Below are 141251 nucleotides of genomic sequence, written 5' to 3'. Positions count from 1 at the left end.
AACAAACTAATCTACTATTGGATATACATGATAACAAAGTTTCACCCTTGCTGATTCAGGCAGTAGCCAAATTCACGAGCCTCCATAAAAGAACCATTCTGTGATACATTTTAATATAGGAAAATAATGATAATAGTATTTTAACTTTGAGAATGTCATATTATTTCTACATGAATAATATTCTCTTTGTTGTTTCATTCAAAACCCCGGAATGATTTGCCTTCTAATCTGTTGATGAGTTATTTAGCCTATATGGCATTTTCTGTGAGAGAATTACAACAGCTAACGAGTGATGATTAAGATTGAATGGCACGGAAATTTGCTAAACATTGCATAACATCCAGCAATTTGATCGCAGGCTAAAATCAAATATTAACCACCCCAAGAGCGTCTAAATTTGATCTAGTAACCTCAAAAAAAAAAAAAAAGTTGATCTAGTAATAGATGTGGTTATTTCGACAATAAGAATCAAACAAAAACCAAATTCTGTAAGTATACACTATGTTATAGGGTCGAAATCATGCTACCTTTTTTCACGTTGTAGCCAGACAATTTCAGAAATGGTATAATCTTGGATTCAATCTCATCATACCTGAAATAACATGTATAAAACAATGTTTAAATAGGCGTAAACGAGCCTTGAGGGGATTTCTGTTTTCAAGGCGAGACGTAAACCTCAAGGCGTATCAAGGCGTAAGCCTATCATAAATCTCAAATAATCTTAAATAGTAATTTAACAACAAAAACATGTCTTAGACTCTCAAACAGTAATTCAACAACAAAACCATATCTTAGACTCTCAAATAGTAATCTTGAATAGCATGAAGGTTCGCAAGTTCGCACGCTGGTTAGGATTAATTAAAACCTAATTTTTTCTGAGTTTGCACGCTTGTTTTATTACTCGACTTAAAAAACCCAAAGGCCCAGTAAAAAAAGCCCACACATTAAATTCGGCCCATTTTTTTTTAAACTGGCCATTTTCCAGGCGCAAGTCGCTGTTTTCCTTGCCGGGCTTAAGCCCGGATGAGATTTCTGAGCGCCTCACCTCAAGGCGCACCTTTAGGAGCGCCTTTTTAAACATTAGTATAAAGTGAAATATAGAACTGACGCTGCAGATTGAGTAGAGAATGAGATGACCAAGGATAAAGCACCTTTCTTTGGACCAGTTCACTGTAGGATCGTCCATCTTATTCACAACGACAAGAAGCTTAGAGACACCCAAGGTTTTTGCAAGCTGGACATGTTCACGAGTCTGTCCACCTCGCTCAAATCCAGTTTCGAATTCTCCTTTCCTAGCAGAAATGACCTATTTCAAAGGGAAAACGTGATCAAACTAAAGAAAAGCCACATGCAACTGAACAGTACATTCTTAAGATGGCAAAAAAAAATACAACAAAAGAAGTTTCAACTGATCTGCATTGGATCCACATAACTGTCAGAGTTAACCGATATTAAAAAAAAAAATTAATCAGGGAAGAAAAACTTACAAGAACTCCTATATCAGCTTGAGATGCACCACTTATCATATTAGGCACATAACTCTTGTGACCCTATATAAATATTCAAAAGGAAGAATAAACACGAATGATATAACATACTCCAATGAGGCAATAAGACCAAACTTTGAAATGACTGTGTGTGCGTATTCTCATAAAACGCTGCACATAAGTAGTTTGGTTTACAACTAAAGCATCTATAGGAGGGAAGACACATTTTTACGTCTAGGAAAACTATATCCACCAATTAAAAATAGGATCCCTAAAGTTACATGTTACTAAATCGCAGAAAAAATGGTCATAGTAGATAGTTCGACCGAGAGACCTCTCAGTAGCCCAATTTTTTTAGTTTATACGGGATTGAACTTGAGACCGTGCACCTAATCACACATCTCAGCATTCATCCTTACTACCAGACCAACTCATTGGGGATGCAGAAAAATCTCTTTAGTTACCACTTGGCACAATTTATTTTTTATTTAGAAAAAGAAGGCTTTGGTAGTCTCAAGAGTCGAAAGCTGCTTTGAGCAATGTTTGTTCATTTAAGAGAAGCCTAACCGTTTGGAAGTTCTTCTGGTCAGAACCATACTAGTACACTTAAAAAAAAAAAGTTCTTCAACATATACATCGAGGAATCTACAATCATGTTTCTTCATTTTTAAAACCAAAACAATAATTTCAATTTTCAAGTTCTAGATGCTTATCGAAAACTATATCGGTTTTTTTTTTTTTGGGGTAAGCAGGAAAAAGATGAATTGCATACCGGTGCATCCAAAATTGTGAATCTTGTTGTCTCAGTTTCAAAATGTGCTCTACCAACTTCAACTGTTTTCCCCTGAAGCGACAGTTTCGGAAATGTCAATAAGTTGTCATTTATCAACACTATAAATAATCTATGGTAGAGTGCAGTGGAAGCTATAATTGATGCCATTTAATCCGACCTTAGCCCTCTCTTCTTCATTGGTGTCCATAATATATGCCATGTACCTGTTACATAGAAAGTTTGATCAACATAACTATTTTCATGCTAGAATATACACAAAACTCCATAATTGACTTGTATATGATAAATGAATACTTTGTTTTGTTATAATAATTATGATCAGGTACACTGTCTGACTTCAAATAGGCATCTGTTGACTGCAATTCTGGTTTGAATAAAATCCAAATCAAGGATAGTAAAATGTGAAGGCTTGCAATGAAAGTTGCAAGGCAAATCTTCTGCTTAAGATTTTGTTGTTTTTTTTTTAAAAGAAACAACGGGGCTTTATAATTACTTTAAAACGGCATAGCCGAGAACCAATACAAGGAGTTCAAAAACTGAAAATAGAAGCCCGAAAAGAACGAAAAGTTACAGAGCACTGGGCCAATCCGTTGCCAAATCGGCCAAAGAAAAAGACTTAAACTCAGAGCAGGAAGAAAAAAGCCACAAAGCTATACAATGATTCAGAGAGTCAATCAAGCTATGGAAATGCCAGCTCTCACTTAAGATTTTGTTGTTATGATGCACAAAAGAATATACATACACCCATCAACAGTATCATCAAATGCATTGAAATTTCAAATTTAAACTGAAAAGAATTCCAAGAAATCCATTTAGATAAAATCAAAACCAAGTCTCAACTTGCTTCATCATAAATCAAAGGAAAAAGAAATCCCAATGCTACTTGCTGGGACATATTTGGGTTCACTACTATAAGTCAGCTAGATATCCAACCAATCAATTCTTTAGTAAAATATTGTAATCCAAGATGATAAAGTCGAGACAAGCTATTCTAAGTTGGATCGTTATAGTTGAAGAGAAAGCAACACAATAACTTCAAAGAAGTATTTGGTCCGACTATTTTAAACTTTCTAGCAGTTAACAGCCTAGAAAATCTATTTGGAAAAGATGCGAAATTTGTTTGAAATTGTTTCAGTTGAGAAAACTAATATTGCCTCATACTATTATCTTGAAAGGACAACATAACGTAATAAGGAATCAGCCTTCACTCTCCTAACAACAATCAAAATAATAACAATACGAAAACAGAATTCAGTCTACCCACCAGCTTTCCCTACTCTTGTCTTTTGCTTCTTTTTCATATTTCTGGATTGTACGATCATCAACCTGACCGCTGAGGAAGAGTATTTGACCTCCAGTGGTGGACTTACCAGCATCTGTAAACATACATATTACCAAGATGAACATCAGTGATTGGAAATCAATCAATGAAAAACTAACACGGTCTTCTATTAAACAGAGTATATGACTCGAGAAACTTTTTCTAACAAAAAGTAGAATTGAGTTTTAATACATGATTTAGTAATATAAAGCTAGACACTTTACAAACAAATTCATGAAGAGTTGGAAGCTTTCTTATGCTCCTTGTTTCGTTCAATTTGATGTGTCGAGTTATGAATTATTTAACAAAAGGAAGAAGAATTGGAATAGTCTTCCCCATCAAGGCTCACTGAATTTGAGGTGCCAAATACGAATTCTAAACGCACTATGGTTTAAAAACACTAAAATTAAAAATACAATCAAGAATATCTTGATATCGTGAATTTTAGGCTATGACATTCCTAATTATTACTTCAAGATGCCAAATAAGCAAGGCAACTTTTATATTGTTGGGCCATGAATACGATAACCTAAGTAACCAAACTGTGCAATTAGTACGCATTCACACCAAGGAAATCGCTTGATTGACTATGACTGTTTGAAGTTAAGTCACGCCTCAAGACACTTTCAAAATCTGAAGCCTTGCAAATTTTATGTCTTCCTGCACTAAAAAGACCAATTGCTTTCATCTAATTTTCAGAATAAGGCCCAGATATAACGCCATCAATTTGCTCAAGGAACTAAGGGCTTCAACCCATTCATACCTCATTAAACAGATGCTATTGTACTAACACTGCTAGTTTATATTTAATGCTTGATTTTTCCTTTTATCTTAATTGTGTTTTCTTGCAAACACGTCGATTCCCAAGTTAGCAATCTTTAACATGAATTAAATTTTCTCAAAATACAAATTTATCTGACATTGAATATTTTTAAAAAAAAAATATTGTTTTTTGCTTGATATTTTTGCAAGTGGCTGACATACCAACGTGACCAATGAAAACAACATTCAAATGCCTTTTCTGCTCTGATTCAACCTCCTCGTCTTCCTCATCTGGAGGCGGAATATCTTTCTCTTTCACTACAATTTACATACAAAATGTCAAATTTTGAAAGATGATAATTAACGTAACTTGTAAAACAAACATATATTATATTAATCAAACAGACTCGGCATACCTTTATGCTCTTCTGGGACTGACGCAGATGCATGAGCTTGGACTTCTTCCTTTTTATCTGAACCAAATCAAACAATTTTATTTTAAAATATATTACTAGGTTAATGAAGAATACAAATACAAAGATAAGAAAGGGGTAAAAAGAATCGCTCAGAATAAGGAAGACGGATTAGAGGATGATAGTACGAAAGAAACTTTACATAGTGATTTCAACTGTAACTTGCTCCTACAGTAGTAAATTAGTCACATAACTTGATTCATTGTTTAGTAAAGGAACAAAGAGGTTTAAGACTCAAGAATTTCAAGAAACACCGATGTCTTAAATAATTCTCATGAGCAAATGCTATGGAATCATCAATCAAGACTTGCATACAAATTTATTGTTCCACAGTACACCAGTCTGTCCTTCAAACAAATACACACTCTCAGCCAACAATAGTAATCATTAACAGCAAACTAAGTCATGATCACCCAAAACAATGAAATAGCCAGTCTTCAATTATCAAATTTACGAGCACCTAAAATACTTCAATACTTAATGATCAACAGCCAAAATTACGATCACCCCAAGACAAAAAAAAAACTTCTAGAAAACACATAACAAAAAGACAATAAGAATTCAACATAAACTGAATGGAAATTCGGAAATGACCTTCATCCATCTTCTCAGTTGTCTCAACTTCAACGGCCTTTGGTTCTTCTGGATTAACTGCCCCAATGTCTTCTAGTTGAGTCAACAAACATAACACAAGAGAAAAGACTCCAATCAAAACCCATGAGTTACGAAGAAAGAAAATACTAAATATTACACAAAATGGTATAAAAACAATAAACAGAAAAAGAGAATATAGAACCATTCAGAGTACCTTCTGTATCAAGCTGCAATGATCGAATCTCCTCCTCGATATCTGCATTCACACACATTAAACCCAGTCACCCCAATAAGCCCTCAACAATTCATCAATAATTGCAAATCAGATCTTCTCTTTCCAATCCAATCAAGAATCGAAAAACATCCAGTTGCGTATTCAATCAATAAAACTCTTAACTGAACCACAATTTAACACACGCATGAAAATTTATTATTTTCCTAGTGAACTAGTACACTTCATTTCTCCACAAGCCTACTTAGCTCTATTGGCATGCAATTCCCTCAAAATAGCTCTTATTCATGTCGAACGGAATTACAGAAGCTTGAACCCTAGTTCACCGAAATCGATCGTTAAAGAACATAATCTCCTTTCCGACCATCGAAAAACCAAAATTCACACAACAAACAATCTCGATCGAATAATCGTACTACAAACGGCTATAGCTATCGAATTATCGCAGAAGAGTGACAGCGCGAAAAATATATATAAAAATGATTATTAATAGATAAAAAAAAATTTAGGTATGAACGATAACTCAAGGATTGATCGAAATTCAATAAGCGAAAGACGAGAGGCAGCGAAAAGCTTGGTGAAACGTACCCATGGATTCGATGCTTAGGTAGAACTAGGGTTATTCGTCGTAGGTTCTGGTCTCGAGCCGATAGCAAATACAGACTGAGAAATACAATAGCAAAGAAGAAGCAGAGAATAGCCTTTTTTACGGGGTTATTCTCCGAGAAGTTTCATAATGTGGTTAATATGGGCATTGGGCTTAATAACTACATGGGCTTAAACCAAAGGCCCAATTTGGGAAATAGTTTTTTTTATATTAAATGGAAAATTACGAAAAATAACGGTCTTATGGTAAAATAGTGGCTATTTTAAATTCTTTAAAATATTTTTTTTTAAATGGTAAACAATTATATTTCTTATAGAAAAAAATAATAAACAATTTTTACAAAATAATTGTTAATTTAAAAAAAAAAGTGTTTACAACTTAAAAAAACTGTTTTGTAGTAAAAAAAATTGATTAAATTACCACTTTATTAAATTTATCATAGTCAGAGTTATATATACCTACAATAATAAAGCAAAAGGGTAATGGTACCGAATCGAAGTTACTCTATTGTATATAGTACAACTGGCGTATTTATTAAGAGCTAACCGAAAAAAAAAATTAATAAATAGAGCTCGAAGAACTCGTTAAATTATTGCGGGCAACGAAGGCGCGCAAATTGTTCACGTATAAGAAAACTTTTTGAGGCTTACTACAACGTTGGAGCAACACTTTGTCACCATCAAGCAACGATTCTCCCAAATCGTGATCCGACGAGTCTTTGATCGGCATCGGCAAGAGGGAACGCGATAATACAACCGTAGTTTTGCTTCCTCAACAAATTTGACGATGGAAGAGAAGTTGCAATGCAAATCACGCGATTCATTGTCCATCGCAGATGCGGCGATGGAATTGGACATTGAGGGATATGACTAAAAAAAGATACGAACTCGGCCGTACTTTCATCAAGGTTAGTTGTTGATGTGATCCCACGTGCAAAGAAACTAAGGCGCTTTAAGGAGTCAATTCCGAATTCAAGAGTTCAAGACTTCAAATAAGAGTTTCATGGCTTATACGATGATGAATGGAATAAATACAGAGACGAGAGCAAGGAAAATGAGACTCGAAGAAGAGGAGAGCAGCGAGCGAGAGCTAATTTTGATTATTCAGACTAGTGATGAAGAAAACTCATTTTGAGTTTGATTTCATAGTTACTTATTTGTTATTTTCGTTGTTTAAATTAATGGGTTAAATTAGAGTCTTTTTAATGAGTTTTTGTGATTTTAATCATGTTTAATGAAGTTCATATATGTTAGGTATTAAGTTAGCCTTTTTAATTTTAATGTTATTATGCCTAAATAATGTCTTCTAGGCCCATTTAAGTTAAGGCAACCAGGAACTCCGAATTTGCTTTGCATTTTCCTTATTTAAGGAGGTTCCATGAATGAGAAATGAGATTACGTTTTTTTTATAAAAATAGTGAGATAATTCTCTTTGTTTCTTGAATAAACTTCTGAACTTATCAAGGTATTCCTTGTGGCGTTCATCTCCGACTTATCAAGCGAACTTACACATTCGTTTGTAGCGTCCTCATTATTCCAAGGTTCGCGTCTCTCTAAGCGTTGGGTCGCAGAGCCATCGAACTTGATATCCTGATTTGCGAAGGCACCAACATTGGTTCCGGGTCACCGTCACATTGTTGGCGTGGTTCGTATCAGTTGTATCCAAATCTAACAAAAGTGTTCTCGGAGATTCCGCTCTACCAACTCTTATAGGTTGTTTGCAACTCCAATGCGACCGAGAAAAGTGGCGTCACAGAAGAGAGCGGATTCAGTCGCCTCAATGCAAATAAGGTGCAAACTAAACCTTATGACTATGGTTTGACCGAAATTAGAGGTCTGCAACTCTGCGGTTTTGATATTTCAGAGGAGATTGGTGATATGCAGCACATATCGACGACTCATCCCCGATCATATATCCGGCCATGGAACTCAGCGAGACGGAGATAGAAGAATCTTTGCAGCAGTAGATCTAAACGAGGTCTCTGAAAGTGAAGCTCATGAAGAAAGGGAGGTATGTGACCGATGCCGAGGTGACGAGCTGTCTGTTAGCCCTAGTGTCTTCCTTATAAATACCCCATGCGCCAATATTATTTGTAGATTGCAAGAGAATTGTAAACATATTTTCTCCCGATTTGGGTTTTAGTGAGAATCTGAAGCGGCAAAGTGGACGTAATTTTTAAATTGAAAGTGAACCACTATAAATCTATAGAAGAAAATTTAAAAGAGGTTTCTCTATATAGACTAAGACATGTCTTTTTCAGTCAATCAATCAAAATTGTTCGAGAAAATTAGATATTTGTTCCAGTTTAGCGTACTTTTTATTCTTATACATGTTAAAACTTAAAAGTATGCACAAAATATACAATCACTTGATCTCATTCGACCTAGTTTTCGTTGTGAGTTATATTTAAACTTTTAATTAGTATGCTTCGTACTAATTAGAAAAAAAAAAAAAAGGGACTAGGCGGGTCCACAGGAAGGAACACAAACTTGAGACGTGTTATAACTTATATTACAACTATTGTCACACCTTCATTATTATAATTCATCATCGTTACAGCAATTTAATATTAAATATTATTTAAAATAGAAAACATAAAAAAGTGGTTTGGGTGATCAAAGAAGACCTCTTTTATTTTTCTTCCGAAACCAGTCTGTTTCCGAAGCTTCTACAGAGAGAGCTCTGAATGTACACAAATCACTCTCAATTTCACTTTCGATCTCACGATTCCCATGAATTTCGTGGCCGATTATGAGCCTTCAGTGTGGTCTCACTGATCAACACTTTTGAAGCCATGTGGCTCTCGTTCTGGAAATCCCGGGATCGATTCTCCATCGATAACCTCAGGTTCGTCTTTTTTTTTCTTTTTTTTTTTCCTATTCGATTGCCTTTCCAATTCGTCATTTTTCTTCATCTTTCGTATTGTTTTGCGATTTTCCTCCAATTTTTATTATTGGTGAATCAGAATTTCGATTATTCGAATTTCGCTTGCGTGTGGTTATACGGGAATGATTAATTGGTATACTAGTATTTTCTTTTCATAAAATCTTTCAATTTTAGCTATCAGATGAATAATTTTACCCAACCAAACGTGAATGAGTGTCCTAGTTCAGAGACTATGTTTCGTTGATCCATAAGCAGCGAAATTGCTCGCCATGGAATGTAATGAACACAATCGTTAGTTTCAACATATACAAAAATGGTCTCAAATTCGAAAAATTCTCATTGAGAAAGATAACGATAGTAATTGCTTATCATTTAGGTCCAAAGAGAGAGCAATTGATTTGGTCAATAGAAGAAAAAAGTATATGATTAGCTGAGAGCGACTGAAGTAACGGCTGAATATTACGAGTTTGGGGGGTTTCACTTGATAGGCTTGAATTGTTTGCTTTGCGCCAAAAACTTACGAATTCTATATAAAAAAAAATTGAATATACAAAGAAGAAGAGTAAGTACGAAACTTTGGGAATATGCCTTTCTTTCAGCTTGTGTACTTCGTTCCTGTACATGATGTTTCATGACTCGACCGGCGTTTAAACAGAGATATAATCTTCTAAAGCACATTCTATACATTTAAACGAATCTTCAACAATTGGGTTAAAGGAGGATTGAGTTGGTGTATTATTGACCTATTACTAGTTTTGATACTTGTGGTGAGGAAGTTGTTTAAGATGTTCCGTCTGGAAAAGAACGTGTTTTAGCATGTCCGAAAGTTGTGGCTCATTGGTTGACAAATCAAATGCAAGCCCACGTATTGGAGTATTTGGAACTTTGTTATTGAGATGAAGAGGTTTGGACATAAACGGAGGAACGATGATTTAGTTATTTGACTTGGAATGTGTATGATGTGAGGTGATATTAATGGTTATATAGACCATGTTCTTTGGATTTTAGGTATTTAGCGGATCAGCTAGCAAAAGTTCAGGTCGTAAACGAAGTCAACAAGGTAAATAACATTCTCTCTTTTACTTTTTTCGGGTAGCTTTATTGCTCCGGTCCTTCTCAAATTAGTTAAATCCTTTTGATTTAGGATTTCGTAATTGAAGCTATCAGATCGATAGCGGAGTTGATAATATACGGCGACCAACATGACGATTCAACCATTTTCGAGTGAGACTTCTGACACACGGAGCTCTTTGTATGCATATTTTGAAGCTAAGTGTCTTATGTAGCGCTTTATGTTTGTAGACTTTTCATGGAAAAGCAAATCATGGGGGAATTTGAACGCATATTAAAGTGTAGCAGGACATTGGCTGTCTCACTTCAGTTGCTTCAAACTCTGAGCATTTTGATGCAGAATCTTAAGAAAGAACACGCCATATGTAAGTTTTATTGGTTTTTTTGTTTTTGTTTTTGGAAGAGAGAACCTAAGTTTTCTGTGTATTTTTATTTATTAGCTGATTTGATTACAGTAGTGCAGTAGAAGGAAGTTGATGACCTTTGAAGTCCTATTTTTGTTTTGCAGATTATATGTTCAGCAACGAGCATATGAACCACTTTATAACTTACCCGTTCGACTTTCGACATCATGATCTTTTATCTTATTACATATCATTCTTAAGGTTTGTTGTAGCGACCTCAATATTCCATCTGATCATTTGTTGACCACGCTTTAATTTTTTAATATATTTTTTTTTGGGTGAAGAGCAATAAGTGGAAAACTAAACGAGAATACGATTTCTCTTCTTGTAAAGACCGAGAATGTAAGTTTTCTGATATTTTTGTGGTGTATGTCTGGTTGTCATTTTTTCTCAAAACATGATTTCACGTTCTTTTGTACCTTTTTTTAATCCTTTTGTAGGAGCACATAGTTTCATTTCCGCTTTATGTTGAGGCAATAAAATTTGCTTTCCACGGAGAAAGCATGATCCGGACTGCAGTACGTAATTTGACACTTAATATATATATCGGTGAGTTCCGTTATTTTCTGGTCTTGCTAAAAAGTGCAACCATTTTTAGAACATGGTCTGACCTTGTATGCACTTGTAATGGTTTCAGTTGGCGATGAATCTGTAAATAAATACATCACCAGCGCTCCACATGCAGAGTTTTTTTTAAACCTGGTTACATTTTTTAGAAGGCAGTGCATTGACCTAGATTCTTTGGTCTCTGATGCTAACAAGTAAGTAATTAGTTAGAGTCACCAGTCACGTTACTTTATCTTTATTGGCTGGTGTTCTTCAGCTTAGGCTTTTTAGAGCAAATAGTCATTTCTCGAGAGGCATTTTGGTCTCTAAACTCTGTTATTTAGAGCAAAATGGTCCTTAAATATTACTTATGTAGCATTTTAGTTATTAAAAAAAATTAATTTGTCGGTTTTATGAAATTCAACACCTAAACAATATAAAACATGACAACAACTAAAGTAACTTGTAATTTTAAAATGTATCATTAGAGCAATTACTACTATAAAAATCTAAAATTGTTTATAACTTCTTCTTTTTTATTTTTTTTACTGTTTTAAAATCAGAATACAGTCTCTTAGTTTCTTTTGAAAATATGTTTTAAGTTGCTTAGGTGTTCTGTTGAATTTCATATAAAAAAAACATTTTTTTTTCTTCTGGAAAGGACTGAAACTGCTACAAAAATCCAAAAAACAGGTCGAGGTTCAAAATGCCACTTGCTTAATAGTTTAGGGACTATTTGTGCTAAAAATCCTTCCTTTTATTGGACTACATGCGTTTCACGTCCTCATCGGTCTCGAATAATATTATTTTACTAAGGCGTTCTAATTACTTCTGTGACAGAAAACCTAGTCAGGAGATAGCCTCGTCAATTCTTGCTGCTGTAAATGAAATTGAAGACACTCTCTACTATTTTAGTGATGTGATATCTGCTGGGATTCTTGATGTTGGGAGATTAATGACAGACAACCTTTTGGTGCTGTTGATATTCCCAATTTTATTCCCCTCTCTCTCAGCTCAAGTGGTTAATGTATGTATAACGCCTCTGGATTTCTTCCTGTGTTTCCTGATGATAATGTTCATACATTAAGTCCCATGAAACTGAATGTTATTTAACCTCTGGTAGTGTGTGAATGCAGGAAATACAATTTGGCGCAGTAACTTCGCTGTTTTTACTTTGCTGTGTCCTGCGCATTGTTAAAATTAAAGATTTGGCAAATGTTATCGCCGCTTCTCTCTTTCTTCCGCTGAGTGCTTTCATACCAATGGGTGTTGAAAAACCTAATGGCTATAAGGCCTCTCTTGAATCTTCGCTCGAAAGCAAGATGGACGATTGCAGCTTAACGTTCGATGACTCTCAGCTGCCAAGCTCTTCACAAACACTCGCAGTAGATTCGGGAAACGATTGTCACGATTCACACTTGTCTCTGAGGTAACGTTTGAATACACTAGCTTAGTTTCTTTGTAATTCTCATCGTTAAGCTTGACTGTTGAGCTGCTTATGTAATTGTGGGTAAGCTGTCTCTTTTGATTCTGTTGTGTTGTAACGTTGACAAGTTGAGAAATTCGGTCACGCCTTGTAGAATATGACTTTTTATGGAAATAAAAACTCTCTACATTTGCAATTTTCTATTGCTTCCGTTACTCTTGGTCGTTAGAGTATTTTCATTTCTTATCACCAAACACAGACAGAAGGAAGTGGGTGTTTTAAGTTTATAAGATCAACATATTTGATATTTTTCTGAATGTCAGATATTCTAAATTGTTGTATATTGTTGCGTTTAGGGAAGCCTTGTTTTAAGTTTATAAGATCAACATATTTAATATTTTTCTGAATGTCAGATATTCTAAATTGTTGTATATTGTTGCGTTTAGGGAAGCCTTGCTTTACTATGTTACTGACGGAGACGATGTACAAGTTTCTGGTTCGTTGTGCGTCCTTGCTACACTGTTGCAGACAAAAGGTGTGCTACTTCTTACCTTTCTATCTCCTCGGTTATTAATTGTTAGCACTGTTTTGTCTTACTGCGTTGTTATTGTTTCTAATCACCCTTTATGCAGAACTTGATGAGTCAATGCTAGATGCTCTTGGAATTCTTCCCCAACGTAAACAACATAAGAAACTACTGTTGGTAGGTCAAGAATTATAAATATCCTCCGATTACATTTATGTATGGGCACCAACGTTTATTGATATCATTCACATTCTTGTCTGTTTGTGATAAGAGTCCTCCAATTCCATTGATAAACAAAAAGAATATGCAAAACAGTTGGGTATTCGTAACTCTCCCAAATGGCTAAGCCTCAAAGAAACTAATTCCTTTTTCCCCTAAATGATTACTTGCAGCCTAGCTGCTATGTATAGACCACTCAACTCTTATTGATACTAATTCTTATCACAGACAAATAACTAATTATTTCATCGCTTAAAGTGAAAAACCACCTTGTCCCCAAGGTAGTGGTTAATTCACTGTTGTGGCCTTGCCATGTAAGGTTGTTTAGGGTCAGAATTAATATTATTAAGAGTTGGTAGTTTATACGTGGAGGCTAAAAGTTATTATTTAGGGGAGAAATAAAGTACTTTGGCTAAGGCTTAGCCTTTTCGGAGAGTTATGGGTCTCTTGAATACCCAGTTACCTTGTATTTTCTTATCGTGATGGAATTTAAAGGCTCTCATTAGTGTGTCAGTAGTCCTTCAGTTTTAGCTCTTTCTCACTGTTCTCTATCAATTTAAGTTTCCCTGAAAGTTTGGCTGTAGCTCCGAGATTATATCAACATTCGCTGTTTAATATTTGGTGTGCTTAATCATTCCTTGTTCCTCTTGTTAGTGGTATTTACGCTCACAGAGATGTTTATGATTAATTTTTGTATCTCAGGAGGCTTTGGTTGGTGAAGGTCTCGGCGAAGAACAGCTTTTCTCTACAGAGAGTAATTCAATGAGAGAGGGTTCGGGTACTGAACTGGATTGCTATCTGCAAAAGTTGAAGGTTCTATCATCACTTCTGCTCTCCTTTTCCTGCGCCATTTCTTGGAAGATTCAAACACGTTTCACTGCTAAATTACCAAAGATTATAATATGTTAATTATATATTCCCTCACTTGATTCTCCACATTTCATCTTTCTCACTGTGCTGCAAATAAGGCTTGCTTAAAGCTTAATAGTCTCTATAACTATAGTTTTAGGTTCCCCCAAAACTTTCTATTATAAGAATAATTATGTATCCTCTAAAAAAATATTATGATATTTATTGCTTTCGTAGTATGTTTTAAAAAACTTAAACAATGAAAATAGTTCGACCCAAGGCATTGGTTCAGCGAAAGAAGACAACTTGTGAAATCTGACTTTGGCAGAGGTCACATGTTCGAATGTTGAGAGCTGAAATTCCATGCTATCTCCTGGAACTTGGTGTTGTGAAGCATGGTGTTCCAAAATTCCAAATATAAAACAAGGAAAAGTAGTTCTGTAATCTTGTTGAATCTCAATATTATTCTTATCCCAAACAATCCAAACACGCTACTAATCTTATACCTACAGTTGGTATAGTTGCCATGAAGCAAGAAAAACAAGTTCTCTTGCTTCATAGCGTTTTGGAATCATTGATAAATATTTATATGTGAAATTGAAGGATGATCCTCATGGTAGTGTAAATAGAATTTGTTAGTTTACTCTATATAAACCTGTCAATTACAGTTCTAAACCCACCTTGAGTTGAATTTATATATATATATTAATATGTATCTGACAGGTCAAGTACAGAGTGAAGTGCTTTTTGGAGCATGTGGGAGCTAGTCCTCGTTTAAACAGATTTGAGGTATGTTGTACCTGAGCATAAACCCCGTAGATTTAAAGAAGGCAAAACAACAGAAATTAAGAACCATTATTCACTGAAGGAAGTCCTTGAAACTATTTATCTGTGTGATTTAGGTCCTCGATGCATTGGTCAATTTATTTTGCCGGTCTAACATATCGGCGGAGACAATGTGGGAGGGTGGCTGGCTTTTGCGGCAATTACTTCCTTACAGCGAGGCAGAGTTCAACACTGATCACCTCAAGTTGTTGAATGTAAGTTTATGTATTTGTACGAGCGTTTTGTGTTTTCTTCTGCAACTCCTCGAACCTTTGAGCTGGGCTTTGGTCGAGGGTTTTTTTTTTTTTTTTTTTTTCCAGCCGCCTATGATACAAAGAGAGTCATGTAGGCGTTTTGTGTTATCTGTTAAGCTTGGATTTATTTTCTTGTTGGAAACAAAAACAGACAGCTGGTATTAAAAAAAATGCAATCAGTGTTAATCTCTTATTTAAAAAAAATAAAATTTACAGTACGGGATATCTTTTTCCGCTGCTTTTTTTTTTCCCGTGCATTGTCGAAAAGTGTTTGGCACCTTCTTAGGATCGCAATTTCTGTTGTTTATTTAAGATTACATCCGGAACAAGTTCCGAAATTAACGAGAGAAGCCCTTAAAAATCTTTTAACATTTGCATATTTTCTTCGAGAGAATTTTATTTATTTTATTTTTAAATAGAAGCTAAAGATTTGATTAAGAAGAATGAAAACAGGAAATCCAAGGCAGAGTACAAATTAGAGGGTACTTTGCCTCTTTATACAACCAAAGAGCTATACTAGTCTTTATCTTCTCCTGAACCATCTCCTGGGAGAAACACAGGATTTTCTTTGAGTTCATATGTCTCAGCATATAGCCAGGAACATAAGTTTTGGAAGCTTGTTTCGTTTGGGGGTTTGAACTGGGCTTTGAGATCCGAAGGCAGCGATCAGAATATGATCAAGGCCGGATTGGAGACCATTAGCCTTCCAGATAAGGTCTAAATAGGGAATACCTATGACATATCTAATCTTTTTAAAGAAAGTGAAGACACGGTAGTCTAGGACATAGCGGGAAATGGGGTTTTATCAACCTCTGCTTTTGCAATGCTTGGAAACTAGTTAACAATTAATGGATATTTTTCTGATTCGAAAATGACAGCTTGATTTCTGAATGAACCAGAACATGTTGTTTATCGTGCAGGATTCGTACAGAAAATGTGCGCGTTCTCTTCTGATGGAGGTCAAAGGAATTTGGCCTGACCTAGTGATACCGGTCCTCAATGACGAGTGGAAAAAGTGCAAAAGAGGTAATTTAGCTGTAATTTTACTGCCTAATAAATGGGTTGTTAACTTGTCCTGATGCTTTTATAATGTAATTTCTTGTAGCAATTGAGGCTTCATCCCCGCGTAAAGAGCTCAAGTCTGTTCTGTTGTCATCACAGAAATCCTCTGCTGATGGTATGTTTCAATTATGCAGTTTCTATTAATCGTACTGTACTTTATTTGATAGAAGACCTGCTCTGTGACTGTGAACATGGTTAGAAAATATATGGCTGGTAATTTCAGTGGACACGATACATCAATTAAGGGATTTATACTTGATACAATTTTGTGGAAATGTTTTAAAATATGGGATTTTTATGACCCAAGAGTTTATGACCTAAGAGCTTATGTCCGAGAAGAGGTACTAGGTTCAAGCCCTTCTTCTAAAGGCCCCTCTAAAAGTACTCACCTAGCAATTGCTAGTGTTTCTAGTTCCCTAAATGTGACCTAGGAACTAGACCCTATTTTTTTTAAATGGCTGTTTATTTATGCATAATAAATTACCCACAGATAAATGGGCATTGAAGGTCGCCTAATCAGCTGAAACAATGTCAAGTGGCTCCAAGAAAGAGATTGTTAAAATTAAAGTGTACCAGAATATGGGATACAAGTTCTATTCACTGAATTGCGATTATCTTGATGCTGACTGTGTGATTGATTTCCCAGGTGAATCATCATTTGCAGCTGGTGAAAGAATGTGCGAAACAGTGAAGGTTTGTTTCATGTTTGATTGTTTATCTATTGCATCTCGGATATAGATCTTCTCATAAACGTTCATCTCCATAATGTCTCTGTTCATTCTCGCCATTTATGGAGTACCATAACGTGTTGCATTAATATTTTTTTTTTCTTTCGCCTTTTACACTTTCTCATTCCTCCCTGTTCAGGTTTTTGTGCTTCTACACCAACTTCAAACGTTTTCTATGGGTAGAATTTTGCCAGATCAACCTCCCATCAATTCTCCAGATCACTCGTATGGAAACGTTCATGCAAAAACAGCTGGAATAGATGCTTTGGGCCCGAAACCCGGGACAGAGTTGAGTCTTGGTCAGTTCTCTCTATGGCTTTCAAGTGACAATAGTGCAAAAAAGACGGGTCTTAGATCTCTATTTTTTTTTCGCAGTTGTATACTTTTACAGCGACCATGAATTGTGACGCGTCAAACCGTGATCTAACTAATGTTGTTTTTGGGTATTTGCAGTCAATGCCGTGCCTTGCCGAATCGCATTTGAGAGGGGTAAAGAACGCCATTTTCACTTCTTACCAATCTCTTTGGGGACGTCTGGGTGGGTCATATTGGCTGAAGAATTGCCCTTAAAACAGCATTACGGAATCGTCCGTGTCGCTGCACCTCTTGCTGGATCAAATGTAAGCATATCTGTAAAAAAAAAAATTAAAAAAAATCCTACAATAGATCTTTCGATTGGTGTTTTCATTAAAATATGATCCATTTGTCTCTGTGTATCTTTCAATGTTGGATGTTTCTTTTTCACTCAGTGATTTCTTAGGGTTTTTTTTTTTTCTTTCTTCCAAAAGAAAGTTTAGTTTTTATTCCTAGTGTTGTGATTTGGGGTCTTTGTTTATTCTATTAAATAATTATATTTTTTCCGGTTACAGCCAAGAGTTGAAGATAAGCATCCAAGATGGTTACATTTGCGTATCCGTCCATCCACTTTACCGTTTGTGGGTCCCGCTAAATTCGGTTCCTATCCTAAGCCGAAGATGAAGACTTTGGTTGACGGAAGATGGACACTAGCATTTAGAGACGAGGAATCATGCAAGTCTGCGATGACGATGATTCTCAAAGAGATCGATCTGCTAAGCAATGAGGTTGAGAGAACAATAAAACCTTTACTTGCCGTTGAAGGTACAGTACATATATCAAATCCTTCATCGGATAATCTCAATTCTTCTTCTTCGTACACAACACCGTCAAATTCATTGTAAGTTCTTTAACTTTGCTTTGCTTCTTTCAATTATAGTTTGCTATATATATATATATACTAGATGGGTGAGAATATATTATTTCCACTCACCCTTTTGTATATCATCCGCGAAACCTAGGCATTATACCCGGAAAAGTAGATTAGCATCATCGGCTATTTATTTCCATTCTTTGTTCACTATTTTTCATTCGTGTCCCTGATTTGTAAGCGTATCGCTTTCTTTTCTTTTTGCCATTCTTTATTAGGGACAACCCTATCCCGAGTTCTAGGATTTTTTTCTTTTCTTTTTCGATATTGTAAATTTGAGACGATTTTATAGTGAGAGCATTGAAGCATCATTTTGCTAATCTGTATGTTTGGCCTCGGCTCAACTCTTCCGAAAAATAAAGGAGAAAAGAAAAGAGAGCATGTGTTGGAACTTTTACGCCCCATTGTTTCAATTAGTTTCAGAGTTTCCACTTTCAAATTTTCATGCAAAAGAAACCATTTTGCAGTTAGGTCGTAGTCATATAATAGCCTTTTGTATTTCTGTAATCGGAATGTAAAGTGAAAAAGAAGAAAACACATGCAATTATACGACAGTTTTTAGGTATAAATTTATAAAATACACTTGGGAAAAAGAAGTTGAATATCCCTACTTGTAAAATACGACCGTTTTCACTTTTCAGACATGCGAGTAGTTTTAATTTTTTAAATATATTTAGACCGTTTTTTTTCAATAGCAGTAGAGTAACCTATGCTGTGCTTTTTCCTGGATTATTGTACCCAGTTTTACTCAATAACTGTCTCCAATTATTAAAAATATATTTGACCACATGTTCTTGCATGGATGAATTCACCTTGACCAACGCATAAAAGAAAATACTTGAACATCTAAAAGCACTAAAATGATAGATTTCACAGCTGTAAAGTTCATTGCCCCAAGGGTTGCTTTAATATATGTATTCATGTAAAGTTCTTTGAAACAATTTCAGAAATAGGGAAAATGAAACAAGAGAAAGAAACTAATTGAAATGACCCACGAGACTGAATTGAGATTAACAGAGAACGAATTGGGCTTTGATTGTGGGAAGCGGTCATTCAATAGAGAAAATTAAGGTCCCAAAATTAAGTGTGTTAAAAAAAAGGATTTTTGGCTCAAGCAGTCCCTAACATAATACCTATTATGAGTGGTATTTTAGTCCTTAAAACTCTTTTTTTAAAGCATTTTAGTCCCTAATCTATTGATTTTGTAGCATTTTGATCATTCTAAAAAAATATTTTATTTTATGAAATTATATACTTTATAAACTTAAAATATGTTTATATGCTAAATTACATTGTTAATTTTACAAGATAAATTTATTACAAATCCTAAAAGCACTAAAAGAGTTATACAATATTAATTTTTTATAGCATTATATACATATATGTGTTCCTTTTTTAAACTTTTTAAAATTATAAACAAGTTATTTTAGTTTATAAATATGTTTTAAGTAGATTTGGTGTTGAATTTTATATAAAGAAAAAGGTTATCACTTTTTAAAAAAGGATAAAAATGCTACAAAATCAATAGCTTAAGGACCAAAATGCTTCAAAAAAAAGTTTAGGGATCAAAACGCCATTATCATAAAAGGTTGGGGACTATTTGCGCCAAAATTTCTAAAAATAATGGATGTATTAAAAAATAAAAAAAATAGTAATTTTTTTTCTTTAAATTGTAAACAATTATTTTTCAAAATTATAAATAAAGTCTTAACTAATAATTGATTTTTTAAAAAAAATATGTAAACATAAAAAAAAATTATTAGAAAAAATAATTGTGTACAACTTGATAAATTCGCATAAAAAAAACCTTTATACATGTTATTTTTAAGATAACTTAAAAAAGGACATGCAATTTCCACTGTTCAATATCTTTATAATCACTAGAAACATGCTGGTCTAATCTAATCTAGACCCATTTATAAATTCCATATTAGTTTGGGATGTAAGAAAATGATTAAATGTCTAAACTTCAAAATTAGGTAAAAAAAAATAAAAGACAATCAAATTTTAGATGTAACTAACAACCACAAAATTCAAGAAACCGAGAGAGAGAGAGAGAGAGAGAGAGAGAGAGAGAGAGAGAGAGAGAGAGAGAGAGAGAGAGAGAGAGAGAGAGAGAGCGGCAGTAGGCGGGTACAAGCCACGATCGGCGGATGATAGTGTTTTTAGAGAGAAGGTGTAATAATAGAGAGCAAAATTAAAATTAAGAATGAGACCCGTGCGGGCCTACTTCTTTAACCTAGCATTTACCGGCGATCGCTAAACTTTATCATTTAAACACAATCACCTAAAATTTAAATACGACAGCCGTTAATAGTAACATTTATTAATTATTTTTGTTGATTGCTAAAAAATTTACCGATGGTTAATCGCCGCTAAAAGTTATCTAAAATATTTAGTTTGTTACATACAATCACTAAAAGATATAAAACTAAATATCTAAATGATTTCTCACGAGTAATACCATGATTAACTGCCACAAAACGGCAGTACTCACCGCCGATTAGCATCGGTTAATACTTGTCATTAATTCACAGTTCTTTTATAGTCAGTATAATTGTAAGATATAATTTATGTCACCTTACTTAACTAATTAATTTTTCAAGAAACAATTTTTCTTTTTTATTTTGGTAAAAAAAAATCAGGATTATTAATATTCATGTCCAATTTAAATTCTATATAATGTAACAATTAATATTAAAATAAATAAATAACTTGTCTAATGGTGGATCATGAAAACGGCAAAGGTGACATTATGACAAACTTCGCGCAATTAATAAAGCTTTGAAGCTGGAGCACATAAACATCAATTTGATAGAGTGGAGAGCAAATTAATTAATTATGATCTATTCAAGGAAAGTCAAGGCCATACCATATTAGTTGTTTGGTATACAAAGAAGAGACATTTCTTTGAGCAAAAAGAAAAAGAAGAAGAAGAGACCTTTCACTCTTTGTAGTAACTTCCAATTCAGCTATAGTAGTGGCGTTTTGACTCACACTACAATTATTTATCATACATTTATTTTAAAACTTTTTTCTTGTTATCATTGAAATTTCATCTGAACTATTTGATGCTTGCTCCATAGTTTTAAAATAATAGCTAGAACGTAATTAAAATGGGTTTTTATGATGAATATAAGACATCTCATTAAATATGCTGGGTCTGGACTCTGGAGGGAGAAAAGAAAAAAGAAAACACTTATCACGGCCAATCATTTGATTTTGATTCATGATAAATAAAACAAAATTATTCAACCTATCTAACGCAAAAAAAAAAAAAAAGTATTCATCAACTGTTTTCTTAATACCGCACGCGTGTGTGAAATAAAAAAACAAAGATATGTAATGATTTTATTTCGAGAAACGACCTTATCTATAAATATTTTTTTTCTATAGAAAAAAATACATAAATGATCATTTTTATAACAATATTGTCACTAAACTGAGTGTTTTATGAGAATAATCAATCACAAAACACTTCTTCTTTTTTTTTTTCTTTTTTTTTTTTTTAATTATTACAATTTTGTCACAAAATGATAATTGATAAAATTTTGTCCAAATTTACTAGTCTCCCTTTTATTCAGACGATATACATCATGAATTGCGACAAAATTATGATAATATTTTTCTAAGACCCAAACCACCAACGTTTTTTTTATTTTCTTGGGGTGAGGCCGAGGTCTTTTAATTACTTATTTAAATAATAATAAAAATTAAGTGCTTCCTTGTGATAATTGACGCTTTTTTGGAGCAATAATTATCCAAACAAAGGACCCACGACACTAAAAAGATGACCTAACATGAAAGAAAAAATGGGGTTTTGTAATCATGAAGCCTAACGTCAGATATCCTCTCCAAAGATTCTAAAATATCACTTTATGAAAAGAATGAAAAAAAAATGACACCAACAAAGAAGCATGCAAATGTACATATCCACTACTTATTTCTCGTGCCTTATGAGAGATTTCGACCTCAAATTTTGTAACAAAAAAAAAATTAATAATGTTAAGTTAAAAAATTTACAAAGAAATATATAATATGGAGGAGTACTTTTATTCGTTTATTTTTACTTAAAATGGGTCTAGTACTTGTTTTTCTGTAATGATTATCCATTAATTCAGATGGGCCACGTGAACGTTTTTAAGAAATTAAAATACAAGTGAAGGATCATCATTCCTCTTATCATATTCATAGAAAAATCTCTTACTGTGTGCATACAAATAATGGTAGACACTTGAGAGGTTTTATTTTATTTTATTAAACCATATATAGTGCCAATAATACAATTACAATATCTTATGCATAAAAGAATGAAATTGGTATAGTGTTCAATCGTAAGAAGACAGGTCCCACATACGCCGTTCAATGTAATCATATGGTTTGGTTTATAATGAAACCTTTTAGGTCAAAGTAATTATATGTTTTTTTTTTTGTCATGGAGAGAAAATGATGAATGAATCATGTACCGCCATTGGCTTCAACTTATTTTTAAATTTAATTTCTCTTGTTGTATTTTTATTTATATTCATTTATTTATCTTCACAATCTCAACAACATATTGCATCTCTACCGTCAATACTTGTGATGTTAAATATATAAATAAATCGACCGTCGCAAAAAAAATGCGCGCTAAAAATTAGCAGTACAAATCAATAACGATTAATCACTGTTAATTAACACGTCATCAACTCTTTTGCATAAGATATATTAGTCGTCGCAAAACAACCTATCGTGATCATTTGGCGGGAGATTTATGCTAAATAAATCTTCCGCCATAAGACGGGTGGCTCTTAAAAAGCGACTAATCATCTTTAAAAGTGAAATGATTTTTTTATTTATTTTATCTATATCATGATATATGTTATATACATGTAATATTTAGATAAAGTATGATCTAAAAATTATAATAGATACTTGATTCAACATTATAATAATAAGAGGATAATAAAGGGGTTCGTTAGCCTTATAAACATAATAAAATTGCTATATAATCAACATTTCGATAATTATAAGTAAATAGTCATGATTTTTTGGTCAAATTTACGTAAATATACTCAAATTTATGTAATGCACAAAGAATATGTATAGAATGCTCAAATTGTCTACATAATGACATATCATCCGAATGACTATTTATCTATAATTAACGAAAACTTTGCTATTTAGTAATTCACAAACTTTTGGTAGTGTTTGGTAGTTAACTCAAACTGTTTTTTGTTTTCTAATTTTTGTAGTTGTATTGAAAAACTGTTTTGTAGTTGTTTTCAAAAAGCTGTTTGGTACAATTTTCATTTTTGTTTTTGAGAAATTGAAAAAACTGGAAAAACTGTTTGGTACACTTTTCACTTTTTTTTTTTTTGAAAAAATGAAAAGTGAAAACTGTTTGGTACATGGAAACAATTTCTTAACTCAATTTTTTTTTTTAAAACATAAGTTTAACTACACAAAATATAAATATGACATTATTGTTTAGATTGAATACAAATTTTTTTTTGTCATCATAAATATGAATATGACATTATTGTTTAGATTTAATAATCGTAGGACCCAAAGACATATCCACTGTAAAGAATCCAAGTTCTCATACAAAACTTCAAACGATACGAGAAAGTATAAACTCGAACGAGAAACTATGATAATTCTCAAAACCGAGAAATAACTCTAATAAGCGAGCTTGTGCTTCCTTGAATAAAACTAATTTCATTTATCCAAAATGAGATTAGAAAATAACTCCAACAAAATAAAGATCGTTTCTTTTCTTCTCCGAATCTCAAGGAAAACATAGTCAAATTTCCTATCGCGACGCTCGAGTAACCGAGATACCAAACGTTAACTCAAAACGATTCGTATACAAAATTATTTAAAACCCGTGATAACACATCACAACAAAAAAAATTCATAAAATCCTAACGGACACTCGCGAGCCTCCGAGCCAAAGCCGAAACGCCGTATCCACTCGACGTTCTTCTGGTCTTGTTCGCCTCGTCGATACTCGCGCTATAGCTCCGTCGTCTCCCGGTCACGCCCTCGCCGTCCCGAACTCGCTGTTTTGGGCTCTACGTAGCCCACCTATACCGTACCTAGACCCTTGACAATAAACTCGCAAACGAAACAAAGCTCACCAACCATATTACAATCCAAAATATTAACGTGTTTCCGACTTATCACCACCGCGACGAAACATCAATTCAACCTATCCATCTTAGATCATCATCAATAACAAGTCCAGACTAACAACAACAACAACAACATCACAGACACAAACACACGGCCAAATACCAATACACACGGCCAAGACAAAAACCCATGGCCAAACTTGTCAAAATCCAAAGCAAATTCGTCCAAAATCAATAACAATAATTTCTCCGAAATCCATCACCAAAGCAAAACCCCAAAATCCAACTCTTCATGAACCCTAGATTCAAAAATCCATTTCGGGTTTGAGAAATTCTCACCCAATTCCTGTGAGATTCGGCCTCCTCGGTGGTTTCTCTTTCTTTCCCGGCGTTCCTTTCCCGGCGTTCCTTTCCCGGTCGGCGGCCACGGCGGCTCGCGGCGGTCCAAGTCTCCTCAACCAAAACGCGCGGTGGAGCTCGGTGTTGGAGCGCGCGTGCGAGAAAGAAGAGAAATGAAGGAGATGGTGATGATCGGTGATCAAGGAGATTGAGCTAAATTTTTTTTTCTCTTGTGCAGATGGACGCACGCTGGAGAACCAGGAACAAGAAAAAGGAAACGTGAAGGAGATAAGAAGAATAAGTGAGGAAGAGAGATAATGACAGAGGACAGAGAGAAAAAAAGTGAAAACAATTTCGGAAAACACCCACCCCCTGTTTTCAATTTCCTTTACACTGTTTTCAAAACAATTCCAAAATTTTTTAAAAACTTTATCCGAAAATTTTAACCAAACACTACTTTCCCATTTTTTTTCCTATTTTTTTCACTCAAAAAGTGAAAAACAATTTTTGAGTGACGTACCAAACATCACCTTAGTAGCTCAATTACTTAGAAATTTGATAATAAGGTCATTCAAATTAATAATAAAGTCACTAAAACTACGAGTCATTGATACAAACTCTAAACAAACAAAGTAACTTCTCGTGTCATCGTACATTAATGTTCCCGTTCTTGCTCGACCTCTACTACCTCTTGGATGCATTTGACATGAAATATCGATGGTAGAGTTGTCTTGGAAGCCCCTGACTTATTTTAAAAAATAATTCTTCCTCATAACTCATTGTAAAAAATAATTACATGTTATAACTTTAAATTTCCTAACTTATTTTAAAAAATAATTACTCCAACTAACTTAATTTAAAAATAATTACAGCACTCAAAGTCTTTTAGGAGTCGCTAAGTTAACGGAGTTCTTTGTGGGATTTCAACAAATACCGGCTTGGCTTTTTCTGACTAAGTAACGAGAGGGGTTAGCGTTTGGCTTTTTCTGAAAAGGGTGTTCAAAGGGATGTTACGGGACGGCTTTTTGGCTTGGAGTGGCTAACAAAATGAAGGCCTAAATCACTTCTCCTCAGTTCGTATCAAGTCATTTCGCCTCGAAGAGGAATAGAGCGGTTCTTAGTGTTCGTGAGCTAAAGTTATTTAAAAATAATTGATTTATTTCATTGGATAATTAAAATAGTTGTCAATGACGTTACAAATTTATATTTAGTCTCCCCTGAAGAAAATGTATGGCTTTGTCCTTGCTTATGTGTTATGTGTTGTGAACCTTGGCTCGGTGAGAAGAAATTTATATTAAATTAGTTTTTTTTTTTTTTTTTTTTTTTCTGTCGTGGAAACAAGTATTTTTAGTAGTGCCCACATGAAACATGATTAAGAGCTAATGAGCCTATCCCAGAAAGATGATTAGGTCTTTCCCATAGAACCATTCTTATTGGAGTGTTGGAAAATTGCATCAAGATGTATAATTATGATAAAATTGATGGAATTTATTACTATACATCAATATATTAGAGTGATACGTTATTTAATTGAAAACCAACTATGGGTAGTAGCGTTTGATATAGAAAAAGAAAAAAAAAACCAACTATGGGACAAAAGGCGTGTTGTACTTGATATTAGTTATCCAATACATATATTTGAATATACGTGATTTTCTTAATGTTTTTATTTTCTTCTCTTATAATTATAGACAATAAATTATATGTAATGCTATAGTAATATACTAATATGTAACAATGTCTGGCTATCGTTTTTAATGCTTGTTTATTAAAGCGTTGATACAAAGTTCTAAATCTTTTCAGGAAATTTGTTTTCCAACATCTTAATGATCATTCAAACACTACCAAGCGTGGGAAATCAAGAATAAAAAATTGTCTTTTTTGCATTTGAATTTTACTAGTTTCGACAAATTGGGCCAGATTTTTTTTTTGGCAGTAGTTATCTTTGGATTTCGAAATCTTAACACCTAGACATATAGCCTTTCTGTCAAATTTTGTTGATCAAGAATTTTCAACGAATTCTCAAGTGTGTTACCTTACATAATCTTTCAAGCCTTTAATTTCTTTTTATTTTGTATAGTAAATTGAATGGTATTTTTATGTAAAAAAAACCATCAACAATTCAACTATATATAGATTTCAACAAGTATTAAATTGGTTGTGTTAGTTTTTTAAAGTTATTAGGTCCCACATTTGAGACTCTGATAAAATAATAAAACGGAAATTTGACAAAAAGATCACACGTGTGTTAAATTTCAAGAATCCAAAGACTACTATACTAATGCAAAAAAAAAAAAAAAAAAAAAGAAAGAAAAGAAAAGAAAAAGACTAATATGCTAAAACGCGTTAAGTTGGAGAGCTACAAATAAAGTATCTAAAGAATAAGCAACAAAATTTGCTTCCAACACAGTAACATAATTCTCAACCCCATCAATATTTAATTCATTATAACATGTATAGGGTTTTGATGTACCAAAAACAGTCGTTAATTGTTTATTATTGTATGGTCGTAGACCTAACCCTAGCAAATATAGTAACAAATATAAGTCGACGTCTAAGTTAAAGCTTCATGGTTCATTTGATCGTCGCTTGCCTTAAATATAATATTATTAAAACTAAAACTAGCTAGTAAATGGGAAATGAAAAGAGAGATTTGATATGATATACCAATACAATGCATAAACAAATGAACGTGGTTTTTCTTAGCCTTTATCTTCATTTCATGAGTTCAGTTAATTCGTTCACTTTCTTGTGGATTGTCCACACAAAAGAGTATAAGAAGTAATGATAAAAGTCTGCACTGCAGTTTTAAACTCATCTTATTTTACACCAAATAAATGATTTTAAAATGGCAACTTTGCTAATGGCCATTAAAGGTGATTTTTGGGCATAACTTAAAGTGGCCAAAGAAAATATTACTACTTTAATTGATATTCTCTGAGAAAACAAATCTCTTTTAGGGAAGTGCAGATCAGAGGGGCCAAATGCAAAAGAATGCTTTGAAATGTGATTACTTAATTAAATTATTTATTTATTTTTTTTAGTCCCTAAAAGCATAAAAAGTGGCACTTGAGATATTAATTTTTTTTTTTTTTTTTTTAAATGTGTAAGCACTTCACTAGATAAAGTTGAAAACAGTCGTTAATCTTATTTGTTATCCTTAAACCCTAAAAAGGTACACGTACAATGCTCTTTCATGTAGCACGTGCATATTTGACACACTTCAATTTACTAATTTAGCGTGTTCTCATAAAGTATTTGTCGTGAGAGATTTTTCCTGTCCAAAAAACGTGAAAATTCAAACCAAAAATAAAAAAAGTACGGTGAGCGCAGTCCAAAAAATAAAGCAAAAAGCCCGAAAAGTGAAGCAACCCGTTTCTATCTCAACAAGTGAGGCATGCTTGAAGCGACCAGTTCTTATCTCAACAAGTGGAACTCGTTTGAAGCGACCCGCTTCCATCCCAACAAGTGGTTCGCTCGAAGCAAACCCGTTTCTATCTCAACAAATGAGGCTCGCTTGAAGCAACCCGCTTCAATCTCAACAAGGAAGACCCGCTTGAAGCAACCCGTTTCTATCTCAACAAGGGAGGTCCGCTTGAAGCAACTCGCTTCTATCTCAGCAAGCGGCTCGTTTGAAGCAACCCATTTCCATTCCAACAAGCGGCTCGCTTGAAGCAACCCGCTTCTATCTCAACAAGCGGCTCGCTTGGAGCAACCCACTTCCATCTCAACAAGTGAAAGCTTGCTTGAAGCTACTCACTTTCGTCTCGACAAGTGAGACTCGCTTGAAGCAACCCCACTTCTAACAGGGCAAGACTGACCTTAACCCCTGACCCGGAAAAAGAACCCAAGTAAATGACAAATCTACCTCAACTTATATCACTTCACTATAAATACATGAGACAAACACATGACAATGACTGATTTTTTTTTCTCTCTAACTAGACTATGCTAAATTCTCTACTCAGCCATTTCTCTCACTAAAAACACCTTTGAGACCGAAATCAAGAACAAAGAGAAATCAAAGCCACTTTAATTTACTTACACAATTTCATATAAAAATATGAACAATCTACTTCCATTCTCTCTAGAATGGGAGAAGAAAAGTTCAATCTCTCTCACAGCCAAAGGCTCCCCAGTCAAATTATATTCCCTCTACAAGAGTGTCCAATAACTTGAGAAATCGATTCTCATATTCTTCACTTGATAAGAGGAATATTTCACCACTAATCCCACGGATTCGAAGACACGTGGCCAAGTCCACTCACATCACGTGTCCGTAAGTGTTAATCCAAAAAACGGCGTAACAGTATCTAAATTGTAAATTTTTGTCATTATTTTTCTCAATATATTATAGTGGTAGCCAAACCAATTAAAATGAATAACTATTAGCTGAATAATAATTTCAAAATAAAACCCGACTTCAAATTATCCAACATAATTATTTTTTCATGGATCTAAAAATATAACATTGAATCAGTGTATTTACCTTAAATATAAAAAAAATACTCAACTTTGTTAAAATATTAATAGGAGAGTTAGGCATACACTTTATTAAAATTTTAACCAACCATATCTACTAATTAAAAAATAGCCATAGTTAAGATCAGGTACATATACGTCGCCATTCTATGAAAGACTCAAACATGAGTTGCACTACATTTTTAATATTTGAATAATTAAATTACAACTCTAATTATTCAAGGTAGTCGTTTATATATTTAATACCGTATATATATTTACATATTAAATTAAGATGATTGTTTAATTAGTGAGTGGAATAATTTGTTGAACATCTGATTATTTTAGGCAGTTTTAATCAAGGTGATAAACAAGCAAACAATCAAACTAAAAGCACTAAAGAACACAAGAGAATTCATAACCTTGTTAAGCGATAAATCACATACTCAGAGAGACTGATACGTCTGGGTGAAAACAATCCACTATATCAATCAGTTAAAGGAATAAGAATATTAAATTTGATGACTCCCTCACAAACACCTCCGTCTTTGACTCTTCCAATGGATGTAAATCCGAGCTCCCTTCAAATTAGAGACCCACTCTTTATGTTTCACCCAATCTTCTCTCGAAGATTATCAAGCACGTCAATGTAAACACATGCACTTACAAATTTAGATCAAAACAGCGATCACCAAATTGCAAGTACCAAGAGCTATTTGTCAATGTAGATCTCCAAGTTAGAGAACCTAGCTCAAGGTTTAAGGCGGCATGAATTTAACTAACAAGTGTGTATCACCTAATTCGACCCCAATGAGCTTTATTAGGTCAACTCACAAATCTCTAGTGAATCTCATAGAATCAAAAACCAAATATCCGATAATACATAACTAATATATTCTTAACTGGAAACTGGAAAGTTTTTAATTATATTCGCACGGGAGGACAATAGCACAAATAACCCGGGTCTTGAACATATTCTTGCAGTTTCGCTCGAACAATTTTAACAAAACTGTTTCGCCTAACCAAACCATTCAACATAGGATCCAACATAATATATTAAGAATTCTATCGATGTAAGAAATTTGGAAAAGTTTTATCCTTTGGGTAAGGAGCCTCGACGAGGGCGAGCGAACGAGCTGGCAAATTGCCCGGACGAGCGAATACTGAGCGAGTTAGCGAATCGGCCAAGCGAGCCAAATATGGAAAACGAGTTGGCAAATCGCACTACTACAAAATTGATTTTCTGATGCGCAAGACTATCAGATGCGACTAGTCGCATCGGATAGTTAATCAGAAGCCGAAAAAATTCGCTCAAATTGTCTTTTGATTTTGACAATCAGATGCGACTAGTCGTACCTGAAAATATGTTGAAACTTTCAGGTGCGACTATGTCGCATCAGATAGTTTTAAATTTTTGAGCGGGACTCGTCTCCCCCTCTTTTATTTCATTAATCTGACGTGGCGAATGATTTTTTTTTATTATAATCAGGTGCGACTAGTCGCACCTGAAGAATAATCAGGTGCGATTCTGTCGCACCTGATTATTAGGGTTTTGTTTAAAAACCCAGGTCGCGATCCTTTCTTCTCCAGCCGCTCAAACCTCTCTGTTAAAAAAAAAAACGCCCTGCACTTAAAAAAAAAAACCCTCTCTCTCTCTCTGACCTCCGCCGCGCCCCGCCCTTTCCACCACCTCCGCCGCGTCTCTCTCTCTCTGCCTCATCTGCGACACCAGCCACGCTCCGCCGGCAGCAGCTCCTCCGCCAAGCCGCGCGCGCTGCCACCACGTCTCTTCTCCTTCTTGCTTGCGCTCGGCCAGCAGCTCCTCCACCAAGCCGCGCGGGTGCCACCAGCCACGCTTCGTGAAAAGGTGGCCGGACAAGTCTCGAACGCCACGCTCTGACTCGCCGCCCGCAGCCACGAGCTCACTCTCTCCGACCTCTCACTCTCCGGCTCACTCTCACTCTCCGGCTCTCTCTCTGCCTCACTCTCTCTCTCTCTCTCTCCGGCTCTCTCTCTGCCTCACTCTCTCCGGCTCTCTCTCTGCCTCACTCTCTCCGGCTCTCTCTCTGCCTCAGTCTCATTCTCTCAGACCTCTCACTCCCCGGCTCTCTCTCTGCCTCACCTCTCACTCTCCGGCCCACTCTCTCCGACCTCGACAGCCTCGGCGTCTCTGCCCCGACAGCCCCGCTGCCTCGACGCGTGCTCAGCCTCGGTGTCACTGCAATCCCGGTAAGCTATCTCTCACTGCCTCTCTCTCTCTCTCTATCTCTCTCTCTCTCTCTTATTTTCCCTTTGACTGAACTGATGCGTTGTCCCGTGCTCAGCCTCGTCAAGCTGCTGTCCCGAGCTGCCTCGCGCGTCCCTGCTGTTTCGACGAGTCCCTGTCCTCGACGAGTCTCTCTCCCCGCTGCACCGAACCGTCGCTGCCTCGATCCCTCCTCCGCCGTTTCACCGAGCCGTCCCCTGTTGTCCCGAGCTATCCAAGTAAGTCTAGCCTTTTTAAAAAAAAAATTGTTTGTGTTGTTAGTTTAGTTAGTTTAGTTAATTAGGTTAGTTGATATAAAATGTTAGTTAGTTAGTTAATTAGTATGTAAATGTTAGTTAATTAAATAGATATGTTAGTAAGTAATTATTTAGAATGTTAAGTGTTAGTATGTAAATGTAAATGTTAGTTAATATAATTGTAGTTAATCATTGTAAATTTTAATTACATAGTTAGTAATATGTTTAGGTTCTTTAATTTAATTTTGATTAGTATGTTAATTGTAATTGTAAAGAAATTGTAATTAATTACAATGTTTTGTGACATGTTTTGATGTTTTGTGACATGTTTAATATAAAATGAAGTTTAGGTTAAAATTAAGTTAATGAATTTGTGATTAGTTTTAGTTTATTTAACATGAAATGAAATTGTAAGTTTAAATAAGAAATTAGTATGTAAATGTTAGTTAATTAAATAGATATGTTAGTAAGTAATTATTTAGAATGTTAAGTGTTAGTATGTAAATGTAAATGTTAGTTAATATAATTGTAGTTAATCATTGTAAATTTTAATTACATAGTTAGTAATATGTTTAGGTTCTTTAATTTAATTTTGATTAGTATGTTAATTGTAATTGTAAAGAAATTGTAATTAATTACAATGTTTTGTGACATGTTTTGATGTTTTGTGACATGTTTAATATAAAATGAAGTTTAGGTTAAAATTAAATTAATGAATTTGTGATTAGTTTTAGTTTATTTAACATGAAATGAAATTGTAAGTTTAAATAAGAAAAATAGTTTGTGACATGTTTTGCTAGTTTGTGATATTTTGTTTATTTCGATTTTTCATTTATAAATGTTGTGATCGAACCACGGAGGTTCGGTTTAGGGCTGAGCTAATTTATAGGATAGTTCTGGATGGTTTGTGTATGTTTTTAAATAATTTTGCAGGTTTTTGGTTTGTCAGTATAATAGGGGAAACTCTGCCGAAATTTCGGTAGAGTTTCGAATTAAGTAGTTTAAAAGCTCCCAACTTATTCAATCCGAGCTCAAAATAACATAGAATTCATAATCTCTCTTTCATTGTGTTCTCCGTCGTCCTTTATCAATAACTCTTCCAAACTTTCATTTCTCGCTCTCATTCAGCGAAATGTCCAATCCAAGTAGAGATTGGATCACGGAGAATAATCGGGTGACATTGCAGTACAAAACTGGTGTTAACGAGTTTATTCGCGCTGCAAGAAGATTCCCTAACGAAATTGGAAAATATCGGTGTCCTTGCAAACCTTGCAACAACGTGAAACGGCACGACATCGGGGTTGTCAGGAATCATTTGCTGAACAAGGGGTTTACCCCAGGCTACACAAAATGGTATCATCACGGCGAGCTCGAGCGTGTCGTCCTTCCTCATGAAGAAGATTCCATCGGAGGAACAGATCAGAGAGGAATAGGAGGATTGCACGGTGCTGTGGAGGATATCAGGGATCACGAGGATTTCGACGATACTACGGAGCCGACCCAGAGCGAGGTGCGTGTAGAGGAGCAAGTGGAAGACCTCTTCGCCGAGTTGGAAGCAGAATTGTACCCTGGATGCAAAGAGTTTTCTTCTTTGTCGTTCTTGGTTTCGTTGATGCACCTCAAAGTCACGAACCATTGGACGAACAAGTCTTTTACAGAACTCTTGCAGCTCTTGAAGAAGTCTCATCCAGCTGGTAATCGAATTCCGGAGAAGCATTACGAGGCAAAGGCGAAGCTGAAGCGTTTTGGCATGGGATACGAGATGATCGATGCGTGTATTAACGATTGTGTCCTATTTCGAAAAGATCTCGCGGAAGTCGACGTGTGCCCAGTATGCAACGAGAGCAGATGGAAGCCAACTGGGAAAATGATACCGCAAAAGATTTTGCGATATTTTCCCCTGAAAGATCGATTGAAGCGGTTGTACGCGTCTCGACACACGTCGCTTTTGATGCAGTGGCACGAAAGAGATCGCGTCAGGGAAGTTGGTGTTCTACGAGGAAAAACCTGGACGAGAGATACCCAGGCTTTGCTGCAGAGCCTCGAAACGTGCGGCTTGGACTAGTTGCGGATGGATTCAACTTGCCGCCTTGGTTATCATGAAGAAAGAGTACTTGATGCTGACGCTTTTGATCCCGGGGCCTCACTCACCAGGAAAGGACATGGACGTGTTTTTGCAGCCAATTGTCGAAGAGCTGAAAGAACTGTGGGAGACCGGATTCCGCGTTCGAGATGGCGCCAACGATGAAGTGTTTCGATTGCGTACCGCGCTACTTTGGACGATTAACGATTTTCCAGCTCGATCCTATTTGTCGGGATGGAGTGGCCAAGGGTATCTCGCTTGCCCGACGTGCAACCTTGACACGCCGTCTTTGAAAGTCAGAAACAAGATCGTCTACTACGACCATCGTAGATTCTTGCGTATGCGTCACCGATTGAGAAAAAGCACCGATCACTACAAGGATCGCCACGAGAAACGCAGTAAACCCGAGAAGTTGACTCCGCAAGACATACTCGCTCAGTTGGCTAGTGTCTCTTGCACGACAACTGGCAAACATGCTGGCTCCATGGGCAGAAAACGAAAGCGAGCCGAGTGCGAACTAAATTGGGCCAAGAAAAGCATCTTTTACGAGTTGCCGTACTGGTCAGATTTGGAGTTGAAGCATAACATGGACTTCATGCACATAGAGAAGAACGTGTGCGAGAATCTTCTCGGAACCTTGCTCAGCTTAGAAAAGAAGAACTACGATACATATAAGGCGAGGTTTGATTTGATGGACTTAGGCATCAAGACCGCTCTCCACTTGAAAAAACAAGGGGATTCGTGGTATAAACCGCGAGCATCGTACACCTTAACCCTTGTTCAGAGGCAGCGATTTACCGAGTTCCTCCAATCTGTCAAATTTCCAGATGGGGTCGCTGGGAATTTGAAGAAAAATGTGACTGCTGATGGAAAGCTCACAGGTTTGAAGTCGCATGATTGCCACGTGATCTTGCAGAGGTTGTTGGCTGTTGGTATTCGTCCTTTTGTGCCAAAAGAAATACATCAGACTATTTCCGAGCTTTGCAACTTTTTCAAGCTGATAAGTTCGAGAACCTTGAGAGTAGAAGATCTTGAAAATGCGCAAGAGTCTATCATCGAGATCTTGTGTAAGCTTGAGATGATATTTCCACCAGCTTTTTTCACGATCATGATTCACGTGGCGATTCATCTACCAAATGAAGCGTTGTATGGCGGCCCAGTGCATATGCGGTGGATGTACCCATTTGAGAGATACCTTGGGACGTTAAAACATTTTGTAAAAAATAGAGCTAGACCAGAAGGCTCTATTGCGGAAGCTTATGTTGTAGAAGAAGCTCTAACGTTCGTTGCAAGGTATCTTGAAGATAAAAAAAGTGTAGATGAAGTTCAAGTGCGAGAGCTCTCTGTTTTTCGATCCGAGATGTGTGTGCCTTATGGGATGATGAAACCGATAGTATTAGACGATGAACAGAAAGAGAACGCGGAGTGGTACATCTATACCAACTGTCCTGAAGTGGATCCATATTTGACGTAAGTTATCGTTGGGAATGTGTTTCAATTCATTCTTTTTTATATATTGCTATTGAAGTAATGTTTTTAATAACAGCGAGCATTTGGATCTCTTGAGCGAATCTGGAGTTTGCGATATTGAAGCGGAGCACAGAAAGAGGTTCAAAATTTGGTTTGAGAATAAGGTAATAACACAATATCAATGCAATTTTTTGATAAACGCACAAGTGCTAATCAATGCTTTCTTTCGTAATCAGATTTTTTATATGAAAGCTAGTGGTTCTGACGTGTCTGACGAGCTCTATTCGCTTTCTATCGGTTCCCTTCAAGTTGCCTATCAATATCCGAGCTGCTTTGTTAATGGCGTGAAGTTCATCACTCGTCGTCGCGATAATCAACGAATCACTCAAAATAGCGGTGTATGTGTACTTGTGAATGATTTCACTTACTATGGTCGAATGGAAGACGTCATCGTCGTGAACTATAGGCATAACTGTAGTGTTGTATTGTTCAAATGCATTTGGTACGGTGACAAGTATCATGCAAACCGACTAGTGCACACCGATAAGACTACTGGAGAAACGAGTGCTTATACTGCGAAACAGTGGTTTAAAGAGGAGCCGTACGTACTCGCGACTCAAGTGAAACAAGTTTTTTACATCGAAGATCTTATTAAAGGCGGCGACTGGGAAATCGTCCAGGAATGCAATCATCGAGGGATTTGGGACATTCCTGAAGTTGACCCCTCCAACTCAGCCTCGATCCCATTGACTATAGAGTTGTCAAACATCGAGCGTTTGAATCATCGACACGAAATCGATGAAGCTGAGTTAGTGACTGTCGTTGACGATGATGAAAATGAGAGACATGTCGTTTTTGAGGGAGAAGATGTTGATGTCGATATAGAAGATGATATTAACATTATAGGCATAGATGATGATGAATGATTAATATCTTTTTTGTATGTTTATTTACTATATAATGTAACCACGGTTTTCCTCCGCCATATGTGAGGTTTGTTAATAATAAAATCCGTGGTGCCGTCCACGTTTTTTTTAAACAGAAAACTAATATGTATTTACTAATATTGTTCACATCTTACAGGATGTCAGATGCAGGTGGAGCAGGTGGAGATGAGTCTCCGCTACACCGTTCAGGAGCAGGTGGAGATGAGTCTCCGCTAGAGACACCGGGTTCCCAAGGTCCTAAGAAAACAAGGGGACCAACAACCGGGTCTACTTCGGCAAAAGCAGCGCATGGGGTACCCGGTGCGAAAGTTGTTAGGTACGACCCAATCAACCAAACTTTCTACCATGACGTAAGAAAAACAATAAAAAAGGTAGGAGTATTCAACAACCGCGTCGGCGCTTTGGTGAAAGTCCATATCCCGGTCACACTTCGTGATTGGAACGAAGTGACGCCCCAGATGTTGGGCAATATTCTGAGCGCACTTCATTCCGAGTACACTTTCGTGTACAAGGATGATGAGACCGAGGAGCTGCTTCCGGCGGATTGCTATCGTCATCAGATTGACCAGACTATCATTCGCGATGCAAAGCGTATAAGGCACAACCAAAAGTCTAGATTATCAGGGACTTTCTTAGGAAAATGTTGTGGGCAAATGAATGTCGCCAAGAAAGAAATCCCAAAAAGATATCAAAAAGACGATTGGGAGAAGGTGATAGAGGAGTTCGCAACTGACGATTGGAAGGTAATGTATAATTCAAAAAATTATGTTATCTTCTATGAAATCGAATTATAACGCAATTTAATATGTGCAGAAAAAGTCTACTCGCAACAGAGACAATTCAAAAAACAAGAAAACGAAGTCCACACAAGGGTCGATTTCTTTTTTGGCTCATCGACATTTGAACGTAAGTTTATTCTAATTTTGTAATATTTTTTTTGCAATAAATACATTACTCATATTTTCATAAGAACTGCAGAGTAGGGAAGATGGGACTTTGGCCTCGGCGTTAAACACGTGGGAGAAAAAACATCAAGATGATCAAGGCAATTGGACGACAGCTTGGGCGCAACAAGCATTTGTAAGTTACTTGTGTTAATTACTTAATAATCAAGTTTCGATAATCTTAATAATTTTTTTAACATATGTTTGAAGGCGCGAATTATGACTCAAGTCGAGGATATGCAGCGACAAGCAGCGGAGTCAGGTCAAATGTTTGACATAGACCAGGCGGAGCAGTACGCGATGGATACTGTTCTCGGGCAACGTCGAGATTGGTATGTCGGGATAGGTCCCTCGATCCCGAGATCCTCGTATCTCTCGGCTCAGGCTCAGGACGACAGCTCGTCCTCAGGTTCTTCATCGACGCGCGTTCCAGATCCAGTGATTAGCGAGCTACAAGCAGCGTTGGCCGCACAACAAGCTCAGATGGAGGCGTTTCAGCGACAGTTCTTTGCCTACACACAGCAGCATCCGTCTCCCATGCAGACATCCCCCGCAATGATGCACCCTGGGACGACGCCGCCATCAGCTTCAATGCCGAATGTTCAGACGCCGGCATCCGCTTCAATGCCGAATGTTCAGACGCCGCCATCCGCTTCAATGCCAAATGCTGATCAGACGCCAGGTTCGGTAGAATTTTAGCGACATCGTTCGAGCGGCAGCGCATCAGGCCGCCAAGGCGCACGAGCAAGATCTGGCGGAAGAGGAGGCCGTGCATTCCAGAATTGGCAGACTTCGAATGAAAAAGGGAAACAAAAAGAATAAATTGTAATTTTTTTAATTTATTGAATGTAAATTATCAAATTTTATGAATTTAATATTAGAATTTCTATTAAATTATTTATATAATTATTCTAATTAATATTATTCAAATTATTTATTTAATTTAACAAAAAAATTATTTAATTAATTTTTTAAATTATAATTTTTATATATTTAATAGGCTGATTCTATTAGAATCAGCATTTTAAAAAAAATAACTACAGACAATCACGCTTTAATTTCTTATTTTGAGGGATATTTAGGTGCGACGTTTGGTGCGACTTGTCGCACCTTAAATGTCGCACCTGATAGTGATGACTTTCAGGTGCGACAAGTCGCACCTAAAATCATCAGGTGTTCACTTTCAGATGCGATTTTGTCGCATCTAAAGTCGCACCTGATGATATTTTCAGGTGCGATTTTTGTCGCACCTGATGCTATTAATTGTACTAGTGTCGGTTGAATGAGTAAAAATAGACTATTGACAAAGTAGACATTTTCTTCTGCGCAAAAGTTTATTGAGTTATGAAATGTCTATGGAGCAAGATTTGTGATCTAAAATAAGAAAAATGACCTTCTCAACGGAAATTTTTGTTTCGAGATAGCTATTTTAGGTGGTGCACGTAAGTTTTTTTTTAGCAAGTAGATACATCTCTCGCCAAAGGTATCACAACGGCGATACGTATTTCAACTTTCGCGACATATAAGCTGTATTGTGCCCATAAAATTTCTATTCGAGACGAATTCAAATTTTCGTTCGATAGCGTCGATAGTCGATTCAAACTTTTAACGCGAAATAAATTACCTTAATAAAATCAAGAAAAAACATCACACACATCCTAATAGAGAAGAAGAAAAACCCTAATTAAAGCTACACACGAGAGACTAAAGAGAATGTGGCCAAGTTAGGGAAGATGATATAGTAGTAGTACTAGTACTTATTTAGTGCATGATTGGGTTCATTTTTTTTTTTTTTTAGGCCACACTCATATTAGTTTGAGTGGTTGTACGAAATTAGGATTTTGTTGGGAAGACAAGAACCCATAAACCCATCCACCAAATCAAACCCCCCATATTCTTTTTCACCACCACCCAAAGAAAGCCTTACAACCACACCCCCACCAACACCACCCATTATTTCCTTTTCTTTGGCTCCAAGCCTTACCGTTTTCAAGGCGTTTCTAAAAACCCCTTGAACCCATTTCTCAAACACACTCTCCGTGAAACACCCACACCCAAAGCTAACCTCCTCTAAAACACTCTCACCCACTCTAAACCTAGTCTCCTTCCCCGTCGACGATGACGTCATCATCGTCTCGTCGAAACACCTCGTCATCTTCGCCTCGAAGCCCTCTTTTGCCTCGCGGTCCCTAGCCGGGCTCCGATCGAACACGAACACGTTCTCTATCGTCTCCACAAACGACGACGACGACGATGACCCTAGTTCCGTGCCCGTCGTCTCTCGGGTCAGATCGCTCGAGTTCGGACTTATCGTCGTCTCTTCTTCGTCCGAGGCTTCTACGTTGAGGTCTAGGGCAATATTCGAGAACTTGTCATCCTTTTCGACTCTCCGTCGCTTCTTTGTCCCGAGCCCGAGCCCTAGTCCGAGCCCGAGCCCGTCTAGGCCCGAGCCCGTCACGTCTGGCCCGCCGATCTCGAGCCTCATCCGAATCACACCCTTGGAAGATCGAAAAGAAGAAGGGTTATCGGCCACGACGACGAAGACCGTGGGCCCCGAGGCCGTTGACCGGGCCGCCGCGAGCGAGTTGACCAGCCGGAGATCTTCCACGAGAGCCACCACCGCCGAAGATAAGAGTGCCGTCTCGGCCTCGGTAGAGACCGCGACGAGCGAGCCGCGGAGCGACTCGGCTATGGCTCGGGCGAGCCTCGCTTTTGCCGCGGCGTCGTTTCCTCGGACGAGGAGCCAGCTGGCGCCGCCGCCGCGGCGGCGCTCGGCCACGGCTCGGACCACCGACGGGATCGCCTCGGACTGCCACGGCAAGTTCTCTCTCAGAATCCTCGTCATCGATTCCCGGTCCGGCGATGCTCTCCGGTCGGTGATCTGGCCGAGAGCCAGGGCGGTGATATTATTCTTCCGTTCTTCTTCTTCTTCTTCGGCTTTCTCCGACGATCTCCGGCGATGGTTGAGCTGGACGGAAGGTGAAGAGGAAGAGAAGGGTTGGTAATTGATATTATCGTTATTATTACTATTATTATTATTATTAGGGCACGGCCATGGATAATAGTAGTTATTGGTTTTGTCGTTTTGTTGGTGCAGTCTTTGGCACAGTCTGCTCCACTTTCGTCTCAGCTCAACCAACTCTGCGTCCTGAGAAGACAAAGCATGAAGAGTTAATTTATGATTGTACATCCTATATTATTAATGATAATATATATATATATATATATATATATATATATATATATATATATATATATATATGTGTGTGTGTGTGTGTGTGTGTGAAAGATATTACAATAATATGTCATTACTCGTTTTAGAATTGTTTGCTGATCATTGTACATCTTACAGTTAATGATAAACGAATTACATAACAAACTCGTCGTTTTTGGCAACAAAATGGAAAAAGATATAGTATATATTACAATGTTCAATTACTCGTTTTAGAATTGTTGACGAATAACTAAATTAGTATTTTTTTTTTCTTTTCTGTTTATCCATTAATAGCAAACAATCGTCACTTACAATATCCTGAGGAAAAAGGTTGATGATTAGTAAGAGGAATTATCTTGTATGTATCGTCGGCAAAGTTTCACAAAAAGAGACCGCTATTTTGTCACTATATTTTCATTTAATAAATTTTCGGTGAATAAGTTGTACGTGATAGTAATTAGATACTATACAACTTATTCACCGAAAATTTATTAAATGAAAATATAGTGACAAAATAGCGGTCTCTTTTTGTTTTTTTTTGTTTTTTTTTTTTGAATAAAGAAATTGTTAGTACACGTACGTGAAGGTGTACCTTTTGAGGGTTTTTGGTCCCATGTGGTTGAAGCCAAGCTGGCAGTTTTTGATTTCCTGTTCTCATCATCTCAGCTTCCTTTTCACAGTTTGAAGCGCATTCCCAGCAACAACCCACCTTATCATTATTATTATTATTGTGATAATAATACTGTGATTGACGATAGGGTTCATCATAAGTAGTGTGGTCTCTCTTGTAGCCGATTGTGATTAAGGGCTTATTTGCTTCGTTAATCAACAGCTGAGATGGGTTTTGCTGCGACAATACAATCCTCGAGTCGTGGAAGCTGTCGTGGACAAGTGAAACAAAAGAACAGTTTATTAATGTAAAAAAAAAAAGAAAGAGATTATGTATGAAATAAGCAATAATTAACCAAAGGTTAAAACTTTGCCGAGAATATAAGGATAAAGTGAAAAGTTTTTTTTTTTGGGGAAGAATGTTGGTGTTAAAATTATTGAGTTGTGGACAAGTGAAACAAAAGAGCAATATATATGTCAAAAGATCATCAAAAGTATTATTGGGGTTATGTAGGTAATAAGTAACCAAAGTTAAAAACATTGCCGAGAATAAGAATAAAGTGAAAAAGAATTTTGACAGGCAAGGGTTTCCTCTTTTTTTTTTTTTTTTTTAATAAAGAATGTTGGTGTGAAAATTATTGAATTCAAAAAGCTCTTCTGTCGTCAAGCATGCTTTTTTCATTATCTTAAAAGCTGAACAGCTTGTAACATAATTATCGAATATATATGATATATATATATATATATATATATATATATATTATACTTATTCTCGAATAAATTCGTAACATATACTATAGTCTATTTATTATACGTGTACGTAGTATAGTACCATACACATAGAATACTACATTATTCTACCTATATATTAATTACTATACACAGTTATCCTTTTCGTATATCACTACAGAAACTTTTTTTTTTCTTTATAGTATTTTATTGTTTGCTTTTACATGTATGTAGTGTTACTCAGTGTTACAGGTAAAGATGCATGTAGAGATCAGTTTCGTACGTAATTATTGTGCTCTCAAGTATTATCATAAGTGTTTCCTTTCAGAGAAAATAAAATAAAAAGAAGGAATGATGATAAAATACATAGATTCCTTGTGTTTGTACATAGAACAAATTGATTCCCTCTTTTTTTATTTCTTGTGTTTGTAATTTTGAACACCATCAGATTCCTTCAGTTGAGGTTGTGTGGTTTTTTTTTTTTTTTTTTCGCGTCATATCAAATAGCGTATTCTAGAGGAGAAAAAACTAGGATATTCAAAAGTGTAATTATTCATGAGCAAGAAACAAATAATTTTTTTTTTTCTGTCGGTGAAGTTAAAACATGTCTACTTACAACTCCCAGACAAATATATATATATATATATATATATATATATATATATATATATATATATATATTTCCTCAAGAAAAAAATAATAATTATAAGAAAGCAAAGAATAATATTAAAAAAAAAAAAACCTGATTGGATTGGGAAGTCCAGAAGAAGAAGAAGGCAAAGAGAGAGGTTGAAGATCCCACTGAGTCTGAAGCGAAGGTTTTCTCATTTGCGACTTTAAATACGTTTCGCGATTCGCGTTTCCAATCAGCCAACAAACCCTAGAATTCCTCTTCTCATCACCACCACCGTCGATTACCAGTCTCCCTATCTCCTCCACCGCACGATCCACCCAATCGCCCACATCCACCGTCCATTTCAAATCTCCGACGTAAACCACCACTCCCAGCCCGGCCTCCAGACCGGCCTCCACGCTCCGCCTCAGATCCGCCACGTCAGCCTCGCCGCTCGCCGAAAACCGAAGCCTCGCGAGCCTGGTCCGCCGGAGCTCGAGCTTCGCGGCGAGATCGGCGATCAGGCTCTGGATCGGGTGATGATCGGCGACGACGATCGCGGCGTTGTTTCTCCGGCGGAGGAGGACGTCGAGGACGAGGTCGATTTCGCGAGGTGATGAGTTCGGCGGCGGCGGCGGCGGAATCAGGCTGAGCCGGCGTGGCTGTTCGGCGGCGGACCAGAAAGAGGAGTGTTGTTGCTGTTGGAGGGCGGATTTGACGGCGGCGCTGGAGAGACCGGCCTCGCGCATGACGCGGCTGACGCTGGGATCGTCGAGGATCGATAGAAGGAGCTGCTCTGGCTCGACACGTGGCACCACCGCCGACTGGTTCTGGTCTGGTTATAGTCAAAGGTAGCCATATGTAAGAAATATAATCAATGATAGGAGGGCTTATATGTAAATATTAAGATATATAAAAGCAAAAATTAGAGTAACGTTTGTTTGTTTTTTTATTTTATTTTTTATTTCTGATCTTCTGTCGATGTTTACTCATTCAAATAAATAAATAAATAATGACTTCTTGTGAGAATTTCGAACGGGAGCATATTTTAAATTAATATAATTTTAGGAGTTTTTTTTTTTTTTTTTTTTTTGAAGGGGTAATAAATTGGAAAATATTACATCATTTTAGGGTAAAATATTATTATCTTATCTTTTTTTAAGAGTTTTGAGCAGAATCTGAACTTTGAGAGGGAGCGTATGATTAAGAAAAAATAAATAAAAATCAGGAGTTTGTATGTCGAAACTCGAAAGGGGCAAATATGAAAACATTATATCATTTCGGGGTGAAAATGTAAATATAAATAAATAAAAAAATTTATTTGAAAATTTCTTTACTACTTATATGATAAAAACAGAATGGATAATCTCACCGGAGCGACGGTGGTGGGCCTGAGCGCGCTTGAGGGCGGCGACGAGTGCGTTGGAGAGCTGCGGAGGCGCGTGGTGCAAACTCGCGGTGGGGAGGCGGTTGAGGGCGACGTTGAAGCAGAGGTCGAGCGCTGCGGCGGCGCCGCGGCGGAGAGGGTGGTGGGAGAGCAACGTGGCGGCCACGTGGAGGGGCGTGAGCTGTGCGTGGCCGCGGCGGCGCGCGAGGGAGAGAGAGTGCTTCACGACGGAGGCTGCCTCCGGAGTGAGGGCGTGCTGTACCGTACACACTCCTGATCGCATTACGAGACCCCTCTCTAAACCCCCCCAAACCCTAATTAATTTATAACCTGATAATGATGATGATCTTCTTTCTGTGTATATATATTACTCTATATATATATACCCCCAAGCCCTAGCTATAGGTGTTATAGGATGTGTATGCTATATATTGTGTGATGTGGTCGTGAATATAGCTAGGGTTTTAGTGAGTGAGTGAGAAAAGCCTGAAATTTGAAGAGAGAGAGAGAGAGAGAGAGAGAGAGAGCGTGTGTGAAATGTGAAGCTTTTTGAGAGAGGACTCTCAGGGAAGACCACGCCACCTTTCTTTATACAACAAATTCCGCTTTGTTTGAAACACTTTTTATTTATTTATTTATTTATTTATTAATTATCTTTCCTTTTGTTTATTTATAACTCTCTCTCCCTTTTTTTTGTCTTGGGGAAAATATGAATAATTTCATTGTGTTTAATCGAAATACGAAATTTATCCTATTCTTTTTAAAAAATATCATATATCTCTAATCAATTTAATATAAATGACTTACCTCCTCCAAAAATATTTAAATATGTAATATCTCAAATACCAATTATTTATTTATTTTTTAAAAAAATTAAACACCTCAAAATGCCATGAATGAAATAACTCTTTATTTTTATTTTATAAAGAGTGGATTAATTTTTTTAAATAAAATAATAACTAAATATTTATTTGAATAAAGACATTTTGGGGAGTTCAATTTTTGTTGTTTGTAAAAAATAAACGAAAGGGTGATATTTGCAATATAACATATTTTTTAGGGGAGTTATTCATCATTTATATTAAAATGAGGGGAGAAATGAGGAGAGATGTCTGATATTTCTAGAAACATGAGGGAGGTAATAGCGCATTTCGATTAAACACATAGGATATTGTTGATATTTTCCCTTTTTTTCTTCTTTGCTTTATACTTATGAAAAAATTATACAAAAAAATACAAAGTTTCAACTTTTCAGTAAAGTAGTTAAAATTACGTTATTACTTAATATTTTGACATTATTATAAATAGTTTATCACTTACAAAAATAATTATACAAAAATTATTTCTAAGGTTAATTTTTTTGTGGCTATTTACTTAAGATATATCAAATATTAGTTATTTAGCAATGTTAAATGTTTAAATTAGTTATTTTCCTAATTAATTGTATATTATATAGAGCGGTTTATTTGTGGTATATTAAAGATGACTAAAATCCAAAAGTTTATAATAAATGTCTAAAAATATTTATGGTAATGAGATAGAGTTAGAGTTAGAGCTCGTGCGGTTTAACTTGCAGATGTATTGCTCGAAAAAATTAATTTATTGAATAACTACACTTCATATACTCACCCAATAGAGATAGGAGGCAACATTCATGTTTGTTGTTTTAGGGATGGAAAAAAAAAACCTTCGTACTAATAGTTAAAAAAATACATTTTGAATTCGAATTTATTATGGAAAATAAATAATTTATCCACACACATATATTAAAATAAATAAATAGTTCAAACGGGATGTTTGTGAAATAATTTAATTTTTCCGTGGTATCGCGCAAATTTATAAAATAAATTATTTGAAGTAACATTTATAAAAAAAAAAAATTAAAGCTGATAAAGAATCCAATTTCGAATTATTTCTTATTAATCCATCATTTTGGACCATAAAAATAACTTATTAGAGACCAAATTTAATATCCATTTTTTTTAATATATAACTGCGGATTGATTGGAGTTAGCTAGAAGAGTACATTGTGAGATTTTGACACGTTAGCAATGCTCTAATCAAGAGTGGAGCCACTTTAGACTTATGAGGGACAAATACCACCCCTAAACTTTTATACATTATAATTTTTATCTTAAATTTTTTTAACATTTTTTTGTATTTTTGCTCAAATTTATATGATTTTTTCAAATTTACGCTCCTTAAATATTTATTTTTAAAATTTTCATCGATTTGAATTTCTAGCTGCCACTTGCTCTAACTTTAAAGTTTTTAAAGACCATGCGGTCTTTATATTTTGATCCAAATTTATATGATTTTTTTCAAATTTACCATCTTTAAATATTTATTTTCAAATTTGTCCCCAACTTGAATCTCTGGCTGCCACTGGCTCAAACTTTTAAAGTTTAAACACCATGCACTCTACAATATGAAATAAAATGATCAATTGCAAAAATATATATATATATATATATATATATATATATATATATATATAATCACAAACGTCATGATTGCTCTAATTTATAAACCCCATAAGTTACTGTTGGTCTAGTGCACTTAGTAGATCTTTGTGCATTAAATGAAGAGGGTATATTTTTCCACCCCGAGAGAGAATGTTTTTTTTTGTCTTTTCGAGGTTATCAATGTAAGACATCCTTTGCCTTTATTATTCTTTATTGAAAATTAATAAAAAGGAAAAAGAGACATGATCTTCATCTTGGGCGTAGAGTATTATTTTCACGTCGATTGCATATACAGCTTTTCGACAAACTTTTTTTTCTTCATAAAATTTATTCGTAACTCCTAAATAATACTATACGTTTCAGAACAAATTATCAAAGAGTTTTTTTTCTTTTTTTTTCTTGAGAACTAATTTCATTTTCAGAATGTAATAAACGTCTCAACTAAACCTAATTCTTCCACCTAGCTAACATCACAAATATAATGAACGACTCAACAAAAAGAAAAGCAATCAAAATAATACTTCTTATAGTTTTTTTGGCCATGAGCTTAATGTCTTCATGGCAATCACATTTGTGGCAATACGTTGTTTATCTTTATTATTAACATCAATACATGTGCTAGCAATTGTTAGAAATATAAATTATGTAATTATTTAGGCCACGCACGTACGTAAGCTGAATTAGATATAAGATCCTAAAACATTTATCGTACCTCAGATTTAAAATATTGCAGAAGAAATAGTAAAAGACTATGATGATCATTTTACTTTCCCTTTACTTCTTTTTCATTACGATTCTTTTCAGTATTTTATTTAAAAGATTCAAAATCGAAAAGATTAAAAAAGCAATCCATATTGGCGATACGGTTTGCATATACATCCCAAATTCCAATGCCATATGGTCAAAAGACTCACTACACATATTACAAAATAAAGTTAATCCCCAACTACAACAATTTATGTACCACATATTAATAGTACTATTAGTATATGACCAGAGAAGTAAGCCTGAGTTTTTTTTTTTTTTTTTTTTTAAATAATTTTTCGCAAGCATTTAAGTAAGTTCTTGATGTTGAGACTTGTAATAAAAATATCGTGAGAATATATCACAATTCTTGATAACCATAATGCACCAATCACGTTTGTTTTTTTTTTTACTCTGATGGTGATCAAAAGCTGCAAAAGAAGATATCAATCTACTCTACTTTTGTGTTTTTTTGAAGCTATATTAAATAATTGTCTCTGCTACGAGAATATGAATGTGATATATCAGATCAAGAGGCAGCATGAATAATAGAAGTAATAAACTTATATAATAAAAAAATACTGTTGTCATAAACTCAACTTTTGAGATTAATAATATATAGATGATATTTTTATTACTGTTACAAAAAAGTAAAAATGTGTAGTTTTGATCAAGTGGGGCCCAAAAGTGTTCCACTTTTTAATGTGTGTGTAATTCTCATACTTCTGAGTTCTCTGAGAGTAAGAATAGCTTTTCCCTCCTTTTTTTTCTCATCATGCTTTGAATGGACAGACAAACCCAGCAGAAATTCAAAAAAAGTACTAAAGGAGAAAGGTGGATGAAAGATTAAAAAAACAAATTTTAAAAAAAAACTATCAACATTATATTCACTAAAAAAAAGCGTACTATAACTTAAAATTGGCCGTTTTTTTCTTCTTCCTTTTCCTTTATTGTGTTTATCATTTTGTTTCTTTATATATATATAAATAATCTTTATGAGCCATAATGTGTATAATATGTATGATGTTGGCTTATTATCTCTCTCTCTCTCTCTCTCTCTCTCTCTCTCTCTCTCTCTCTCTCTCTCCACGCCAATCCTCGTAGAGAGACAGCATTTTATTCCCCAAGTACCCAAAAAGCAAAGCTCTGTCTGCTATACTCTCTTTTGCATTATTGGCCTTCTCTCTTTTTTTTTTTTTTTTTTTCATTTTTCATTCCATCTCTCTTTTCTTACAAAATACTAAGACCTCGTTTTGTCATTAATCTGTCGTCTCATTTCCAAAAAATTCCAGTCTTTTTTCCTGTGTCAACCAACTAATAAAAGTACTGAAACAGAAATACGATCACTACTATTCTTTCTTCACACTAATAATATGTGTTTATATATATGTATGTGCCAAAAACAGAAAACACTAGACATTATTTGAGTACAATAATTTGTTTGTTTTGTTGACTAATTAAATCAAGCGTGCCGACGAATTTTGTTGTGTTGTGGGGTTCATTCCCACAAGACAACTTTTTACCACATTACTTTTTCACATTCTAATTAAAATTCCTTGCAGTAAGACTTACTCTTCTCAGTTCTCAGCCTCAATGAATTATTTTGTCCATTCTTTGTCTAAGACTTACTCTTCTCAGTTCGCATAGATATAATTTTAACAATAATAAAACTCAAATTATATATATATATATATATATATATATATATATATATATATATATATATATTTGAGGGGGATATATAACGTATGGTTCACATAGTGAGATCAAACCTCAAGTGAATTATTGATCTCAAGCCTCACTTTACTGCTCATTCAAACTTGCTTAAGACCTCAAGTGAGTGAACATGCTTTGACTAAGCCAAAAACACCTTAATCTAGGGTTTTTTTTTTTTTTTTTTTTTTTTTTTTTTTTTTTTGTAGATTCATCCCCACAAACCACTGGCCGTGTCCCTACAACATGTCAAAAAAATTCTTGTTGTCTAATTTACAGAAACAACACACACATATATATAAATATATAAATATATATATATATATATATATATATATATATTCTAATAGATATAGATATACTATAATAACTTCATATATTTATGACGCTATATATGCTAGGAAAATGGTATAGGATTAGGAAATTCCAAGTATGAGCATACAAATTATATACATTATAAATCACTACAACATGTCCAAAATATTCTTCTTGTCTAATTTACAGCAACAACATATATATATATATATATATATATATATATATATATATATTCTAATATATATAGATATATTATAATGACTTCATATGTTTATGTCGCTATATATGCTAGGAAAATGGTATTGGATTAGGGAATTCAAAGTATGAGCAGACAAATTATATACATTATAATCATTTGAAACTAATAATCAAAATAGCCAAAATTTTAAGCTTTTTTACGAAGGCTAAAACTTGTCAAAGTTAAGTTGTCAATTTTATTTTACATTGATATTCAATTTTTTGCCACTATATATAAGGGGTTCGCCACTTTCAATGAATTTTTGACAAGCACAAAAAATTATTGAAACTTGGAACTTATTCATTTTTGAAAATTTGAGTCATTTTAGTAGTTAGATAAATTTTGGCTATTTTACAAATTCATTAATTTCAATTTTCAATTTCCCTTATAGCAAAAGTCCTATTTATGAATTAAATGATCCGAAACCATAAAAAATTGAGATTTTCAAATAATTTGATCATTCCCTTCAGAAAAAGAAATACATTAATTTGATAATTTAACTATTGATCTAACAACTGTTCATGCATACGTTATAGATTTTCTCACACATGAAGTGCCAATACACCATTGTGAATGTAGAAGTGCGGATCGTTTTAAAAAAAATTATTTCATCAACCCTTCTCATTCTTTGTCCTTTTAATTTTTAAAATAGTGTTCATTTGTTCTTTTTGATTTCATCATTTAATTTTATTCTGTTTAATATTATTATTATTTTTCGCCTATGCTTGCACTAAATTTTATATGCACTATCGTCATTACAAAACAGACTAGCCTAAATAGGGTTCCATTTCCCACACGTGAAGAATTACAATATTAGTTGCATCATAGGCCAATAGAGATCCAGCCCAATAGTATTTAAAGCCTCTTAATAGTTTAATTGGCCTGTTTTTCGTTTGTCGGAATTCAACAAATATCCTATTTAAAGATGGTTATTCTTAGAATATATCCATTTTCAAACTAAATATTTCGTTTTTTTTTTCAGGCGATTTTTCCGTTATTCTAAATGAAATTATAAACGGAGACAAAAAAAAAACGCATACAATAAAAATATAAGTCAAATACAACTGTAAATATACTATCTGAAATATATATATATATATATATATATATATATATATATATATATATATATACTAGATAGTAACACTTGCTACGCACGTGGTTATTATAGTTTTATTTGAAAAGGAAGAACTTAAAATTATTCAGTTTTTCTAAACTAACAGACATTAAAGAGAAAATAAGAATTATAAAGCAAGTATCGTATTCACAAACAAATAAATAAAACTAATAATTCCCATAGTTTTTCAATCAACACACGCAATCCTAAAACGCAAAGATGTGAGAGAAAAAAAAAAGAAAAGTATAGAAAATGCATGATGTTCTTTTAAAATAAAATAAAAAATAGTTCAATCAAAGTCTAGGTTTTTTGTTGGAGCTAGAAGTTCCGGGGGAGAGATCATCATCTTTGTTCTCCAATTCTTGGTCGATACAATTAAGCTCGGAGAGCTTGTAAACTTGGCTAACGGTGAGTTGGTGTTGCATTCCTCTTGAATTTACAAATCGCGTGTCTTGAACATAGAACGCTTTAGTGATAGCTTCTCTCGCCTTGAATATTGGTTTCAAGGAATCTTTTTGCGTACCCTGTTTTAGCAAATGTGATTTAGTTTTGTAAATTATTCAAAATAATTTAGATAAGCAATACACATATCCATTTATTGATTAACCTGCTCCAAAATTTTGGATATTTGTGAAGCCTTGCATGAAAAGATCTTTTCAGCAGTATAACCAAAGCACGTAGCTTCGAATTTCTCTGAGCCATCCGTCAAAATGAACTGAATCCTTAACCTACAAAGTACTTACACGCATGTGAGAGATATTGTTTCAAATTTTGAGCTCAACGATTAAAAAATTCTATGCATAGCACATACCACGGCACGACTTTGCTCTTTTCAGTTCCACAATTTTTGCATGTGAAACGTTTATTGATCGGGAAGTTGGTTCCTTTCTTGCAATTCGAACATGCATTGTAGTAGAAACGTTGTTCATAATTTACGACCGACGCCGTCGCTTTGACCCAATAATTTCCAGATTTATTCACCTACTCAAGTTTGAACTTTTAGACAATGAAAATTTTAATTTAACAAATAGAACGTAATAGTTTCATACCTTCATCTTGGTATTTATGAATTCAGCAAGTAGCAACAAATCTTTTTCTTTGGGTGGTGGTATAGGTTGCGTCGTTGGGTTCTTTTTTTGTTCTTTATTCTGTAGCATTTTCCACAAGTGGGCTTGCTTTTTCTGTAGCACTTTCTTCACCATTGGCCCAACCCATCTTGTGTTTCGAAAGAATTCTCTAAAATGACTTTCTTCTCTACTACATATATGTTTGGTGCGAGTCTCATCTCTGTCAAAATTTGTCTAACGAGGACGAAAACAGATCGTTTCATAGATTGATTCTCCTTGATGTACTCCGAAAGAAGGTATGATGTGATTGGTTGATCTCCAATGAACTCTCTTCTTCAAGCGCCAAAATGTTAATGACAAATAAATGGAACGACATGAAAAAACAGCACATGGTTAGAGGCAGGGACGGACCCTATGGTCAAACGTGAGCTAATGGTGGTAGCTTTCTCTGTCTTGTCATCCTTGTCTTGTTGGAAAGAGGGTTCTGACTCTCATCATCTAAAAACAGAGAATAAATGAGCTAGGGGAGCAGAGGGTTATCTTATCTTTTGACGCACTTTCCGAAGAAGAAGCATTATATTAGTATGTTCGTTGGAGTGGGAGTCTCATCTCATTTCTAATAAATGGTAGAAAGCAAAAACTAGGGTTTCTCTAATGAAAATTCAAAAATTTGCAGAGCAAAGAGGCGAAGAAGAATTTGCGATGGACATCGAGTCAATAATGATTCAACAAATTGCGATTCTACGGTGAAGATGACGAAGAAGACGAAACTTGCGTTACAAACTTGTATGTATGTATATATATATATATATATATATATATATATATATATATATATAGAGAGAGAGAGAGAGAGAGAGAGAGAGAGATCCAAAACTTTTGAGTATTTGTTGGGGGTTATATTAGCAATATGCAAACGCTAGTTGTGTAAGTGGACTATTTTTTTTTTTTTTTTTTAAATAAACTAATAGTCCGGCTGTACTTTTAAAAAAGGTGATTTGTTTGGACTAATTATTTAGCCCGCCCTTGTTTTAGTTGTTGATCTTAATGTTCATTTTCCTATTACGTTGTGAAACTTGTAATTGTGTTACAAACTTGGAGCAATGTCAATGATTGGTAAAAAAAAAAAAAAACAATACAATTGAGTAATCCCGAAGCCTTGTGTTTTCTCTCATTGATTTTTCAAATTATTTTTCATTTCTTTTACAAATCTCAAAAACTATATATATTTATATTAATCTTCTAGGTTTTAATTCGCATTTGCCACTTGACATTTCTTTACATTTTTATTCTCAGTTTTGCTTACTTGTACTCATAACGATAGCTGGACGATTGTACAATTTAGGCGTGATCTATTTGCCACTTCTATTTATTTTAAAATGAGCCTTCATATTCTTTGTACTCTCGACTCTAAAATCCCACACCCCTAATGTATTTGTTTTCACCGATATTATTTCATATGAAATATTATACTCGTTGTGAAATATTATACAAAACAAAATTTTAAGCTTCAAAAAGTGAACAAATATGGTAAAAAAAAAAGTAGTATTAAGACATAAGAAAGACAAATTGCACCTAAGTTATATATTGAAATTTGTAACTAACTAAGTCATTATAAACTTAGCGTTTGAGATATAGCCAACGTTTGGATATTTTAAGAAAAATAGTCAAACAGATGAGCTGACACTTGAATAACCCATGTGAATTTTCCATTTTGTCCTTTGTTTAAAGCATTTTTTTTTGGCATAGTTCGTCACACTCCTCTCATATGAACTCGAAATTGAGTGATTCCAAATCCCATGGATTCGTGGCTAGGAGAGCTTCAAAAATAGACTCATTGTCATTAATTTTCGATTTTTTAAATTATTTACATTTTTTTTTTGTTAATTATAGCATGTTTAATGATGATATTTAAATCAAATATAATTTTCATTGACTATTTTCCTAAGCGTTTGCAAACGTTGGCAAGATCTCAATTTTATAGTTTAGTTTTGGCTACAAATCTACAACGCCCTTAAATATTTAAATCAAACATGCACATTTGTATACAATGTTTTTTGACGTAATTAAATACAATATTTTTCATAATGCAATTTGATATATTCAAATACAATATGTATAATAATTTAATGTTATAGCTAACTACATGATTGGTGTGTTATTCAAATACAATATATATTAGTTAAGATACTACAAAAATAAAGTGAAGGCTAAATTGTAAAAATAAAATAAAATATTAAAAAGTAAGAATTGTTATAAAAAAAAAAGAGAGAATTTTAGGTATAGACCCCATCGACAATTTTCGTTCGAGATTTTTGGTTGCTCTTATCGTATAGAGGTAAAAAGAGTGAGACTCATCGGTTTACTGTAGAGTCATTGAAGGTTACACATGAAGCCCACATTGTTGGACATACATGTCAGTTCAAGGTTGCATTTAAAATACAAAAAAATTAGGTAAATAGTCAACTAAAACATTTGGAATTGGTATATAGCAACCGTTTTATAAATCTTAAGTAAATGGTCATAAAGATGACGTGACCTAATAATTGAAAGTGGCGATTTACCTAACATTAACGTATAAAAATATACGAAAGTGACTATTTACCTAAGACGAAATGTTGGTTATTTAGTAATGTCAAACTGTAAATGTGACTATTTACCTAATGGACCCTTTAAAATATCATTGTTAGGCACGAATCGCACTCTAAATATGCAGTCACATACCCATGTTGGGCATATTGCATCCGGATTGGGAATTTCTAGGGTCGAAAGAGGTCATCAATATTTCGAGTGTTCTCTTTTTTTTTTTTGGGAAGGCCGTTGTTTATCTAAAAAAAAGGTAATAAAATTAGAAGCCAAAACTATTATGCCTCATAAGAGGTTCGAAATTGAAGGACAAGATCAAGGGTCCTTCTTATCATGGTGTATATATTGAATGAAGATTGGATAATTGTTTGCCTTGGCCTTTAGATTGATAGTTCAATCTTCTTTGATCCATTAAAATAAACCCAAATAATCTAAGTAGACTTATATAAACATGTGTGTGTGTTTTTTTTTTTTTTTTTTTTTTTTTTATGTTTTGAATAGTTTCCATAATTTCTATTTGATTAAATTATAATGTATGCTATTTTATTTTTATTTTTTAGTTTCATAGGATTGTTGAGGATTTCAAGCTTGAACACCAAGGTGTCCGAAGTAGTGGACATACTTCATAGATTAAAACTTTAGTTAGACATCCTAAACAACTTGGCGATATGAAGTGCGTACATTACATTTTACTTAACATGCGTGATATTATCAATATACATTCTTTGTAAAAAACTTGGACTTTCTACAATGGTACGAAATTGTTCTAGTCACTTCTACACGGTACAAAACCGTTGCAGAAACTTTCTACAATATTTTTTTTTTCCATTTTTAGAATCTAATTTTTTTTTTTGTAGTAGCGAACTAATACTAAGTACGTGTATATATATTTATTTATAATGTAATTTAAATTATCTATAATGTAATTCAATTCTTTTTAATACGATATTTATTACGTAATTAAAAATATTTCAATTAAATTTATATATGTTATTAGATATATTAATGTACAATTTATTATATAATATAATGACTGAAAAAATATAATTTATTTCAAGTACACTGTATTATTTAAATTACTGAAGAACATATCTCGTTCGACGATAACATGTGCATGAAGGCTCAAGTTCATGTTTGGTTTAATATCATCGAGTTTAAAATCAACAACAATGTGGTGACTGTGAAAGTGCCGTAGAAGAAATATTGTATCTATCTCTGCCTTGATATATGAGATGTTGTGTCTTTAATTTTTTATTATAATTTATTTTTCGCTAGAAATTCATCAATAAAACCATAGCGTTCAAAATAGTAAGACATGAATTGGAATAAACAACTAAGGCAAAATGCACTTACTAAAATTATAACAAAGATGGTTCATCTCCACTCTAATCTGGTTTGTTCCTTTTCTTCCCTCGACAACAGGGGCAAGAGCATCCGCAGATGCAGCTTCCTCAATCTGTTTAGCCTTTTATACTAAAGTACCCATTGAACCTAGGATGACACTGGCCCGATGGCGGTTAACTCAGCCATGGCGACCAGAATTTGTGTCCCCTCTTCGTTGACATCCTAAGCATATTTCTTTGCTTTCTGAGACTCTGTGACGCATTCTTCATATTTCTCGCACGAATCAGATTGCAGATCCTTTAAAATGCTGATGTTCGGATCCCTCTTTTTTAGCATCTTCGGTAATTGACATGATGATTTCCCAAGCCACGTTGAACCCATCTTGAGACTTGCAATGCCTCATGACTTTAGTAATTACTTATTTATTAATGTTTCAATTTATTTTAGGCTTTAAGGACTGGGGGAGAGAATATGTTAGTAGCAGTGACACGAATGATGAGTGATCGACCATCTGAGGGGAACGATCAACTTCTAGTGAAATTTTAAATGTGTTTTTAGACATATTACTTTTAAAGTCAATATCTAACATACTATAATAAATCAAAATTGTCTATAATGTATATACTTTTTTTTAATATAATATTTATAACGTAATTAGAAACATTTCGATTAATTTATGTAAGGTATTAGCTATTTTTCATATACGATTTATCAGAGAATATAATGTATGACAACACATAGTTTATTTTAAGTACACTGTATAATTTAAGATACCGAAGAACATACCTCGCTCGATGATAACAAGCGCATGAAGGCTCAAGTTCATGTTTAGTTTAATACAATAGAGTTTACAATCAACAACAACGTGGTGACTGTGAAAGTGCCATGGAAGAAATATTGTCTCTACCACGGCCTTGATAGATGAGATGTTGTTTCTTCTACAATTGTTACTCTTATTAGCAGCCGAATGACTTTAGGAGTCACTCACAATGGAAATCCTCTTGCTCTTTCAGAATAAAGTGTTTATTAATTTTTTGTTTCATCTTGTTTAACTTAATTATAACTTATTTATTAATGTTTCAATTGCTTTTAGGCTTTAAGGACTGGGTGAGAGAATCTTCCAGTAGCAAGAATGGTGAAGCAAATGATGAGTGACCAACCATATGAGGGGAACGATAAAGTTCTAGTATAATTTTAAAGTGTGTTTTATGACAAGTTACATTTAAAGTCAATATCTAGTATAATTTCAATTATGTTTACAAGGATGTTTCTACTAGACTATGAGTTTGAAATTCTAAAATGTTAAATTTCTTTGATTGACTTGTTTGAATGAGCTAGTAAAATACATATTAAGGATTATCGAAAATGTGTGATGATTTTTTTTTATTTTCTTCAGTTCCATTCTTATGCTACAAGATTAACCGTAGAATACACATTTATAATGTAAATGAAATTTTTTGAATAAAATATATAAAATAATGGATTAGTTATATTCATGTACCATTTATTATATAATATAATGTATAACAACATAAAATTAATTTCAAGTACCCTGTATAATTTAACATACTGAAAACCATAAAGTCTAAGCTAAAAAATATATATATTATATTTAAATGGTAAAAGTTGTTTGCAAATAAAAGAAAAATCTTGCATTTATGTTCAAAGTTCATGATATTTGAGAAATTTGTTTTGTAGAGTATATATTAAAAATAAGCTAAAACTCACACACAAAAAAAAGGTAAAAAATTATAGCAAGTACGAGACACGCAGTCAAAAAACCGTTCATCATCTTCCACGCATCACGCTGACGAACAGAGAGAAGAGCATAATCTCGCTCTCGAAAATTCGTTCAGATATTTCTCCACCAACTTATAGAATCCATTATGGCATAAAATTTCAACTTTCAAAGCAAAAAAAAAAAAGAAAAAAAAGAAGCACTTCATATTTAAAAAAAAATTAAAAATTAAACAAATTACCTCCAAACTATCCTATATCTTAGTAATCTCCATAAATCCGAATCTCTTTCTTATGACTGGGTAACTCGCTCTTATAACAAAATGTGTTTTGTAGACTATATTAAAAACAAGTTAAAACTCAAACAAAAAAAGGTAAAAAAAAAAAAAATTAAGGATTATGTAAATGTGTGATGATTTTTTTTTTCTTTTCGGTTCCATTTTTATGCTACAAAATTAACCGTAGAATACATATTTATAATGTAATTGAAAATATTTAAATAAAATATTAATAAAAAGGTTATATGTATTTTCATGTATGATTTACTATATAATGTAGTGTATGACAACATATAGTTAATTTCAAGTATAATGTATAATTTAACATACCAAAAACATACATGTTCAAACTTCATAACATTTGATAAAATCTTCATAACAGTACGATTTGTAATCGAGGTGGCTTAATGGTGAATATAATGGTTGAAACGTTATAACGTTATGTAACCATAGCCATTAACGTACACTAGTTACATTGTCGAGTATCAATGCTAGAGCATGTAACTGAAGCCATAATCTCCTATAAAAGGAGGTCGAATTCTCTCATTCGAACAAACCAAAGTTCATACTTATAAGCTATCCTCTTCCTCAAGAAATTGTTTTTTTTGTTTTTCCTTTATAATTCGGTGGTAATTTTTGGCAGTGTGGTTCTAGTTGGCCGGAGACGTTCATTGTAGCGCACCTGTCGTCTCGTTGTCGTTGTATCATGGGAGGCTTTCGATCACGAATTCCAGCACCCGTAAGAGAGACCGATAAAAAGCTTAAGAAAATCGTTCTACGGACCTCGAAGTTTTCTCTCTTTTTGTTTTGCTATAATGCTTAAGTTTTATCCAATTTTTATTTTATTTTCTTATCTTTTCTTTCATAGTATTATTGTTTATTATTATTTTATAAGAAATTACACCAACTAAGCCTTCAAACGTGCGAATTTAAATATAGCTAAAGTTTAGAAAGCATTAAATATATAGCCATCAGAGTGACGCGGCAGAGAATTTATACCTTTAATACCCTCATTAATTAGTTTAATAAAATTTATTTAAAAAAAAAAAAAATTATTTTCAAAATCCTTAATTATGAGGATATCTCTCTCTAAACAATTCACATCTTAGAGAACTACATGAAAGCATATAAAATCAATAGTGTTTTCAATTTCTTTTCATATTCTTAATAGCATACAAGTATCAATGAGGACTCTCCATATGGTATACCACGATTCTCAAGGAGACCTGGTAAGGCTACTTTATCGTTCTTAAATTTGTAGTTACTTTTTCTCAATCACCCTTATTTATAACGCGAGAAATCTCATGAATCTCTTCATTGTTATTTTTTAGAGAGAAATATCAGGCCTTATATTTCTCATTAAAAAATAATATTGAACAGGTGCACACCAAGATATTTTTTTTGCCACACCCCATTAATTCCACCTTAATCATTATGAGGAGATTCGATCGTTGTCGATCGCAGAGTTGCAGCCTTGGATGAACAAAGACAGCATCGTGAAATCCACATTCGTTAATTAACATTAATAGGAATTGATTTTGTATAGTTTCAAGTTTTATACTTTGAATTATCAATAAAATTTTGTGAATTATCGTCATTATGCCTTGATTTTGTATGGTTTCATATTTTTTATTTTTTAATCATTAGTAAATTATCGTTAATAAATTTATGTGTTTTCAGATTTTGGTGCTTTAACAATTCTAATTTTTTTTTATGAAAAAGATATTTTGTAACGATTTTGTTTTTGAAATTTGAGAAATATTTAATTGCGTGTATTCAGAGAAGCAATTACTTAATTTATGGGTTTCTAATTACTTTCCATATTTTTAAATTTATGTAAATAAACAATTAAGGGCATTTTGATAAAAAGACTAACATGTCATGGCTAGTTAACTAAAATTTTCAAAACGTTGGCTATATTAAAATGGGATTATTCCTATTCTATGACCTCCACAATGATTTTGGACCAAAATCAAATAAGTTCAATTTAATCCTAAACTATGACTATCTATTTTCTTTAAGTACAAAAATACCCTCAATAACTCACTGTGACTTTTTATTGACATTAATACAAATAAGTTCCAATGTTTATTGACATTAATTTAAATAAATAAAAAAGAAGACCAAACAAAATCCATAACAACTCAGTTACACACGGCAAAAAAAAAAAACAGCATACACGGTCAAGTCTCACTGCCAAGTCCAAAACACGTCCAAAAATCAGCAAATCCATGGTAAATTCATCCAAAATTCGAAAACAGCCCAAATCAACAATCCCAAGCATAATTCCAAACACAAAATCGACTCACAATATCAACAATTCTCAAGATTATCAAAACCCCCAATTTCTAATTAACATACCCTGATTTTTCGGCCAAAATAATCAAAATAATCTCCGACGCTGAAGCTCCTGGGAACGACGGTCATGGCCGCCGAAGAGCAGCCCATGGCCATCCCGGCTACGGCGACCTCGAAGTGTCCGCCGGAACAGCCCGCCATGGATTCCACGTAGAATTTATGTGGTTTTTAAAGTTAAAAAATCAAAGAAAAAACGATTCTCGGGATTCTGGATAATTTTGAAAAGTTTCTGAATATTTCTGGGTTTTCGTTGAAGATTTATTGACGTTGATGTCAATAAAAATGCATATTTATTGACATCAATGTCAATAAATCTTCAAATGAATTTTCCAGAATCGTTGAAGATAAATCTTCAACGAAAACCCAGAAACGTTGAAGAGTTATTGACATTAATGTCAATAAGAATGCATATTTATTGACATTAATGTCAATAAATCTTCAACGTTTCTGGGTTTTCGTTGAAGATTTGATTCTGGATAATTTTGAAAAGTTTCTGAAAATTTCTGGGTTTTCGTTGAAGATTTATTTACATTAATGTCAATAAAAATGCATATTTATTGACATCAATGTCAATAAATCTTCAACGAAAACCCAGAAATTTTCAGATTTTTCTTACCCAATTCCTGTGAAATTCACTATCCTCGGTGGGTTCTCTTCCTTTCCCGGCGTTCGCTTCCCGGTCGGTCTCCACGGCGACGCGCGGCGTTCTCGTCTCCTCGGTGGGTTCTCTTCCTCTTCCTCCGCGAGCTCAACTCCGTCTCACTCTCACTCTCTCTCTCTCTCTCTCTCCCGAATTCTCGTTCTTCTTCTTCCTCGCTCAACTCGGCGACAAACCACGAGAACCCCAAACTAATTTTAGGGGTTTGAAACCCCCGTGATAAGCCTCGACGGAGTTCTTCTTCTTTTGGACGCAAGAGAGAGAGAGAGAGAGAGAGAGAGAGAGAGAGAGAGAGAGAGAGAGATTTTGAACGAAGAAGAAGAAGAAAAGAAACGCAGAAGAAGAAAAGAAATAAAGGATAAAAAAAGCAATGAGAAAAAATTGAAAGAAATAAAAGGATAAAAACGTAATTGTATAAAAAAGCAAGTCATGTTTTTGGATTAAAGTAGAGATATTGGATTTTGGTCCAAAACTATTGTGAAAGTCATAGTTTAGGAATAATCCCTATTAAAATTACAACATTTCAAAAATGGCTATTTGGTTAGAGTGCCCTTATTTTATTAGTTATCGAAAATTAATTATTTTTGCATATTGCTTAGGGTGTTGGACAAGAATATTAGTAGTTGGGAAGATTTTTTTTTTACAAAAATCAATCAAAACCATAATCATGAAAAACTATTAGTGGGTCAAGTGTTAAGTGTCCATGTTTTCTTTGAGCTTTATTTTGTCTCATTTATCTTATCTTCTCTCTCTTTTCTCCATGTCTCTCTCTCTCTCTCTCATGTACACTCAAAATTATGATTATTGGTTCAGACTCTCACGGCCAACTCCATCGCGGACTTTGCCACTACAACCTCCTTCTTGCTCTGAGCTCAGTCATTTTTTTACTTACAGGATTTGTTGACAAACAAGTCAACAAATTCTTATATTTGTTGACATACAAGTCAACAAGTATCAGAATTTGGTGGCTTATCCATATTTTTGTCTTGTGTGTCAACAAATCCAACGTTTATTGATTTGTATGTCAGCAAATCTAGTTTTTGTTCACATACACGATAAGAATTGCGTATCATGCGTCTTTTGTCTTTAGGTGGGTGATGATTTTGTGTTATACTTGCTGACATGAAATTTCTCGAGGTCAACTATCACTATTTATAATATTAGATTTCACTTTAAAAATGGGTTTGAATTATTGTCTTTGGAAATGTAGATTGTGAAATAATAATATTAATAATGATGATGATGATGATATGAATATTGATAACAATAATACCAGTTGGGTGTCACTTACCAAAATCAACCAAAACTCCAAATTTGACACATCTATTACTAACTCACATGTGCAAAGATTATTATGCCTTTCTTCTTTTCCATCAATCTCTATTAGCTCTAAAAAAAAAACCTAAACAAATTACGTCTCAAATAAGAAATCCTTCGTTCCGTCACTCCACATCTACAACCTCGGTTCTCTTCACTATCATGCCGCCACACTCACTGCGCTCTCATTCTTCACCTCCAATGGAATCTCACTCTCTTTCAACCTCGTCTCCATTGGGGAATCAACGACCTCACCGTCCACTTGTCCGGTGCGGTGGTGCTCACCATCGGCTGCGATGAGTGCCTCGAGAAAATTCGAAGCTATCATCGACGCAATGAGCACGCTCAGAGCTGGAGTTCTGGGGCTCGGAGGGTCGAGGAGTTAGAGCTTTGAGATTCGAGGATCAAGTTATGCTTTGATCTTGGAAAAATGCTCGCCTCAGGCTCGTTGCTCCGATGGCCATTGCATCGCCGCCGGTACACACAATAATTGATTGTGATGTATTTTAAGTCCTTTTTCGCTTTATTAATGTATGTGTTATTATTTCATCGTATTTGACAATGTCAAGTACATTTGGACATCTTCTCAATTAAATAGAGATCATGTCATTTATACAAATCAAAGGAGACAAAGAATTAATCCATCAATCCATTTTGTTTGAGGTCTGGGATTTTCAGCCTTGTAACTCTTCGAATCTTATTTCTATGTGTGAAACAACAACCTTAATATGTTATTTTTATTTTTCCTCTTATTTTTATGTGATTGCTCTGGCCTTTTGTTTGCTTAGAACACAAGATGATATTATTTTCGTTGCATTTAGTCAATGTGTTTGATAAGAGAAGTTCGCGTACTAGTAATCAAAGTTATTTTGTTTGTTTGAAAAGGTATATATAGACCACGTTCATTTTTTTTTTTTTTTTTTTGTATTTGGAATGTGATATCTGATTTGTATCATTGTGATTAAATTAGGCAGTTGTTAACGCCTACAAGGACAAACCTTGAAACGAGAAGTATGCTTTCAAGATAGTCTTCTCCGGTCAGAGATTCAAAGCCGCCGAGTCTCCCCGTCCCGGCTCCGCCGCTACCATCGACCCATTTTCCTCGGGTGACATGAGTCGACACTCTGAAGCCGATAACAATCTCTTTCTTTTTTTGATTCACAATCTTTTTATGATTCTGTGGATTTTTTGGTCGGTTTTAGATTGAATGAAGAGATGATTGAGACATTATTTGTATTTGTTGTACTGAATTTGGTTATATTTTCTTGTTTTTTTGTTTTTTTTATGAAATAGGAAGTCTGGATTGCTATATGAGTAGAAAAAGTTTGAGATTGAAAGTTTTGAGAGTAATCGATAAGATTTCGCGACCGATCGATTACGAAAATCAAGATTTTGGGATAGATCGGTCACAAAATCGGAGAATGAAATTAGAGATCGATCACGAAATTGGAGATCGGTTATGTCCAATTTCGTGACCGATCTGTCACGAAATTAAATTTTGTGACAGATATGTCACGAAATTCATGATCGATCTCCAATTTCGTGACCGATCTATCACAAAATTCTCCGATTTGGTGACTAATTGATCACAGAATTTTGAATTTCGTAAACAAATAATAGTTTTTAACGATACAAATTGCGAGCACTAGGCTCAAATTTTTATTTATACATGCAAGTGTCATCTACACAAATGCAAACAAACCATTTAAGGACATCTATTGGATGGAAATCCAATAAATTCATGATAAGGTCAACATGAGCTTTTCTCAATCAGAATAACTATCATTACGTTGGCCTCGAGCGTCCATTTATATACAACAAAGTTGTTGCACTCACGGTATGGTTCATTGTTTTACGAAAAGGCTTGGAAAAAAAAATCAATTTCATCCACAAAACCACAATTGTACCATAAGAGGAACCCAAATACCATGTCCAGAAGAGAAGAACCGCAAGAGTCCTAATTAGGAATATCATATAACAACTTAGAGTTGTCTTAGATGATTATACTTCCAAAGATATTTAAGCTTATTACAAAATGGAACCAATGCTCTCAATTTTCAATAGCGCCAACACCATTATGTGTCCAAGTTCATAGATTGACAGTTCAAGACTCATCCAACACCTCATCCCAACGGCATAACAAGTATCGAACTCAAAATTCAATCCCCGTTTTTTGGACTTCTCAACATGTATTTATACTAGTGACTATTAAGTACATAATCTCGTTCATCTCATAATAATAACAACTATATCATGTAACACTCTCATTAATTTCGTCTGTTACTTCAATATGGCATGATTTGAATCCGATCCATTTACTTCGGGTTGATGTGGGCCAAGTCCGGTTGATTTTTTATTTCCTTTGGTTGATTCTTCTTCTTGCGAGTTATGGGCAAAGCTTCTTATATGAAGCCCATTTTTTTTGTTGTTTCTCATCAATATGGATTCATAGACTCGCATTTTAGACACGAGTCAACTTGCATCTGATTAGGAATTAGACATGAATTTTGGGACTTTAGATGGGAGTTTCCTCGTCTTCAAAGTCTCTTTTTGCTGTAGTGTGAAAAAAATCGTGATCCCATGAACTTGTAGCCAAGTATGTGAAGAAGAAATTACTTGTCTTTGAAGCGCCTTCCGAATCAACCTTCTTTAGGATCAAGAGATTCTTATCAAAGTGAAAGGGTTCATCAATGAGGATCCAATCATTGTCGCTCGAGTGTCTAAAGTCAAAGAGGGATTTTATCGCCGAGATTTGATTGATATGTTCGATCATGTCTTCCATCGAAACAAAACGAAGATTCCGTAATCTAGCATATGAAAACTCTCTAAGCCTCTAAAAAGGGGAAAAAAAAAGAAGTTTTAGTCTGAATCTATTATCTTCTAAATAATTTGTTCATCTATCTCGTTCCATCCTACTTAAAAGGGTCTAAGAGGGTAACATACAAATAAAATAAAGATTAAAAAATTAAGACAAAATATTTAATAAAATATAATTAGAATAAATAAGACAAGAGGCCTCCGGATTGCCGACCGAATCTATTTCGAGTCAAACTCTAAGGAGAATATGTCATTTTTCCATTGAGATTTTCTGATTCTCTCTCAGAATCATCTCGGCGTTACACGTGTCACTGATCTCTGGTTGGATCGAAAACCCTTCTAATCTCGGAAACGCATTTGATTCTATATTTATCAACACGGAAAGAAAGCTCGGTTCAGCAGATCAAAGCTGTTCTTCACACGAGTGAATGTGTGTGGCTCTAATTCCATCTCTGAATCCATACCAATCGAGAACTTCCAGATCTGTGGCTAGAACAGCATTGTCAAAAGAAAGAATCAAGGTATTTTCTGAATTCCTTCTCCTCTCTGGCCTTAGATTTGTTCGATTCTCTGATCTGTTTGAAACGCATTGATCGATTTAAGGTCGATCCGAAACAATGGCGGTGATCGACGGCGAAACCAGAAACGGAGAGGCCGACAAGGCGGCGGAGAAGCCGTTCCGGATCTTCGTCGGTTACGATTCCCGCGAAGACCTCGCGTACGAGGTGTGCCGTCACTCGATCCTGAAGCGGTCGTCGATTCCGGTGGAGATCGTTCCGATCAAGCAGTCGGATCTGAGGAAGGACGGTCTGTACTGGCGCGAGAGGGGACAATTGGAGAGCACGGAGTTCTCTTTCTCTCGCTTCCTGACTCCGAAGCTCGCCGATTACCAAGGCTGGGCTATGTTCGTCGACTGCGATTTCCTCTACCTCGCGGACATCAAGGAGCTCCGAGATCTGATCGACGATCGGTACGCCGTGATGTGCGTTCAACACGATTACGCGCCCAAAGAGGCGACGAAGATGGACGGTGCGGTTCAGACGGTGTATCCGAGGAAGAACTGGTCGTCGATGGTGCTCTACAACTGTGGACACCCGAAGAACAGAGTCCTGACTCCGGCGGCGGTGAACTCCGAGTCCGGCGCGTTCCTCCACCGATTCCAGTGGCTCGACGACTCCGAGATCGGATCTGTACCTTTCGTCTGGAACTTTCTCGAGGGACACAACAAGGCCGTGGAAGGAGATCCGGACACGTCGCCCAAGGCCGTGCACTTCACGCGCGGAGGGCCGTGGTTCGAGGCGTGGAAGCACTGCGAGTTCGCCGACCTCTGGTTGGCGGAAATGGAGGATTACTTGAAATCCAAAAAGTGAGTATTTTTTTCTTCCTCTTTGGTGAAAATCGGTGTGTTTCGATATCGATTCTTGTTGTACTTAATTCTTTTCGTGTATGAGCTTATGTTATAGTAATACGTCATTGTTTGGTTTGTTGGTGGTGACTCTGATTCTTATATGTTAGTAATGAATGAGACAAGAAAAAAGCATAGTAAGTGTACTCTAATATTGTTGGACTTCTATGAATGCATAATTGAATTTCAGCTTCAAAATCTTATTTGTGTAATAATTTGGTGTTTGCATTGCTCTGATATAATGGTTGTTTGGGAAGATTGAAGATGGAACAGAGAATTTGGCGTTATTTCAACTTGAAGCTAAGAGTGTAATTTTAAGAAGAGTATTTGTTTCTTTAGGCTATTTTTTTTTAAATGAGTTTTTTTAAATGAGTTTTGCAAGAGTACTAAATACAATTACAAGGTCTAGGAATAAAAGCTAAATTCAAGTCATTGAACATAGCCAACAATCGAAGACTATCAAGCACTCCTTCGAAGATCGCAAGAGCTTTGACCAGTGGCTTCGAGTGGTTGGCTCATTAAAAAAAAAAGAAACTTGAGAGGCTAGTTTGACCTCCGAAACATTTGCCTTCCAAAACTCTGTCAAAATCGCCTAAAATTCTCCCACAAAGCATGTTTACTTTGATCGTCTCGTTGAGAGATTTTAATTTGTAACAAAAATGTTAGAATTAGAGGTCTATACTATACCACGAGTTATGTATTTTTTTTTATAAAAATTTACGAGGAAATTAAATCGAGATTTATTTAATTTACTAAAAACTGAAATGATCCAAATCTCACGTTTATTAAATCGTTGGTTCAATCCCCACTGCAGCAAAACTGAAACTCTGTGTGGAGGTCGTGGGTTCAATCCCCACTGCAGCAAAGCTGCCTTAAAAAAAAAAAAAAAAAAAATCGTTGCCTCTTTTATATTGACTCCGAAATCAAATAAACAAAAAATTATGAAAATAATCGATGTTTGATAAATTTTAGATAAATAATCACTTTCATATGCAAATTTTACGTAAATAATCAATGTTTGATATATAAAAGTGACTTTTTATCTAAAATTTATGTATAATAATAGTTATTTACCTAAAATTTACTAAACTTGATTATTTAATAATGTCAAACTTAATAGAACCTAAAATAAAATATCGTGCTCGGTAAAATAAAAAGACGTACTTTGTCGAGTATTTAAAACTGCCTCGGAAGAAAAAAATACTGCCACAGAAATTTCTCTCTTCTCACTCGTCTCTCTCTCTCTAGCGATTTTAAGCCGTGTCACTTTTTCTTCTTCTTCTTCTTGTAATGGAAGTCGTAGCTTTCCGATGATCATCAGAAACTCCAGAATCTCCGGCGAGAGCTTCGAGTTTTACCTAACCCCTGGCCTATGGCAGAGCTGCTCAAACCTCCGCGCTCTGAAGCAAGTCCACGCCGCCATGGTGGTCAACGGCTTCGACTCCAGCAACTCCGCTCTCCGGAAATTCATCTTCGCCGCCGCAATAGTCGTCCCCTCCGCCATCGAATACGCCCACAAAGCCTTCCGCTTCATAGCCCGACCGGACTTCTTCATGTGGAACACCATGATCAAGGGCTGTGCCACGTGTACCTCCGCCGCCGGACCGGAAAACGCCGTCCTCCTCTACGCCGAGATGTTCCGTCGCCGCCGCGGACGACGGGGTGGTTTCAGTCCCAGCTTCATCGCTCACCAATACGCCATTAAAGCCTGCGCTGATATCTCGTGGGTCCGGGTTGGTTTGGGACTCCACGGCCGGGTTGTCAAGTTTGGTCTCGCCGGAGACCGGCGCGTGAGAAACTCGCTGATCTACTTCCACTCCCACTCCGGCGAGTTGGGCTGGGCCGGCGAGATATTCGACTCCCGGGACCCGGCGGCCACGGCTTGTCTGATAAAAGGCTTAGCGAAACGGGGCCGAATGGATTTAGCACGGAACGTGTTCGACGAAATGCCTGAACCAACCGTGTTCTGCTTAAACGTCATGATAACGGGCTACGCTGCGAACGGTGATTTAGACTCCGCGAGGCGAGTTTTCGACTCGGCCGCGGAGAAGAACACGGAGACTTGGAACGCTTTGATCGCCGGGTACGTCTCTCGCGGCTCGAATCTCGAAGCTTTGAAGGCCTTCGAGGAGATGAGAAGAGCGAAACGAGAAGACCCGAACGAGGTGACTTTCCTGAGCCTATTGTCGGCTTGTTCAAAGATCGGGTATTTACGAACCGGGAAGTGGGTCCACGGCTGCTTGATGGAATCGACCGCAGGAAATCACAGCCTCCCAATCGGAAACGCCCTCGTCCAAATGTACTCTTCGTGCGGGAGCGTAGAATCCGCGTCACAAGTCTTCCGAGGAATGAAAACGAAAGACACGACGACTTGGAACTCTCTCATGCGAGGCTTATCAAGCCACGGCCGAGCCGAGGAAGTTCACGGGATCTTCGAAGAAATGAACGCCGAGCCCAACGAGATCACGTTCATGGAGATTCTCGTGGCTTGTTGTCACACCGGGCGAGTCGATGATGGGATAGAGCATTTCAACCTCATGAGGACTAAGTTCGGGATTAGACCGAATGTGAGGCACTATAGTTGCTTGGTCGACATGTTTGGGCGGGTCGGGATGTTGGACGAGGCAATGAGGCTCATCGAGACTATGGAGGTCGAGCCCAACGACAAGGTTTGGAGATATTTGGTCAGAGCTTGTCGAGTCCATGGAAACTTAGAGCTCGGGAAGTACGCTAGAGCGCAGTTGCGGAGGATCGAACGGCAATGAAAACCTGCCAATCAATTTTTTTTTTTTTTTTGGGTATACTGTTATATGATCAGGGATTCAGGGTGTTTGTTGTAGTAGTAAAAATAATTAATTATAAAAGGAAGAAAAAAAGAAAAGAAGCAAAGGGGATTACTTTTACTTTCCCCATCATTCTATTTGGAGAAATTGCCTCATTTGCCACCAATTTCATAACATTTTCTCACTTTCCACCAAAAAACTAATTTTTCTCAAAATGGCACCATCTATGTCAACAATGTTGACATCTATTTTTGCCCTTCACTATGAGATGTCAACATTGTTGACATCTCGGTGGTATTTTAGGTCAAATTAGTCTTTTGGTGGAAAGTGGGAAAATGTTATAAAATTGGTGGCTATCTCTTCTATTTGTCAGTTGTAATTAGTTCTAGTCATTGATACATGCTGGGGAAAAATGCCAGTCTTTTCATTTAACAAATTTAATCATGGGATTTTTTTTTTTTTTGCTTGTTTATATAAACTTCTCAAACTAATTAAGTCTCAACACAAAATAGGCAAAGGTCAATTCAACTTATAAAAGAATGAAGTGATAACATAGGCGCTTGCTTAATGGAAAAATACAGTATTAAATAAGAATTTAGATGTATTTATAATTTTACAACATCACTGGCAAAGCTTCAAAACAGTGTAAATCGACGTAAGAATTCCCCTTGAACACTCTCGAGCTTTCATACTTAGCTCAATGATTAAGAAGAGGAAAGAAATACATGATCGAAATATAAATGAACGTAAAATTGCAACGAAGTATGTATTTTATTCAGAACGAAATTTGACAATACACTCGAGGGAACAACCGAGTAAGAATGCTGGTTCGAGGCCGAGAGCTCGAACACATATCATCTCGTTAAAAAAAGAACAAATTCGCCAACAATTACTATACTAAAGAACATATAATTTAGGATCATATATGAATGACAAAAGCATAGGAAGATTCTCCAGAGCCAATGTCAAAATGGTTCCCAGCAGAAATAACAGAAAGAAGGCAAATATTATTTTTCCAATGTACCCCACACCCAATACACCTTGTTTTATATCCCTTATCTGCCCAGAATCCTGCACAAAGTTATTCTAGAAATAAAAAAAAATAAACAAATCAGTAAATCAATTCGATTGATTTAAATCGTAAAAATTACAACTGATGTTGAATCGGTTGTTTGTCCGAACATAAACTAATAATGATTAATTTTTACGACCACCTAGCCATTGTCTACTGACTATTCAGCTTCTTTACGGCATTTTCACCAAACTTGCTTTCTATGGGATATGAGAGAGATATTTGAGCAATAAACTAAATTCTTTGAATAAATATTTTCAAAAAATTTCCACTTCAAAGTCACATACGATATCAAAAGCTCATAAGCCGATACTCGGAAATTTCGAAGTAGAGATGTCTCACCTAAGAGCTTCGCAACATTAAGTTCTACACATTTTTCCGTACCATGTTTGGAAAACTTGGCTAAGAGCTATAATACATAACCAGGTTATAAAATAATAAAAAAAAACCATATTCAATCTCTTCCTCCGTGCTTATTTCTTACTCTTCTACACTTTTTTTATATATATAACTTAATACGTTATAGAATTATGAATGAAGGGTTTTTTTTTTTTTTTTTTTTTTTGACAAGATCAGCAATAGAACAGCAAAAACACATGATAAAGAACAAGAGCTCTTACATCTGCTAAAGCTCTACGATTTCTGATCAGAGGAACGCGATCTTCACTGACTCCAACACCTAACAATGGTGATACAAACAAAAAGTCAATTTCCGGTTTATCACTGGCTATGATCATATACGATCGTGATTACTCGACGAACAATAAATTCACTAACGCATCAACTAAAGAATTGAAAAAAAAAACTTTGTGATTTTACCAGAACAGCGAAGCTCGGTGACGGTCTGCAAAACCCAGGGTTCGCCGTAGCTGACGAGGACCGAATTGGGGCCGAAAGTGATCGGCTCTTCGTTCTCTTTGAAGGCTTCGATGTGAAGAGCTAAAGGAGACTCAGGTTCCGAGCTCAGCTTCCGATTGATGACGGAGACGGCGAAACCTGCCTCGGTCCCGATCGAGAACCGCCTCGTTTTCCCTGAGCTTTTGCATTTCACCTCCAAGAACTGCGCTCAAATTCCCACACATCAGATTCATTAGTATAAACCATCAGAGAGAGAGAGAGAGAGAGAGAGTAATTACAGAAGGACTCGAACTCGGAGTGTGGCTCGGTGATTCGCCTTTTTCCGCCATTAGAGAGAGAAAGAGAGAGAATTGAGGTTCCTATATGCGGTTCGGGAGAGAACGTTTGTGATTCATAAATTGCCCGACCCGACCCGATCAGCACGAATGAATAAAGTGGTGGAAAATTTCCGAGCTATTTCCTTTTGAACCTTTTTTTTTCCCAAAAATATTCTATTTTTTATTCTTATTCCGTGAATATTTTATTTTTTTTAGAATTTTTTCTTTCACGTTTACGGACTATTTTTTTTAAACTGTGTTTTACAGCAGTTTTTTTTAAGTATTTACATTTTCACTTAAAATAACACGGATGTAAATGAGTATACAATGTCGTGTTTGGTTACCCTCTTGAAAAGAATTTTTGACTTTTCAAACTAAAAAAATTGAAAACATAAAACCAAAAAACTGTTTGGTCAGGAATTTACGTTAGCTTTTTTAAAAAATTTTGGAGTTGTTTTTTAAATGTAACAAAGAAAACCAAAAACTGATTAAAGGTGTTTTTTAACTCTCTTTTCTATTTCTCTCTCCCTCTTGCTCGACACTCTTCTTCCTCAGTATCAACAAAAAGAAAAAAAAACAAAGAACGGTCTCAAACAACCGTCCCAGCAGAGAGAGAGTAAGAGAGAGAGAGAGAGACGGCGGGAGTGAAGAGCAAGGAAGCTCGTGGTTGTTCGGTGAGTCTCCGTCGTCTTTCCTTTTCTTCTCTTTTTCTTCGTCTGCCTATTTTATTTTTCTTCATGGTCTCGGTCTGAGCTCGTATTTGGATTTGGTTTTCGTGAAGGGTTCTGGCCGTGGGGCATTTATTCTTGTTTGTGAATTCTCTGAATATCCATGGATCATAGGACCATTTGTGATTGAGTTTGGTTGAATTTGGGTGCTAGAATTGATTTCAAGGTCTTGCTCAATATTTGGTTTGATTTTGAGTTTCCCATCCATACAAAACTGACGTCGTTAGGTTTAGGTAGTCTGAGATTATTTTTTCTATCATTTTTCCTGGATAATAGACTTCATGAGGTTTCTAAAATGTACAAGAACATGTAAATTGGGTTAGAATTGAGGGAGATATGAATTTTTGAAAATGGTAATTTAGAGCAGTGACATTCCAGAAATCCGAATTTGTGTATCAGTGGTACGGGGTGTTTTTGAGGTAGTAATTCTGATTCAAAATGAGCTTATAATATATCATTAGAAAGGCATGAGTGTTAGGTTTGTTCTGCGATTAGAATCGTTGCGTTTCAAGTTTTGTAGATGAAGTTACGCCATGTTCTTTGGGTAGTGTTCGGGTCTGAAAATTTTGGCCCGAATAATCCTGCTTTGAAAGAAAAAAAAATTCTTAAGTAATGGGATTTTGGTTTCTGATCAAGTGGTAGTGTGATCTTTTTCTTGCTCTATTGATTTTTTTATTGTTTTCTTGCTGAAATTCTCATGTTCTTTGTCATTTAATTCCATGGTTTATAACGTAGAATTTATCTAATTTAGGGAAATATTTTGGCTCCCCTTTTGAACTGGACGATTATGACTCCTCGATTTTCATCTGCTTATTCACACTTTACTAAATAAAGTTGACTTTGTTTTTCTTTCTTGAAGAACAAAAAGTTCACATGATTCAGCTCAATTCAAGTGTTCACATTGGTTTAGGTTATAGATGATGCAAAAAAGAACCAGCTATATTGCACTGTGTTGAATTGCCACAAACTATACTGCATTGTGTTCATTTCATCAAAATGGAATCAAGATGCTCCTACGGAGGATATTGAAGGCGAAAGTTCTGAAAGAGTCGGAGATCAAGGTGCGTCAGAAGTTGGTGGACCGTCTTACACAAGCGCAACTACACAAGCTCGACGTGCACATTCGGAGTTTAGAGATTGTATTGCTCAAACTATGTGGAATAATTATGCATGATTTCATATTTATGATGACAAAAAAATTATTGTATTCAATTTAAACAACAATGTCATATTCAGGGTTCTAAATATCGCCGATATCTCGCGATATATAGGTTTTTTTGAAGTCTCGGTAAAAAAACTAATATAACGGCCAAAATATCGTTTTCTTCCCGATATACCGCTTTTGTAAACAAAATTCATACAACAGCCAAAACAGAAACGTTTTTCCTGAAATACCTATTTTCATAGCTCTAAACAGGCCCAAAATTTATACTTGAGTTCTTGGGAAGATGAAGACTCATTATTGCTTATTGAAATTCATAGAACTACATATGAAGTATTTTTTTTAAATGTAAAAAAAATTCCTACAACAGCCAAAACAGAAAAGTTATTCCTGAAATACCTATTATCATAGCTCTAAACAGGATCAAAATTTAAACTTGAGTTCTTGGAAAGATGAAGACTCATTATTTTTATTAAAATTCATAGAACTACATATGTTTATATGGAGTGATTTTTTTAATTATATTAATTTCATAATAAGGTGGACTTTATTGTTAGCTAAATAAATGTTATATATTCATTCATTACGTATGTTTATAGATATAAATATGCGTATATATCTATATAGATATAAATATATATAGATATGTTATATATATATATATATATATATATATATCTATTTAAAATATAATTGTTATATGTATCATTAAATTATATATACAGTTTATATATTTTTATAGGATTTTTGTCGATATATCCATCGATAATCGATATATCACCGATATAATCGGTAGTCGATATTAAAATTGTTATAGAATATCTGTCGATATATCCGTCAATACTCGATATATCCGTAAAATCAGAACCTCGGTATGGGTATCGGTATCGATATTTTAAACCTTGGTCATATTTATATTTTTTTAGTTAAATCTATGTTTAAAAAAATTGAGTTAAGAAATTGTTTCCATGTACCAAACAGTTTTCATTTTTTCAAAAACAAAAATGAAAACTGTACCAAACAGTTTTTTCAATTTCTCAAAAACAAAAATGAAAACTGTACCAAACAGCTTTTTGAAAACAACTGCAAAATAATTTTTTAGTACAACTACAAAAATTAGAAAACAGAAAACAAAAAATAGTTTGAGTGAACTACCAAACAAAACCCAAGTTACCCGTATATGTTATAAAAAAATATTTGTTAACTCGTATCCATTAATTCGTTTTCTTTAACGAGTCAAGTAATGGGTAAACTCATCGGACAATGAGTATAAAAATCATGTAACTGTTGAAACTTTTTTTGGATCAACACTCAATATCAAGTGCACCATTGAAGTCGTTAACATCGTTTTTTTCGGTCTCGAATGGATCGTGACTATTTGCGGCAAACTCAAAATGTCGCAATCTCTAAAGGTCATCGCAATCGTGACGAGAACAAGAGTCGATTCCATTAGAAAAGAACAAGGAAGATTGATGTTAGACCCGAATAATCACAATTTATAAGAAGCAATAGGACGATCAGACTGGTGGTTGTCGTCTTGATCATCTCTTCGTCGAAACATTAATTTTTTGGATTCTTTCACCTAAACAGAGAAGAGTAAATGAGCTAAGAGAGTAGAAAGAGATTATTTCAAACGCGTGCACCGACATAAATAGATTATTCTTTAACATTAGTTCGGAGAGCGATGTGGAGGTCTTATCTCATCTCTAAAAAATAGAGTGGGTAAGTGAGAAGTGAGAGAGTGTAGTTTGATAGAGATTTACCGTGTAATTTTTTTTACCTCAAATTAGTTTTTGAGGTGATATTTATAGAAGTTTTGGGTGTTGAGATTCCATCGTACAACACATAATTCAAAGAGTTGGATCGAGGACATTGGCTTGTACGAATGTGGCCGAGCGAAGAGGAGAGCCTCACGCTTTGTCCAAGTGCACGGGTCGAGTTAATGTTTCATGTATATATATTCATCTAAATAGTAATGAATATTATCCGTTAATTAATTTTAAATGGATATTATCCAATCCATTTAGATTATCCCTAGAGGGATGAGACGTGAGAGTATACAAGTATTGGACAATATATGCAAATTAGAAAATGTGGTATTTAATGATGGACTTTTTGTATGAAATAGCCATTTCAAATTTAGTGTTTAGCAAAATAGTCAAGATTTTACAAGTTGATGGAAAATAGCCACTTACAATATAAAAGTACTAATACACCCTTAATTATTTTCAAAAAATTTAATCTTGCTTTCAAAAAATATAATCCACTCTTCGATAAACAAAAGTAGAAAATGAAGAAGAAGATGTCAAAAAATTTAATCATGCTTTCAAAAAATTTAATCCACTGTGCGATAAATCAGAAGAAGAAAATGAAGAAGAATCAGATGTCAAAAAATTCAATCCTGCTTTCAAAAATTTTAATCCACTGTGCGAGAAATCAAAAGAAAAAGATGCAGAAAAACTCGACGACGATCTCCGACTTTCGATCTCCAACGGCGATCGAACACGAACAGCCTACTTCGCGACCGATACGAAGAAATCGATAATGATGATGAACGACGAGATGGAACGAGATCTTGAGCTGTTGACGATGAGTACGACAATTTGTATTCATCAACGAAGACGAAATTGCGAAGACAAGGACGGCGATGGCGATCGACGAAGACGAGGACAACGATGACGACGACGACCGACGGAAATAACGAAGGCGATGACGGCGACGATCTCCGATATCGATCGAGAGCTATTTTTAAGGGTTTTTTTTTTCATCGATTGTACTGTTTGGATAAACCTAAGTATTTGGTATATACAGATGTTTTGGGGGGTTTTGTCAATTTTTTACTATTTTGCCTTAACTTTAAAAAAATCATGCTATTTTGCTATACTCAAACTTTAAAATGGCTAATTAGCCGCATCGCCCTTTAAATTAAAAGAGGATATTTGAACATTTATGTATTTAGAGAATAGTGAAATTTGTGATAATTTCTCAAATAAAGGCCACGTCACGAACCCAAAAGTGTCGTTTTCTTTTTTAAGAAGAAGACTGCATTTGGCTTTGGCTGAGAATTTTCTGACACTTTTTGGTTGTGCCGGAATATAGAAATGGAGGCCGGAGATTTCGGTGGTGCGATCGCCGGAGTCGTTTTCGACTTTGACTCTATCGTTTTCAATTCCGACGACGATAATCTCTCTCCCTCTTTCCTCTCTCTCCTTCGTAACCTCCGTCGTTCCTCCATCTACACTGTACTCACTCAATTTCTCTCTCTCTCTCTCTCTCTCTATATATATATATATATATAAATCTAAATTATATGTGTTTGTGAAGATTTTCAACATTTTGCATGTTCATTCACTCCATTGCAGGCGATTTCTTATCCTCCGAACCTTTCCTCTCTCAAGGTACTCTCAGCTTCGCTTCCATTATTATTTTCTGTTCGTACAACTCATTTTGCTACACAAGAAATAATTATTAATTAGGTTCAAGTCAATTAACATATCATAGTGTTTAGCCAGTTTGACATTGTTGTGTTTGTTGAAATTTTGGTTCTAGAAAAAAAAAATATATATATGAAATCACAAACTGTTGCAGTAAAGAACAGACTAAGGCTTTTAGTCAATCGAGTTGTAACTTGAAATCAATTATCGTCGATAATTCTAGTCTTTGGTAAATTAAATAAAAAGGTGGTCTAAAATGTATTAACTACAGAAATAGAGATATCTTTAAGCAGATTTAGCTAATTTGGAAGTTGCTTATCAGGTATATAAATCCTAGCATATTTTTCTAAAATCTCCAACTTCTGAGTATTTTTTTTTCCCTTATAAGTTTGCTATAGATGATCTTGCCTTTATATATAAATCTTTGAAAGAAAAATATCTATGTTGTTTGTTCTTTAGGTAAATTTTCTTGAGAGGCTCGGATCGCTACACTCCGTGGACTGCTTTCCCTGCAACGACGCTGGATCGCAGGTGTCAGTTAAATCTGGGACTTTCTTGTATGTGGTATCGCATCAAAGCGATCGTCTCTCTCTTCAACTCCCTAATCACCGCCTTGTTCTTCTCGGTATAATAATGAGATCCTCGATTTGAACTTTGATTGGTTCCACTTTGTTTCCCTGCTTGATTCTTGTTGCTTTGAAGGCGGTGATGATGGGATCGAGAAATGTCGAGACTCGAGCGTCGTTGGCATCAACAAATTGGAGGAACTGCCTTTGGCTATTGTCCGCCTAAACAAAGAGGTATATATATCATATTTTCAAGTTAATCATTGTATCCCGAAAGGCTATGCCTTATAGCAAACTTAATCATTGTGTGTTTGGAATCTGGAAAATCGGAGATAAAATAAAATGAAATCTATCATATTTTCCTTATGCTAATTGTATTGAGGGAAAATAGAAGGGGCAAAGAAAATGAGAAGGAAAATGTAAAGCTAATTAGGGGATTCCATTTTCCATGGAAAATCGGGTAGAAAATGAAATCCATCCAAATTTCTACATGTGGGGCCCGGGTTTGTGTCTAGTTTCTCACTTTCCCCTATTCTTTGTCTCTCATTTTCCATTACTTCCGAACACAACGTAGAATTTTGTCTTTCCCTTCCATTTTCCTTTTCCCTCACATTTTCCCAGCTTCCCTCGCAGATCTTAATGGTTTTTATTCATTTATATCCTAAAGCTATTTTTATGTTATTGCCTCCGAGCGAGTAGGCAATCGGCAATGGCATCGTTACGGTTGGTTACACGATGAAGCCTTCGCGTGAAGAAGATTTTGCCAAGGTGTATTTATGTTTGTGTTTTGCAATGTTGTCGATAATAAAATGCTGACTTGTTCTCGTGATAAAACTCCAAAGGCTCAAATGGAATCTCGATTTCTTTTCAGAGGGGTGCGTTTCCTTTGAGTCCCACTCGAAACGGGCTGATGTTCCTTCCACTCACGTTCGAGCTTCCTCTTCCGCTGCAGTTACAACAAGTCGACGTGCTTCTTCACAAAGCGACCGACGAAATCGTGTCCGTCGATCTGAGTGAATCCACAGAGCTCCCAAACTCAATAACTTTTACCGCAAGAATGCAGGAGTTGAAACGGTAACATTTCAAAGTCCGCATCTTGACTGGATGGTTTTGTTTAGGTTGATTCAGAGAATGCATATTGAATTTCGCAGATATATGGATCAGCGATCGGACCTTTGTGTGATCGACCCTCTTAACGGAATTTACCCCGTAATGGATCGGCTAAAAATTCAGCAGATTCTCCTTGGTCTGGAAGATCTCAAGGTTGAAAGCGGCCACATAATCAGGGGTCCCCATTTTCTCAAGGTCTTTATTACGTCGCATCAATCAGTATTTCGATAAATCCTTTGAAATCAGTGAAAACAAAAGCCTGATCTCTAACTTGTCGTCGTTGCTGGAGATGAAATTTTGCAGGTTGATGATTATCTCGGGTCTGATCTCGCCGAGAAATTGTCGGAAGCCAAACTCTGTCTTCCAAGTATTGTTAAACCTCAAGTTGCTTGCGGTGTAGCTGATGCGCATAGTATGGTACTACGTATGAACTCTTTTACGCACTAAGAGATAAAGATGAATGTATACAAATATTCATTTTGAAGTTAAAAATGGAGTTCGGTTGGAGATGAGTTACTACTTGATTTGACATTTACTCTAAAATTGTGTGAAAAATAGGTTTTTCGAATGGAGATACTATTACATCCTTGCGGTACCAAACTTCCCTGAATGTTTAAACATGTAAAATGATGTTACAGGCAATTGTCTTTAAACTCGAACACTTCAAGGATTTACAAGTTCCTCTTCCGGCGATTATTCAGGTGAGTTACATCTTCAATAGCTTCTGGCACACCTGTTACAATTTTTACAGCCCAATAACCTATTTGGTCCCACGGTAAGGAATAACCAGTTACACCAAAAGATGCGGTCAATACAGCCAAAACCACACCGGTAACCCAAGTCAATTCACGAGGTTTTTTAAAGCCCCCCGTGAGATACACACGAAATACGTGTAGGATCATCATGAGTACCATCATACGTTCATTCTGCCAGTTCAAGTATCTTTATGTCAAAATTATACAAAAGAGATGGCGTAACATACATTTAATTTAAAATTTGCAAGAGTTTATTTATGGAATCATGATATTGTTTCTAAATGCAGGAATATGTGGATCATTCATCAACTCTCTATAAATTTTATGTCTTGGGTGAGAAAGTCTTTTACGCAGTTAAGAAGTCCATACCGAACGCAGATATTCTGATGAAATTGTCCAATAGCCCCGATCTCAAACCTTTAGTGTTTGATAGGTAGTACAAATTTCCCCTTTAATTCTTTGGCATCATCAGCTTTTGTCGATCTTTGTTCGACATGGACTCTTACTCTTTTGTTTTCTTTTTTTTTTTTTCTTTTTTTTTAGCTTAAAATCTCTTCCCACTGCAAACTCTGGGAAGGAAAATCCAAACGGAATCGATCACGGTCTGGTGAACGAGGCTGCAATGTGGCTCAAAAGAAAACTCTGTCTGACCATCTTCGGCTTCGATGTCGTTGTAAGTTCAATCTTCCTCAGAAGTTAATCCGATATATTTTATGTTGGAACGAGTGGTTTGGTTATGTGAATCTCGTGTTTATCAGGTCGAAGAACAACGCGGTGGAGACCATGTAATAGTGGATGTGAATTACCTCCCATCATTCAAAGAAGTTCCCGATGAGATCGCAGTGCCTGCGTTCTGGGATGCGATTAAGAGCAGGTTTGAATCCCATAAGTTGACATAAGCTTTTTAGCTTGTACTTTCTGCTAATTGAAATAAGCTTTGCTGTGATTTTAGCTCAATCACAGTTGTAAAGTCTTGTTGTAATGTGAGTAATCTGGTTAATTATCAATAAATTTGGGCTTCTTGGTCCGACTTCTTGTTGTAAAAGGTGAAAGTTTAGATTTAGAACTTCTTTAACAAACCTATTATCGGGGCTAAATTTTGGTTAACTGGGAAATAAAAAACGTCTTCAGACAAGTTTTGAAAAGAACACGCTTCTTGGCTTTCTAATCGCGAGTTGTTTGCAACAAGATTGCTATCATTACGGCTTTACTCTTCTATTTTTATCTTTACCGTGAAAATATATGGTGTTCCATCTGATTTTAACTATATGATACTAGAAAGTTGTGAAATTAACTGAATATGATATTTAAACTATAAATGTTAAACAACTTGATGAACGGCAAGGTAAAAATTCACAAGGGTATTTCCATGTGGACAATAAAGCTGGTAAATGGAGACTTGATAAACGCGGTTAGAATCTTCCTACATGAAAAGAAAAGGTATAATCGATGAAAGTAAACTGATTGTGGGTGTTTTACAAAATTGAAAGCTGAAATGGGTATTTTTCGAGTTCGTTAAAATGGAAGATTAGAAGCATGGTGATCAGTAAGAAGTATTTAGGTTCTTCACTTGTTGTTCCACTTCCGTTAGCTCAGATAATGAGAATTCAGAAAATAAAAGGGAAAAAACGGAGATAAAGTGCGCAGAATTACGCCAGCGACGATGCTGATCGTACCCTGATTTTCCACCGCTCTTGTCACGACCCGCGAGCGTCGTCACCTCGCCCGCAAGCCGCGACTCGACGGAACCAACATCACGTAGCGGGAGCATGTCACCATATGAATAATGAAATGTAATAAATACTCAAAGCAAATGTATAATATATTAAACATATAATACACGAAATACAATTTTATTTAAAGTGCGGAAACGTTTAGTACAAAAGTGGTTATAAAAAATCTCGAGAAATTTTTCGCTTTTTCGTTTAGAACTAGAAGTCGTATATCGACCCTTATACGTATATACATGTGTACATAGAAGCTCCCGACTTTACTTATATACATGGGATATTATTTTAAGAAGAGTCGATATTATTCAAAATATTATATATAGAGGACTACTTCCCGAGCCAGAACCCATAGCCCATAGGTCAAGAGATACTCGTCCCGTCTCGGTTTCCTTCTCTGTTGCTCACACTGCCGTCTTGCCCTTCTCTACATTACCAAGGGACATAAAACTATGGGTCGAATGACTCAGCAAGCGGGAGTCTAGCCTAGGAAAGAAAAGCAAGCTAATGCAAAACATATGACGTGCAAACAAGAATGCAGGATGCAGCTATCACCTATAAGTGACTAATGAGCGCGCATCCTAGAATACTAGCCGTCCCGCAAGGTTACACACTTCTCACTGCTATAACCTCCGGTCCGACTAGAGACCAGTTTCAGACTTCGAGCAGCAGTCGTCAGCTGATCTAAGTTTTAACACCTGTCTGGGATCCACTAGTGGTACTTTCTTCATCATGACGTCAGCGCCACTGGTCTCTGGCATAGTGAGCTCGCGAACCGCGACCTTCACTCACTAAGCCCTGGTATGCTCAAGGCAGCTTCCGGTGAGTCTTCCAGTTAGCAATGAGCTCGCGGTGCGTGACCTTCACCCATTGTTTCGAGTACTCGGCGCACGGACCGGCATGGCCCGCTAAGCACAAGTCGTGGACTTGTGAGTACCACCGACACGAGTTTTAAAGTTTGGGTACTCTGCAGCTAGCAGCGTACACGTTAAACTTATATACGGAAGAGCGTAACGGGATAAACCCCGAAAGAACTTATTGTTTCCCTTTGAAGCTCGTTAAGTGTTTTAAGTTGAAAGCTCGAAATGTGACTTCCGAACTCTCTACTCTCGATTAAATTTGAGAGTCTATCGCTCTTCCGTCCTCTCGATTCTAACCTACTTCCTAGAGTTAGAAGAGAAGTCTAACTATACACAAAGCAAACGTGGCTGGTTCAAGTTAGCGTTTGAACCTAACGGGCGTACCCGAACTAAGTTTTCAAGCAAGAGTGGCCGAAGCCTTAACTTTCAAGTTTATTCGTTTTAGGGCTTTCACCTACTCTTGTTTACTAGCAAACAAATGCACAAACAAACAGGGTTATCCCCTTGGTAAGTAGTTGACTTATGTCTCCTCACTTACCCGGAATCGTTCGACAGAAAGCTCGACGATTCCCGAAGATGTCCTGCTTCTCACGTTCTTCGAGACACTTGGCACTTGTCGAAACGTCGGGAGAACTAGCATCCGGAGTTGAATATCCGTTAGTTATTGGATTCGAGTTTACTTAAAGAGGATAGGGTTCGTTGTCGGGATTAGGGTCGGTTCGGAATTCGAGAATTTAATTTATTATTCTCCGGTTTTTCGGAAATCAAACTTATTCAAGACATATTTTCGTATCGAGAATGATACGAAATAAAATTCAACGAGTAACCATGAGTCTTAAATAAGTTAGTTAATCCGAAATTAAAATAACCGAGAATTCCAAACGAATAATAAATTAAATTCATAAACGTTATTAAATAAATAATCATAAATTATTTATTTAAATACTGAAAATACATATCATAAACCAAACTTAAGAGTATTTAAACGCTATAAGCGATTTAAAACTCACGAGTTAATCGAGCTTTACTTCGATCACTATTTTATCCCGATATCTTCAAAAACCGGCCTTGTCGCCTTCGACTCGTCGGGTTCCCACTCGTCCGTCAAGATCTGAAATTCAAACCCGGAATCCGATAACGAGTTAACATCTTAAATCCCAAACTCTTATCAATTCCAAAATCCAAATCCCGATTTCACGTCTTAAAACCCGAACCCAATTAACCAAGTAAACTCAACACGAATCCAAATTAACCCAACGCTATAACACACAGTCGACCACAAAATCATCAACCCGAGGCTCAGAATATAATCACAACACAAAAATCAAGCTCACTCCATATCAAGCTTAAACACACGGCCAAGAGATCTAAACCAACCAAATTCGTCCAAAAATTCAAATCATCACTGAACAGCTCTTTCCAAACAAAACCCAGAGATTGAACAACCTCAAAAACAACTCAAGATCATCACTAAACACGCAGAGATCAAAAGCCCCAAATAAAACCTAGTTCATCACATTTTCGGCCAAATTCATACCAAACCAAAGAAATTCGAAATCAATACTCAAATTCAAGCTATAACCATCACTAATCGAGTCCAAACAACACATAAATCCAACCAATTTTACTGAATTCAACCTGGAACCACAAACCCCCAAAATGGAATTAAGAACCCTAGATCTCACAAATCCATTCGGGTTTGATTTCCTTACCAAGTTTCTCGTGAATTTGGACTCCTCGGCGTGCTAACACTCTTTCTCGGCGTCTCTTTCTCGGGCGGTGGTCACGGCGAGCTCGCGACAGAGTGCTTCCTCGGCATGGACGCGCGGCGACGTGGCTCGGTGGCTTGATGGCGCGCGAAGAAGAAAGGAAGGAGAAGAGTGAGAGAGAGGATGACGGTGATGATGAGGCTTGGTGACGGGTGAAGATCTAGCTCGGGTTTTTTTTTCCTTGTCTGGTTCTTTCGGCCGAGTGACGTGAGGAAGAAGAGGGAAAGAAGAGAGAGAAGAGAGAGAGACCGAGAATGAGAGAAAGAGAGAGAGTGAGGGAATGTGAGGTGGCCGAGAAAGAGACAGGGAGAGTGGATTAGGAGGCTACGTGGCACTCTCACGTTACGCCACGCGGGTACAAGTGGTCCACTCAAGTTTTGACACGATTCTCTTAAAACGACCCATTTTCCTCTTTTTCTTTCAATCTCGTCCTTCAAAATGTTGCACATAAGTCCTTTTAAAATAAAATCTCACAATCATGTTCTTAATTAATTAAAAATGATCTTGAAAAATAACCGAGAAAATTATTATTATTTCCCGTTGTCTTGAATATATTTAAGGGATCTCGAAATTTATTTTTACTCTTGAGACTTTTAAATCTCCGAGTCTATTCCGGATAATTTTATTCGAAAATAATATCGAGTTCACTCGAATATTCTCATTCCGAAATTTCATCGACCTTAAATATTATCATTTTCAAGATATTTAAAATTTAAGGACGTCTCATATGCAACAAGAATTTGAAATAAAACTCGTCCATTTTATTCAAATTCACAAGTCGAGCGTTTACAAAAGTTTATACATTACAGCTCTTTTGTGTTGATCTTTCTTTGGGAAGTAGAATCAAGGTGATGTAACTAAATAGTCAATTTAAAGTTATGAATTTGCAAATTAGCCAAAATTTGCCTTAATTTAATGAAATAGTTAAAATGTGCAGCAATCTGATTTCAAAAAAAAATTTGATCCCAAGATTAATTTTTTTTTAAGTGATAAATTGTTTATAATAATTGTAAAAAAAAATTAATCTTGACTGTAAAAAAAATTTTGAAAACGTAAATTTGTCTACTTTGCTGAAAAAGTTGAAACTTTTGTTATTTTACTAATCAATAAGTTTTAAATGATTATTTTATACAATTTTTCTTTTTATTATTAAGGGCTCAGAGCGTGCAAATCATACAGATTGTAGGCCGGCCTGCCACACTGCTGTGATTAAAAGGTAAAGTGATACTTCACACGTGTATTTTAAATTTCCATGTGAACAATAAACCTCGTATAATACTGATGTAGGTATAATAAATTGTGATGTTGATGTGCGAGAATAAGATATAGGAACAAAGAAAGAAATTTCATGTAAAGCATAATTGGATAAGACGAAGGTAGTGAGTGGTAGTAATTACTTGGTTGACTTGACTTCGATTGCTTAAGACAACGCTGCTCCTTTCATATCACTCCTGTCCATATGACTTGTAGAATTGATCTTCTCTCGTCAATCTCTCATGGAAATACTTATTATTCTCATCCCCGCAATACTATTTCTCTTTGACACCGCCGCCGCCACCACCATGGGCACCGCCACCGCCGCCAGACGCGCGACACCGCCACCGTTGTACATCCCTCTCGAGAACATAGCCATCGACTGTGGCTCGCCGGAAAGATCTACGCTTTCTCAGAGTCGGAGATGGGAAAGAGACGTCAGCTCTACTTTGTTTTCCCAGCTCGACGGCAATAAAGTGTCATGGTCGATCATTGTTTTCAACGATGACGATAACATAGGCTTCGGTGTGCAGGGCGTGCCGTACCAGACCGCTCGTAAGTCTAACGACGAGTTTCGCTACACGGTCCCAGTCACGCCCGGCCCGAAGTTTATCCGCCTCCACTTCTATGAGCCTGAACTGAGCGCGTTGATGGCGTTCTCAGTGAGAGCCGGTAATTACGACCTCCTTGTCAACTTCACTCCGGCGGCATGGGTGACGACGGTGAAGGAGTACATCATGGTGGTGAATGACCATTTCGTGACCATTGTTTTCACTCCGGTCCCGGGGAAGATGGCCTTCGTCAACGGGATCGAAGTCGTCTCCATGCCTTCTAATCTCTACTACACCGCCCGATTTCTCAGGAAAAACGCGGCTCTGGAGGTGATGTATAGGGTCGATGTGGGATCGAAGATTGAGATTCCGCCGGAGGAAGACACCGGAATGTTCCGGGCGTGGGAAACGGATTATCCGTACTTGACCATCCCAGGGCACAGCGTCATCCCCGTTTTACTGAACAACATCAGTCTTAACTTCTCTAAGGTCGCCAACTACACCGCACCGGAGAATGTCTACAAGACTGCTCGGTCGCTGGGAAACGAACCCTACGCTACTTTGAAGAGCAGCTACAACTTGACTTGGGAGTTCCCGGTGGATCCCGGATTCAACTACATCCTCAGGCTACACTTTTGCGATATCTTCCCAGAGATCAACACGGATTTTCAGATCTTCATAGCCAACAAAATGGCTGAGGAGAATGCCAACGTGATGGCGTGGACCGGCGGGAAGTACATTCCCTATTTTAAGGACTACATCGCCACCGACATCATCGGGGAAGGTAAGCAGAACCTCACCCTCACTCTTCACACCACCGAAATCAATAACGAAGTTGGTTACAAGGACGCCATTCTCAACGGACTCGAGATCTTGAAGCTGATCCGCAATCCTAATTTTTCCTCTGGGGTTGCTACTCGCGAAGACCCGCCGAACCAAAAGAGCCGTGGAAAACTAGCAACGATTGGCATCATCGCCGGAGTCGCCTTCGGCGTCATATTGTTGACTTTTGTTGGGGCATTGTTCCTCCGACGGGGCAGGAAGATCAAGGCCAAATCTCGTTTTCTCGAGTCATTGACCCTCCCCGCTAACATCTCTCGGAGCTTCTCGCTGGCAGAGATAAAAGCCGCGACCAAAGGCTTCGATGACACGTCAATCATCGGCCATGGTGGGTTCGGGAATGTCTACATGGGCTACATCGACGATGGGGCGACCCCGGTGGCGATCAAACGGCTGAAGCCAGAGTCCTCTCAAGGGGCCTACGAATTCAAGACGGAGATCGAGACGTTGTCGCAACTCCGACACCGCAACCTGGTGTCCCTCATCGGATATTGTCACGACCGTAATGAGATGATCCTCGTCTACGAGTACATGTCCCGGGGCACGCTTCGGGACCACCTCTACGGGTCCGAAAACCCCCCGCTGACGTGGCAATGCCGCCTCGAGGCATGCGTCGGCGCCGCCCGTGGGCTCCACTACCTCCACGTCGGCGCCAAACACGTCTTCATTCACCGCGACGTCAAGACCACCAACATCTTGCTCGACGAAAAGTGGGCCGCAAAGGTCTCGGACTTCGGCCTCTCGAGAGTCGGGCCCACCACGATGTCCAAGGGCCACGTCAGCACCCAAGTGAAGGGAAGCTTCGGGTACCTCGACCCCGAGTACTACCAGTATCAGCGTCTTTCGGAGAAGTCCGACGTGTACTCTTTCGGGGTGGTGTTGTGCGAGGTCCTCTGCGGGCGGCCGCCGATCCTCCACACCGCGGAGTGGCAGCCTGACGTGAGCCTGGCGAATTGGGTCAAGAGCTGCCACCGAAACGGGACGCTAGACAAGATCGTGGACCCCAACCTCGCCGGTGAGATCACGCCGGAGTGCCTCCTTAAGTACGGCGAGATCGCCATCAACTGCATGCTCGACAACAGTGCCGGTCGGCCGTCGATGAAAGACGTCGTTTCGGCGTTGGAGTTCATCATGCGTATGGGCAAGAGCGACGACGAGGTCGCTTTGGTCGACGACACGTTAGAGATTAGGAGCGAGGGTATGAGTGAGAACGAATTTAGTATAGAAGACTCCATTGAAAGTATTCTCTGAGGGCATGTTTGGTTGACTGCAAAAATGTAGGAATGGAATTCATTCCAAAAAAAAAAAATGAAGTACTTTGTTTGCTTCATTTTTCTTAAGTGGAATCATCATTCTGCAAAATCTCCATTACTTCATTATCATTCCTCACGTATTGTAAAGAATGGACAATTCCATTCAGTAATAATTTACTTTTTCATAAAAAGGAAATCGGTACCGTTGAACTTACCGTTACCGTTGATGAATACCGTCAAATACCGTATTTACCGAGAGGAATCCAGAAAAGAATTATACAAAAACATACAAACTACGTATGATAAAATTCATAAAATTAAAAATAGTGTACAATGTTTCAATACATTACCAAATTACAAATACAACAATAACTAAGTTCAATAGTACAAAGTACAAACCAAAATGATAAAGTTCAACACAATCCACCAAATACTATAGTTTAACAAATTCAACATAAAAGGAATATAAATAACTACTCATACCGACCGTATGCAGCGGTCATACAGTAATCATACCAGGTCATGTAATGAGCACATGCACGAAAGTACCTGTCTAAGTGATAGTCGTACTCATATTGAGATGCAGCAACAGACATAGAGTGGAGAGGATAACCTGGAACTGGTCGCACCGTCTCGGGAGCTTGACTTGATGGATAGTGCTCCTGGTTGTAACTGGAAGACCCATCATCATACGAGGACTCCGTGATTTGAGGACCAATTGATACCGATCCGAAGTTATAGGACAAGTCATCAACGTCATTGCTAGACGTAAATGACATGTGATCGCAAAATATACACTGGTGGACGCTACTTTTTCCGGGCACGGGTGTACAATACCTCCTAGCTGGGTCGGGGGCCGACATTCTTGTAACTTGTAACCTACCTCGGGCCTCGGGGGGCATGTAAACATGTATGATATTTATTTTAAAAGTTTATGATAATATATACTAGGACATTTAATAGAAAACTTTTGAGGCATAGGCACTAGGTGGCACTTCTTTTACCACCTTACCTCGGGCCTCGGGGGGCATGTAAACATTGAATAAAAAGAGGATAATATATATATATATATATATATATATATATATCTCGTTCTTCTTCTTCTTCTTCTTCTGTAACTCCGATTGTCGCCGATTAGCAACGAAACTCGCCAAAATTCAAACGAAAAAAAGTGGAAAAACGACATCAACTCTTTCTCCCGCCGTTGGCTGTCCGAAAACGGCTTTTCCGGCAATTGTCGGGGAAAATCGCCGGCATTTAAATCCTAAATAGACGTTAAAAGAAATATAAATAAATGGACGAGGGATCTGGGTTCCAACTTGAGCTCTGCATGAGGATTAGTCTACATGTCGAAAATTACAGTCTCAAATTAGTCGTCAGCAATGTTTATTTTTCTCCGGGCTTGATAACTATTATAGTCGCTCGTTATTTTTCTCTCGGCTTCTTCTTTCACTTCTTTGTGTTTTTTTTAATTCAATGAAGATCAAAACAAAATAATTGAAGAAGAATAATATTCAAAAGCTTACAAAAATACCAAATACCAAAACACATAGACATGGCAAACAGTGGCCGAGACAATGGCTGGGAGATGGCGTCGGAGCTGGGGATAAAAAAAAATGGCAGAGGAGTTGGAGCCGCGAATTTCATGGAAGCGCAAGCTTCAAGCTCGAACATGTCTTATGATCACGTCCATTGCGACGGCGATTGGAGCACCTAATAAGAGAAATCATGAGATGAGATTTTTTTTCCCTTTAAAATTAAAATGTTAAATAAGTATATTTTTAATTATATTTTTGTTATTAACAGTAAACTAAGAGTACAGAAAATCAAAATCGAATGTCTTATTTCACTTAAGCACATATATATAGAAAGAACTTATATATGGAAGAGCGTAACGAGATAAACCCCGAAAGAACTTATTGTTTCCCTTTGAAGCTCGTTAAGTGTTTTAAGTTGAAAGCTCGAAATGTGACTTCCGAACTCTCTACTCTCGATTAAATTTGAGAGTCTATCGCTCTTCCGTCCTCTCGATTCTAACCTACTTCCTATAGTTAGAAGAGAAGTCTAACTATACACAAAGCAAACGTGGCTGGTTCAAGTTAGCGTTTGAACCTAACGGGCATACCCGAACTAAGTTTTCAAGCAAGAGTGGCCGAAGCCTTAACTTTCAAGTTTATTCGTTTTAGGGCTTTCACCTACTCTTGTTTACTAGCAAGCAAATGCACAAACAAACATGGTTATCCCCTTGGTAAGTAGTTGACTTATGTCTCCTCACTTACCCGGAATTGTTCGGCAGAAAGCTCGACGATTCCCGAAGATGTCCTGCTTCTCACGTTCTTCGAGACACTTGGCACTTGTCGAAACGTCGGGAGAACTAGCATCCGGAGTTGAATATCCGTTAGTTATTGGATTCGAGTTTACTTAAAGAGGATAGGGTTCGTTGTCGGGATTAGGGTCGGTTTGGAATTCGAGAATTTAATTTATTATTCTCCGGTTTTTCGGAAATCAAACTTATTCAAGACTCGCATATTTTCGTATCGAGAATGATACGAAATAAAATTCAGCGAGTAACCCTGAGTCTTAAATAAGTTAGTTAATCCGAAATTAAAATAACCGAGAATTCCAAACGAATAATAAATTAAATTCATAAACGTTATTAAATAAATAATCATAAATTATTTATTTAAATACTGAAAATACATATCATAAACCAAACTTAAGATTCATTCCGAAATTTCATCGACCTTAAATATTATCATTTTCAAGATATTTAAAATTTAAGGACGTCTCATATGCAACAAGAATTTGAAATAAAACTCGTCCATTTTATTCAAATTCACAAGTCGAGCGTTTACAAAAGTTTATACATTACAGCTCTTTTGTGTTGATCTTTCTTTGGGAAGAAGAATCAAGGTGATGTAACTAAATAGTCAATTTAAAGTTATGAATTTACAAATTAGCCAAAGTTTATCTTAATTTAATGAAATAGTTAAAATGTGCAGCAATCTCATTTCAAAAAAAAATTTGATCCCAAGATTAATTTTTTTTAAGTGATAAATTGTTTATAATAATTGTCAAAAAAATTTAATCTTGGCTGTCAAAAAAATTTTGAAAATGTAAATTTGTCTACTTTGCTGACACTACTACAAATAAGCCTTTCTGGTGCGGAGGGGCATTAGGTGCGACTTGTCGCACCTAAAAGTCGCACCTAATTGGGCATCAGGTGCGACTTGTCGCACCCAAAGGGCTCCAGAAAAGAAAAAAAAAATTCGCTGATTTTAAGTGGTATTGGGTGCGACGAGTCGCACCCAATAGTTTTGAAAACTTTCAGGTGCGACTGGTCGCACCTGAAAGTCTTAAAAAAATAAGCGCTCAACTTCTCCCCCTCATTTTTTTCATTTGTCTGACGTGGTATTTAATTTTTGATTTTTTTTTACTGTCAGGTGCGACTAGTCGCACCTATTGGTGTATCAGGTGCGACTTGTCGCACCTGATTACTAGGGTTAGTTTATAAACAGCTTCGTCTTCTTCATCTTCTTCACAACAGCCCCTCCGACTCTCCCTCCCTCTCTCTCTCCCTCTTCGACTCTCCCTCCCTCTCTCCTTCCCTCTGCGACTCTCCCTCTCTCTCTCCCTCCCTCTGCGACTCTCCCTCCCTCCCTCCCTCCCTCTGCGACTCTCCCTCCCTCTCTCTTCTCCGACGCCCAAGTCCGCACGCCTTCTCCGACGTCCAAGTCCGCGCGCCGCTTTTCTCAGACCGGTCTTCTCCTCCTCTGTCGGTCCTTTCCTCCGCAGCCGCTCCTCGTCGGTCCTCTCTTTCGCGCCGGTCCTCTCCTCCGCCTTCGCTCCTCTGTGCCGCTTCTCCGCGCCGGTCCGATCTCCTCCGCCGCCTAAGGTATAATATTTTTTTGTGTATATATATATATATATTAATAATTAGTATTATATATAATTAGTGTTAATTAGTAATTAGTATGTGTTAATTAGCATATATAATTAGTGTTAATAATTATTAATTAGTTTTAATTAGAAAAACAAAATTTAAATGGTTTAGTATGATTTAATTAGTAATTAGTATGTTTTAATTAGCATATATAATTAGTGTTAATAATTATTAATTAGTTTTAATTAGTAATTTAGTATGTTTAGTTTCAAATTCTATATATAGTATTTATAATTAGTTTAGTAACATGTATTAATTAATGTAATTATAATTGTTAATATATATAGTGTTTATAATTAGTTTAGTAATATGCTTAGGTTAATGTTTAGTTGAAATTAATTGTAATTGTAAAAGTTTAGATTAAATCTTATTTTGAAATTGAAATTGTAATGGAAATCAAATTGGTTAATAAGTTGTTAGTTTAGTTAACTAATTAATTTGTAGTTTAATTGTTAACAATTTGTACTTAATAATGAAATTGGTTATGTAACTAATTTTAAATTTTAAATGTTAGTTTAATTAAGATTGAAATTGGTTAATTGTTTAAACTATTTTATTAGATTAATTAGTTGTTTATGATATTGTAATTAATTAATTACTGAGTGATTGTTTTATAGATATTGATAAAATGTTGTGACCGAGCCACGGAGGTTCGGTTTAGGACTTAGTTAATTAATATGATACTTTCTGGATGGATTTTAAATGTTTTTAAAGTAGTTTGCAGGTTTTTGGTTTAACAATATTATAGGGGAAACTCTGCCAAAATTTCGGTAGAGTTTTGAACCAATTAGAATCGAAATCCACTAGAAACAGTCCATTTTAAAAAACAATCAATTTTCCAGGATTGTTTCCAGGATTTTGAGGCGCTTTAGTATCTTTCCCACAATTTCTACAATCCATTTTAAAAAAATAAGATACCTTTCACAGTCTCTCTCTCATTCCTTCTAAATTCGCTCTCGGTCCTTTGGTAAGATTGGACTTTCAATGCTAATTAATAATTCTCGTTCAGCGAAATCAATGTCTAATCCAAGTAGAGATTGGGTTACCGAGAACGAGAGGTTGAGCTTTCAATGCTAATTAATAATTTCTCGTTGTCGTCCACGTTTCTTTGTTTTCTAATCTTGTTTTCTTCTTATAGGATGTCGACTGGAGCAGGTGGAGGCAAGGATCCACCACAGACGCCGGGATCCTCCGGATCGAAGAACACACGTGGACCAACGAAGGGTCTCGTGTCAGGGAGAGCAGGGGTAGGGACTCCTGGTGCGAATGTAGTTCGCTACGATCGGCGACACATGATGTTCTACCAGGACATCAGGGAGCTAAATCCCATGATCGGCACCTTCTCGAACAGTCTTGGAAACTTGATCAAGGCGACGTTTCAAGCACACGCAAATGACTGGAATGAAGTCGAGCCTCAGCATGTGACGGCCGTTATGACCGCAATCCATAACGAGTACCGTTTTGTGTACGAGGATCCTGCAACTCGCGATAGAGTGCCAGCTGATTGCATTCACAATGAGATAGAGTCTACTATCATTCGCGAAATGAAGCGGTTGCGACGCAACCAAAAGTCAAAGTTATCATCTAGATTCTTCAACAAGTTTTGCGGGAAAATAGAGCTCGCCAGAGAAGAAACACCAAAGGGCTATACGCACGAGGCTTGGTTGAATGCAATAGAGGTGTTCAACACACCGGCCCATAAGGTATGAGTTGAACATGATTTTTTTTTCTCATCGAATCGAATTAAATGAATTTATGTCTCGCAGACAAAGGCTGACCGCAACAGACAAAATGCGAAGAAGAAGCAGACAAAGGCCAGACAAGGGTCGATACCTTTTTTTGCTCATTGACAGAAGAGCGTAAGTTTCTTAATTTTTATTAACATTAGACACATTAGTCTTATTTTGATGATTAAAACTTGCAGAGGAAGGAGGATGGGACATTGCCCTCCGCATTAGCGACGTGGGAGAAAAAACATCAAGATATTAACGGCAACTGGACAACGCCCTTCGCGAGTCAACAATTTGTAAGTTACTTTATTTAATTACTTAATAATAATTATATAATAATTTTATTTGGTTTTTTTGTAAAGACGCGAATCAACGCCCAAGTGGCAGATATTTTGCGACAAGCGGAGGAGAAAGGCGAAGAGGTGAGCCTCGAACGCGCAGAGGAGTATGCGATGCATGACGTTCTCGGGCCACGCCGTGATTGGGATGTCGGGATAGGACCCACGACCCCAGTTGGGGCTTTGAGTGTGGCTCGAGCTCAAGATGGAAGTTCGTCTGGTTCGTCATCTCAGTCACGTGCCGATCCAGTACTGTATACCGAGTTGCAAGCTCAGTTGGCAGCACAACAAGCTCAAATGGCCGCACAACAAATGCAGATGGAAGAGATGCAGCGACAGCTGCTCTCGTTTACACATATGCATACTCAGGCTTCCCCTACGCAGACATCAGCGCCAATGGCTGATAATGTGACGCCAGGTTCTGCGGAGTTTCAGCGAGATCGTCCTAGTGGTAGTGGCAGTGGCCGAGGAGGAAGCAGCAGTGGCCGCGGAGGCAACTTATTTGGAAGAGGAAATTCCTCTATAGATAAGTTTTATAGGCAAAAACGAAAATAGTTAGACTTGTATATTTTTATATTAGCGAACAAACTCGTATTAGTTGTTTGTATATTAAAAATATTTTAATATGAAATATTAATTTCTAATTCTAACTATAATTCTATTATAATTCTAATAATATTAATTTCTAATTCTAATAATATTAATTTCTAATTCTAATACTTGTAAAAAAAATTTAAAATAAATTGGGTATCAGGTGCGACTAGTCGCACCCAATACTATGGCGGGAAGGGTATCAGGTGCGACTAGTCGCACCCAATACTATGGCGGGAAGGGTATCAGGTGCGACTACCGCACCCAATACTATGGCGGGAAGAGTATTTGGTGCGACATCTTGCACCCAAAAGTCAAATTCCCGCCTTATTCTAGAGTTCCCACGGAAAAAATAGGTCCGACTTCAGGTGCGATCAGTTGCACCCAATAGTGTCGCACCCAATAGTATTAGCTGCGGACTATTAGGTGCGACTACGTCGCACCCGATAGTACTATCGGGTGCGACTTTGTGGGCATCAGGTGCGACTTTTGCCGCACCTGATGCTCATATTTGTAGTAGTGTGAAAAGTTGAAACTTTTGTTATTTTACTAATCAATAAGTTTTAAATGGTTATTTTATACAATTTTTCTTTTTATTATTAAGGGCTCAGAGCGTGCAAATCATACAGATTGTAGGCCGGCCTGCCACACTGCTGTGATTAAAAGGTAAAGTGATACTTCACACGTGTATTTTAAATTTCCATGTGAACAATAAACCTCGTATAATACTGATGTAGGTATAATAAATTGTGATGTTGATGTGCGAGAATAAGATATAGGAACAAAGAAAGAAATTTCATGTAAGCATAATTGGATAAGACGAAGGTATTTTTGTATCAAAATGGAGTTAAGAACCCTAGATCTCACTAATCCATTCGGGTTTGATTTCCTTACCAGGTTTCTCGTGAATTTGGACTCCTCGGCGTGCTAACACTCTTTCCCGGCGTCTCTTTCTCGGGCGGTGGACACGGCGAGCTCGCGGCGGAGTGCTTCCTCGGCATGGACGCGCGGCGACGTGGCTCGGTGGCTTGATGGCGCGCGAAGAAGAAAGGAAGGAGAAGAGTGAGAGAGAGGATGGCGGTGATGATGAGGCTTGGTGACGGGTGAAGAACAAGCTCGGGGTTTTTGTTTCCTTGTCTGGTTCTTTCGGCCGAGTGACGTGAGGAAGAAGAGGGAAAGAAGAGAGAGAGAAGAGAGAGAGAGACCGAGAATGAGAGAAAGAGAGAGAGAGTGAGGGAATGTGAGGTGGCCGAGAAAGAGAGAGGGAGAGTGGATTAGGAGGCTACGTGGCACTCTCACGTTACGCCACGCGGGTACAAGTGGTCCACTCAAGTTTTGACACGATTCTCTTAAAACGACTCATTTTCCTTTTTTTCTTTCAATCTCGTCCTTCAAAATGTTGCACATAAGTCCTTTTAAAATAAAATCTCACAATCCTGTCCTTAATTAATTAAAAATGATCTTGAAAAATAACCGAGAAAATTATTATTATTTCCCGTTGTCTTGAATATATTTAAGGGATCTCGGAATTTATTTATACTCTTGAGACTTTTAAATCTCCGAGTCTATTCCGAATAATTTTATTCGAAAATAATATCGAGTTCACTCGAATATTCTCATTTCGAAATTTCATCGACCTTAAATATTATCATTTTCAAGATATTTAAAATTTAAGGACGTCTCATATGCAACAAGAATTTGAAATAAAACTCGTCCATTTTATTTAAAGCTCCTCCGCTCGTTGGATACTGTCACGACCGTGATGAGATGATCCTCGTCTACGAGTACATGTCCGAAAACCCCCCGCTGACGTGGCAATGCCGCCTCGAGGCATGCGTCGGCGCCACCCGTGGGCTCCACTACCTCCACGCCGGCGCCAAACACGTCTTCATTCACCGCGACGTCAAGACCACCAACATCTTGCTCGACGAAAAGTGGGCCGCAAAGGTCTCGGACTTCGGCCTCTCGAGAGTCGGGCCCACCACGATGTCCAAGGGCCACGTCAGCACCCAAGTGAAGGGAAGCTTCGGGTACCTCGACCCCGAGTACTACCAGTATCAGCGTCTTTCGGAGAAGTCCGACGTGTACTCTTTCGGGGTGGTGTTGTGCGAGGTCCTCTGCGGGCGGCCGCCGATCCTCCACACCGCGGAGTGGCAGCCTGACGTGAGCCTGGCGAATTGGGTCAAGAGCTGCCACCGGAACGGGACGCTAGACAAGATCGTGGACCCCAACCTCGCCGGTGATATCACGCCGGAGTGCCTCCTTAAATACGGCGAGATCGCCATCAACTGCATGCTCGACAACAGTGCCGGTCGGCCGTCGATGAAAGACGTCGTTTCGGCGTTGGAGTTCATCATGCGTATGGGCAAGAGCGACGACGAGGTCGCTTTGGTCGACGACACGTTAGAGATAAGGAGCGAGGGTACGAGTGAGAACGAATTTACTATAGAAGAGTCCATTGAAAGTATTCTCTGATGGCATGTTTGGTTGACTGCAAAATGTAGGAATGGAATAGAATTCATTAAAAAAAATGGATCCTTGACAACCCCAAAAACTATATAAGACATTCATTATATAACTCTGTCCATTTCTATTGTTCATGTAGGACTTCGTCTTTATGGGATTAGGTCCTACTTATGGGCCTATCAACTTTAGGCCCAGTAAAATGTTGAGTGACTTGGGCCTTGGAAGCTCCGGGAACAATCTTTAATCTAAGAAGGTTCATTTTAAGCCTTCGTGAATCCCACCTAAGCAAGCCCGCGGTGAGGACCCGATACGAGGTAAAACCTTGTTTTGAGGAGTAACATATGAGGTTCTCTAATGAAACACCTCAGACAAGGAAAGATCAAGTGACGACGATTGAGCTCCTTGGTCCAAATGAAGACCAAGTCTTAAGGAGCACGAAGCAGGACCATGTGGACGACTTGTGCGGCCATCAAAGACGTTAACTTCATTTCGAGCGGGAAGACCAATTCTAGAAGACGTGTCACATGATCCGGGGACATGGGTCGGGTCAAGATGACCTAATGCTAAGGTTTTTGGAGGACGTGGATCTCTAGACCGGCTATGAATAGAATTTAAACACATATTTTATTTTTACTCTAGACGTACAAATTGAGAATTGTTGAATTTTGTTTATCAAAAGAAGTATTACCCTTTTTTATATTTTACGTATTGTAATCCCTTTTGAAATTTATATAGGATAATTTTTTTTTTATTGTTCGTATTTTTCTTCTCAAGCTCATAATGCCTTCAAATTCATTGCGAGACTCGAGATCCAACATTTCCATATATTTTACAAATCAACTAGGAGAGAAGTTACATTTCTAACCCTTCGGCATATGAGGCGAAATTCACTTCACCATCTAAGCTCATGGTTTTCTATTTATTTATAGACGACATGTTTTAATATAACTAAATAGACGTTAAAAGAAATATTTAAATGAACGAGGGATCTGGGTTCCAACTTGAGCTCTGCATCAGGGTTAGTCTACATGTCGAAAATAGAAACACTTTACCATGGTCGCTCCGGGATTGGTAGAGGCTCGATTATACCTGCCAGCGAGATTGGCTTCAACCTTCCCTTTCTCTGGTTCCTAGCCCCAGGCTTCCTTCTAGGGTGGGTTCTAGAGAAAATTCCTATTGATTGAGTTGCCTACCCACTTCACTACCTTTCGAGAAGACCGAGACGAGAATCACGAGCTACCTTCCCTTATGCCTTTTGTCCCGAGATTTAATCTTCCCTAAGCCTTCAAAACTTATAGTCTCAAAGTAGTCGCCAGCCATGTTTATTTTTCTCTGGGCTTGATTACTTTTGTAGTCGCCGGTTATTTTTCTCTCGGCTTCTTCAAAATCTCATCTCTTCACTTCTTTATGGTTTTTTTTAATTCAATGAAGATTAAAACAAAATAATTGAAGAATAATAATCTTTCAAAGCTTACAAAATTTACCAAAACACATAGACATAGCAAAGAGTCGCTGAGACAATGGCTGGGAGGTGACGCCGGAGCTGGGGATTAAAAAATGGTGGAGAAGTTGGAGCCGCGAATTTCATGGGATTGTCGCGGCAAGAAGCGCAAGCTTTAACCTCAAAGATGTCTTATGATCACGTCCATTGCGACGGCGATCAGAGCATCTAATAAGAGAAATCATGAGATGATATGTATTTTTTCCCCCTTTAAAATGTTAAATAAGTGAGAGTAAAATCGGATTTTTTTTAAAATTTTAAGGTAAAAAGTATATCTTAATTATTAACAGTAAACTATGAATTCAAAAAATCAAAATCGACGACTTATTTCACTTAAATACATAATATATGTCTTTTTCCGTTAACTAAATCAATCTATACAAAAGTATGAACCCAATATAAAAAAAAATTCGAAAATTGATCATAAAATTGATGACTATTTTGTTTTCTGTCATTCACCATACCATAGTGACACTGAATGTCCGTAGGTTTATTTCATTACAAGATTTGTCATTTTTTTTTATTCACAATTTTAATTTTGGAAAATTTATGACGAAACTTCAAAATTCCGATGAAATTTCAAAGAAATTCAAAATTTTAACAACTTTGTGTCAAACTTCAAAATTTCAGATCACTACTTTCTCCAAAATTCATATATAAAAATTTAATTTACAAGAAAATTCAATAAAATGTGTGTAAAATATAATAGTTGAATTCTTACAATATGGTTTGGATATCGAAGTTCCTCTAAATTTAATATAAATGGATATGAAAAAAATCAGATTTAAACTTAGATTTCAAACACGATTAATAAATAATGAGATTTAGTACCAACAATTTTGTATAAACGCATGATTAACACGACATGATATTGATACAAACACGAAACTGTCATCCCAAAAATTTATCCTCCGAGCTCAAGTCAAATACTCGTTATACTATGTGTTTTAATAAAATATTTCGCTTATTGTTAATCTAAATTTTTTGTTGATTTTTTATTTTGAAAACTTTAAAAATGACAAATCTACCATCTTAACCCGTATATAAACACCGAACTTAATTTAGTGTTTATATATATCATCATGACTCATGAGAAGTAAAAAGTTTGACGTTTTTAAGGCAATCTCCAATGGTACTGTATAACTTCAAATATAGCGTGAATATTCCTCCAACCACACTGTATAGTGCACGTCATTTATACCGTGTGATACATTATCCATTTATATTTGGCGTGGGTAATGTATCACACGGTATACCTTAAAAAAAATTTAAACATTCGTTTTATTAATATAGTTGAATATCTAATACATATATACACATATACATATATATTAATTATATAAATGAGTATAATACAATCTGTCTTTCAAATATTTTGTTTTTATCTAGAGTTATTTTAATGAAATTTATTTTTAAATACTGTAATATTTATTTCAAAATTTTATTATTTTTATTTCTAGTATATTTTAATTTTTGTTAAATATTGACATGTAAGAGCTAATTTAATTAGTTAATTAAAAATATAAATTATAATTATTTATTAAAATTAATTAATAAATAGATTAATTAAAATTACTAATATAATTATATAGAATAGTGTTTTTAATGTACAATTTAGTGTTGGTGGCTTGTGGTTGGAGTTGAAAAAAAATTAGTGCTAAAACACAAAAAAAAAAAATTGTGCAATTTCAACATCAAATTTAATGTTAGGGTTGGAGATGCTCTAAAGTATTCTTACATTAGTTAAATATATTATTTTGAAAAAAACTAAGAAGTACATAAATTAAGATGGAATTGAATTTTTCGGAGAAAATTATAGAAGTACGAGACACGTCAGACTCAGATCGTTCATCTTCGTCCCACTCGTGTGCCAATCTCTTTCCAAATATATCAGAACAACTTCTTTAAAACTAGAATTCTTAAAAATAATAAAAATTTAATCATTATAATCTCCTCTCTTCCACAAAAAAAAAAAAAAAAAAAAAAAAAAACCCTTAGAAATGAAATCTACCGAACCCCCCAAAATCGTTTTTGTTTTTAGTGACGTCACGCTGACGAAAAGCAAGAAGAAGAACACAACCTTGGTCTCATAAATTCGTTTTCGATTTCTCTCCGCCAAATGTGAGAATCAATTCCTTCTCGCTAACTTGTATTGAATTACTGATACGCTCAACAATTTATTTTTTTTAATCCCTCAATCTTGCAGAGTATAGTTTTCCGAGTTTTCTTTGCTTCGTATCTCTTCTTCACCGCCGGTAAGTTCATTTTTTATTATTATTTAATATTTTGGTCATTTCCGAATTTGTAATTTGGCTCTATCGATCTCGGTTATAGTCAGATAATTCCGTTGTATTTTTTTTATTTTTTTCATTTTGGGGCTTTACTGTATCAGAATCTTTGTTTCAACGAACCTAGCTTTTTTTCCGCAGAACAGACTTATATCTAATATGATAATAACAATAATGTGTATCTCCATTATCTTCATGTTTGAAAACTCTGCATTTCGATTTTTTTTTTCGGTAACTAGTTTAATACTGTACTTTACATTGAGAGCTTGAAAAATTTAAAAAAAAAAATTAAATAAAATCCTATATCGCTGTTGCTTGTACAGGTTATGATGTATGATTGAGATCAAGAAAGTTCCCGAGCCTTGATTCCGATCCTGGGGATATAATCGTATAAAAAAACAATACCGATATCGTCCCCGAATGGAAGGAAGAGAGGCAACGAGCGCTGAGCCGTTTTCGTGGGTCGAAGAATATTCCAACTCGGAATGGCAACAAAACCATTCGAACCCGTCTTCGTCGAGGAAGAAGAAGCGAATCGAGTTCGCTGGCTGGGGATCGAAGCCGTTGATTCGGTTCTTGGATTCGATCGGACGGCCCACGAGCCAACCTCTCTCTCAGTTCGAAGTCAACGCGATCGTGACCGAGTACGTCAACAAAAACCTCCCTCAGAATCAGAACCAGCCGAGCTACGATCTGTACGGCCAATATTGCTCGATCAAGACCCAGCCGGCGAAGAGGAGGAAGAAGATGAAGAGGGTCGTGTGCGATGAACGGCTGCGATTGCTCTTCGGGAAGAAATCGATCGCCCGCAACATGATCTTTACGCTGCTCGAGCGCCACCTGGCGGAGGCGAACTCGGAGATCGATTCCGACGCGAGCCTCTCGTGCGATGGCGGCGGCGGCGGCGGAGAAGACGAGGAAACCGAAGCGGTTATTAGCGGAAGATTGGTTCCCGAAATACCCGATCCGATGAGCCGTGGGAGTCGTTTCGCTGCCGTGATTCCCGAGAATCTGAAGCTTGTTTATCTGAGGCGAAGCCTGGTCGAGGAGATTCTGAAAAAGGACGTAGATTCCGAGACGAAGATCGTCGGAAGCTTTGTGAGGATTAAGTCCGATCCGAGCGATTGCCTTCGGAAATATTCTCACTGTCTCGTTCAAGTCACGGGTAAATTTCGATTTTTTTTTTTCTAATTAGACTTGAAATGTATTTTCAATATTTTTGTTGTTGTTGTTGTGAATGTGCTTTTAGGTCTGAAGAGAGTCTCTGAAGCCGCCGATAGCAATGCCAAGATTCTACTTTTCGCTTCTGGTTTAATAAAAGACATTCTCGTTTCTGATCTTTCGGATGTAGATTTTTCTCAGGTAATCTATCTTTCATTTTGAGTTCTTTTCTACAATTTATGTTCAGAAATAATGTAGGCTTTTTTGGACCCTTAAACCAAATCACAACCAGCTAAGATAATAATGTGCATTTTTATTTGTTGGGTTCTTGTTATAAAAATAAAATTTAAACTTTAGTTATTTAAAAAGACGTTCAATTATTTAGGCGAATTTCATTTGTAACGACAATCAGAGTTAGTCCGATCCTGACAAACTTATGTTCTGTTGTTTTATTATTACTATTCTTATTATTTAGACTAATTCTCTTGCTTTTGAGTTGAGGCTCACACCCGGATAATTTCAGGAATGTCTAATTTCTATTTTCTCGAAAATCACCAGGAAGAATGCGACGAGTTCAATCAAAGAATAAAAGACGGTTATTTTGAAAAGCTCACTGTGGTAAATTTTCTGTTCCCACTTCTGAACCATTTCTTGTTTGTATAAGTATGTAGATTTTATTGGTCCTTCCTTAACCCTTCTAAACTCACCGGATAACTCTACAAGAAAAAGGAGTTTTGATTCATTTAACTGTTACTATTTTGTTATATATAATTTATTTTTTCTGAATTTGATAGGCGGAGCTCCAACGCAAGGCTAACATATTGCACGAGGATATGATAAATCATGTATGTATCGAATTCCTTTATACTGAATATCGGCTATATAATCGAATATCTTAGCATCATAGAATATGCTCGAAAACAAGAGCGGCTTGAAATTACTCGAGGAAGATAAATGATAGCTTTAATTAGACGTCAAAAAATATGTTTAGCACTTAAATGTAAATTTGATACCGGAATACCCTTGTTGCATTTTGTTTGGATCAGATCGCAACCTTTTTTTTCTTTTTTTTTCTGGTCCGTTGCCTGATTTGAGTTCAGAAATTTTCCATGCAAAAGAAATCGTATTTTGCTGTATTTTTCATTACAAGACATTTTTTTTTTAAAGAAACAGTTTGCTTTGAAATTAGCCCTCCATGTTTACTTATTTGCTAATTGTATATTAATAGTGGCTTCCTCGAGAACTCACTTTATTACAGATGCTAATCGACCGAGCCAATGAAAAGGGATGGCGAAGAGAATATCCTTTTTACACCGCACCATTTTATGATAGCGTGTTGAATTGTTAAAATAAAAGAAAAAGAAAGATATCCAGGTTTTTCGAAGTCATGTAATATTGTAGATTATTAAATTAACGAGCTTTTGTTTGTGGAATCTGTTGATCCTTGACGTCCGTCGATTTTTCTTACTCTGCCCGAGTACCTGGATAGATTGGAGTTACTTCAGAAAAAAGACGAGCAAGAGCGGCTTTTGAGTGAGATTCCGAAAATAATCTCAGAAACAATAGAACCCGAAGTCACAGAAGAAGTAAACCAAGAAGACGATAATACCAATAGTCCATTGCGATCGATCGACGACAAGAGAGTTTCAGAAGCTCCTCTGTCCGATGATGGTGACGATGACTTTCACTTAACTTGGGCCGGATATAGTTCTGAAGGTACCTTTCTTCTACTTGTTTAATACTCGTATTTTAGACCCGGAAGGGTAAATTAGTAATTTACTTATTTAATTTCATTTTTATTTTTATTAATCATATATTAGTGTAATAAATTATGAAATAAGTCATAGGTTCACAAGAGTGGTGTAAGTGGAGAGATTGGTTCTCCTCGCAAATTGTTAACCGAGTTTTATCGATAATATTAGAAATTTGTTTTCTGAGCTACGCTGGCTGTTATAATTTATACTTTCACTTATAATAAACTCGATGTTGACACCAAATCTCTCACTCTAGATTACTCTAGTAGGGAAATAACTAAACTACACAGCTTAGAATTTACTATACAATCACTAATTTACCCCTCCTGAATATAGGGACGATTCTGGCTTAGAATCTCATCGTTTACCTGAAATTAATATATCACTTTTTTTTCTTTTTCTTTTTTTTTTTTTTTTTGCGTAGAATTGCAGCCTGAAGAGTCCTTGCAAGAGGGCACGAAGGAGCTCGAAAAATCTTCAAAGGAGAACTTTGTTATCGACGACGAGACACAAAGTGTGAATGTCGTCGAGAACAAAAGTAAGGAGCTAGAAAAATCTCTGATCACGAGCCTCGATATTGACGACGAAGCGCAAAGTGTGAATGTCGTCAAGAATAAAAGTTCCGAGACCGAAAAATCTCCAAATGAGAGCCTCGATATCGACGACGAGACGCGAAGCGTGGATGTCGTCGCGATCAAAAGTCCCGAGATCGAAAAATCTCCAAGCGCGAGCCTCGATATCGACGACGAGAGGCAAAGCGCGAATGTCGATGAGAGCAAAAGTCCCGGGATCAAGATTTCCTCTGCGGAGCCACAAATAATATATTTAAGCGACGAAGACAAAGCTTGTTCTCCGACCGCGAAGATCGAGCCTCAAATAATATGTTTAAGCGACGACGATGACGTGGAAGCCAAAGAGCCGCTTAAAGCAGAGACTTTTGATGACAATGCGGTGATGTGGCACTATATGGACCCACAAGAAAAGGTTCAAGGCCCTTTTTCGCTCGAGATGCTCAAGCGATGGAACAACGTCGGTTATTTTCCAGCGGATTTCAGTATTTGGAAAATAGGTCAAAGCCCTGATGAGGCTTTGTCTTTGAAGCTCATTCTTGGCAAACAAGTTTACTCTAAGCTTGGAGCGAATAAGATTTAGCTTGTTTCTGTGATTTATGGATGTTTGCCAATTTTGGTCTTTGTTGATACTTGTTTTGGATTTTGATTTATCTGTTACTCAAGTGTAAAAGCAATTTGAATTGTGTAAACTAGTGATATCAGGAAATGCTTATGAGTTTTCACAGGAAACTTTGTTTTTTTGTGTTTTTTTTTTTTTTTTTTCAGAGTAGAAATCATTTCCGGTAACTTCTTTTTCAAATTTAATCCCTCAAAAATCTCATTTAATTTTTTATTCTTTTAAGTAATTTTTTTTTCTTTACTTGTTTATAGTTTTATTTAACTTTTTTTTTTCACAGTATACAGTTTCATTTAGCTGCTTTTCCCAGTTTGCGATTTCATTCAGAATAGGGACAAGATCGTTTGAGAGTCTTAAAGACTTGTTAATTACAGAAGAAATTACCATCTATAATTTATTTATAAAATAAAAAAAATATGGTTATCCTCAATTCACATCTTTTTTCTTAAATGAATACATATCAACATACCATTGAAAACTTTTTTTTTTTTTTTTTTATGTAAGAAATTGACTTATTTCAATTAAAAACACCCCTTTCTTAATCGGCTGGACTAATTTAATAAATATATTGATAAATTATGCTTCTAACAAAATGATATTTCAGTTCAAGAATTCATTCATTCTTCTTCTAATTCTAAATACAAAACTTAGACAAGTGTAGTTAAATTCTACTTGCTTTGAACACCACTTCTGTTCCTTTTTCTGCATTGTACAAGATTACTTCCCATTTTTTGCTGCTTAAACTTCTGAGCCATTGTATATACCTGCACAAGTATTTTCACAATCCATATATTGATGGTCAAATATCAATCTTCAAGAGACTTCATAATTTCAAAAATTAATCTATTTTGACACTACCTTTCTCACACTAGATGTCAATCCCATGCTTGAAATTGCCTTAGCGTCCACAAATTTCCAAGCCAACTCTTCTTTCTCAATGTTTTTAACCACACTCTTCAAACCACCTTTAAGCCAAAAATTTAATATCAATGTGACATTAAATTTTAAAAAAACCCACGAGAAATGTTAAGCCGCGATTACCTTTGATATGCAACACGAACAACTCGACGTATATCTTCAAGCGAATGTGACTAAAAACGTGCACGAACTCTCCGACGTTTTCCCTTAGCAAAACTCTACACGTCTTTCTCGTTGTGTCGAGCCCAAATCGTTCGATCAAATGCCGGTCCGTCGCTTCCTTCCTCGATTCCGGACCGGCCTCGCCTTCGAGCCGAGCCGACGGGAATTCCCAGAGCCCGGCGAGCAAGCCTTCTTCGGGCCTCTTCACGAGAAGAAACTCGCCACAATCCCCGTCCTCGTCTTTCACTATTTCCAAAACGCAAACCGCCGAAAAATCCTGTCTTTGTTTGGTCTTCGGGACTTTGGAGGGATAGTCCGTGACGAGCGCCGAGGCGTCGTCTCGGGCGATCGAGAGCGCTCGGCAATGATCGGATATCGGACAATCCGAGCATTTCGGGTTCAGAGGAGTGCAAAGGGTCGCCCCGAGCTCCATGAGGCCTTGGTTGAACTCTCCGGGCTCAGAGGGATCGACCAATTGAGCCGCTAATTCCCTATTTAAACATCATTCGAATTCCACTAATTGTCAAAACTATATACACGGACGGAGCCGAAAATTTTAAATTAAGGGGACTAATGTGCAAAAAAAACAAGTTTAGAGGCTAATTTGTAAATTTTTAAGATAAAAAACGTGTAGTTTTTATTTTGAAAGCACCCCCCGGAGCCTTAAATAAATCCGTCCCTAACTATATACGATATATTAGCGGATAAACCAAGATATTACAAGCTTTCGAGAGGCTTGAGATTTACCTGAGATTTCGGAAGCGAAAATAGCAATGTCAAAGATTTTTGTACAATAATCAGTCTCAGAACCTAGGCTAAATTGCAATTTTTTGCTGATATCTTGTAACAAATTTATGTAATAAAATGGTAATAAACAAGGATTAATAAGTATTACTTCAAACTCACCAAATTCTCTTAACAGTCGAAGAGACTTTCGGATTGGCGGAAATAGCCTTCAGTCTCGTAATAACTCGAACGACATTCCCATCAACCACCGGAGCCACCTGGGAAATATAATACTCAATCTTCTCAACAATTTTCCGCATTGTATGAATAATTTTTTTTTTTTTTTTTAAACTCACCTCTTTGAAAGCAATCGACGCAATCGCTCCGGCAGTGTAGTCTCCGATGCCCGGAACTTTCCGCAGCGAAGCTACATTTTCGGGAAAACGACCTTCTTCAGCAATCATTTTGGCTCCCTATGATATGAACAAACAATTCCAAATGCAAACCTTCCTTTAATCACACGCAATCAGGATTTTATTTTGGAAATTATACAATTGGTTAAGCATAATAGCCAAAGTTTCAAGCTTTCCATAAAATAGCCAAAACAACATCATCATAATTTTTTTTTTTTACAATAAATTAAAAAACTTTAATGAAACCTAGTACTTGAACATTTTAGCTATTTAACTAATTTTAGTAAAGCTAAAAATTTATATGACTAATTAGCTAAAACACTCATTTATTTTAGGTTAAAAACTGTAGTAATAAGAAAAAAAAATTCATGACAGGCGATTCATTTCTCAAACTTCTCAAAAAGCGGTAGTTTTGACAATGAACTGAATATCAAGCGAATCGTGGAATTGACCTCTAGAAGGTACCGAGCTCGGCGGTAGTAGCCGAGACCAGCCCACATTTGGTTGACTTGATCGAGAGAAGCCGTGGAAAGGTGTTTGATTGTCGGCCATTTGGAGAGCCAGCGATTGAAATAGTCAACGACGGTCTGAACTCTGGTCTGTTGAAGCATCACCTCCGAGACCCACACTCTGTACGCTCTCACCTCCGCGTCTTCCTCGGCGAGTCGCCATGGGAGGTCTCGGCGATTCAGAGAGTACCAACAAAGAAGAGACGCTCTTATTTTCTCTGCTTCGATTTCGCTGAATATGTCTTCAATGTCTGTCAACGACGATCCTCTCATCTCTCTCTCTCTCTCTGAATCGCGCCTTTGCTTTTGAAATGCCTTTGTATAATATATTTGGGATTATTTGAGAAATTTACCTGATATTTAACAAAATATTATGAATGGGCTTGTTATTTAGAAAAATTTGCGTCAATCTCACAAATTCGTCGATTTTTTGCATTTGTGTCACAAAGTTGTTGCATTTGTATCACGTAGTTACATTCGTGTCACATGTGCAAATTTCAAATTACTCTCTCTCATCATTTAATCTTTTTATTAGTTACTCCATGTCTTCTGAATTTTTACAATACCTCATTAAAAATCACTTCATCTTCCTCTAAAACTTTATAAAATTTTTGCGTATGACTTATTTGCAATTGAATTGTCAATTTGTTACATAAGATACAAATATCATATGTGAAATTGGGTTTTTGACTTATTTTTATGGACAAAAATGTCTTGAGAATATTAAGCATTATTTTTCAAAGATTTTTTTAGCTAGTTTACGATGATTTGTGATAACCTAATTAGATTTTTTTTTTCTTCTTCGATAGTTTATGATTGTTTCCGATGACAAGCGTAGTTAAATATTTTCAGGGGCATTTTTGTCTAAACCAATGAAAAAGTCTAATTTTATATTTTATTTTTTCAAATATTAAGTTCATATTTTGATATTTTGTTAATTATTGGTTTACACTATAAACTTTCTCTTTTTATTTTTCAATGAACAAGAGTTCAAATATATCTTTTCTTTGAGGATTCTTAATTGATTTAAAATGGTGATTTTTTAAAATGAGGATTTTTAAAGTTTTACTTTGAAAAATTTGAACCATAATTTTTATGTATGGAAAAAAGTAGATCGAAGCTTTTTATTAGATATCACTCAAGAGTACAAAAATTATACATCGTCTGCTAAAGAAGACCTCAAAACACAATTGATTCAAGACTAGAATCGAAGAAAAGTGCACTATATGTACGCTTTCAACGAAAAGAAACACGATCACACTAAACATCGAACAACTCATCGACTCTTTCATAAACCCTCATAAATTAATTAATGAACTAAAACTCTCAAAGAACACCAACTCTGATAAAAGACAAACGAATACTTGTCGTGCCAAGATTCCAATTGATGACTCAAATGGTTAACCAGACAACAAAAAGACTGTGGGCACTAAAATAACATACACCATTATTTTAAACTAGAACAAAATAACAGAACACAAACTGAAAAACAAATGATAAAATCCTCATTCTCAAACCATATTTGACCATTGTGAATCTTCTACAACAAGGACCACCGATTTGTCTATATATGGTTTGATTCCTCGTTGTTTGAATGATAGTGTTGCATTGTCGTAAATTTTATTTTTAAATTATAGAGCAGTGGTGTTAAGTTTGTAATAAAAATGCAATGACTAAAGTATTGATTTAACATAAAGATTTGTTGTCGACGAAAACATCAACATTAATATAACCCTTTGGTCGTAGATACTCCACATCTCCAAGAAAAAAATTTGATTATTATATAGAGCATAAATATATGATTTATCTAGGATCAAAATGAGCTCCAAGGCTTGAATTGCAAAGAAATAATAGTAAATGATCAAAATGGCATTTTTTTTTTCTTTATGTAATTGACTCCATATGACTTTGCTCAGGGCAACAGCTTTACACCAATATTATGCCTAAGTAGAAGAGTCGATTTAATTTTTGTATTTTTGTTTTTGTACGTTCAATGATCAGGCAAGGAAAAATAAATACTATTTCAGTACCAGCTATAAGCCTATACTTCATATTCACAACACACATTGATAAATATGATAACAGTGATTATGGAAAAATGACCATATGAGTTATATGGAGACAAATACGATTAATATAATAAATATTAAATCAATAAAACAGTACTGGCTGAAACCGTCAAGAGTATGTAGTATTAAATCAATAAAAACAGCTTGTCTCTCGATTGATGCAAATTTATTCCTAAATATACGTATACCTCATGCGTGGTATCAAATATATATATATATATATATATATATATATATATATATTATCATTGACGTATTTTTAGTTATAATTTAATTAAAGTAATGTGAAAATTAAATATTATTTATCATTGACATTTTTTAATGCGAAAATTATATGCGCATATAAGATAAAACGACTAATTAAGAACGTGCAAAACAATATATAATTTCTTCCACACAGAAACTTTATCAAGTTGAGGCTGAATTAAGTTCTACTGTCTCATCTGGAAAATACATACATGATTATTAATTAACACATTATCATAAAGTACAGACTAATAACACTAATTGATTTTTCAGGCAGAAGGGTTTGTTGCATAGTGTCTCTTATTACTTGAACACAGACATTTGGCTTTTGTCTCATTGAGTACCTGCATAAATATTCATAAGTAAATAAACAAAAATTATAATAATTATGTACTTGGATATATCAAGATCCCATTGCTGTACCTTAATCTGCTTCTGAAGATCCTTAATGTATTCAAGCACTGATTCTAACTTGTGTGAAGTGTTAGCTTGCTGTGAAAGAAAAATAACATAATATTGTTACTATGTTCAAGAAAATTTTTAAAAATAAAAAATAAAATAAAAAGTGTGTATACTTACCTTGTCCAAGTTTGGAAAAAGACCCTCCAACTTTCTTATTCTATCGTTGATCCGAGTTCTTCGATTCTAAAAAATTTACGATTCTCACCTCTCATTAACCTTTTCAAAGAATAGAAATAATATCATATTTTTAGCGCAAATAGTCTCTAAATTATTATCCTTATATATTGGTCTTTTAATAAATTTTAAAAATAATCCTCTTAATTTTATAACATTTTAGTCATTTAAATATAATGTACATATAGTTTACAAATTTAAATAACGGATATATAATTTATAATTTTTATTTAAATTTGATAAAAACACAAAATCTTACTCCAACAATATAAAATTGCATCACTTTTAGACATAGATTTTATGGTTAGAATTAGATTATAAATTAATTAGCTTCTTTACAAAATAAACAAGTTAAATAAGTTCATATCTTTGATAAGATTTCATTATTAAAAACATTTTGGAAATGACTACAGATACTATAATTTAAAAAAAAAAAAATGACACTCACGTGAAATAAATTAAATAAAATTGGGTAAAAAGGTAAATTTTAAATACCCTCTCAGCGATGCTTCGCGGGTGAGTAGCGAAACCTCTTTTGGCTCTCATGTTGGTCGAAGGAATCGCAGAACCGCCCTCGAAACTCAAAACTCGATCTCCACCGTCCATCGTGAAGTCCTTCGGTAAGCTCGACTGATGCGATATACCGAATTCTATGTTCTGCCGATCGCAAAAAAAAAAAAAAAAAAAAACAAACAAACAAACAAAACAGAGCGAGGGATTCGCTACAGTCAGGACTAGTTTTTGTATCGCTGTACCGATTATCGTTTCGAAATTGACCTGAGTTCTTCTCAGACCAGCTTTGAAGCCATTTTCGGAGGCGTCGAAACCGCTCGTCGTTCCAATCTGACCGTTGCGATCAACTCTCCGATCTCCTCTCATCGTCGCATAGCCTGTCACTCCATCAATTAGAAAAAGAGAGATAAATAGAGAGAGAGAGAGAGATTGGAAATCACCATTACTATCATCGAAGAAACCTGACGGAGAACTATTCTGCCGAACGAGATCAGAGCCGATTCCGATTCCGATTCCGAGACTGGTTCTCGATCGAACGGACTCGGAGTCATTGCAAGAGGAGATGAGGTGGTCTAGGATCGTCTCGGCTTCGTAGCTCCGGTCAACGAGGCTGGTGACGTACGAAGTCGGAGCCGAGTTGTAGCTAGCGAGTCTGGAGCTATGGATTTGGTTATGGCCGACGGAGTTTGGATCCATGGATTCTGAGCTCTACAGCTTTTGAAAGAGAGTCGAAGAACAAAGAGGAAAACTCGATGGGATACTGAAATTAAGTGGATTGGCTTTTTATTTTCTTTTTTCTTTGGAATATCTTGAATTTCAATGGAATCTCTTTTTATCTTTTTTTTTTTGTTCTTTTGAAGATGTGAATGTGATGGGATTCAAATAGAGGCAACAACGTCGTTGACTTGCCTCTCCAATAAAGAGAGACTTTTACCTTATCAAGGTTACAAGAAGAACCTCGAGATTGAGTGTTATTACGGAAGAGCCACTTGTGAGGGGTGTCAGTGACGTCATGTGGTCCTGAGTGTGAACGTCATCCATTCGCGTTGACTTCAACAATACATGGCTCCTTCTTCTTATCCTCTTTTTTTTTTTTTTTTTTTTTTTTTAATATTAATTTATGTATAATCCATTCGAGCATTAAACTTGAGGATGTCGATCATAATATTGTAATTAAAAAAAAGTAGCCGGGGGTGTCTCTTTGTTTCATTGTCTTCTCATATAGTCGAAAGAAAATGTGGGGGAATTTAGCTAAATTTCATTAAATACAACTTTAGATTTGTAAGATCACGTCTACTTCGCAATTTTAAAAAAGAAAATTTGAGAAAACAAATTTAATGTTAATGTATACTTAAAAATCAAGTTCCATATTGAAAATTTTAGAAAAAATAAGTTTTTGAATAGTTAAAACTTCGAAAAACAACATCGAAATCCCTATAAATTTGAAGGTAAAACTTTCGAAGATACTATAAATTGAAGACAAAAATTTTGAAACTAGATTATTTTGACACTAGATATGTTGTAGGTTTTCGGCTTTCATATTTTTAATCATTTCGAAGGTTTTGCCTTCATTTGTCTAGTGATTTCGAAATTTTACTTTCATTTTTCTAATTGTTTCAAGTTTATTAACAAGTGTATTTTTTACGTTTTACATACCCAAAAATTTGGTTTTCCTAAGGTGTTTAACATTGATCTTGGTTTTCAAATGTGATGTAACATTCAGTTTGGTTTCTTAAGTTTCCATTTTAAAATATATAATTTGATCATTGTTGATGCGATTTCTCATATCAATACTTGCAATACGTATACCGGAGTGAGGACTTGTCATGTGTATCTATTAGAGTTGTCGACATCATTTGTGGCGTAGAGGAAAAAACTCCAAATGTCACGATCACTAAAAAAGTCATCAAAATCACAATGTGGACGACAGTTCTTCTTCGGTTGACTCGAGAGGTCCTCGAACACTAATGAGTCAATGAATTCTGAGGGTTGCTTCATATCGATTCTTCTCCTCTTTGATGTTTGTCGCATACGCAAAACGAAGAGCAAACAAAGTAGCTTAGTGTAAACGAAGAGAAATCGATCCTAATATGAACAAAATTAGGAAGAATTTGTTAAAATTATTCCATCTTTAGTTTCTTTTAAAATTTTAGCCAAAGTTTAATTATATTTATTAAAAAAAAAAGCTCATCAGGCCGAAGCAAATTAAATTAACTAAAATAGTTAATTTAATTTACTTCGATCGGGGCAGAGTAAATTAAATTAACTAAAATAATATTTCGGCTTGGTGGATTATTTTTGTGGGGCTAAAAATGACCCTTTTATTAAAACATTTATTGGGCCTCTCAAAGCCCAATATTTGAAAAGCCTTCTCAATTCTTCGACCCAACATATATTAACACATCATTTGGGCTCGGCCCAAGCAAAGCTACTTCACCTCGACGAGCTCACTTCGATTTCAACCAACTCCAGACGAAGTCGTAGTCAACATACAAATCTCACCACGAATATCGGATCGAAGAAGACTTCAACCAAGACTCATTCAAATAACTAGGCGACGTGTCAAACAGCAGACGAAGTCTTCACCACGTGTCTCCGAAGATTCCGTATCTCGCCTAGTCTATAAATTCTCTCATTTAAAATAGAATCGCACGATTTTCCTTACTCAAACCTTTGTATTTACTCCGTAATTTACGATCAAGTTTGCAATCTTGAGTTCGCTGAGTACTTTCTTGCCCAGCGACCTCGTTCGAAATAGAAGTTCAATCAATGCAGTGATTCCATTTCTTTTATTATTTACGATTAGCAAGTTTCATTTAAGAATTCTTTTGAGAATCATTTAAATATAAATCGAATAAATACTTATTATATAGTTTTCTTCGAGATTGTTGAGGGCTCGGTTTCCGACATCAACAATTTTCTTAATAAAATGAAACTTTGAATATTTTTAAAAATTAGTGAAAAAAATTGTAATTTAATTGTAACGTCATCGAATTGACTACTAAAATAAATTGAGACAATGATTAAAATGCAACTATAATAAGACTGGTATAATTTGTTTAATTTTGTGAATCAACCATAGGATTTGAGAGTCAAACACAAACACAAGCACAAACGCAATTAATTATTCTGACACTAGTTATTTCGAAGTTTTTTTATCTTGATCTTTTTAATCATTTCGAAAAATATGTCTTCATTTTTCTAGTGATTTTAAAATTTTTACCTTTATTTGTCTAATGATTTCAAAATTTTTACAAAAAGTATTTTGAAGGTTTTAACATTGAGTTTGGTTTATAATAATGACCTTGTCAAAACTACTTAGTAGAAATATCTAACTCTCTCCTTAAGAAAACTTCGGAACAGAGCAGGAAAAAAACCCTACTTTTGAATCGCCGTCGCCGCCCCTCTGGGTTCGGACGCCGTCGCTGTCGCGGCTCCGGTCCGGAGGGGAGGGCGATTCTCCACGCTCGCCACCGCCGGTTTAGATCCGTCGACCGCCGAGCTCGAAGGAGGTCTCAACGACTCCGACCACTCTCCAGAGGCTGGCCACCGCCAAGAGCCCCCCGCCCCGACCCTCGAGCACCCCCTCCATCTCCAGAACTCCGGTCAGCACCACCGCGTCCACCTCCTGCCCCGGTCGTGCCGCCGACGCCTCCAGCGCCGCCGCCAACAAGGTGGTCCGACCCAACAGCGGTTTGAACTGCAGATTTCGATTAGCAGTCGCGGCGCTTGGGGAGTGCGCAGGCATCGAGAACGCGGGCGAAGAAGAGGCGGGTGCTGTGCAGAGCGAGGTCGCGGGGGGCGAAGTGGAGGGGCCCGCTGCGGGGCTTGTCTTCGGATCGCCATCCCCACCGCCGGACTCGTGGGTGTTGCTGTGCGCGTCCGCGTCCGAGCTACCGCTCTCCGACCGTAGTGCGACCACCGTCGGTGTGTGCGCCGCCGGGTTCTTGCTCTCCGATCGTTGTGCAACGCAGATCTGGGCTGGTTGGATCGGTTTTTGTGGTTGGTTTACTGTTTTGGTGGATGATTTTTGTTTTCAGTTTAGCTTTAGGGTTTTTGGTTGGAGTATGGACCCTTTTAATTTTTATCATGCTTGTTTTGTTTTGGTTTGTTTTGGACTCGGATTAGCCGTAGTCGCATCTCCCGTAGTGGATTTCCTGTTAGGTTTTTATCTATGCATGTTGAAGAGCCACCCTATTCGTGGTTATCGGACCGAGTTTGGTTGGATTTTTCCATCGCCATTCTTTGGGTTTTTTAACGAGCCTCTCGTGTGCTCTATTGGTGCTTGTAATCCTTCCCGTTGTCGGAAGTTTGCACATATCGTTCTTTTACCGGAATTTAGTGTTAGATTCACCTCGACTTAGGTCTTGGTAATCCATGTACTAAGGTGTTATTCTCCTGTATTGATGGGTTTTTACCCAATTTTAATGGAAAATCCGTACTATTCAAAAAAAAAAAAAAAAAAACATTGAGTTTGGTTTTAATGTGATATAACATTGAGTTTGGTAAACCAAACTTTGGTTTATCAAATTTCCTTGATAAATGCTAAAGATGTGAAAGAATATGCATGCATATAATATATATCCTCCTATCAACTTGATCAAACTCTTGTCTTTTTCACTCATTTTTAAAGTACAACTTGCTTAATCCAATATCCAATAAACCTCTCTCTTTCATTAATGTAATTCTTGAATACACGTAGACTACTAGGTCGTCTTATTTGTTTTGTGAGATAACGACTAGTATATCTCGAACGTTATAGTAAGCTTTTCATTTGTTTTTCCTTCTCTTTTTTTTTCTATTATTTTATTCGTATAAGCTTATTTTAAATGCTTTTTAAATTTATCGCTTTCCATTTACACTGGAATTCGGTTCTGCTAGTTGTTGCTTCTTTATAATTTATTGCAAATTTAATATATTTAAAGTTCTTATCAAGAAAATAACTTTTTTAAAGTAATGAACTATCACTTTTTATTTTTATTTTTCTTGATGTTTACAATTTTTAAAAAGACTATTTACTATTTCGGACTCTATTTAATTTTACTTACTGTCTACAATTTAATTTAGAGGAAATGTAACCATTTTCCATTTGAAAACAGCTATATTAAAATGATTTGAATTAACAGCTATTTCAAAGGAAGCAATTGTACACAGGCGCCTTGATCTTCAGAGGGAGCAATTGTATCATGTATTCGAAGAACTCAATAAAGAGATAACGAAGGAGTTTGAGATTATTGACATTGGATTCATGTCTATCTTGGTATTGAAGTAAAACAAGAAGAAAACAAATCCTAATTTGTCAAAAAATCTATGTCAAAGTGGTGGTCAAGAAGTTCAAGATGGCTGACTCAAATCCAATCAACACACCAACGGATTATGGAATCAAGTTGTCAAAGCACGAGAGGAACGAGAAAAAATGAATCCAACACTTTTTTAAGAGCTTGGTTGGAAGCATGTAATACTTAACATGCGCAATGCCTAACATATTGTATGTCGTCGATTCGTCGAACTTATTATTCGACACATGGAGCATCCAACAGCTACTCATTTGAAGGCGGAAATGAGGATTATTCACTATATCAAATGTACGAAAAACTTTGGATTTTACTACTATGTTTCTAATGATTATAAGCTTTTTGGATGTAGCGATAACGACTGGGGTGGAGACACAGATGAAAAAAAAAAAAGCACAATTCGATTTGTGTTCTACATTGAACACACAGTCTTCACATGGATGTTGAAGAATAAGCAATCGATTGTCACTCTTTCCATTGTGAAGCAGAGTACATAGTTGTCACATCATGTGTCTGTCATACGATTGGATTGCGAAACTTATTAAATGAGTTAAGTTCGCAACAAGAGGAGCCGACTAAGATCTACGTGGAAAATAAGTCAACGATAGCTTTAACGAATAACCCAATCTTCCATGATCGAAGTAAACACATTGACACACGATATCACTACATTAGAGAGCGAGTTACCTGAAAATAGGTGCAACATGAAGACACGTGATCAAGTAGTTGATAGCTTCACCGAGCCTTTCAAGTCTTAGTCTTTGTCGAGTTAGGAGCTGTACTTGCAGTATCAAAATCAAGTTTAAAGGGGGTATTTAGCTTATTGGGCCTTAATTATGAAATTTAATCCCAAAATTTATTGTAATCTAAGTAATAGCTTGATTTCTAGAAGCAAATGCTAGATAAGATAAGGATTTCTTTATAAGATAAGGATAAAATTGAAATTAATTGTGGAGAACAGATAATATTTATAGCCGTTATAGATTAAAGTTGTGGTAGCAAAATTATTATTTCCATTATTTATTTGGAAATGTCACTATTATAAAATGGGGGTGATGTATTTGAATTTGCAATAAACCAAAAGTTATAAACACTCTCTACCGCAAAATAGCCTTCCTTTTCCTAAATTTTCTACTCACTCCCAAAAATTACTAAACATTTATTCCACCTATCCAATACTTTATTTTTACAAAGTATATTATCGTACTTCTCTGGTTTATAACCAATAACCTGAAATATTTTCCTTTTGGTTACCCAAAACTTCCTTCCACCAAACAAAAAGTGAGTGTTAGTAATGATGTCCTCATTATTATATATAGTTCCCATAATGTTATTTCTCCTCCATGTGACCACGAAGCTGATCATCGGTCGGAGGACCAATCGCAGAGCACCACGTCATCCTCTTCCGCCGGGCCCGACTCCATGGCCGATCCTCGGGTCCTTGCCGGAGATGTGGCTGAACCAGCCGGCGAGCCTGTGGCTCTGCCGCGTCATGGACGACTTCGACACCGACATAGCCTGTGTTCGCCTCGGAAACTCCTACGTGGTTCCGGTGAGATCGCCGGAGCTGGCGAGGCTGTTTCTGAAGAGCCACGACGCTGTGTTCGCTTCGCGGCCGGAGACGGTAGCCACTCGGATTCTGACACGTGGCTACCTGACCACCGTTTTCGGCGCATTGGGAGACCAGTGGAAGAAGATGAGGAGAGTCATGGTCTCTGACGTGTTCAGTTCCTCCAATGTTCGGTGGTTGCTTCAGAAGAGAAATCTCGAAGCCGACAATCTCGTTCGCTTCATTTATTCGCACTGCTCTGACTATTCCGAAGGTATATATTAAAAGAGAAATTTCATTAATTGGGCTTAATAAGCCATTAAATATCAAGATTATACCATAATGTTTAAAAATATCTAAATATGGACTTTTGGACACATTTTGGACTAAATCCTAGCGCAACCAATTCGAAGATGAAAAAATTGTGATGAAAATAATTTGAAAATGAGAAAAAAAAATTGTGTTTTTTGAATCAGGGGTATTTTTAAACATTAGGGTCTAATCTTAATATTTAATAGCTTATTAAGCTCAATTAATGAAATTTCTCTATTAAAATAGCCGTTTAAAGTATGTTATATCTACATTTTTAATCTAATGATGGGGTAGTGCATCGAAAATGTGAATATTTAATCCAGCTTCTGTGTGTGTGTGTGTTTTTTTTTTTTAATATAATTATTCGAAATACAACTTAGAGCATCTTTAATGGTTTAGCTATTATTGATAACTCCATTTGTCACATGGATTTTTCAAGTCACAACTCATTTAAGTAACTTTCTTCTTTAATGGTTTACTAATGTCTCTCATCTTGCTTGATAATTTACTATACTTTCTTTTAATTTACATGCAATTTTCATTGGTTGAAAAAAGGTGAGATCTACTAGTTTTGCTAGAGCTAAATAGTTAAGCAACTTGCTCTATAAAGTTAATTTGTTTAGCTAAATCAATAACCAATATGTAAAACATTAGTTAAACAACTAGCTAAGAACTTTTGATATTTACCAGCAAGTCCCTAAAATTGTTAAGCCAAATATCATAGAGCATCTTTAATGGTTTGTAGTTTAACAATTGTGAGGACTTGCTAGCAATTAGCAAAAGTTGTAAGCTAGTTGCTTACCATTATTTTGCACTTTACCTATTGGCTTAACTAAGCTACTAGCTTAGCAAATTAAATGGACCAATTTTTTATTTTTTTTATTTAATAAGTGGGAATTGAATAGAAAATAATAATAAAATATTAATTATTGACATGTGGGATAAAGTTAAGCTAGGAGAGTGATTTAGCTTACCAATAGAGAACAAATTTGCTAAAATTAGTTGTAGCTTAAATTGCTTATGTGGCCTATTAGATGCTCTTATAGTCGCTTACGTATGAGAAGAATATTAGGAAAAGTGTGTTAATTAATTTACAGCCCGTCTGAAAATACTTAAAACACAAATTTTATAGTTAATTAATAAAAGACTATTTTTATAAAATTCGAATACAGTGCATATTAACCACGGTTGATAAAAAAATGTACAACTTATTAGAAATAGAACTCCACTCATTTCAAAATTATCATCTCATCGAGACCTTTGCATTCGTATCAAATTTATTGAAAATAAAGGTCGTGCGCTATTTAAAACTTTGTGAAGAGAAAAAAAAAAACATACATTTATCTAATTTATGAAAAGTACGTATGTTTAACAGCGTTGTTGCGCTTATGAAAATCATTTCTCTAACAATAAACATCGCCACATATAGGTGGATTGGTTAATGTCAGGACCGCCGCACAACTCTATTCGAGCGGCGTTTTCAGAAGAATGATTTTCAACATAAGGCATTTTGGGAAAGGAAAAGAAAATGGAGGCCCTGGATTCGAAGAAGAAGAATATGTCGAGGCTCTCTTTACCATTATTAAGCATGTTTATGCATTTAATATCTCGGATTACATTCCATGGCTAGAATGTTTGGATTTGGAAGGACACAAGAAAAGCGTTGTTGATGCGATGCGAGTTGTCGAAAAATACCATGCCCCAATCGTGAATGATAGGATTCGACGGTGGAGAGATTGTGGGTCTGAGATAGAACCTGAAGACCTTCTCGACATTTTCATTTCACTCGTCGATTCCAAGGGGAAACCGCTTTTGTCCAATGATGAGATCCGAGCACAAATCACGGTAATATGTTAGTTTTTTTTTTTTAGTTTCTATTACGTATAATTATAGAGCATAGTGGTCGCTGACTGGTAGTATACTAATACAGGTGGGACCCACCTGATATGTGGGCCCCATCTCCTCTCTCAGGTCCGCGGTCCGCTGACCGCTGATGAAAATATCGAATATAGGCACAGCCATAAATATGATAGAGAATAGCATAAAGTTAACATAAAATATAGAATAGCATGACTTGATCATTAAATATTGTAGATGGGTTTTCCGTTTTTATAGCAAAGTAACAAGTTGAAACTAACACAATATAGTATAGTAGTCCATGTTTCAAAACTTATAAAAGAGTCGTAATTAGACTAAAAAAAAGAAAAAAAAATCATAATTCAAAATATTTCTTTAATAGATTGATTTATATCATATGAAACTGGTATGGATAAGTTTACTTTATAAACTAGAAACTTTCCAAAAATTAAAATCGTCTTACATGCTAATCACCGTGTAGTCATTAAATAATTAATTTGTAGTATATAGTTGCTCAGGCACATTTTACAGAATACTATAAAAACGAACTCCTAGCTAGTTGAGCTTATGTAGAAATATTTTAAACATAATCTGTTATTCTGTTTTACTCTTGATCTTGTTAATACTTTTGAATCAAATCACAAACCCTAAACCCTTGAAGAAGAAAAAAAAAACGTTATATTCTGAATTATTATTTATAATTTAAATTGTTAAAATAAAAAATATTACAGGAGGCATCTCTCTCGTTGGACGTCCCGATCCATGTGACGGAGTGGGCGTTGTCGGAGATGCTAAACAAGCGAGAGATCATGAAGAAAGCATTGGAAGAACTCGATAGGGTGGTCGGAAAAGAGCGACTTCTCGAGGAGTCCGATATTCCCAACCTTCCAATCCTAACGGCTTGCGCGAAAGAGGTTTTTCGGCTCCACCCGGTCTCGCGCTTTAACCTCCCACACACTTCTACCGAAGACTGCATCGTCGCCGGCTACTTCATACCCAAGGGCAGTAGCGTCATTCTCAACCGCACTGGCCTCGGCCTGAACCCTAAAGTTTGGGAGGACCCGCTGAGGTTCGACCCTGGCCGCCACGTGGCGGCCAGTGTTGACCTCAATAAGGATGATCTTGAGTTTATTACGTTCTCGACGGGGAGGAGGAAGTGCACCAATGTCGGACTTGGGTCCAACATGACCATGATGCTCTTGGGGAGGATTCTTCAAGGGTTCTCGTGGGAGATTCCAAATGATTCGAGTGAAAGGGACTCACTTTCCGAGGTTCGACCCCTACTTGCCCTTGCGAAACCTCGCTTGAATGCTCATGTGTATCAATCGCTTCGCTACTAGGAGAATAAGAAATTTGTGAGATGAATTATATGCCGGCACGGCTTGGGTGCCCATTTTAATTTTTTTTATTTGCTATTTTAATTCCAAAATTTTAGACCGAAGAGAATTTTGTGGAATGTAATTTAATGTTTTCTCCATAATGATTGCATCTTTTGTGTGTGCATTATTGATTATCGTTAATACGATTTCTCAGATAGAGTTGAGGTAATCAACTTCGCTTTTATAATGATCTAAAGAGAGGGCCGTGGCTATGAATAGTAAATCAAAAATGTCACGGCCTCTAAAGGATCATCGGTATTGTCATGAGGACGTTGGGGTCGGTTCCAAAAGTCCCCGAGAAGATCGTGACTATGAAGGGAAAACATGAATGTCACGGTCCGCAATGGTCCTTAGGAAGGATGACTGGAGTGGTAATTTCCGCCGATCTTCATGTCTATGTCGTTGGGTATCTTGAACCTTTATTACCTAAACAAGACAAAGAAAATGTGATCTATCAAGGTGAGGATGATTTTCCCCCTTCGCACATTCCAACGATCAACACTAGCTCCACTGACTATGTGAGGTTGAGGGCAAATTTCAGTTTTTGAGTTACTTGCTTCAAATTGGCATTTGAGGTGGTATTCTATTTATAGAGTTTTGGCGTTGTTGTACAGACGTGCGGATTGTCTTCGACAAGGGCATCAGATTGAGGTAGGTTAAACCTCACCATCGGAGTCGAGAATTAGGCAAGGTGGCACGTTCTTGGCCCTGACAGGGAAAGACTCTTGACCCTAGCCTAGGCGAGATGCTAGATATTTTGAATTGAGCATATTGTTCAACACTTTGTACGACAGTTACAAATCTTCGTGCAAGGTAGAGGTTCAAATAAAGGAAAAAATAATCAAAGAATCATGCCACGGCGTCAGAATATTACGCCACAATGGAATATTTTCCACGCGCGGCAAAATATTTTCTGCCGCAACGCAATTCAATTTTAGAAAATAAAACTTTTTTTTACATGACGGTTACGAACCGTCGTATAATAACTTCCCCTGCCGTGGTAAACAAACTATGTGTCGCAGCGAACGGATGCTATAACCGCCACAGCGTAAAAATAACTTTTAAAAAAATTAAGTAGACTACCCTACGAGTAAAAACCGTTGTACTACATAGTCTTTCCACCTGGGCTAATTAATTACACACCGTGGCGGATGTATGTATGACGACTATAAAAAAAAAGGACAAACTAGCAACGTAGCCATTTTGAAACGTGGCTTTTAAGATCAGCCCACGTTTGGTAAATTTTGTAATCTAGCCATTTACTGAAATTTACGATTAAGAAATATCGAATATACCCTTGTGTGGTTTAAGTTAGTGAAAATAAAACAGTAGCCAACGTTTGAGTCATACTACTAAGAAATCAACAACGTCATCAGGCTTAGTACACATTTGGATTCAAATTTGAATATTTAAAAAGAAAATCATTAATGAATACAATATTGGAAACGAATTAAATATTGATTAAAATAAGTAACTTATGAATCATCAGTAAATTTTCGTGTGAATTGTCAATAAATTTTCGTTAATTTTTATTTATAAAAATCATTAATGAATATAATATAGGAAACAAATTAAGTATTGATTAAAATAAGTAACTTGTGAATCGTTAGTAAATTTTCGTGTGAATCGTCAATAAATTTTCGTTAATTTTTATTTATAAATTATGCATTTTTCAAATTTTAGGGCTGTAACAATTATAATTTTTTTATGCCTATTATAAACATTTTTCATACGTTCAAAAAAATAAAATAAAAACATAAGTACTCACTAATTAAGGAGATATTTTCGTGTGCTTAAAGAAAAAGTCAATCAAAATCAAATCCATCAATTAGAACAACTAATTGACCTACAAAACAGGAAATAAAAATATGATGGAATAAATTCATATTGCGTGTAATAAATAAACGAAAATAAACCAAAATTAATAGGCATTTTTTACGGTCAAACGTTGGCTACATGTAATATTCAACCAAGTTTTAAGTAAAGGATAAATATGTAATTTGCTAAATAACTAATAAAAGCCACGTCATCAATTGTGGCTATGTTTGAAACTTAGCTGAAACATTAGTCCGTGTAATTTTTCTAAAAAAAACCGTCATGGGAGCTACCACCACGACGTGAATTTGTGTCGCCGTGACAAGAATTCGCGCGACGAATATAACTCTATCGTGCAACCATTAGACTTATCAGTGTCATTTCAGAAAAAAACATCAAAAGTATTTTTCCCGCTATTATATTCCATAAAAAAGACATGTATAAAGGGTATTAATGCATACATAATACTATATATAGAATATAAGTTATAGATATGATATTATACACATATATATATATATATATATCTTATGTTTAAGATATATGTGTACATATAAATAGTAGGTATCATTTTATATACATACGTTTGAGATACGTGCATAACGTTTACGTGATATGTTGAAGATATATCTTCTACATCGCTTAAAGAGCCAAACCATTACACCATATGTATGATATATATATATATATTTTTTTTTGCATCATAGAGATCCATTCAAAATAAAATGCTACTGATGAGTAAATTACAAAGAAACAGAACAACACAAATAATAAACCGACTAGTCAAACCGAAGGTGTCGCCTAAAAACCAACGAGACGACCATACCCGAGACAACCAAACAGGACACGGCCTGATTAGGATTTGCCGAAGCATTTCCCTGTCTCTTGGGATTTGCCGAAGCATTTCCCGGTCTCTCAGACAGAGATTAACTCCTACGTAACCAAGGTTAAGAATGCCGCTCACCCGAGCAACACCCAACCAAAGACCTTCCATCCTCACGCTGGAGGACCACCTCCTCAAACCCCACTCCCGCAAATTAAGCGAACCATCGCAGCGAGAGCTCGCAAGCATGAGGTTGGCGACCAACCCGACATACTCCCTTCCTCTACCACGCGTCTGAAGTTGCAGCTGAACTTCGATGGAAAAACTCGCAATAAAAAAAGAGGGATTCGGCTAACTAGAAAACAAGGTAAGACAATAAACTAGATCTGAAACTGAAAATCCTAGTTTAATCCACCCACCTAAAAACCATCCGCAAAATAGATTGAAAAAGACATAAAAAAACATAATCTATAGCTAAGAAATTAAACCTTGAATCTTGTTGTTACAAGAAGTTGGCCATTTGATTCAGGCTTGCTATTTGTCTCTCGTGGTGGTTCTAACATCTCAAAGAACATCTCTTGGTTAAAGTTGTCAGCTCGCGGAGAGGTCTCGCTGACAGCTTTATTTCTGGGCTCGCTGGATGCGTGCCATCTGTCTCTGTCTTGGATCAGAGGTCATTCGTTTTGTTTGTCTCGTATATAAGACAATGCGAAACCCTAGGTAGGGTTACATACTTTCACGTCGAAAAACCCGAGTGTGCCAAAAAGGTTTTTGTGTATTCTCCATTGGGTGAGTTTTGTTTTCCAGGGCGAAGAACAACACACTAATACACTGAGTGATTGTAAGGGTGAAAAGCGAGGGGAGCTCAAGTTTAGGGGGAGCCTAGCATCAAGCTACGGTTCACTGGGAGTTAGGAATAGTGAAAGGTTATCATTCATTGTATTCCGATTAAACTCATTTTCCGTTAGTGAAGTTGCTCTTTTCACCGGGATTCTCATCCCTCTAGAGTAGGCTGTTAAGGCCGAACTGGGTTACCATTTTGTGTGTGTTCTTTTTCTATTATTGTGTGGTGTCGTTACAGGTGTTACCACTGTCTACTACAACACCTTACAAATAGTTCATACAGTAGATCTGGAATTTTAAATCTAAACTAAAAATGTCTTCATCATGCCCAAAGAAAAAGCCCTCAAAGAAATCCCACCCCTCAAGATCCGCAACGGAGGCATCCTCGCCGAGAAGGATCTGAAACACCGGGACGACGGGGCCTGCGCCGAACTGGACGGCAACTCCGGAAGGAAGGCCAAAAAAAGGAGCTGATTTCGGGGACCGAAAGCTCCAGATTTGGGTATCAAACCGAATGGACCTCCAAAGGACAGAGGCTGCCATCTCCGGCGGAGGAAGATGAAGAGCACGGCTGTTACAAGAAACTCCGACGAGGACAAGGGCGTCCGGCGAGGCTCGGGGTCTGCGAAGGAGACCCATAGAGGCGGGATCGGTAAAAGCTTTTTCCGAGGTTAATGAGAAGACAGAACAGCCTCCCCCCCAAGTCGGAGACGACCAAGCGCCGGCGTCCTCCCAGGAGGGGAGCGGCAAAGAAAAAAGGAAAAAAAAAAAAAGTTTCTGCGTTTTTTGGAGAAAAAAGGCTTTACTATATGTATGATATATGAATCCAACAAATTTTTACATCAGAAAAACAAGAAAAAAAGGCTCAGCAACTCATCAAACAGTCCCAACAATAAATTAACAGCTACTCAATAAATCCCCCTATTTGTCCCGAGTCCCGACCGAATATTGTCAACACTCAATCCTCATTTTGAGAAGTACCATAGAGCTCATGCAAACGCAAAATCCCAGTACAAATCTTCGGTGGTTCCTTCACATTCCAAATCATACACACGAGATAGAAAATCGGACGGCCTTGGTTCGGGCACTTACAGATCAGTTTGGCCATATTGCACTCTTCTCCAAGACGATCTCGGCCCAAGTACCAATAAACAATCTTGACCCGAAAGAACTCGTATACCTTGTTCCCTCCCAAACCCAAGAGTCTGTCTCCGGTGATCTCCAAGGTTTAATCCTCACAATCAGATCAGCCACCTCCGGTTTAAATACCTGATAAATTGCGATCTTACCCCATTTACAAGTTCCATCAAGGAAAAGTTTTTATACCTCCAACATTTGAGACACATTGACCATGGCAAATCAAGGGAAACCAAATGGTCATTTTATAGGTCAAAAACTCACAATCGGTAAATATGGAAACCGGGCAAAGCTTGCTATGTTGAAGACCTGATACAATAGCAGGGTCATAGAGGAGGGAAAAGAGGTGGAGATTATCTGAGAACGCAATGCGAGGTTGATATTTATGTTCCACAAATGTCCGGAGTTTATTTTCTCTAACCAGAAAGAACAAAACACACATGGATCCAATTTAAATACGAAAAGCTGGCTAATTTTTGTTAATCACGGTCATTGCGAAGGAGATCGCGTATAAGAGCAGGTCATGGTTAGTCTCAGAATACCAGATGGTTGTCAAATTCGGGCAAACCACAACAAATAGTTGTTTTAGACACGGAATTGTATAGCCGCAACAAGTTTCAGCGAAATAAATATCAATATCAGCAAATTCTCAGCCAAGACAAAATCAACGAATTTCAAGAACTAACTCTAACCCTGAATCCAAATTCGCAATTCTCAGATGCTGAAAATTAACTCAATCTCATGGAATAAAACAGATAAATCAATCAAGCCTCGAACCCAGCAAATCCCCATCAATCGCAACATCAATTAGGAACGAACCCGAACCCTGGGCATAATTACTCAACCCAATTGATCACTGTATTTTAACATATCATTATTCCAAGCAACAACAAAAATACTCGATCCAAGGTCTTACATTAAAAAAAACGCATGGATCAGAACATTCAAAACAGCCTTGGAATTACCAGGACTCAATTCCATCAATCAAGCCTTGAAATCAACTCAACCTCATGGAATCAACAAAAATCCCATTGATTGATCAATGTATTTTCACATATCATTATTATTCCAAGCAACAAAAATACTCAATCCAGGGTCTTACATTAAAACTTCAACAAACAAACAAAAAAAAAACGCACGAATCAGAAAATCAAAACAGCATTTGGAATTACCGAGGCGAATCTCAGCAGAGAAATCACGCGGCGGCAGAGGTGTCAGATCGGAGAGTGGGACTGGAAGGCTTTCCCTGAGTCCACTTTGAGACAGTGAAGTGAACATTCTCGCGAGCTAGGGCTTCGGACCTGAGAGGCTCTTTGAGGCACTTCCGAACCAGACTCGCGCAGATATTCGAGTACGTGATGTACGTCATCCCCGCCGCTCTCCAGAAAGGCACCGCCGCAGTTTGAGCCGACATGATCTCCGATCACCGAAAGTTCGTTCGTACCTGAATCGTCAACCACTATCACAATCAATCTACCAAATCCCCAAATTCGATGAAGAACCCTAATTTCTCGAAATCAAGAAGCTTTGATTTCGAACTTAAATCCGAAACATACAAATTTTTTTTTTTTTTCGAATTCGAACATAGAGATTGTGAAACCCTAGGTTGTTTTACTCCTTGAGAAATGACGATTCCAGAGGAGATTTTATTGATTTCGGCCTCGGTCTAGAACAGAAAGTACAAACCCTAGATTTCTTTTCCCTCTTATGAACAGCGAGAAGAAGAAGAAAATATATAATTAAAAAAATAATAATAATAAAATAAAATTACCTCTGAGCTTCGTCGAACCCTTCTTCGATTCCTTTTCTTCTCTATCGCGGTTTCGTTCTCTCTTTCTTTCTCTCTCTATTGTTTTTCTTCTCTTTTCTTAAAACAAGGTAAAGTTTTTCTCCGTTTTTTTTATAAATCCTTCTATCTTTCTGTTCTCTAATTTCCTACCCCAAATGTCCTTACACTGTTGCAGAATGGTCCCCTTTTGAATGAACATAAGGGTCATAACCTATTACCTTTAAAATAAATGGAAAACAGATCTAGAAAATTAATTGAATAATATTCTCATTTAATTAGCTTTCTTGGACATCGAAGCTTGATGCCGAGTGACAGTTGTGGCTCGTCGACGTTCGCGACGCGGCTGGGTGTCTGCCTTTTTTTAGTTTGTTTTGGTTTTAGTTTTTTAATTTGTTTTTCTGGTGTTGGAATGGACCTATCCTTTTATTGTTATGTTTTGTTTTGTGTTGGACTCGGATTAACCGTAGTTCCCTTTCCCGTAGTGGATTTCATGTTAGGTTTTTATCTATGCAGGTTGAAGAGCCACTCTATTCGTGGTTATCGAACCAAGTTTGGTTGGATTTTTCCATCGCCATTCTTTGGGTTTTTTAACGAGCATCTTGTGTGCTCTATTGGTGCTTGTAATTCTTCCCGATGTCGGAAGTTTGCACATATCGTACTTTTACCGGAAGTTAGTGTTAGATTCACCTCGACTTAGGTCTTGGTAATCCATGTACTAAGATGTTATTCTCCTGTATTGATGGATTTTTTTTACCCAATTTTAATGAAAAATCCGTATTATTCAAAAAAAAAAAATTAGCTTTCTTAAAAACCTTCGTTACTTCTCGAGAATTTACCAAAAATCTTTTTTAGGTGTAAGAATCGAATTTCTCAACTCAAACCAATGTCTAATGTATTTTGATTCTTTGAATAACATTTTGTCCCTCTCTCTCTCTTCCTCGTTTTCTCTCTAAAGAAAAATATGAGAAAAATATGATTTTTAAGTCCTGCCGCCCACGGGACCCGGGCGTGGGTCTCACGACTCTGACCCGGGCGCTTTTCGTTTGACATGCATTTTCTTCTTCTTCATCTTCTTCTTCTTCTTCCGTTTTCGGTTTTGAGAGTTTTTGTTATCGAACAGTGGATTAATTTTTTTGAAAGTAGGATTAAATATTTTGACACGTCGTTGCCTTCTCGTTGCGGATGAGCAGGATTAAAATTTTTGACACCTAGATTAATTATTTTGAAATTCTAAAAAAAAAAAAAAACAGGTTCACCCGAACACTAAGAGTATGTTAGTATGTTTACACTATAAGTAGCTATAATACACTAACTTATGAAACTTTGGTTATTTTGATAAACACTTAGTTTAAATTGGTTATTTTGTACCAAAAAATCCATTATTATATAATAAAATACCGAGATCTACATCTTATATTTTAAATCAAAAGACATCATATTTCATCAAAAGTTTGTTATTGTTAAAATTGTCCCTTCTATCTCTAGCAAAACGCTCTGAGAGAACCCTAAAGTTTTCTTGTCGCCGCCCCTTTGGGCTTCGGTTGCCGACGCTGAGCAATCCTTCGGCTCGGCTCCGACCCGGAGGGGAGGACGATACGCTCTTTGCGTGCCTCCGCTCTTTCGGTATCTCCCCTTTTCTTCGGTCGGCGTCGTCATCGTCTCCGCCGTGGACCTTCCCCTCAGCGACCCTCTCATTCTCTCCTTTCCTTCGCGCTGGTTTCTTCCTCTCACGCTGGCCTCCGATGTGGTCTCGCAGCTCTCCCGCCATTAGATCTGCAACCAGATCTGCATCCAGTTCCGCCATCACCTTGGTTCCTTGGCCGCGTCCACTAGTCCGTCAAGATCCTCTGCTCCATCCCCTCATCTTCCCGGCTCTCAGCGTTTCCATCGTCGTCGCTTACTGGAGGTGCTCCGCACCGTGGGTTCGAGTTGTTGAAGCTTGCCGAGTGACAGGTTGTTTGGGTCTTGGTTACAATTGGTTCTTTGGGCGGTGTGTTTTGTGTTTGATTTTGGTTTGTAATTCCCTGTTTTCTTTGCATGTTGCAATATTTGTCTGGTTTCTGAAGTTGGATTAGTCATCGTTCAGCCTTCCGTAATGGAATTCCTGTTAGACATGTATGCAGGTTTGAGACTCTTTCGAGGTCTTTTGCTCTTGGTTGTTCGGGTTTGCCTATCAACCATAGAGGTTTTTGTCAAAGAGCTGATGTTGTGCTCGATTAGTTGTGTGCTTTGTTGGTTTTCCATTGTTGGATTCCAAGCCACGTTTAAACCCCATGATCGCTTTCATATGTTCATATCGATGGGTTCGATTCAGTCCGAGATCATGAACATCTCTGTATTGGAGCTTTCAAAGTCTGCATTAGTGATTGTAATCACTTCTCTCTAATGAATTCTCGATTTTTCCCTAAAAAAAAAAGTTTGTTATTGTTGAGGAGGCGAAATTCAACAATCCAACTTTATCAAGGCTAATTCGAAATAGTTTAAAATTATTCCAAAATTATTCGTAAGATATCAGTAGTACTAGTCTACTAGAATTTATTTTATTTTATTTTTTTGAAAAAAAGAAAAAAAAATAGATGGAGGATAGTATTACATTATTGATGCCCATTTCCCCTTATATATAATGGTAATGCACAAGCACATTAGAAGAAAATATATATTTAGAACTAAAATCTCTACCTCTTTTTTTGTTATATTTGCAACTACACATTTCTATCTCTTACAAAATATCATTGCATAAAACTAAAAAATGCAGGGTGAAGAAAAGAAAGAAGAAAAAAATTAAAAGAAAAGTTCCCCAAAAATATATTATGTTCTAAGAAGCCAAAAAAAAGAAAAAAAAAAGAAAAAAAAAAAGGAACACAATTAGAGACCCAAACTCCTCATGCAATGGAAGCAAAGCAAACTCTTCAACCTTGTTAGCCTCTTTCCTTTGACTCCGGTCAACCCTAGCTAACCTGCTCTGATAGTTGTGCCCTTTTTTGCTCTGAAGAAGAAGAATCATGGCCGGGGAAAAAGGATATCGCCATCGTCGTCCCTCTAACAATCCGGTGATTTTTTTTACGCTGAAAAAACTATACGGCAAAAACCAAAACCGGAGAGGAGAGCAATAGGGTCGAAAAAGCAACGAGCCAATCCGACCAAAGAATATTAAACGGAACCGAAAAAAAAAATGAGAAATTGGTGAGTAAAAAAAATCTCGCGCTCTCAAATCGTCGTATAATTTGTGAAATTGTTCATCAACTCATCTAGAGCTTCAGGCAAGAATTTCCTAGCAAATAGGTAACACGGCTTCTGTATCCCATTCCACAAGCATGGCCATTTCTGAACCACTTTCTGCAAAATAATTAATCAAATAAATCAATTTAATGGCTTAATTTTGGTCTAACAAATGTATATGATAAAAACAAATTTATATTAGAAAAAAAAAAAAAAAAACACTAACCCTTTCATCGCTAGTTACATGTACGCTCACATCGATGGACTGCCCACGATAATACAAATTAGATCGTCAAACGTTGGTTAAATAAAGCTTTAAGCTTCCGTAAGAGAGAGACTTTTAGTTTCAGTGCTTAATTATTATTTTTAATTTTCTTAAATGTACCGTTATGTTGCTTCTAAGCTCGTCGCTGATATCCTCGGCCTTGTATGCCTTGGGGTGCCACTTTTTCTCTGACCAATCAACATGTGTTACCGACCAGTTTGCGATTCCGCCGGGATCGACAAGCTGAGACGTAATCACAGAATTTACTTCAATTTACATTATTGTGAGTGTAATGATGACTAATCAACTAAACAGATTTAAAAATAAAAAAATAAATAAACTCACATGGAAAAAGGTCGGTAAGTAATGTTCATCGGCTATACAATTATGCCCCTCCGCGCCTGGCTGAAATGATCAAGAACATTTTACACATAGCAACACATAATTAGAGGAAAAAACCCGGGTATGTTTATTAGTATACTGAGATTAAAATATCATTTTTTTTATTTTTCTTTTAATAATACTGGTAAACGTTTGCAAATACATAATAGTCTGCTTTGTTTTTCCTCTTCCTTTTTTTAGGCCTAAGATAATTTTACGACATGCTAAATAAGAACAAACCACACTAATTTCGGATTAAACCTAGTGAATTTCAATTCCCAAACACACAATGAAAACAGGATATTATCACAACATAAACGCAAAATACCTTGCAATATTCACGAAATTTTGGGTAGTAGACATTGTCTGCCAGGATTACCACAGCATGTCGACGTTGCAGTGTAAACCACTGCATATAAATATATAATATACATTTAAAGAATTTTTACACGAATAATAATTTACACAATTTGAACACGGCATATTTTCCACTGACCCAAGGTAAGAACCCTAATAATGAAAAGATTATTATTGATTGCACTTTTCGAAAAGAGAGAACCTTACCCTAGTAAAAGACTTATTTTTATCCGGGTACACTAAAAAAGAATACCTCATATTTAACTTTTCTGCAAAAATTATACCATGTTCTATCATTTTACTCTACGATAAGTATGTTTTAAGAGCATTTAAAGATTTAAGTCCAGTAGTTATGAATTTGAATTAAAAATAATGCTATATCCTATATTAGTAAAATTGTGAAATTTGAAAAGTGAGGGGTATAAGTGAATTACCTGAGCGCCCTTTCGAAAATCTTTCTTCTCAATTTCAGGCATCATATGCTCGGAATACCTTCCATTCCCATGCGGACCCGGATCCTCAAACCTGAAAGGAAAAAAAGATTGTTTTTTTATTTATTTATTTTTTTATCAAAAACAAGAGAGTTTGGTAATTGCCAACGCATGTATAAGATTGCACTTACGCGTCAACATAGCTGATATTTGTATTTATCAGATACTCGTAGATATACTCGAAATCATACAAAGGTACGCAACTGCATTATCGAATGGTTTATCATCAAATGCTGATACCGGAATTTAAAATTTCGAAACCAAAAATTAAAAAATAAATAAATAAATAGATGACCCAATAGTCCTCTAAATACATACCTTTCGGAAAGTAAAACAAAATGCTGGTTACTGGGATCTTGAAGAGCATTTGCCAAGAGTCGCTTCTCTGCATCGACCATGGAAATCCTTCCCCACACAACCTGCAAACAAGAAAATATTAAAAAATAAATAAAAAATTGATCCGACCATCACAATTATTATATCGGTCATCAACAGAAACCAAATTCAAATTTAATGTGGTCTTGCCAGTCAAAATCCAACAATGCTTGAACTATACAGACAACCTTCTTATGATTTAATTTCTGATATTGTGTATGGGATTTCTAATATCCCGTCTACTAAATTTCAGCTCGAACAAGAACGCTAGAAGGAAAATATTTTATCTTCGTGTTCTCAGAAGAGAACATTAAAAGATGAATCCCAATACCATCTAGCTCTGATAAACAAGCCGATCAGATAAATTTCACAATGATAAATTTTTTAGGTGGAATTTGTGGGAGACCACAAAGAAAACTAAATAAACTAACATAATAATAATAGTGTAAAGAGTTGATTAATCAGAGCTAGACCTCGTCACTTCGTATGTCACGATTCGTAAAGAACCGGCTCACATGCACGGGTGTGTCCTTGGAAGCATGAACATAAACAGAGAACTTTCCCTCATGACCCTGCAAATAAATAAACAAAAAAACAAATTCTTATGAGCAGACAATTTTTCGTAATCGAACAAGCGTGTACATAAATTGAAAATGAATAAAATTCATCCTTAGATTTTACCCGATAATTTTTTTTTTAGTATAGACCTAGACACTTCGTATAAAACAACTAAACATGTCTGATCAATTTGTAGCTTTCCCAACACATTCAGATATCTATAACTATCCTCATATCTTAGCTCACACAAGCATAAAAAGATAGCCTTTTTTATTTTTAACATTAACCTCCACAAAGGCTCATGCATTGGAATTTATATATATCCTCTTTTCTTAGTCCACGCTCGTCTAATATGAGAACCTTTTATTTATTTATCACGTTAGCCTCATAAAAAGCTCATGCATTGGAAGCTAAAGTTCAAAGATCAAATACACAATCCATCATTGGAAGGCAATATATTCTTTATAATACCGAATTCATCACATCAATTATCCAACATCCTTAAGAGGGTTTTTCCTAATCCCGAGAAAATACTAATTACCCTTGTTACCACACTCGCAAAAAGAAAAAAGAAAGAAAAAACTTACTCGGAAAAACTTTTCCCACAACCTCTCGAAAGGCAACGAATCGGGAACCAAGAACATGAACGCGATCTTGGGAGTCTCAACCCGGGCCGCGGGCGAGTTGAGAATCTCTCTAGCGACCGCCCGGTAAGCGAGCTCTTCGTCGGAATATTCCCTCGTCATTGCCGGCGGAAGCCAATCGGAGATTATGGACTTACAGCCTCTCGACGAGAACACGTAACAAGTTGTGCTGCTCCGGGGGGGATAAACGTACGCGCAAATCAAGAACACGCTGACCATTGAAACCAACACGATGATCCACAACGGCCTCTTCATGTTGTGGCCGCCGCCTCGGTGGCGGGACCCGGGCAACACTGAAGGCACGTCTCCGATGCCCAAACGCCACGCCGGAGCTGATTTCATCTCGGAATCAATCCCTATCTCTCTCTCTCTCAACACATCAATGAGTTTTTTTTTTTTTCCTTTTCTTTCTTCTTCTTCTTCTAAATTCTTGCCGAGTAAATCGGGCTCCTCTCGTCTATGAACACGAACGGCCTAAGAAATGCACGCAAAACAGCAAAAGATCACAACTTTTAGATACCCTTTTCGTTTGATGACGAACTACACATCAATGAGTTTTTTTTTTTCCTTCTTAGTAAAATCGGGCTCTCTCGTCTATGAACGCGAACAGCCTAAGAAATGTACGCAAATATTAAAAGATCACAACTTTTAGATACCCTTTTCGTTTGATTACAGAAAAGTACAGTCAATCAAAATCAATGCCCTAAAGAAATGAAATAAAAGGGATGTCAAGTTTGAGTGACAAGAACCCTTGTTTTTATGAGAGTTCAAAGATAGAGGCCGTCCAACAACTACAACAACCAAACACACACTCATTCGTACCAAAGAAAATTATTAACATTTAAAATTAATGATAGAAAAAAGTCAAACCTACCTTCTATTCCTTCAACCTAAACCCGTGTAATTCAAACTCAAATCCAAAATGAAAAACCCAATTCAGCAACACAATATACATAACGAATAAAAACCCATTTTTGACTAATTTTTTTATTATTTTTTTTTTTTGGGGTTAAATTACGAGTGTAGAGAATTAGTCAAACCCCAGTTTCCACACACGACATTATCGAGAAAATAAACAATAGTGATGATAACACAAATCCTGAAACTTCCGGTAACTACGAGACAGAGAGAGAAAGAGATTACCTTTACGAAGCTAATCAAACGTAAGAGCGATCTCGGTGCGAATCTGAAAAGCGAGAAGGTAAAAGATCTGAAATAATAAATAAAATAAAATAAAAGGTTTAATGGGGTTATTGAGAGAGGACTAAAGCTCGCTCAAGATCTAGTGGAACGAGAAAACACGACGACCCATAAAAATATAACTAGGAGAAATTTGGAGAGAGAGAGAGAGAGAGGGAGAGAGAGAGTTTCTGTATATCATATTAGTTATATATATATGATATTGCGATTAATGGGTTTACTTTGATTCCGATGATTTTGGCTGATTCTTTTGACGATTCGCTCTCTCTCCTTCCTCCTCTTCTTCTTCTTCAGCAATAACTCTCTCTCTCTCTATATATATATTTCTCAAGCCGATGATTAATTTCAATTCATCAATTTAACTAAAATGTTTTTATTAGGTTAATTATTCCATTATTTTACTACCACTTAACTTACGCGTTAGCTTGGCGCGTGTAATTTACCATCTTTTTAAAGTGAAGATTAGGAATATTATCCGAGTGTGATTTTACTTCTATATGTGCAAACTGACTAGGTAAACATTTTATCATAAATGAAAGATATCTAGTAATTATAAACTATCATATGTTTTGTCAAAAAAATAAAAAAAATAAACTATCATATGTGACTACAAACATTGAACAAAGAAATTTTATGGTATACTGATTTTTCGAACTTAATTCCTCATATTCTATTAAAAAAAATTAATCTCATAGGTTTTTTTTTTACTATTTAGAGTTTTGTAAGTGTCAATTAATTTCCTTCGATCGCATTGGGCTTCGACCGGCCCAATTAAATTTTCGTAAAAAAAAAAAAAAAAAAAAACTTGTTCGATGTGGGTTAGCATAATAAAGAAGTCTAAGACGAGAAGAAAGCATATATGCGACCGAAGAGCATGAAAAAGTCAAAGAATAAACTCAATAAAGTCAAGAAAGTGATGGCTCAGCCCACCAGAAGAGGAAGACGTGGAAGGCGAATGGGCGAGTTGGAGAAGCAACGGTTATTTACGCGTCGTCCACTTTTTTAGGATATGTTTTTTAAAATATCTCTTTTTTTCTATAAATAGCGCATAATAACGTATCATATGTATGTTACTTTTTCATATCTCTCTAGTATACTATTCTCAGTAATTACGCTTTGTAATCACAAAAGCAATTCAATAAACATTTCTTATGTTATTTTCGTTTATTATTTTGTCTGAAGTTTTGAGTATCTTCCAACGCGAGTTCTAGGCCCATAATAAAAGTAATAAATAAATCGATCTTTCGTGGCTGGTTTAATCTTGAATTTTTCAGACCTCGACAATTTGGCGCCGTCTGTGGGAACCAAATATTGAATTCGCTTAGTGCAAGATTTATGCTCGATGACAATGTCTCTTGATCCATCCGGAAACTCAAACAATGAAACTATCTCATCCATAAATTCCATGTTGGACCTCTTTCTCCAGAAGGTCAGCTGACATGACGATTACCTATTGGCCCTGACCACTGACAGGGATGGCGCAAGCCCAAGAACACCCCCTCAGGAACAATCCTGGATGGGCCCTGCCTCAGGGCACAATGCTCGATTTCACAGGAATATCTGTTTTCTCGGTAGCTAGCCGCGGATGAACCAGCTCTCTACCTCAGCCGTCGGGCTTCCAAACTCGCCTCAAGTAAATCAGAACCTCAACTCCAATGCCCGAACAAAGGGCCCTGCACCTGATCTAGATCCATCTCGGCCTCTGGGCCACGATCGCCCCGATGAAATCCGTATGGTCAACGACATTGTTCGCCAGCGAGCTGAAAATCCGAACACCCCAGTTTACCAGAATTCGAACCTAGGACAAAGGACACAAGAATACATGCTGATCGACGAAGCACCGATTACAGCTACGGATTCTAGGAAAGAAGAGTTCGAACAACTCAAAAGATACGTAGCATAAACAAAATCTAGACTGTGAGCAGTATCCTCAAGGGTACATCACACAAGCAGCGCAACTCCATAAATTGATAGGCTCATCGAAGAAATCATGTGAATCCCGTTCACGAGTGGGATATCTAGAACTAGGATCCAAAACTCAAGGAAGGCAAAACTGCTGATCTAGAAGGCATCGGAGACCCAAAGGCACACACGACAGCCTTCAGAACAGCGATAGAAAGAGCAAACCTGGACGACAACGAAAAAGAGGCTAGGTATTATTGTTTCTTCATCGAGCACTTATTCGGCCCAACACTAGAGCGGTTCTTAAAGCTTAAGGAAAACTCGATCGACAACTTTGAACAACTATCCACTGCCTTCCTGAAGCACTACTCAATGTTTGTTGAAACCGGAACCTCGGACGCAGACCTCTGGGGGATGCAACAGGAACAAGGAGAATCCTTACGCATATTTATGGCCCGTTTCAAAATGGTAATGTCAAAAGTAAGTGGAATCAGCAACACATGAGCCATAGTCGCGCTAAAAAATGCATTGTGGTACGAATCAAAATTCCAAGAGGAACTAATCATTAACCAACCAGCAACGATTGAAGACGTATTAGATAAAGCTTCAAACTGGGTGGGAGCGGAGGAGGAGTGAGGAGCATTGACAAAGAAGTTCGGAACCAACAAGAGTTCGTCCCATATGAGACCCATCAAACAAAACAATAACAACGGAGATAATAGACATACAGGGCAAAGACAACACCAAATTTTCAGAGGAAAAAGAAATCCTATTGGATTTGCATTTGACATTGTGGGAGATGGAAGAGCAAACAGAAGTTTCCCCCATAGAACAAACACCTGGGTCAGGGATCCGAACGCTTACTGCTCGCATCATAAGTACCATGGCCATAAGACAAAAGACTGTAGATTAGTCCAAGAGCTGCTCGCGGCCAAGTTCGCCACAAGCAAGCTGAAAGAAATCGAGCTCCCTAACCATCCCCGAAGAGACAATTCAACGGACCGCCGAGAGAAGACAGTCACCCACAAAAAGGGACGAGTAGATGAAGAAGATGTCCCAGTCGCACAAACCAGCCCGAAGAAAAGAGTTGACTTCATCATGGGAGGATCAAAACATTGTCTAGAATCGGTAAACTCTATCAAAGCTCATCATAGGAAACTGAAAACAAAACTCCCAAAGAATCCTCGAGCAGAATCTTATGATGAGCTGATCTCTTTCAGCGAGAGAGACACCAAAGAGTTGGACGGACCCCACAAAAATGCCATCGTTGTAACACTATATATTGTCGCCTGTGAGGTATCGAGAATACTCGTCGATAACAAAAGTGGCATCGATGTGATCTTCGAAGACACTTTACTAGAATGCGAATCGATCGAAGCGAATTCGGTAATAGCGACATCGAACTCATTGGGTTCAATGGGAAGACATCTTTAGCAAATGACCAATCAAGCTCTCCCTATGTGCCGCATGGATATGCAATCCTAGATTGCCCAACTCCTTTTAACATGCTCTTAGGGAGACCTTGGATCCACTAAATGAAAGCCATTCCATCTTCATATCATCAGTGCATCCGCTTCTTGAGCCCTGATGGAGTGAAAGAGATACAAGGAAGCCAGAAAGCCTCTGATGAGTGCTACATGAGATTATTCAACATCAAACCATAAAAATAGAAATTATAGATAGACAGATCCAAAAAAAGCTAAAAAGCAAAAAGCTGAAACTTGAGCTAATCGACCAAGTACAAAAGACGACACAGATCCAACTCATTGCGTGGGGATCGGATCCGAGCTAAGAAAAGACATCCGAGAGCAACTCGTCAAATTCTTGAAAGAAAACAAAAGCACATTTGCAAGGTCAATAGACATGTCAGGAATAGATATAGATATAACATCACATAAGCTCAACGTCGACTCGAGCTATAAGTCTGTCAAGAAGAAAAGGAGAAAGCTCAGCCCGAAAGAGCACAAACCGTCAACGAAGAAGTCGAGAAGCTGCTCGAAGCCAACTCGATACGAATGGTGAAATATCCCAATTGGCTAGCGAACACGGTGGTAGTTAAGAAGAAAAATGGAAAATGGATGGTATACGTAGACTTCACATATTTGAACAACGCATGCCCAAAAGACAGCTACCCATTGCCTCATATCGATCGCCTAGTAGAAGCGACAGCCGGGCACAAACTGTTTTCATTCATGGACTCGTTCTCAGGGTATAACCAAATACTTATGCACCCCAATAACCAAGACAAGACATCCTTCATAACGGACAGAGGGATTCACTGCTACAAGATGATGCCTTTCGGCTTGAAGAACGCATGAGCCATATACCAATGACTAATGAACAAGTTGTTCTCGAAATAGCTGAAAAAACATGAGAGGTATACATAGACGATATGCTGGTAAAATCCCTCGAAGAAACAGACCACGTGGCCCACTTGAGAAAGTGCTTCCAAATATTGAACGAATACAATATGAAAGGGAAATTCCTAGGATATCTAGTAACACGGAAATGAATAGAGGCTAATCCCGAGAAGATTGATGCCATACTACAAATGCCATCACCGCGAACTAAAATGGAAGTCCAAAGGCTCATTGGGAGAATAGCCATATTGAACCGTTTCATCTCGCGTTCGACTGATAAGTGCCTCTTCTGCTTCAAGATCTCAAAGGGAATAAAGAAGCAGAGTGGACAAATGATTGCGAAAAGGAATATGCCAAACTAAAATAGTACTTCGCAACACCACCGGTCTTGGAAAAACCAGAATACGAAGAGCCACTGTACTTATATGTCGCAGTGTCGAACGCGGGTCAGCGGGGTACTCATCCGAGAAGATCGAGGAGAGCAGAATCTCGTATGCCACATTAGCAAAACCCTCAAAGTGGGCGAAACCAGGTACCTCACGCAGAGAAATTAGCATTGGTTGTCGTGACATTAGCTCGAAAACTCATACCCTATTTACAATCTCACACGATCGTAGTCATGAGAAGGAAACCTCTGTGGACTTTACGCCACAGCCCAAACCAGTTAGGAAGGCTAACCAAATGGGCAATTGAGCTGAGCAAATACGACATCAAATATAAGGTACGAACCTACGCAAAATCACAAGTTCTAGCCGATTTCATCATCGAGCTTCCCGCCAACTCCAGCGAACAGGAAGTCAATGGCAAATGGACGCTGAAGGTCGACGGAGCATCATCCTCTCACTGATCAAGAATTAGGATACATCTGAAATCGCCTACCGGAGAGGTGGTTAATCAGTCTTTCTTCCCGAATTTCAACGCCTTCAACAATAAACCAGAGTACAAAGCACTAATCGCCAATCTTCGACTAGCCAAAGGTGTAAAGGCATGACAAGTAATGGCATTTTGCGATTCCTTACTCATCGTGAACCAATACAGTGGAGAATTTAGCACAAAGAACGGACGAATAGAAGCGTACCTGAAAGTAATACGCGACTTGTTGAAATAATTCGAGAGCTTTGAATAACTCAAAAACTTCCTCGTAAGCGAGAACTCTTCAGCCGACGCGTTGTAAGCTTTGGCCTTGACTTCCGACCTTGAGCTGAAAAGGATTACTCCCGTGGAACCGACCAATGGTCTTAGCATCTCCTTAGATGCAAACATTACCGTAGTCGAAGAGACAGACTAGAGAACATAAATCACTCATTACATCAAGGATGGAAGATTACCAGACGATAAGCAATGGCCCAGAAAAATAAAGAATAACAGCTCAAGGTATTGCCTAATCAACTAAACACTCTACAAACGGAGCATCTTGGGACCCTACCTAAGATGCATGGAAAAAATTAAATCTCACATTGTTTTAAGCGAGATTCACAAGGGGCAGTGTGGCAATCACTCAGGACTAAGGCCTTTAGCCATAAAAGCAAAAAGACAAAGATACTTTTGGCCCACAATGCTAGTTGACGCACACTCGTATACTTTCAAATGCGACAAGTGCCTACGACACGCGATCACTATCCACCAACCAGCCGATGAACTCTCCTTTATTTCATTGACATGCCTTTTAATGTAATGGTTTATGGACATCGTGAGACCGTTCCCACCAGCCACATGAGGAAGGAGGTTCCTGCTCGTCCTTACGGATTACTTCTCGAAATGGGTGGAAGCCGAAGCTTTTACAAAGATAAAAGTCACCCATATTGAAGGATTCGTCTGGAAAAACATACTTTGCCGGCATGGAGCACCTAAGGAAATTGTCACTGACAACGGCTCATAATTCATTTCCACAAGATTCGTGAAATTATGCTTCGATTGGAAAATCAGGCTAAGCAAATCCACACCTCATTATCCCCAAGGAAATGGACAAGCCGATGCAACAAACAAGACGATTTTCATGGCATTACAGAAAAGACTCGAATGGAAGAAATGAGGTTGGGCAGACGAACTCCTCGGGGTTCTATGGGGATACTGAACGACGCCGCAGACATCAATCGAAGAGTCACCCTTCTCGCTCATATGTGGAATGGAAGCTGTAATACTTGCCAAAAACCGATGAACCTAGCATTAGTAGAGAATACGCGGACAAGAATGAAGAGCTAAACTCGGAAATGATATGTCACAAACTCGACTTCATCGAAGAAAAGAGAGAACGAGCTCGCATTCGAGCAGCAAACTACCAGCATGCAGTTGCTCAATACTACAACTCGAAGGTCTGTATAAGGAAATAAAATAAGAACATGACAAGCTCGGAGCATTTTGCTCTACCATGAGAGAGGGACCAGGATGAATGAAGAATGCTCGTAGAAGAGCCGACAACGAGCTCTGAGATTGGGAAGAAAAAGAAGTTGTCTCCCCAGCAGTCATCTTTCCTTGGAAGGCGAGAAATCACACTCATATTTTTGTGAGCAACGGTGTAGAAAGTCCCGGGATTTTTTTAATTTTTCCTCAGAACTAATGATCGAACTAGGTCAGTAGCCTTAAGCTCATAATTTTCTTCGCAACCTAGGACCACGAAACCCATAATAATCCTAACAAAATTCGA

The 141251-nt window shown here is 36.5% G+C and overlaps 13 protein-coding genes, 1 long non-coding RNA gene and 2 pseudogenes across 17 annotated transcripts in view; 7 read left to right on the top strand and 9 right to left on the bottom strand.

The window, feature by feature from the left end:
- LOC149394719 (Translation elongation factor EF1A/initiation factor IF2gamma family protein) overlaps nucleotides 1-6379 on the bottom strand; it is an 8796-nt gene extending 2417 nt beyond the window's left edge. The window contains exons 1-11 of one of the 2 annotated variants that reach the window (XM_089615145.1): nucleotides 6251-6379; nucleotides 5645-5686; nucleotides 5431-5502; nucleotides 4780-4836; nucleotides 4586-4681; nucleotides 3545-3656; nucleotides 2438-2483; nucleotides 2260-2331; nucleotides 1488-1550; nucleotides 1152-1306; nucleotides 528-592 (exon numbers count right to left, since the gene is read on the bottom strand). In XM_089615145.1, coding sequence (XP_089471271.1) covers nucleotides 528-592; nucleotides 1152-1306; nucleotides 1488-1550; nucleotides 2260-2331; nucleotides 2438-2483; nucleotides 3545-3656; nucleotides 4586-4681; nucleotides 4780-4836; nucleotides 5431-5502; nucleotides 5645-5686; nucleotides 6251-6254 — 784 coding nt within the window. In that variant the 5' untranslated portion in view covers nucleotides 6255-6379. The remainder of the gene's footprint in view (nucleotides 1-527; nucleotides 593-1151; nucleotides 1307-1487; nucleotides 1551-2259; nucleotides 2332-2437; nucleotides 2484-3544; nucleotides 3657-4585; nucleotides 4682-4779; nucleotides 4837-5430; nucleotides 5503-5644; nucleotides 5687-6250) is intronic. The other variant, XM_089615146.1, reaches the window with a different exon arrangement.
- Nucleotides 6380-8879: 2500 nt separating this feature from the next.
- On the top strand, nucleotides 8880-18429 carry LOC149394718 (CLEC16A-like protein). Its single transcript, XM_089615423.1, has 21 exons — nucleotides 8880-9116; nucleotides 10164-10215; nucleotides 10300-10379; nucleotides 10458-10591; nucleotides 10735-10831; nucleotides 10915-10972; nucleotides 11071-11179; nucleotides 11268-11391; nucleotides 12017-12203; nucleotides 12313-12605; nucleotides 13049-13137; nucleotides 13235-13305; nucleotides 14050-14160; nucleotides 14920-14985; nucleotides 15099-15236; nucleotides 16196-16301; nucleotides 16381-16452; nucleotides 16984-17030; nucleotides 17205-17364; nucleotides 17519-17685; nucleotides 17935-18429. The coding sequence occupies exons 1-21, from the start codon at nucleotides 9064-9066 to the stop codon at nucleotides 18262-18264; spliced, it is 2544 nt and encodes an 847-aa protein (XP_089471549.1). The 5' UTR covers nucleotides 8880-9063; the 3' UTR covers nucleotides 18265-18429.
- A 20315-nt stretch (nucleotides 18430-38744) lies between these two features.
- On the bottom strand, nucleotides 38745-44279 carry LOC149394717 (protein SMAX1-LIKE 5-like). The gene is made up of 4 exons (XM_089615208.1): nucleotides 43690-44279; nucleotides 42447-43152; nucleotides 40959-41244; nucleotides 38745-40300 (listed from the first exon to the last, which is right to left on the bottom strand). The coding sequence occupies exons 1-4, from the start codon at nucleotides 43985-43987 to the stop codon at nucleotides 38963-38965; spliced, it is 2628 nt and encodes an 875-aa protein (XP_089471334.1). The 5' UTR covers nucleotides 43988-44279; the 3' UTR covers nucleotides 38745-38962.
- A 6201-nt stretch (nucleotides 44280-50480) lies between these two features.
- Nucleotides 50481-59810, bottom strand: LOC149394716 (uncharacterized). The gene is made up of 4 exons (XM_089615300.1): nucleotides 59673-59810; nucleotides 51111-51280; nucleotides 50907-51027; nucleotides 50481-50823 (listed from the first exon to the last, which is right to left on the bottom strand). Exons 1-4 carry the CDS (start codon nucleotides 59808-59810, stop codon nucleotides 50593-50595), a joined length of 660 nt encoding a protein of 219 aa, XP_089471426.1. The 3' UTR covers nucleotides 50481-50592.
- Nucleotides 59811-64662: 4852 nt separating this feature from the next.
- LOC149394715 (protein CDI-like) lies at nucleotides 64663-66066 on the top strand. Its single transcript, XM_089615909.1, has 2 exons — nucleotides 64663-64982; nucleotides 65065-66066. The coding sequence occupies exon 2, from the start codon at nucleotides 65079-65081 to the stop codon at nucleotides 65829-65831; it is 753 nt and encodes a 250-aa protein (XP_089472035.1). The 5' UTR covers nucleotides 64663-64982; nucleotides 65065-65078; the 3' UTR covers nucleotides 65832-66066.
- Nucleotides 66067-67176: 1110 nt separating this feature from the next.
- On the top strand, nucleotides 67177-68631 carry LOC149394714 (pentatricopeptide repeat-containing protein At5g15300 pseudogene; annotated as a pseudogene).
- A 744-nt stretch (nucleotides 68632-69375) lies between these two features.
- Nucleotides 69376-71015, bottom strand: LOC149394713 (maltase-glucoamylase, intestinal protein). The gene is made up of 4 exons (XM_089615455.1): nucleotides 70858-71015; nucleotides 70541-70781; nucleotides 70342-70400; nucleotides 69376-69735 (listed from the first exon to the last, which is right to left on the bottom strand). Exons 1-4 carry the CDS (start codon nucleotides 70906-70908, stop codon nucleotides 69547-69549), a joined length of 540 nt encoding a protein of 179 aa, XP_089471581.1. The 5' UTR covers nucleotides 70909-71015; the 3' UTR covers nucleotides 69376-69546.
- Nucleotides 71016-75818: 4803 nt separating this feature from the next.
- On the top strand, nucleotides 75819-79828 carry ITPK4 (inositol 1,3,4-trisphosphate 5/6-kinase 4). Its single transcript, XM_089613976.1, has 12 exons — nucleotides 75819-76028; nucleotides 76149-76184; nucleotides 76680-76845; nucleotides 76923-77020; nucleotides 77486-77554; nucleotides 77658-77860; nucleotides 77938-78091; nucleotides 78200-78313; nucleotides 78535-78597; nucleotides 78939-79084; nucleotides 79195-79324; nucleotides 79410-79828. Exons 1-12 carry the CDS (start codon nucleotides 75888-75890, stop codon nucleotides 79548-79550), a joined length of 1461 nt encoding a protein of 486 aa, XP_089470102.1. The 5' UTR covers nucleotides 75819-75887; the 3' UTR covers nucleotides 79551-79828.
- A 2299-nt stretch (nucleotides 79829-82127) lies between these two features.
- On the bottom strand, nucleotides 82128-83244 carry LOC149394711 (uncharacterized). The gene is made up of 2 exons (XR_016297219.1): nucleotides 82951-83244; nucleotides 82128-82349 (listed from the first exon to the last, which is right to left on the bottom strand). It is a non-coding gene; the product is annotated as an uncharacterized LOC149394711 (long non-coding RNA).
- A 1325-nt stretch (nucleotides 83245-84569) lies between these two features.
- On the top strand, nucleotides 84570-86928 carry LOC149394710 (receptor-like protein kinase FERONIA pseudogene; annotated as a pseudogene).
- Nucleotides 86929-99449: 12521 nt separating this feature from the next.
- Nucleotides 99450-103978, top strand: LOC149394709 (uncharacterized protein At5g08430-like). Of its 2 annotated transcripts, none has more exons than XM_089615902.1 (9): nucleotides 99450-99595; nucleotides 99681-99729; nucleotides 100086-100927; nucleotides 101012-101124; nucleotides 101482-101541; nucleotides 101718-101768; nucleotides 102152-102222; nucleotides 102392-102639; nucleotides 103129-103978. In XM_089615902.1, exons 3-9 carry the CDS (start codon nucleotides 100183-100185, stop codon nucleotides 103827-103829), a joined length of 1989 nt encoding a protein of 662 aa, XP_089472028.1. In that variant the 5' UTR covers nucleotides 99450-99595; nucleotides 99681-99729; nucleotides 100086-100182; the 3' UTR covers nucleotides 103830-103978. The 2 variants fall into 2 exon arrangements, with proteins under 2 accessions (XP_089472028.1, XP_089472025.1); XM_089615899.1 differs by having other exon boundaries at nucleotides 103102-103978.
- A 437-nt stretch (nucleotides 103979-104415) lies between these two features.
- On the bottom strand, nucleotides 104416-106909 carry LOC149394708 (HhH-GPD base excision DNA repair family protein). The gene is made up of 6 exons (XM_089615452.1): nucleotides 106537-106909; nucleotides 106028-106144; nucleotides 105852-105949; nucleotides 104907-105436; nucleotides 104724-104830; nucleotides 104416-104629 (listed from the first exon to the last, which is right to left on the bottom strand). The coding sequence occupies exons 1-6, from the start codon at nucleotides 106864-106866 to the stop codon at nucleotides 104534-104536; spliced, it is 1278 nt and encodes a 425-aa protein (XP_089471578.1). The 5' UTR covers nucleotides 106867-106909; the 3' UTR covers nucleotides 104416-104533.
- Nucleotides 106910-109031: 2122 nt separating this feature from the next.
- LOC149394707 (transcription factor bHLH130-like) lies at nucleotides 109032-110908 on the bottom strand. Its single transcript, XM_089615516.1, has 6 exons — nucleotides 110498-110908; nucleotides 110322-110434; nucleotides 110040-110201; nucleotides 109488-109553; nucleotides 109332-109400; nucleotides 109032-109252 (listed from the first exon to the last, which is right to left on the bottom strand). The coding sequence occupies exons 1-6, from the start codon at nucleotides 110751-110753 to the stop codon at nucleotides 109178-109180; spliced, it is 741 nt and encodes a 246-aa protein (XP_089471642.1). The 5' UTR covers nucleotides 110754-110908; the 3' UTR covers nucleotides 109032-109177.
- Nucleotides 110909-116448: 5540 nt separating this feature from the next.
- On the top strand, nucleotides 116449-120439 carry LOC149394706 (tryptophan N-monooxygenase CYP79A68-like). Its single transcript, XM_089615611.1, has 3 exons — nucleotides 116449-117174; nucleotides 118642-119057; nucleotides 119801-120439. The coding sequence occupies exons 1-3, from the start codon at nucleotides 116646-116648 to the stop codon at nucleotides 120407-120409; spliced, it is 1554 nt and encodes a 517-aa protein (XP_089471737.1). The 5' UTR covers nucleotides 116449-116645; the 3' UTR covers nucleotides 120410-120439.
- A 5570-nt stretch (nucleotides 120440-126009) lies between these two features.
- LOC149394705 (ATP synthase epsilon chain) lies at nucleotides 126010-126510 on the bottom strand. Its single transcript, XM_089613985.1, has one exon. The coding sequence runs from the start codon at nucleotides 126478-126480 to the stop codon at nucleotides 126262-126264; it is 219 nt and encodes a 72-aa protein (XP_089470111.1). The 5' UTR covers nucleotides 126481-126510; the 3' UTR covers nucleotides 126010-126261.
- Nucleotides 126511-129529: 3019 nt separating this feature from the next.
- LOC149394704 (glycosyltransferase BC10-like) lies at nucleotides 129530-134694 on the bottom strand. 2 transcript variants are annotated; one of them, XM_089615581.1, is made up of 12 exons: nucleotides 134567-134694; nucleotides 134289-134355; nucleotides 133089-133619; nucleotides 132417-132515; nucleotides 131887-131987; nucleotides 131700-131771; nucleotides 131512-131602; nucleotides 131049-131129; nucleotides 130685-130744; nucleotides 130460-130582; nucleotides 130301-130339; nucleotides 129530-130191 (listed from the first exon to the last, which is right to left on the bottom strand). In XM_089615581.1, exons 3-12 carry the CDS (start codon nucleotides 133485-133487, stop codon nucleotides 130063-130065), a joined length of 1194 nt encoding a protein of 397 aa, XP_089471707.1. In that variant the 5' UTR covers nucleotides 133488-133619; nucleotides 134289-134355; nucleotides 134567-134694; the 3' UTR covers nucleotides 129530-130062. The 2 variants fall into 2 exon arrangements, with proteins under 2 accessions (XP_089471707.1, XP_089471706.1); XM_089615580.1 differs by having other exon boundaries at nucleotides 134289-134331.
- Nucleotides 134695-141251: the final 6557 nt, after the last annotated feature.

Source organism: Urtica dioica, chromosome 5 (assembly GCF_054948205.1).
Source record: "Urtica dioica subsp. dioica isolate 48M chromosome 5, U.dioica_male_clone48M_v1_H2, whole genome shotgun sequence".
NCBI classification, from domain to species: Eukaryota; Viridiplantae; Streptophyta; class Magnoliopsida; order Rosales; family Urticaceae; genus Urtica; species Urtica dioica.
The sequence above is the reverse complement of the archived record's forward strand: the minus strand, read 5'-3'. Positions and strand labels throughout refer to the sequence as shown.

What these genes read in the sequence shown, in the direction of transcription:
- LOC149394715 (XM_089615909.1), top strand. Translation starts at nt 65,079, where the DNA reads ATGGCGGTGATCGACGGCGAAACCAGAAACGGAGAGGCCGACAAGGCG.
- LOC149394718 (XM_089615423.1), top strand. Translation starts at nt 9,064, where the DNA reads ATGTGGCTCTCGTTCTGGAAATCCCGGGATCGATTCTCCATCGATAAC. An exon ending in GATTCACACTTGTCTCTGAG is followed by an intron (nt 12,606 to 13,048) that starts GTAACGTTTGAA and finishes TGTTGCGTTTAG; the next exon opens with GGAAGCCTTGCTTTACTATG. An exon ending in GTGGAAAAAGTGCAAAAGAG is followed by an intron (nt 16,302 to 16,380) that starts GTAATTTAGCTG and finishes AATTTCTTGTAG; the next exon opens with CAATTGAGGCTTCATCCCCG.
- LOC149394717 (XM_089615208.1), bottom strand. Translation starts at nt 43,987, where the DNA reads ATGCGATCAGGAGTGTGTACGGTACAGCACGCCCTCACTCCGGAGGCA. An exon ending in GGCCCACCACCGTCGCTCCG is followed by an intron (nt 43,153 to 43,689) that starts GTGAGATTATCC and finishes GACTATAACCAG; the next exon opens with ACCAGAACCAGTCGGCGGTG. An exon ending in GGACTTCCCAATCCAATCAG is followed by an intron (nt 41,245 to 42,446) that starts GTTTTTTTTTTT and finishes TGTCCACGACAG; the next exon opens with CTTCCACGACTCGAGGATTG.
- LOC149394704 (XM_089615581.1), bottom strand. Translation starts at nt 133,487, where the DNA reads ATGAAATCAGCTCCGGCGTGGCGTTTGGGCATCGGAGACGTGCCTTCA. An exon ending in AATATCAGCTATGTTGACGC is followed by an intron (nt 131,603 to 131,699) that starts GTAAGTGCAATC and finishes TTTTCCTTTCAG; the next exon opens with GTTTGAGGATCCGGGTCCGC. An exon ending in ACTTACCGACCTTTTTCCAT is followed by an intron (nt 130,583 to 130,684) that starts GTGAGTTTATTT and finishes ATTACGTCTCAG; the next exon opens with CTTGTCGATCCCGGCGGAAT.
- LOC149394713 (XM_089615455.1), bottom strand. Translation starts at nt 70,908, where the DNA reads ATGGCGGAAAAAGGCGAATCACCGAGCCACACTCCGAGTTCGAGTCCT. An exon ending in CTCCGAGTTCGAGTCCTTCT is followed by an intron (nt 70,782 to 70,857) that starts GTAATTACTCTC and finishes ATTTGAGCGCAG; the next exon opens with TTCTTGGAGGTGAAATGCAA. An exon ending in CACCGAGCTTCGCTGTTCTG is followed by an intron (nt 70,401 to 70,540) that starts GTAAAATCACAA and finishes CACCATTGTTAG; the next exon opens with GTGTTGGAGTCAGTGAAGAT.
- LOC149394707 (XM_089615516.1), bottom strand. Translation starts at nt 110,753, where the DNA reads ATGGATCCAAACTCCGTCGGCCATAACCAAATCCATAGCTCCAGACTC. An exon ending in TTTCTTCGATGATAGTAATG is followed by an intron (nt 110,435 to 110,497) that starts GTGATTTCCAAT and finishes ATGGAGTGACAG; the next exon opens with GCTATGCGACGATGAGAGGA. An exon ending in TTTTTCCAAACTTGGACAAG is followed by an intron (nt 109,401 to 109,487) that starts GTAAGTATACAC and finishes TTTCTTTCACAG; the next exon opens with CAAGCTAACACTTCACACAA.
- ITPK4 (XM_089613976.1), top strand. Translation starts at nt 75,888, where the DNA reads ATGGAGGCCGGAGATTTCGGTGGTGCGATCGCCGGAGTCGTTTTCGAC. An exon ending in GTCGTTCCTCCATCTACACT is followed by an intron (nt 76,029 to 76,148) that starts GTACTCACTCAA and finishes ACTCCATTGCAG; the next exon opens with GCGATTTCTTATCCTCCGAA. An exon ending in TCTTCGGCTTCGATGTCGTT is followed by an intron (nt 79,325 to 79,409) that starts GTAAGTTCAATC and finishes CGTGTTTATCAG; the next exon opens with GTCGAAGAACAACGCGGTGG.
- LOC149394716 (XM_089615300.1), bottom strand. Translation starts at nt 59,810, where the DNA reads ATGGCGGGCTGTTCCGGCGGACACTTCGAGGTCGCCGTAGCCGGGATG. An exon ending in ATTTTGGCCGAAAAATCAGG is followed by an intron (nt 51,281 to 59,672) that starts GTATGTTAATTA and finishes AAACTTGAGTAG; the next exon opens with GTGAATAAATCTGGAAATTA. An exon ending in TATCCAAAATTTTGGAGCAG is followed by an intron (nt 50,824 to 50,906) that starts GTTAATCAATAA and finishes TTGCTAAAACAG; the next exon opens with GGTACGCAAAAAGATTCCTT.
- LOC149394706 (XM_089615611.1), top strand. Translation starts at nt 116,646, where the DNA reads ATGATGTCCTCATTATTATATATAGTTCCCATAATGTTATTTCTCCTC. An exon ending in CTGCTCTGACTATTCCGAAG is followed by an intron (nt 117,175 to 118,641) that starts GTATATATTAAA and finishes CGCCACATATAG; the next exon opens with GTGGATTGGTTAATGTCAGG. An exon ending in AGATCCGAGCACAAATCACG is followed by an intron (nt 119,058 to 119,800) that starts GTAATATGTTAG and finishes AAAATATTACAG; the next exon opens with GAGGCATCTCTCTCGTTGGA.
- LOC149394708 (XM_089615452.1), bottom strand. Translation starts at nt 106,866, where the DNA reads ATGAGAGGATCGTCGTTGACAGACATTGAAGACATATTCAGCGAAATC. An exon ending in GAGCTCGGTACCTTCTAGAG is followed by an intron (nt 106,145 to 106,536) that starts GTCAATTCCACG and finishes TTCATATCATAG; the next exon opens with GGAGCCAAAATGATTGCTGA. An exon ending in GTTCGTGTTGCATATCAAAG is followed by an intron (nt 104,831 to 104,906) that starts GTAATCGCGGCT and finishes TTTGGCTTAAAG; the next exon opens with GTGGTTTGAAGAGTGTGGTT.
- LOC149394709 (XM_089615899.1), top strand. Translation starts at nt 100,183, where the DNA reads ATGGAAGGAAGAGAGGCAACGAGCGCTGAGCCGTTTTCGTGGGTCGAA. An exon ending in CGGATGTAGATTTTTCTCAG is followed by an intron (nt 101,125 to 101,481) that starts GTAATCTATCTT and finishes GAAAATCACCAG; the next exon opens with GAAGAATGCGACGAGTTCAA. An exon ending in ACGAGGATATGATAAATCAT is followed by an intron (nt 101,769 to 102,151) that starts GTATGTATCGAA and finishes GTATATTAATAG; the next exon opens with TGGCTTCCTCGAGAACTCAC.
- LOC149394705 (XM_089613985.1), bottom strand. Translation starts at nt 126,480, where the DNA reads ATGTCGGCTCAAACTGCGGCGGTGCCTTTCTGGAGAGCGGCGGGGATG.